Source organism: Notothenia rossii (assembly GCF_949606895.1).
Source record: "Notothenia rossii genome assembly, chromosome: 7".
In the NCBI taxonomy this organism is placed as follows: Eukaryota; Metazoa; Chordata; class Actinopteri; order Perciformes; family Nototheniidae; genus Notothenia; species Notothenia rossii.
The window spans coordinates 24214004-24358182 of NC_136905.1; the positions used below are offsets into that span (position 1 = coordinate 24214004).

The 144179-nt window shown below is 39.3% G+C and overlaps 4 protein-coding genes and 1 pseudogene across 8 annotated transcripts; 1 reads left to right on the forward strand and 4 right to left on the reverse strand.

The window, feature by feature from the left end:
- The first annotated feature begins 5761 nt into the window (after nucleotides 1-5761).
- Nucleotides 5762-15051, forward strand: nrsn1 (neurensin 1). 3 transcript variants are annotated; one of them, XR_013810365.1, is made up of 7 exons: nucleotides 5763-5866; nucleotides 9172-9287; nucleotides 9446-9538; nucleotides 9616-9734; nucleotides 10076-10263; nucleotides 12028-12276; nucleotides 12315-15051. XR_013810365.1 is itself a non-coding variant. In XM_079693957.1 (6 exons), the coding sequence occupies exons 2-6, from the start codon at nucleotides 9189-9191 to the stop codon at nucleotides 12129-12131; spliced, it is 603 nt and encodes a 200-aa protein (XP_079550083.1). In that variant the 5' UTR covers nucleotides 5762-5866; nucleotides 9169-9188; the 3' UTR covers nucleotides 12132-15051. The 3 variants fall into 3 exon arrangements, 2 of the variants coding, with proteins under 2 accessions (XP_079550083.1, XP_079550082.1); XM_079693957.1 differs by having other exon boundaries at nucleotides 5762-5866; nucleotides 9169-9287; nucleotides 12028-15051; XM_079693956.1 differs by having other exon boundaries at nucleotides 12028-15051.
- Nucleotides 15052-16856: 1805 nt separating this feature from the next.
- On the reverse strand, nucleotides 16857-41271 carry LOC307013266 (uncharacterized protein). The gene is made up of 9 exons (XM_079640594.1): nucleotides 40836-41271; nucleotides 39811-39865; nucleotides 35432-35508; nucleotides 35030-35164; nucleotides 34458-34607; nucleotides 32515-32569; nucleotides 31850-32033; nucleotides 19084-19154; nucleotides 16857-18609 (listed from the first exon to the last, which is right to left on the reverse strand). The coding sequence occupies exons 1-9, from the start codon at nucleotides 41120-41122 to the stop codon at nucleotides 17584-17586; spliced, it is 2040 nt and encodes a 679-aa protein (XP_079496720.1). The 5' UTR covers nucleotides 41123-41271; the 3' UTR covers nucleotides 16857-17583.
- A 4899-nt stretch (nucleotides 41272-46170) lies between these two features.
- slc6a3 (solute carrier family 6 member 3) lies at nucleotides 46171-63994 on the reverse strand. Its single transcript, XM_079640595.1, has 18 exons — nucleotides 63510-63994; nucleotides 62703-63376; nucleotides 61017-61111; nucleotides 60187-60266; nucleotides 59597-59804; nucleotides 58149-58280; nucleotides 54799-55015; nucleotides 53725-53863; nucleotides 53414-53548; nucleotides 52382-52485; nucleotides 51476-51600; nucleotides 51224-51336; nucleotides 50807-50935; nucleotides 50514-50613; nucleotides 48554-48654; nucleotides 47982-48149; nucleotides 47753-47824; nucleotides 46171-47090 (listed from the first exon to the last, which is right to left on the reverse strand). Exons 4-18 carry the CDS (start codon nucleotides 60241-60243, stop codon nucleotides 47067-47069), a joined length of 1824 nt encoding a protein of 607 aa, XP_079496721.1. The 5' UTR covers nucleotides 60244-60266; nucleotides 61017-61111; nucleotides 62703-63376; nucleotides 63510-63994; the 3' UTR covers nucleotides 46171-47066.
- A 729-nt stretch (nucleotides 63995-64723) lies between these two features.
- On the reverse strand, nucleotides 64724-93727 carry LOC307046827 (lysophosphatidylcholine acyltransferase 1). 2 transcript variants are annotated; one of them, XM_079693472.1, is made up of 14 exons: nucleotides 93274-93727; nucleotides 79881-80020; nucleotides 78703-78917; nucleotides 75327-75439; nucleotides 75089-75149; nucleotides 74707-74765; nucleotides 73006-73040; nucleotides 71961-72015; nucleotides 71757-71839; nucleotides 70972-71097; nucleotides 70258-70411; nucleotides 69705-69803; nucleotides 69202-69343; nucleotides 64724-68722 (listed from the first exon to the last, which is right to left on the reverse strand). In XM_079693472.1, the coding sequence occupies exons 1-14, from the start codon at nucleotides 93394-93396 to the stop codon at nucleotides 68490-68492; spliced, it is 1638 nt and encodes a 545-aa protein (XP_079549598.1). In that variant the 5' UTR covers nucleotides 93397-93727; the 3' UTR covers nucleotides 64724-68489. The 2 variants fall into 2 exon arrangements, with proteins under 2 accessions (XP_079549598.1, XP_079549599.1); XM_079693473.1 differs by lacking the exon at nucleotides 93274-93727 and adding an exon at nucleotides 80533-80909.
- Nucleotides 93728-126923: 33196 nt separating this feature from the next.
- On the reverse strand, nucleotides 126924-127961 carry LOC307046352 (putative nuclease HARBI1; annotated as a pseudogene). The gene has a single exon. The product of its transcript is annotated as a putative nuclease HARBI1 (transcript).
- Nucleotides 127962-144179: the final 16218 nt, after the last annotated feature.

Below are 144179 nucleotides of genomic sequence, written 5' to 3' on the forward strand. Positions count from 1 at the left end.
CCACAGTTTTAATATATGGATGTCATTAGTGAAGGGGGATGGGGGCCGTGTTACGCTTACAATTACATTTGCATAACAATTATTGGTATTTCTTGTCCTTTCATAAAAGTAAAGAAAGTGGGACTCTAATTTCCTTATAGGACTCTGAATTATTTACAAATGTAGGGCACTGGTCCTAGATTTTCTAAGTATCAATTGAAAGAGCTGAATAAGTGTTCCATCCAATGCTCTTTGGTGTGATGTCTCCATTATTCTATTACAGGGCAAAAGATAATGATGAATTTAAACCAATTACTTTCACCAAAGGCCACCGATTATGTCAGTTTTCCAAATTTTGCAATGGGGGTTTTATAGTCAGATGTGTCCGCACTAGTTCCACTAGTATTTGAGACTGCATACATGATGTCACACTTGCCTGTTATAGCTTTATCTTTGACAGCTTTGTCCAGCAGAGAAAGATCTCTTCCATCAGAGCGACACCTCTTTGGTCCTTTCAGTCAATGGTTTATGAAATACAGCAAGGCCCGAGTGGAAAGTCCGAGCTCCCAGCCCTGGTATGGCAGAATGACAGAGGAATCAATAAGATGAAGAATGGACAACACCACCAAGGCTAAGGTTCCTGAGATGGTTAGATCAGGTGGCCCTCCATCTCATCTATCAAAACATATAACAGAGGTGGGGGGGGGGATTTGTCAAACAACGTCTTGTTTGAGAAATCCCCCAATTGACTGTTATTTACAACTGGTTTGAAGGCGATAGAATAGATTTCTTATCTGACACACTCCTTGCATGTCATTCTCATGGTAATCTTAATGGAAGATAAATGTGTACAATACATGATATAGAGAAAATTGAGAAAGATATTGCACAAGTCACAAAGATGAAAAGCTATAGCTTTGGCAAGAGTTGACATTTGGTCAAACACTGGATTTGTTTACGAAATGTACACCAACATTTGTTTTCAACAACATTTCTTTGATGGATCATTCATTGGTTGTACAATAGGTGAGGCATGTAATGGTGCTTTTATTTATGTATTATGAACCTTATTTGTTTTACAGTTGAAAGTATATTCTTATGTTCAAAAGAGACATGAAAGAACAATGTATTTGTAGGTGCATTTCCTTATCCTTATATTTATTGTATTATGCCCACATAATAAATACAAAAAGCAGTTAAAATGCATTTGTTACCCATATGAGGTAGTATTGCACTTGGTGTGGTTAAACTAACTCTACACTCGCCCATCTGCACAGCATGTATGTACTGTTGATGCAGAACCCATGATGCCCAGTAGATGTCAGCCTTGTTAGTAGGAAGTACTTACTGGCTACATTGTATTTACAGCTTCACATACATAATACATAGTCTGCTGTATTGAACTGCCTAAATGTTATTTATAGCACGATCCATACCATCAGAATAGTTTGCCTATTGGATCCATAACCAGAAAACACACAATCATAACAATATTCTTTGTTCAAATAATTGTGCATTTATTTACTTATTTCTCCATGGAAAACTATGAAATGTTGGCATTTTGATCTGACAATTGCTTAAGAAGTGTATAAAGACAAAAAAGAATCCCCACTCCTATTTGAGGCTTTGCCATAACATATTATTTAGTAGTCTGTCCTATGTGTATTTTGGTCTGAAGGTAATCTAGCATGCGAGGAGGGAAGTCATGGGGTGAAGTTAAGAATGAAAAAAACCTACAAAGGAACCTTGCGGATACTTTAAAAAGTAGCGCATAGAAACAGTAAAATAATACTTTGTAATACAAGCGTAATTGCTCGAGTCCATAATGTTTCAGAGCAGTGATGAAAAACATAATATCTTTTATCATGGTTGTTGAAACCAAGAGTAAATGCCCATAAAGTTGTACTTTTTATACAAAATATGTTCAGTTTGGTGGGAAATACAATGTGCCACTGGATTGGTAGAAGCCATGCTTCAATGGCCTTGTAAAAGAAGTACGGACAAATTAACTTGCAGTTTATTATAATTCATATTTTACCGCTCAGGTTTGTATTACTGATTATTATTGCCTTTGCTCTTGTCAAACCACAGTACTTGTCGCATTGTAGCTGCAGTATATCTGCTAATGTAGGTCACAGCGTCCTGCCAGGCAGCCAGGTAGCAACGCCCTCCATGGCAGCTAAGTCCTCTTGTTTCTAAATGATCTGCCAACCAGGCAAGTATGGCCTATATTACAAAATAATTAGTAGATAAATTAGTATTTTTTTTCTCATGTCTAGCAAGTTATTTACCTGTCTACAGTACCAACATCCATCTGAATTACAGAGGATAGTCAACATATAGCAGCATCTCATTCGTTATAGTTATAGTTATAGTCATGGCTTTTAGTTTTTTACAATTTCTGCTAAATAGATTAGCATCAATTTATGTATGAATAAAGTGTGCATACTGCATTGGATTCCACATTAAAAGCATGGCATACCATTAGTTAGATGTTCTATTGTGTCTTTGCTCTCTGTCTAATAATCTCCCCCGTTCCCCTCCACCCCATCTCTCTCCTCCTCTCTAATGAGCTGTGGTCTGTTATCAGTCATTACAGGAAGCCTGATTATCCAACTGGCATTCTGCACACGCTCACAGAGAACTTCCTGAAGGTGACCTTTCCACGTCGCCATAGTAACCGCCTCTCTCTGCTCTGAGATGCTCAGCTTGTACACACAGTGTAGTGAGAGAGAGAGAGAGAGAGAGAGATAGAGAGAGAAATGACAGAACATTTTCTTCCAAACAAAAGCACATTAGTATGCTGCGATGTGTTCGCACACACACACACACACACACACACACACACACACACACACACACACACACACACACACACACACACACACACACACACACACACACACACACACACACACACACACACACACTGTGTTATGATGTTTGATTAACAAATACTGAAGAGCAATTAACTCAGCTCTTTTTAATTATATCTTATTTATCTTAAAAATGAGAAGGTAAAGATGTATTATTTTCTTTGGCCTCAAAGCAGTTCTCACTAACAAAGTCATCTATGTGTGAGCTGATTAAACAAATCTTATAGGGGGAATTCTTTCAACAAATATCTACTCATAAAAGGTCAGCTACATACTAACAGCTCTTTGAAAAATATGTTCCACTGTGCATGCAATACTTCGTGTGATTAAACACAGACATGGATGCTATGTTTTTGTGAGTATGTAAGTGAATGCTGTAAGAGAATGTCATTTAGTATAAACGCACAAGACTTGTGAATTATGTTAAAGGCTCTTGCTTCAAATAGTCCTATTGTGATGTGAGCACCTCTACTTAATGAGAGAAGCCTACTGTAGCTACTTTCCATGAGCATGTCATGTTTTCACGTATGTGCAATCGGCATTTGTTACTTTTATGTTGGACCATTCAGGATCACATGGAGGGGCCGGAGGCTTATTCCAACATACATCAGATCAAAGGCAGGTAAACACCCTGGATGGGTCTCCAGTCCTTCACATATCATCATCTGTATGTGATTCATACATTTGGACCTGCCACCCCAGTTATTGCAAATTCAAATGCATTACCATAAAAAAAATCAACAAATGATATGTCTAATTCTAGTACAACCCAATGGTCTTGACACATGTAAAGTTGCAGTTAAAAATACTCTTGTTTTAACTGACAAAAAAAACTTCTCATCATTAGAGACTCCTGTGTGGAAATTATTAAACTCATCCTTGATATATTTAAAACAACTATTCGAAGCAACCACGTGACGACACAATACAACTAAATACACTTCAATACAAGTAGTTTGCTTACATGAAGGAAACGACAAGTCTTCATGCCAGCAATTTGAAATGTTCCTGTGACGCACACTGCAACATAACCCCTCCTTAGAGACATAACAGCGTCTCTTCAGCTTAGAAATATTGTAGAGATCATTGTCATGGCGACAGCTGCTGCCACCTTCTCATTTCCTGTGCTCCCTCTAGTTGAGCTCATCTTGTGGACAAACAAACCTCTCCTGATGTGCCTGCTACAGGAACATGCTTTTCCAAACCTGCCAATGAGCGCTCAATGCTGAGTTTCCAGCCTGACTTTACCAGACCAGATCAGACCTGTGATCCAGTTACAAATAATAGCACCGTCTAAAGAGCCATTGAAATTAATACACAGTTTATGTTACCTACATTTAATTATGAAACCAAAATTGTCCTAAATTTGAATTTTTCTAACATTGTCTAACATTTGTCAGGCCACTTTTGGAGTGAAATAACATCGCAAACATGTAGTGCTGGACTCCCGAAATAATGTGTTTTTGTCATTGCTTGTTTGTTTTACAAGCATGAATGGTGATTAAATATCAATTCAAGACAACCATTTTCATTATTTTGAAATATCTCACATAATAATGACTTGGAGCAAGTGAATATTTGGTGTTGCAATCTTGAATGCTATGTATTAGTTTAAACCCCTTCTCATCCAGTAAATATAGAAGTATACCCAAAAAAAGGAGGGAAAAGAAAGGACAAAAAAATAACTTAAAAATGAGTTAAATAAGTTCATGCCATTTATTGTAGACTCTGAATGAATAATGCATAAACACGTTTTGACAGATCAGCAGACTCATTCTCATTTTTAACTCAGCAGGAACTTTACACTGGAGTCGTGATGTGGTTCATCTCTTTTAGGTCATACCTTCCTCAAGAGGAGCCCAGAGAGAGTGACTAACACTCCCATATACGTCACTCACAGTGCTAAAAATAAACTGTGCAGGAATGTGACTGGAATCCTGGAAAATGGTTTGTGGGTTAGAAAGTGCGTGTGTGTGCGTGTGTGCATGTGTGTGTTGCATTGACGATGAACCTGCTGTGGATTTGGCATGATGTCCCATTTAGAAAGGCTAAATTAGGAAATAATTAATTAAAACTAATTTTGAATATTGTATTGGTAAATGATAAAATATGTATCTATATAATTTATATAAAATAAATGATAGAGACCCAGAGCTGTCCCTTGACTTTCCACTGACAGTGTTATGACTTGCTCCCCTGAGAATAAAAAGTGTTCCTGCCCTTCATGGACACATGTCCTACCTAACAATGTAGTAATCCATCCACCTCTCTATCTATCCATCTATCTATCTATCTATCTATCTATCTATCTATCTATCTATCTATCTATCTATCTATCTATCTATCTATCTATCTATCTATCTATCTATCTATCTATCCATCTATCTATCTATCTATCTATCTATCTATATCTATCTATCTATCTATCTATTTATCTATCTATCTATCCATCTCTATCCATCTATCCATCTATCTATCTATCTATCTATCTATATCTATCTATCCATCTATCCATCTATCTATCCATCTATCTATCCATCTATATATATATGTATATATATATATACAGTATATATATATATATATATATATATCCATCTATCTATCTATCTCTCTCTCTATCCATCTATATATATATATATCCATCTATCTATCTATCTATCTATCTATCTATCTATCTATCTATCTATCTATCTATCTATCAATCCATCCATCCATCCATCTATCTATATATACATCCATTCATTGAGCAATTTGTCCATCTAGGTATGAATGTTGAATCCTGAATGAATGTCTTTCTCTTCCAACACTCATGCCTGGTTATTTATATTCGCGATTGAATCATCGGCTATATTGTCATGGATGTGACGCATGCGCAGTAGCCAGTGTGAAATTCTGAATCATCGATGGAAAGAGAGAGAGGGTGGGGAGAGAGAGAGGTGACTGTAGAGTGATGGGACCCGGCTGAGGGAACAGCAGCGAGTGATCACTCTCCGAGCTGGTAATGACAGGTAAAATTACGATTTAAAATGATTTAGAATAATATGTTTCCACTCATAGTCTCTGATCAATTGTTGATTTGTTAAATGTCGGGAAATCATATTTCCTGCATGGACTCGGTCAGCGGTGCACGCATCATCTTGCACAGCTGGAAGTAGCGATCATGTGGATACAATCTCGGAAAGAAAGCTCTTTGGAACTTTGTGTTGTCATTACATAATAACCGCTGGTTTTTGGTCTTATTTACGCGCGTTTCGGGCGGTGGATCCTCAGATGAGATACAACTTCAACCCTATAAATTGTACCTGCACATGTCATATTTCGTGATTATGTGTTTCTGGTGATTAAGACGGCACGCGACCTGATTTACGTCTAATTGTTTAGATGCAAAGACTTAGTTTAATTGAAAAGCGCACTGTGTCTATCTGCGTCTCTGGGGGGGGGGTTGGGAAGAGCTCTGCTCTCAGACTGGCGTCACATATGACGTCTGTGTGTTGTCTTGCTTGGCTGAGGGCTTGATGATAATAATGGCGATAAGCACCACAGCCAGCTCCTGGTTTAGCGGTGGACAGGACATCTTGTAGCTTACTTCAGACTTTTGGCTTTTGCATCTACACTTTGGTGTTTGTATTTCTCTACTCTGGTTTTTATTTTTCAGATGACATTTGGATTGAGGTTAAGATAGGAGATGTATTTGGTCTGTCTTTTGTGGATAAAGAAACATTTTAAAATATGAGAGAATGCTTGGGAAGACTGGAAATGACCCAGAAAGAGACACACTGTCTACCTGCGAGCCCATTTCAATTGAATATTTGTCCATTTTGTTTTTGTTTTGTTATTTATATGTCTCCATCCATTGAGTGCATGCTGTCATCTTATTCAGTCAATCAAATATTCTCGTCTGTAAATGGCTTTATGTCATGTGTTGGCTGTGTTTCTCTGTGCTTGGCTGTTGCCATAGACCACAAGGTCAAGGGCACTGAAGCTAAGTTTGATTTTTTTCACAAACATGTCGATATATACATGAAGAAAAGACAACATGACATTTTAAATTCCCACTCAAGTTTAGTGTTTGACTTTAAATAGATGAAGCCTCAATGTAGTCTCTATACCTTGTAGTTCATAATGAAAAATCTGTCATATTTCCATATTACACATTATCATTATAGCTGGATGAATATTTAAAATATCTTGCATATGCAGTGAGGATGAGCAGCATCTGGGCGGATTTAGATTGCGTGACAGACCTCAGCAGGTACAAATGAAGCAGTAATACGATTATCACAATGTAGCAGGGAACAGTGTGTCTCGTCTTGATGCAGCATCTTACTCATCACACTCAGGTGATGTTCTGACTGAATCTCATACAATGTGGGAACTAATGTTTGGCCATTTTATGAAATGAGACACTCTCCATCTCCTCTTCACATTTCCACACGTTTATTATTATTATTATCTATAAGGAGATTCAGACAAGAAAAGCAGTGTACAGAATAGAGTTGCAACATATTAGCTGTGCCTCTCCAATGTTAAGATTATACCCCACATTCTTTAACGTTAAGCGATCAATCTAATGAAAGTAAATCATACATCAAAAGGTTTTATATCCTGATTGTCCGAGACCCTTAGAAGGCAAATCGTGACTGGGTTATATTAAAAAAAGTGACATTTAAATGAGTAATGTCAGTTTTCAATGACAAATAGGCAAGATAATAGTGAGGTATGTAATCGATTCATTAATATGAATGCCTCTCAAAGTTTTAAGCACACATGTTGTGTCATGCAGACTGAAGGTCAAAGGTGCTCTGTTGTGCGTGCCTTCCTAAAATGTCCTTATCATTACTGCATACTGACTATTCCTACCTGCATACAATTTGGGTAATAGTTCCTTGATAAGTTGACCATAAAGTGCCTCCAGATAGAGGCCCAACATGTATTCCCTTCAGTATTCAAGCCAACAACATGTTTTTTGTGCAATCACTGCTACTTATTTCACCCACAAGTCAATGTACATTCCTATCCTGGTGAACCATAAACCCATTAAGCCCCATCAGTAACACATACTGCTTCTTTGTGTAGGTCTGTTTCTTCGTCCAAGTGTCACATGTATCATAGGAGCTTGCTGCTTTTGGATCAAACTATATTATAAACAAATGTGTGTCTGCGATGTCTGTACACATTGGGCATTTTGAAGAATATGACAACACCGGGAGCAATATGTTGGTCCCAGTGCTGTTCTGCTGTGGTGCAGAAAATTAGGATTTAGAGCTATAGCTGACGGAAAATTGAAACAGAGTTGTGTTTGTACCAGGGCACTGAGCTGGGAAATGCCTCTGGATCTCAAATGGATGCTGAGGGACTTGTAAATGCTCCAAGTAAAAAGGTCCTAGAGCATCTCTTCTGCGGTCTTTTAATTGAATTTGTTTTTATAGCCTCAGAATACAGAGAACAGGGTAACAAATATAATGTGTGATTTCATTTGATGCTGCCAAAATAGCTACTCACATTACCTGAATGATCCTTCTGTATAAACATTTGAATCCTCTAACAGCACATTAGTTTAGGCAAATTACTTTTTTCTACACATCGCTGATCTATTCAAAAAATATCACGTGGATTAAATTGTTGTTATTGTTGGATTTGTTATGTGAATGAAACTCCTTCTATATGTCAACAAGCAAGTTCATCTTTACACAGCATGTCCTTTATACTGTATATGTTTTATATAACAATATAAAATGCAACACACAATACTAAATAAATTGCTTGATTTTTGATGCACAGCTAAAAAAATGGATGTTGATGTTATTATTTTTGCATGAAATGAATTATCGAAAGAGGAAAAGGTTATTTCTCTGCATGTCAGCACCCTCTGGGTTCAGCCGGCACTATATTGAATCTAAAAAGGAGGACCGATTCAACATCTCATGGCTTATTTCATAACGGCAGACATTGAGAACGCATCATTCATCTCAATGTTCTGAGGCACCAATGCCTTCAGTACAATGTTACATAACTTTCTGGCAGTGTGTGTGTGAGACGGTACATGCTTGTGTGATACATATGTTCTACACTGTTTATCTATGTGTGCATGTTTATGCATGGGTAAACACTATGGAGGTTTTATCCACAAACGTGTGGGTGGCTGCACACCCGGCATTCATCCGTGTGTGTGTGTGTGTGTGTGTGTGTGTGTGTGTGTGTGTGTGTGTGTGTGTGTGTGTGTGTGTGTGTGTGTGTGTGTGTGTGTGTGTGTGTGTGTGTGTGTGTGTGTGTGTGTGTGTGTGTGTGTGTGTGTGTGTGTTTCCTCAAGCAGGTAGACAGGTGTGAAGGATGACTTCTTGCTCAGAGATCTGTGGGTCGGAGTATGGTGAGCAAGCCCAAGCCAGCGGAAACTGCCAACAGTATGGAGTCCGGTCTTACCTACACCAGGTACACAACAAACACACAGGGCAATTTATTCAACAATTATCAACTGTTTTCTTTTTGAAAACTTTGATTAGAGGCTTTTAGATCTTGATCTCTGGTGGGTTTTCAGGGTCCATGTTTGGAAAGTGAAAACATCTGTCTGTTTTTTATCTCTTCTCCAGTTTTACGAAGAGTGCACAGCTTCTATCTGGGAACGTGATGAAGATTTTCAGATTCAGAGATCGCCTAACAGGTGGAGCTCTTTACTCTGGAAGGTGAGTTTAAGCAGCCACTAACCTGCTGGTTTCTTTGGTCGTGTAGTCGTATAACATGTCATTGTGTTCTTGGCCAGGTCTGTCTCGCGTTCGGATCCCTGATCTTGTTTGTGGGCCTTATTGTTGTTTTGGTCGGATATGCCACTCCAACTAGGACCGAGGCATTTGGAGAGGATGATCTCCTTTTTGTTGACAGGTAAAAGAAAAATGCAGTGTATTAATGGAAGGGGGTTAATGAAAACGTTCCTATCCCTACACAGCAATTCTGTGTATTTAACACTTACAGTTGGAATCCTTTTTTCTATGACATCATTGTAATGGATAGCTCATTGGTTTAGTGGAAGGACATGCAGTTCATTACATAAAGGTCAAAACAATTTCAACAAGTCAACAAAGACATTTCAAAATGGAGAATAGCCTTTTTAAAAATGGTACCGAGTGACTTTTTGGATGCATATTTTTCACTTTTCTTGGTTGACAGGTATTGCTTACCGAGATTGATTTCTAATTTCCGCCATGTGTCTTTCACTTCAACAGCCACGCCGTCAGTTTTAACCATGCTCTGGATGTTTGTAAGCTGACCGGTGCCGTGTTGTTCTGCGTTGGAGGAACCTCCATGGCTGTGGGTCTCCTGCTATCTGCCTTTGCCAAAAGCTACTCCAAAGAAGAACTGTACCTGCAGCAGAAGTTCAAAGAGAGGTTGGCAGATCTGCACGCGACAGTTGGTAAGCCTTCACTCTGTACCTCGTTTATAGACATTTGTGAATGGTTAAACAGCAACTGCAATAAAGTAAATGATCAACTTGGTCTCATTAGCGGAGCAATTCAAACTGATGCGTGAGTAGACGTCTTGATAGGGATGCACAAGGCACCCTTTAGCGTTAGTGTAAGACGCACCAGGCAGTAAACTCATTAATGCTGTTACAAGACACTCAGAGTGAAGGATGCTTCTAAAGATAGAAAAAGTACACTAATGTTGGGAAGAATGGAGGAGTACAGGGTGAGTAAAACACATTTCACCTAGAGAAGCTGCATCCATGTCCCCTGTGAAACCCAGTGGCGTTTTCTCCTGGAGGCCAAGGGAAGCCAGGCTTCCCCTGTTTTTTCGGATTGTAGTTATAATTTTAATAAATAAATAAAAACACTTCGTTTAGTTTCGGAAATTCATTGTTGTGTGTTGCTGCCGGCCCGTCTCTCCCCCATTCTCATTGAGTATTTTACAAATATTGAAACAGCGCCCCTCTAGATGTTATGGTGAAACAGTAGATTGCACTCTCTGTTGCGAGAGGAGGCCAGCCGAAATTTGCTTCCCTTGGTGAAAAAAAATGGAGGGATTGACCAATCAGATGAGGCTCACGTCATGTCCCTGCCAACCTGTGATTGGTCAGGGCCATGCCAAGGGAAGCCAGAGGCGGCTGGCTTCCCTTGCCTCACAATCCAATCAAATCGCATCAATTTAGTGATGCAGTGACGCGTCCCAAAAAGCGGAAGTAAGCTGCGCTCGGTTTCCCTCGACAAAAAAGCAATGGGATTTCTCCATAGGATTTTGGAAAATAGCTCGAAAAAAGGTCAGTGGAAAACGAACCTGTTAGGTAAATGCACGTTTTGTTCAGTCGGATAATATCCACATGTCTACCCTACTTTTATAATTTTTGAATGATAAATCTAATCGATAGAAGATAGATAGCGTCACTGCACCACTTACACCGCCGTTAGAAAGTAGCAAGCAACTGAAGCAAGTGCAATTATGGAGGGTGGAGATTTGGAGTATTTAATCAAAAATAATTGGACTAAACTTCCGCTGCAGCAGCAACAACAAATACAATCTGATGACAGGCCAATGCCCAAACTGGAGCTGTGTACAGCGAGGAACAAAGGAGCGAACCGGACGTAAAACGTTAAAGGTCTCCTGATTTAGTTTGTGAATGAATGCTTATTAGAGTTTCGGCTGGAGAGTGCGTGCGGACCTGTCGGTCAGATAACAGGCATGTGTAAGTCCTGCATCTGTATGATACAAATGTGTGTAAAATGATACCGGGCGCTGTAATCACTCATCTGGTTACGTTATTACATTGACCACCACACCCCCCCCACTCCAAAAGAAAGGACGTATTATTGGCTTCCCCTAATTTTTTCCCCACGCCACGCTACTGGTGAAACCAAATGTTGAGGTATTTTAACAGATGTATTCAGATCAACAACATTAGTCATTTCAATCCAAACCAACATTTGTTTTCAAATGAGTAGGTTTCTTACCCAGACCTAACCACAACAATTTCTCAATTCTAACCATGCGACCGCTTCACATCATTTACCAAACACACACCTTTAACATCCATGATTAATACGCAAAAAGGCAGCCAACTTCTGCAACACATCAAGAGTAGATATGAGATGTTGATGCAGCAAACGCTTTTCTTTTTACTGTTAGGCTGAACTCAAACTACTTTGTATAGATATCACTCCTAGCTGAACTGCTGTTCTCACAGGTACCCCCATCATGAAACCACCGACCCCTGGAGAGGGAAGGGTGCCAGTCACGCTTTCCAAAGTCCAGAACATCCAGCCAGCGAAAACAAAGTCGGAGACCTGACAGAAGATCAAATGAAGGCATAAAGTGAAGAAGCGCGTGTGATGACTGTGTAAGAGTGCAAATAAGTGTGTGTCTGTGTGTGTGTGTGTGTGTGTGTGTGTGTGTGTGTGTGTGTGTGTGTGTGTGTGTGTGTGTGTGTGTGTGTGTGTGTGTGTGTGTGTGTGTGTGTGTCTGTTTGAGTAGAACTATGCGTACATTTTCTCTTTTCAAAGGTCAGCTTACATGACTGATAGTATTTGCTCTTCATCTTCATTTGCTATGTTTGATTGACGGTTAGATAGGAGCAGAGTTTAGTATAGCTGAGCAAAGTTTAAGCCTTTTGTTTTTTCTACAGCAGTTATATGCAATTCATAGTGATCTGACAAAGCACATGCAGGTCTCGAGCCCTACCCAGAAAATAAACCACAGAAAGAAATCAATAAAACACAGCCACTGAACAACAACATCATTTCTTCCACCAAGCATGTTTCTGTGGAGAGGATTCACATTTTTGTGAAAGAGAATGGTGTTACGGCTGGAGGGTATCGAGCAGCAGATGCTGCGTTGTTTGAAGTATTTTGTGATCGGACCCCCATTACAAGAAAATGATCAAAAGAAGACCTCAACACAACAACCATTATCTCTGCTAGTGTTTAAAAGGACATCAGAGGGAGCTTTTCTGAATGAACATGCTTTGTGTGTACATGTACACATGCTGTTTATGCAGCATAACTTCATTACCACAGTTAGTAAGAGCTGTCAATCACAAACACACACTATGAGGATATGTGCTTCAGCTGAATACTTATTTAAAGTTATGTTTGTGTGCAAATCGAGCCAAGTCTTAACAGATAATTTGACAGAACATCAGCAGAGCAGACAAGAGATCAACACAGATTGGAACAGACCTCCAAGGCAGATTTCAACTTAAGCCGCCTTTTTTCTGTCTTATTAGGCCTCTGACCTTGTCTCCTTTAGTGAATCTTCAGAGGGGATCGATAGGCGAGACAAGAAAGATTGATGAAAGGTGAACCAGACAGAAGAGGCAGAACTACATAGTCTGTCACTTAACAAAATACTATATCAGCTAGAATATGTCTTTCCAGATAACCAATTAAAACAAGGTATACTGACCAATTTGAAGTATAATTCCTTATTAATGTACTAAAAGTGTGCTATTTTCAATACTAACAATGTTCTTACTATGCGAATTAATTATTGTTGGCAAATGTAAACTTAAACACAATTAAGTGTTGTATATAGGAAATTACTTTACAGAATTATTAAAAATGTGCAATTGTGTATATATTTATCCAAATGCTGTTTGATTATAGAACAGTCAAGTACTTTCAAGAGTATATTTATAAGTCCTAGAGGTAAAACAATAAGTATACTAAGTACATTGTTAGTACATCAAACATAGCACATTGTTCTTGTGTATATTGAAGGAGACTAAGTATTTTTAAATGAGAAGTACCTAATATTCTTTAAACTTGGTTTTTCAAATAATAATATACCTTCTATCTCTGATGTTTTCCTAAACACCCATGCTCCTCCTGTATTTGTTTCCTTCTCTCACTGTAACAAACACAAGCATGTAGACACATGCCTATCCATCCAAGCGTGCACAAACGTGCAGGGAGAGGTCAATTTGGCAAATAAAAAAAGAAGACGCAGGTGGTGGGTGTTAAAATGAAGACAAAGCAATGGCCCACCAAGCGAAACAAACAACGTGACAGATTATGTAAGATAACGAAGAGAGAGAGAGAGAGAGAGAGAGAGAGAGAGAGAGAGAGAGAGAGAGAGAGAGAGAGCATGCAGCTCTCCAGTGAGTCACATCAGCTACTTTGTGTTTAGCAGCGCTCTCTGTTTACAGCCTGTCTAGATTCACAGATGCTCTCCACACAATAACTGCCTTCCTGCTCTCACACACAAAACTTGAAGCTACATCATGAAGTATGCTGAACAGCACCCAGTACGTGTGTCTCATGGTTGCATATTCAGTTGGGTACTATCTTAGAGACAGAAGTTAAATTAAAAAGGTTTATTTATTTTATTTTTGAATTCTATAAAAACTCTGCGCTCACACACGCTGTGACTTTAACTAACAAGCACAATAACCTGCTGATGTGCATGATTTTTTTTAACTTTGTCTATTTTAAATTTATATTTTAAATATTGTAACCATGCCATTTTAAATTGTTCAATTTGTGGTTGCTCCTTGTTTGTTGGTTGTGCATCCAATGCACACAGACACAAGTTGTGTGGTCAAAATGCAGCTTTTATTTTGTACTGTTAGAAAACATGTTTTGTGGTAGAGACAGTCTAAGTGCCATCAAGCTACACGCCTCATTCTGTGCTTCAACGCTGCAGGGCTTTCCAAACTCTTCAGAATGATGCAGCAACAATGCCAGAAACACCCTGTATAAAGTAATATATGTTTATTCATAGACATATATAATAGAAGCTTTAGCATCCATTGCTCTGCTGGCTACCTATGTTCATGTAAATTGACCTTTTAATATCCCACAGCCTTCATTCCATTATTTGATGACATTTTAACATATTTTGGTCTCAGAAACAACACACGTGTAGCTATAACTATGAATACAGATATACTTATAGGTTAGACATGTGGAAGGAATATTACGCAACCACTGTTAATCTGCAAATACAGTACAAAAAGAAAAAACAATCACTTAAAAACAAACGTTCAGTGTGGTCGGAGCGTTATGAAGTGGTCAATACATGTTCTGACTTGTAGCTCCATGCTGTCAATTGTGAGTTTATTTTGTATTCTTCTCTGGACCAAAGTTGAGTTCTGCATTACAATCCCAACATCTGCGATGGATATTTTTCTGCTCTGAGTTCCCAGTTTTAGTGTCTCCTGATGTACCGTGGATTCTCCCAGTAAATAATACAAATAAAAGAGTATACTGTACCTATCGGAGGTTTGATTGGAAAAGAACAAATATATAAAGATATCCATGTCTATATACAGTATGTCTATTTTTCAAAGAACACAATAAAGTTGAAATATCCACTGCTCATAATGTCTGAAGACTGTGTGCATCCTTTTCAAGAGACACATCCTCACTTAACTACTTATAGCAAATGAAAATACAAAGTATAATTGTATCACCACTATAGTTGTACTGTACAGCTTAAATATGTGTTGTTATTGTGAATGTGTCTCTGGTTTATGTAGTCTTGTTTTGCTGTTAATATCATCTTTACATACATGGAGTACAGGGTAACTTCAATACACTCTACACGTTTATTAATGTATTTTTGTATTTCAAAATAGTGTGGCCTACGGAAGACCTGAGAGTCAAGGTGAACAAATTAGATCTCCTACATTTAGGACATCATTTTGTGTTGAAACACATAGAAGCGCAAAGGCTGTTGCGATCTTTATATATACAATTATCAGAATCTATTAATTACTTGACACAATTTTTCTAAGAATCTTGAGTCTGACCAGTAAGCAGATTAATAATTTTCCTTATTTAATTTAGATTTAAAAAAGTATGAACATACAAGACAATCTATTCCGCATAAGAGGTTTTACTTAACATTGAACCCCAAACAAAACATAACTTTCTTGCCTCTCAGGGCTTACTGTGTCACATTGAGACGGAAAACAAAGGAAGGATGAGTAATTATAGTATCTGGTTTTCATTAATAAAACACTTCAAACCGTCAATGGTGTTCCGACAGACGAAGCGAGTAGAAGCTCTTACTGTAATCAATCAGGTAAGTCATTCAGAAGAAGTGTGTCTGAAGTCTGCTGTTCAGGGGCTTATTTTCACACACACACACACACACACACACACACACACACACACACACACACACACACACACACACACACACACACACACACACACACACACACACACACACACACACACACACACCAAAAGGAGCCAGTGGAGGAGATAAGACAGAATTGATGGTAATTCCAGAAATAGCACCGTATGGATCATCACCCCGACCAGTCAGGCCGTATGACTCACCCACCCCCACCTCCTCCCCCCTTCTCTCCCTTACTCTCTCCCTTTACCTCCTCTCTCACCCATGTTCTCGTGGGATGGTGACTCACAAACACATTGACTGCATTAATCCCAATGTGAACAGTTGCAGGGATGAGAGGGCAGCGAGGACAGAATTAGATCACAGTTCACACTTGCATTACAAATCTACATGTCTACATTTCATTACAAATCTCGCCTCGCCTGTGTTGCTGATTACAAATGTCCGAGACCTAGTTCTGTTATCAGTGTCACTCAGAATCTTCTTGCCTAAGATATTGTGTACATAAAAACATATTTGATTTGATACAAGTAATGCAACATTTAACTGTATCGCTGTAAGCCCTCATGTTATTGTGCATACGTTATTATCATGCACACAATTCAAAAAATGAATGATTTGAATGAAAAGCATGCTGTGTACGAACAATGTGTTGGTCTGACTGTCAATATAATGACAAACATGCTGTTGCTCACCATGTTGTCATGGTTAGAACATGGTTGTCATGCTAACTCTGACATCATCTAACAGATCAGTTGTCCTAGCAACATGGACACCATCACTGTTGCTGGTGGATCCATCTATCTAGGGTGAAAGCAAAATGATTCCGTTCAAGTAGCTACACTTTAATGAGCTTTATCAATGCAAAATCATTTTAATTTAAAACATACAAAACAACGCATTAGTAAATATTAAAGTGTTGAACTGTCATCTACTTCACATAAATCCATTTTACAATTTCACAAACACTGTTTACAGTAAAGTCGAAAAACAACACAGTTATCATAATCACACTTTAAGTATTTTTTTATTTGTGTTGACAGCTTTGAAGTGATGTTATGATGAAGTGACAGACATCACATTCTGTTTGGTTGAATCCCTCCCTGTAATGTTCACTTCATTATATTTATGGTAAAAGATATATATAAATAAACAAATATGCATAAGGACTATATAATGAGGAATTCATATTGGAAATTCACAGTATGCATACAACATTACCCAACGTACTTACAAAAGAAAGTTCATTTTTATCACTTGCAAACCATACAATCATGTTTAAAACAAGAAAGTAAAATCATACCTGATAAAAATATGTATTTAAAAAGAAAAACATATAATAACTGTATAAATATATATTTAAGTTCCCCAGCATCACACTGAAACAAGCAGCCCAATAATTAACAGCATGTCTTAATTACAAATAGGAATATATAACTAAAGCTCTTTTATAATGTGTTTCAAAATAGTTGTTAAATACATACCTGCAGTTTAGATCATAAGGCAGCCATTCAAACTGTCTTTTCTTGACATTTGGGACATTGTTTTTATTTAAATGCAGATTCTACGTGGCCGTTGACTTTCTTTTTGCTCTGCCACCTATATTATTAATATATTGTATTCTATTGCTTACTATTATGAGCATTCCTTTTCTTTACTAATCCTTCCTGCTTTGATCTTGTTTGTCTTGCTTATCACCCGCCGCCTCTTTCCCTCCATTTTCTGCGTCATCTTTGGCTGAATCCTCCTCCATGTCCAGTTCTGCTCCGCTCTCCTCATCCTCTTCCTCTCCGCTGACCTCTCCATTCACCTCTCTCTCCTCTTCCCCTGACTCTTTGGTTGCTCCCTCTTTTGCTTCGCTCTCTTTCTCTACCTGGTTCCCGCTGCTTCTGCTACTTCTCCCGTTATCGCTCTCTTTTGTCTCGTTATCTGACCGAGTCTTCCCCGGGTCACGGCTGTTTTCTGTCTCTGTCTGTTCCTCCCCCGTGTCTACACCATTAACTCGCTCCTCTCTGCTTTGTTCACCCTTCCCACTGTCTCTATCTCTCTTCTCTTCTTCTATATGTGTGTCTTCCCTTTCCCCCTCAGAAGAAGTATGGTTTCCATCTTCTTTCTCTTTGCTGTCTGAGGTCTTCTCACTGCTGCTCACGCTGGACCCCTGCTTCTCACTGTTAACCTCCTCCTTACTCTCCTCCGTGACCTCTTCCTTCACCTCCTCCTTACTCTCCTCCGTGACCTCTTCCTTCACTTCTTCCTTCACCTCCTCCTTACTCTCCTCCTTAACCTCTTCCTTCACTTCTTCCTTCACCTCCTTCTTACTCTCCTCCGTGACCTCTTCCTTCACTTCTTCTTTAACCTCCTTCTTACTCTCCTCCGTGACATCTTCCTTCACTTCTTCCTTCACCTCCTTCTTACTCTCCTCCGTGACCTCTTCCTTCACTTCTTCTTTAACCTCCTTCTCCTCAGATCCCGCTTTTGCCTCTCCCTCTTTTTTATCATTTTTCTCATCCTTATCCCCTCCCTCTTTTTGTCCACTCGTCTTCTGGTTTTCCTTCCTTTCTTCTTTGATAGCAGAAGTGTCTTCTTCGGTGGTGTTTTCAACCTCCTCCTCCTTCTCCCTCTGTTCTTCCTTTTCACCATTCTGCTCTGCAGCCTTTGCTTCGTCATCATCGTCTGCAGGTTTCTGTAATGCAATAACACCACAGAAAGAATTTATAGCTCTAAATATTTTATGAAATGTAATTGGATTGTTTACAATAATTCTCCCCGTGACCTACACTTTCCTGAAAGAGAGTGATAGCGCTATTGAATCATGAGCACTTACAAATCAAGTGGAGCCAAAGCCTTACGTTTTTTTTGAAAACGCTTTTTATGGCACGCCAATCAATATGCAACAGTTAACTGAGTAACACAGACATTGAAAAATATGAGTCAAACCGGTGGTAATGTAACAAAACATACGAATATTAACAATTCTATATGTTTAAATAACGTTTTTTTTGGCTCATAAATCTAAAATTATACGAATCTACAAAACTACACTAGGCTAGCAGACTCAATAATAATTCTCCGGGTATCATGAGAGAAGCAGAAATGTGCTACTTTTTAGAAAGACACCATTTATTGCTTCGGAACTGGTGCATAATCGATAGCTTACCTCATCAGCTGGCTGGTCTTGGGAGGTCTTGTCCTCAGCGTTTACATCATCATCCTTTGATTCAGGGTCATCTGGAAAAAGATAGATAATGCAGTTATATAAACTCAGGACACTCATAATGGGCTGATTACACAGCAATGACGTCTGTTTCTTTAAGAAAGTGAATCAGGGCATATACTGTAGAAATCAACATGCTCCAGCCTGGAGTGTGTCATTGGGTTTTGAATGGGTTTCTTAGGGGCAATATAACATGAGGGTGAGTCATGGTGTTCATCATGGTGTAAATACGTCAACATGTGTTCCATCTTATACCGGCTTCAATAGACTTCTTCAGGGCAAATCAGACGAAACAGAGACAGAGGGGAATTAAAATAATATGCATTTCATCGTTATAACAATTTGATAATAATTTGACTGACATTCTGGTTTGTAGAAGCTCAACAACACCAAATGAAGCAGAGCACCAAGCAAAATATGTATTCAGATGTATTCAATGCCATCTAAAATCCTCATACAATCACTTTGCTTTGTATTCTCTAATGTCATTTTACAGGTTTATTATGAGGAATATTGCTGACTATTTGTTAGGCCCTAAACCCAGTCAGAGTCCATTAAATCAATTCAGAAATCCATAACACGTCTCTTACAAATAAGGGAGCTTTTATCCATCATTCAGTGAGTGACTTGTTGAAATGATCAATCTTTTATACCACAGTCTATGTTTTTCAGCCTTTCTCGAAACAAAACACAGCACAAGAGTGACACCTGGTGGTGAGGAGGAAAACACCCACGAGTATTTCAGGCAAGTAAACAACTCCCAGGGACAATGGAAGTGTGGAGGAGAGAGATAGAAAACATGAACGCAAGATCAGGACAGGAAGAGACGGTGAGCAAATGTGCAATATAAATAGAATTTTTAAGCATTTTAATCACCATGAACCCCCACGTACATATACGTATGTTAAGGTAGATGTTTTTGTATTGTAACCAAACATTAAAGACATTCTTTACACTGGCTTTTACTGTTAGAATTTCAACGAAAAATTCACTTTTGATCACAGATTCAATCTGAAGTTTTTCGATTTCCAATCAATTTTTTTATCAACGTTGTTGCTGCAGTCATTTAATACTTTCTTGGAAGACACAATATGTACAGACTGAATAATGTACCTAAGGTTGATAGATTGGACACAAGAAAATCAATCAATCTGCCACAGTAACAGCCTGTCAGATTACAACAACATACTGTATCCTGCCCTGTCCCCAGAGGAATCACCTGTCATCATTTACAGTCTAAGCAACTGCATAATGATACTGTGGAATGTGATGTTTCAATGAGAACATCACAACCACAACTGCACACCAGCTGCACACTCGCTTTTATTGAAGCAATCAGCTCTGCAAGGCAGGTTTGTTGGAGTGCAAAATTAATACCTTTTTTTTATTTTTCATGTGAGCATGTGCATCAAAGGCCTAGGAGTAATTAACCCTAAACATCATAAGAGGAATACAACTATACGCTCTGATAAACAACATAATTACACACTTGTTTTGAAACACTGGATGAGACGGAATATTCCAATCAGAAATAAGCGGCAAAAACAGTAAGGGGGGAAAAAAATACCAGAATGGAATAATTAATGTCTTTAATATGAGTTTCCCTTTCTACACATACCAGTTAAAGAAGAATAATGACTCGGGTAGAGATTAGAAGAGTTTATGGAGACATTTTATGCATTTCAAATGCAAAACTGATTGAAGTTTAGCTATGGTGGGAGATGAAACGTTATGGTAATAATAACGGACCTCTTTAAGAATATTTTATGGAAATCGCTCGCATTCATTAATGGCCGGACGATTGAGTGTAAGCAGTAAGCAGTGGATGAGCCGCCGAGACTCTAAACATCTTAACGTGATTTGAGGATGAGACACGGGCTCATGAAAATGTTAAATCGAATTAAATATTTACAATATCCCCCTCCTTGCTCTTCAATAAATCCAGTAGACTCGGGTTCTGGTGTTGCAAATGGCTTGACATTCTGTGTGTGTGCAAGTTTATGTCTGTCTGGCATACACACACAGATACACGTACACACATCCCCTTCTGTAACTTCAACACTATTGGCACACGATCTCAGACAGAGTGCACCCACACTTCTGAAGTAATGCTACATCTCATTCATCAGTGTGAGGTAAACATGTAAGAGTGTATAATTACTCATATAAATGGCTCTCGCTGCCATTCTTATGAAAGGTAAAGTTATAAATGACTGTTGTTCCACAGAAATGTAATAAAGCATAACTGAAGATGAAGTGATAGCAGATAGTAAACTATAATATCACACACACACACACACACACACACACACACACACACACACACACACACACACACACACACACACACACACACACACACACACACACACACACACACACACACACACACACACACACACACACACACACACTGTGCATTCCGACTGCAGGATGTTTAGTTTTAGGAATGTGCTTTGTAAAATAAAAACACTTCACTTGTGATCTCAGTATGTACACCGTGGCTACATAGAATGACATTGTGCAGTTTGATCTGTGTTTCCATTTGATGTGCTCATCCAATTCTAACACACCGGGGGAATCCAGTGTGCAGTTTACACCAGGTAACACTATGTTAATACTATTCCATTAAATATATATGGCTTATATTCATCAACTCAATTAATAAAACAAATAAATGTATCAGAGCCGAAACAACCCCCTGATGTCCCCTGTGCTCGGGTGAACCCTGAACCTGAAATAAGTAATTGTTTTCTAGTCCAAGTAAAGTGTGAGCAAAACCAATGCATTGTTTAATTTATTCCATGTGATAAAAGGGATTGTTGCCAATCTTCTCTCTTTTTTTTACAGAAGTTGTAGCAATGAGTTTGAACACAGCAGGGAGTTGGATAGAAATTGACGTGTGAATAAAGCTTTTATTTTGTGGGACAGCAACAAAGAGTGACATATATATATAGAGTATATTTTATCATTGTATCTTTTCATTAAAGTGTGTCAGTGTTTTCCTTACTGCGGAGTGGAAGTGAGTAATCATGTCTAGCAGAGACACCCAATGTCTAATATCATGTTTGAAAGCTTTTCCACTCCGACAGGAAGGGTTTCTGAGAAAAATCCATACAGCACAATCAAGTCCTTGACTCCACAGGATATCTGTAGCACACCAGTGCATGGATCTTTTTTTTCTTCCGTGCAAATGGAACCGCAAATTGGTTTGTTGAGTATGAATATGTTGCTTTTAGCAGCTGTGAAGTCATTGTGCTGGAGAAACCTTTTTAAATGCCGTGTATATCCTTTATTCTGGTTTCCTTGGGGACTGTTTGTAATTCTTCTTCAGTTACGAAATGTTCTCAGAGCTGTGACACTTCTGGGGAAACGTATCGAACTGAACAAATCTGTTCTCAGTCTTGAGACCGTACTAGACCAAAGCATATCAGTGAGGTGTTAAGCTAAAAGGTAACTTGAGATTTGACATAAGCAAACCCAAAAATAATGCAAAATGTTGCCTCTTTTGTAATAATTCCACTTATAACACTATTTATAAGTTACCATCAAATGATCAGCATCCATCCTTTACAGTGTAAACTTGTTTAATCACAGCATGGTGTTTGCCAATATATTCCTTGAAAGGGAAGGAATGCTAAGCCAAAGTAGGCCTCTATAGCCACAGCATAATTACATATATATGTTTGTTATTTCATCCTTTCAGCTGTTAATATGCGCCATGAGACACTCACACATTTGAACTCTGACAGGCTGACATTTTACTTTACAAGCTCTTAAGGAAGACATGTTCTTGAAAAGGCTTTTCATGCCATGGTTGGTAGAACGTCTGTGTGTTTTGTTTAGGTTAAAGGAAAGCAGGATATTTATTTTTTCCAATCAAGTTATGAAAAATACATTTCTGAAAGGCAGAGGTTATACAGTAGCTGTAGGTAACTACAAATCACTTATTTTAGCACATAATATACAGGACTGTCTCAGAAAATTAGAATATTGTGATAAAGTTCTTTATTTTCTGTAATGCAATTAAAAAAACAAAAATGTCATACATTCTGGATTCATTACAAATCAACTGAAATATTGCAAGCCTTATATTATTTTAATATTGCTGATTATGGCATACAGCTTAAGAAAACTCATATCCTATCTCTAAATATTAGAATATCATGAAAAAGTATACTAGTAGGGTGTTCAACGAATCACTTGAATCGTCTAATTAACTCGAAACACCTGCAAGGGTTTCCTGAGCCTTGAAAAACACTCAGCTTGGTTCAGTAAACTAAATCACAAGTATGGGGAAGACTGCTGATCTGACTGCTGTCCAGAGGACCGTCATTGACACCCTCCATCAGGAGGGTAAGACACAAAAAGAAATTTCTCAAAGAGCAAGCTGTTCACAGAGTGCAGTTCAAAGCACATCCACAAAAAGTCTGTTGGAAGGGGGAAATGTGGCAGGAAACGCTGCACAACCAAGAGAGATGACCACAGCCTTAACAGCATTGTGAAGAAGAGTCGCTTCCAGAATTTGGGGGAGCTTCAAAGACAGTGGACTGAAGCTGGAGTCCAGGTATCAAAAGTCACTGTTCACAGACGTGTCCGGGAAATGGGCTACAATAGCCGTATTCCCATGGTCAAGCCACTTCTGAACTCAAGACAACGGAAGAGGCGTCTGACTTGGGCTAAGGAAAAGAAGCACTGGACAGTTGCACAGTGGTCCAAAGTCCTCTTTTCAGACGAAAGCAAGTTTTGTATTTCATTTGGAAGTCAAGGCGCCAGAGTCTGGAGAAAGGCTGGAGAGGAGCAAAATCCAAGTTGCTTGAAATCCAGTGTGAAGTTCCCACAGTCAGCGATGGTTTGGGGAGCCATGTCAGCTGCTGGTGTTGGTTCACTGTGTTTCATCAAGCCCAGAGTAAATGCAGCTGTGTACCAAGAGATTTTAGAGCACTACATGCTTCCGTCTGCTGAAAAGCTCTATGGAGATGAGGAATTCATTTTCCAGCATGATCTGGCACCTGCCCACAGTGCCAAAACCACCAGTAACTGGTGTACTGACCATGGCATTACTGTCCTCGATTGGCCTGCAAATTCCCCTGACCTGAACCCCATAGAGAATATGTGGGGTATTGTGAAGAAGAAGCTGAAAGACACCAGACCCAACAATGCTAATGAGCTAAAGGCCGCTATTGAAGCATCCTGGGCATCCATAACACCTCAGCAATGCCACAGGCTGATTGCCTCCATGCCACGCCGCATTGATGCAGTAATCCGTGCAAAAGGATTCCCAACCAAGTACTGAGTGCATTAATGGACATTTTCAAATGTTTGATTGTGTTTTGCTGTTATAAATCTTTTTTTTTTACTTGGTCTGAGGAACTATTCTAATTTTTTGAGATAGGATTTTTGAGTTTTCTTAAGCTGTATGCCATAATCAGCAATATTAAAATAATAAAAGGCTTGCAATATTTCAGTTGATTTGTAATGAATCCAGAATGTATGACATTTTTGTTTTTTTAATTGCATTACAGAAAATAAAGAACTTTATCACAATATTCTAATTTTCTGAGACAGTCCTGTACATGCTTGTAAACCAACGCATGGATAAATCTTTGGTGTGGCCTCTACAAGCCAATTTTACTTTTAGCGGATTAGCTCAGCAGTGTTTAATACACATTTGACGTACTACTTAATGTACCTAAATCACCCAACCCACACCTCCTATACATCACCATACAGTACAGAGTATTGCTTATTTACACCCAGCTGATTTAACCCACTCAGCACATGGCTGAGTTATGGCAGGATGTAAAACAACATGGGTAGTAACTCTGAATGGTAATTATGAAATGTTGCCACTCAGCAAGTGTGCTCCAGTCATTGGCCGGGGTCCTGTTAAAGCCTTTAATGACGGCATGGCCGGCCACCAGCATGAGAAAGGCCCAGTTGGTATTGGGTTTATAGTGATGTGACACGCAGAAAAACAATCCATCTGCTCAGTGTCAAATCTGATGACTGGATATTGTGCTTGTTCATCTGTTTCTCTCTCTCTCATGCATACACACAATATATTTTTATTGTAATTCATATGTTTATGAGGCAAAATGGCACAAGAGAATAATTGAGTTTATAGTGATGCATGTTTTACGGTCGACACGGCAGAGAATCATAGCTGAGCACACCTTATTAATCATATTTGTTATGCTGATGCTTTACAAAACAACCCTTTTAAAAAGGAACACCAACGTTTGTACACCCTAAATAAATACTGTTGTCTAAAAAGAGCATTACTTTGCCTGGCAAACATGTTCTGTGGCTCAATTGGAAGCATTTCTCATGACAGATGCTATTAAGTTGCGTTAAGAGGAATTTGAGAACCAGCATTTTCAGAGCAAATTAGGAGATAAAAGTCACAATATCTCGGCCCCTATTGCTTTGACCCTTTATTTAAAAAACGGATTATTTTGAGTGCCTCAGCTTAATGAAAGTGCACATTCTGAATTGTCCCTTTCAAGCAATGAGCATGGTGGAAACTGTGCTTGAGAATAAGGATCATAAGTAAAGCGTTTTTAACAGCAAATGCACTAAAAACAGACACAAAGATCTTATATTGTATTATTGCAGGACATATGCAGAAGTTAAGTTTATCAGTGTATAGGATTATTTAAGTGAAGCTTTTTTCCAGGATGCATATGAGGAAAAAACACTTTACATTATCTTTAGAGTGATTATTTCAGTAGGGTAGAACTTGCCTATCATCTGCTATAAAGTGCAGCCTTGTGCGAAGGTTTGACATTAAATCAGAGGACAGCTCAGTTTAACATTTTTGCAGTCAGACAGGCAGAATAATATTTATAAAGGGCATGGCTTCGGTTTCATATGTTAATAGTTCATGGAGTTTGTTCTCTCAATTCTCTCACTGTATCGTAGCACAACAACACGATCTCATGTTGTAAAATACAGATATTTCTATGTAGTAAAGGTTTTGTTAATAAATAAACGTTTACATTTAGTTGATTGGATTTTTAATTATTGAATACAACTCAAGGCAGAATGCATAAGTAGATCCCTAAAGTGCAGACTTAAAAAACAATCATGTCTTGAAAACATTTGTATTAACACAAACAAAACCCTCTGTTTGAATAGAAAAAGTCATTTTTTTCAATTATACAATTAAAATCTGCATTCGATGATATACTTATTTTGCACTTTAAACCAAATTATTTTTGACTAAAACGCATAAATGAAACAAAATATAAATGTGAAAGTCAACGTATGACTGCGTTATAACCATAGACTGTATAACCTACAGTAATAAACACAAAGTGCTTTGCTCTGGAAACACAGCAACTTCCTGAGCCCATCTCCAACACATGTTGTAAACTTCAGATCTCCACAAATGTCAGATATTTACTCTTGCCATTTAGGTTGAATGTCAAAGCTGTTTCAGAGTCTCTGATAAAACCCCTTCAGATGCTGATGTTCCTATCAAAGCTAATCCAGATCAGTCTAGTAGCTAAACCTCTAAAAAAAAATCTAAAACGCGAACAGCTAGCTAGATTAGAAGTGACAGAAATTAAGAAAATGAATGTCATTGAAAGTGTCACACGTTGCCCTAACCCTATACTTTACATGTCACATTCAGGCCTGTTGTATGTCACAGCTGAAACACTTGTTATCAGATTAATGTGGCAGATTAGTACAGCTACCCTGCACTTTAATCCAGTAATCCTGCATCAAAGGGTCACCAAGAACCTTTTTCAGATGTCGTGAAAAGAGGAAGATGAAAGGAGAGGAAGAATGAAGGAGGGGATTGAGAAAGATGGCCGCGTTGTCTGAAATGTGACATGAGAGCGTTTGCACAAAGTCACATAATAACAGACATGTGCATAAACCCACATATTAACACTTTAAAGCAGTGCTCACAACCAACACTTTCCAAGAACTTGGCAAGAAGAAAATCTTCCCTTAAATGTTGCCATCTCTCATCCTTCGCTGCTGAGCTCCTTTTTTTTTGGCACAGGCAAACAAATTCAGACACACAGCCTCTTTGTGCTCATGTCTCCTGCCTCCCTACGCGCTTTTGAACCATATTTCACTCTGACAGGCATTATAAATACATATGCTAACAAGGCTAATTCCCCAAGGCAGCATCACATTTTATGACACCAGTGGCACAAAGTTGATCTGGCTTGGATGGATTGCGCATAAACACACACACACACACACACACACACACACACACACACACACACACACACACACACACACACACACACACACACACACACACACACACACACACACACACACACACACACACACACACACACACACACACACACACACACACACACACACACACACACACACACACACACACACACACACACAGATGCTCCTTCATTTCTCTCACATTCAACTTCCAAATAATACCAAGAATGTTTCATTTTTCAGTTTACCACAGCTACCTTGACTTCAAATCAAAGTCCATTCAAGGAAATTGACAGGAATGCACATAAAGTCGGCCACATGTGTGAAATAAATTGCATTCGGTCTTGCTACATTAAATTATGCCGCTTTGTGCATGAAAAATTGGTAGCTATTCAGAGCAAGAGGTTTTCTGTAAAGTGGACGACCCTGTGTTATTTCAAAGAAATGTGAAGGTATAAGTAAGTGCAGTATAAACCAAACTAAAGTATTGAGATTGTACATGTGAAATATTAAAATGCTTGTTGTGTCTGTGTCTGTGAGAGAATGCAGGGAGAAGGCCTTCGGGTGTGTGTCTCCAATCTCTTGCTGATGTAAAATCTACTATTAACTGAATCAGTTTAAGATGTTTTGTTTTCCAATGATATCCCATAGCGTAACATACATGGAACCTTTCTTCTATGGCAGACATGTCATTTATAGTACAGTAAATCCAATGCGAGGAGTCTTAAATCTGCATTGTTTCTATTCGCCAGCAGGGGGCGACTCCACTGGTAACAAAAATAAGTCTGATTGTATAGAAGTCAACGAGAAAATCACACTACTTCACACTTGATGTATTACCACAGTTATTAATGTCCTGACAGGTTTTTGGTCTCAATCGCTAGTTTAGAGTTTTCTTTAATACAGCATGTTGTCTATTTTATTAATGATGGGCCCATTTAGAATCTTTTAAATACGGGAAAGCAGTGAAAAAGAAAGAAAGATGATTATTTTCGCAGATGCCAATCAGGTGCACAATGAGAAGGACATACACTAAATGTTGCATATTTTTCAACTCCTTCCTAATGAATGCACAGAGGCATATATAATGGATGTAAGAGTCCAAGTACTCAGAAGACCTCCTTTTCTTCTCATTGTGTTGTGCTGTTTTTCTCTCTCTGCCTTTCCTCTCTCTCCTCTAGTCCATACTTTCCTGTCTGTCCGTCCTTCTTGAAGTGCAAGGCTCTTTTGTTGATTTTCAAAGCAGCAATTTGGCCCCAGCAAGGGGCAGAGGCAAGTACAATTCTGCTTTGATGACTCTAAATGGACAGATTATCCAAATGAAAGGCAATTATCCAAACCACACCCTTCAATATCTCTGTGGCTTTTTCTCTCCACTCAAGGCTCACGCTCCACCATCTCAGGCTATTCATCATACTTACCATTTGATTCCACCTGTACTCTTCTCCTTCCTTTTAATGTCCTCCCCCCTTCGTCATCTCAACCTTTTATTCCCTTTTCTCCCTCCTACTGTATATCCCTGCCCAAACATATATGTTCCTCTTTCTTTCTTTTCCATTCCTGCTTTCTCTTTTCACTTTTCTCTCCCTTTTCCTAAAGGGAGCAATCATCTGAACTGGTCACAAAGGCCCTTTAAGAAATAGAACACTGATAAACATCCTATTTCTATTTTTGACGTTAGCAACAACTGCTGATTGGTAACATGAACATGAATGTGGTTTTGATCACTGGATAAATCCGGCTGATTATTTACTGAATTTAAAAAAGGCTTGCATAAAGTATACCAGTGTCGGGTGAAGCGTATGACATGCAATGCATCTTGTTGGTTAAGTCTTTTAAGCCAAATGTCTTTGTTATAGTAAGTTCACATTCATTCCGTGACCTTTGCTGCATGAGTTGTCACACTGCCCCCTCACTGTCTCTGCTGTCACTCACCACTGTGTTCACTCTAATGAAGCAGAAAAGTCAGAAGCTTTACAATACAGCAGACACAAACTGCTGGAGCTGTCCTCAGTCTGGCTTCCAGCAGCTGATAGACAGTGAATAATGGGGAGCACGGACACGGACACACGGACACACACGGACACGGGCACATGGACACACACATGGACACGGACACACAAACACACACACTAGCCTCGGTGTCACAGAGTCCGCAGAGAACAGAGGGAGAATCTCCAGTTACGGGGTCAGTGTCTCATTTGTCTCTTTTCTTCTCTCTCTACATCATTTGCTTGTTTCAAAGGCTTTCGGTCTGTGCATCTCCCCTCCCAAATACATCGGTAATGACATGACACCTTTATAATAATCGTTTTGTTTTCATTCCAATGTTCCAGCACACAACCTCAGAGATCTGAAGTGTGGGTTTCACGCTGTGTTCTTTCCACAGCCTCTGCCAATCAGACAACTTTTTGGCTGCTTTCCTTTTTGGCTCCAGATTTAGAAGTGTTTACCTCAAAGCCAGCCAGGCCAGGATTCCCCAAAGGGTTGATGACACCAAACACACCTCTGTGCTGCGGTGAATCACTAAACAAAGGTGGTATGAATACTGTGTCCCTAAGCTGAACTGCACAAACATGACCACAACCATAACAGCTTATGGTTACTGAAATAATCTTCAGCTCTTGCTTGCTTTTGAGAAGCGAAATAGCATTTTAGCATCTGTTTGCCTTGGGCTAAACAAAGAGAGAGGATATGGTTGGGAATCCTCATTATACTGTATTTTAGTGTTATCAGCACCATGGACAGAGACACACTGCCATGCCCAGATTACAAAACACACACTACACATACAGTACTGTAGCTACCACGCAAGACAAGTATATACATGTTTTTTCCTAACATGACAGCATTTGGAGACAAAAGGGCTTCAAAGGTCAAACGGTGAAGGGTGCATGAGAACGTCATGTGCTCTCCAAGCCATTCAAACGATCTTCTACTAATGCCTGATCTTGTTTTCCGAGTTGTCTGTCTGTTAATTTAATCTATGGTCAATGTCACCCAAGGGGACCAATAATGCAACATGTTTTCGCTCTGCCTGTAATACGACATGCCACACAGTCTGATCCGCGGAGGATTTTTGAGGGTGACATTACAGGTTTCAAATACACACGGACAAGAGAGACACGCAAACACACATTCCTCATCCCTCTCTTTTGATGCAAAATGCCAGCTCCCCTGAACCACAGACACAATTCTCCACGCTCCTCTGGGCTTCTGCTGTCAACTCTCCTGCCAGAAGAGCAAACAGGAAACATCTATCATGAGCCACCAGATGACGTAATGGTGCTTCAATACCGCAGTAGGAGTTATAATAAGGTCAGCAGCAGTCTGCAGACAATCCAAATCCCTTTAACTGTAAAAGTAAATCAGTTTTTTTAATAAGGAAAGCAAACATTTGTAATTCCCTCTCAGAGTGTTAGTTTCAATGTGTATAGTATCTTTGGTAAACATCTGTTAGAGTCCCAGAGCAAAACACATCCCAATGTTAAAAAAACTGCCAGCTGCCAATGAGTAAAGAAAAAGCAAAGATTGGAGTTTCTGCAGGACATTATAATATACTGATCATAAAACCAGAAGATGACGTAATGTGTTTCTTGGAATAGTAGTTAATGTCATCATGCTAGACCTACTTTCTATATATCGGCTGTATTTCTTGCAGAGCAACAGTGCCACTGTGTGGGCATTTAAGAACAAAGCAGGTTACATAAGATTTTAAAGGACATGCATTACATCATATATCTGAGTCTCGTATGACCCCATCTGTAAAAAAGCAATAGACAATATAGTTTTTGAGTTTTTGAGTAATGTTCTGCCTCTCTTTATACGACTTATTTACTGCTAGTGATCTATTCTGGTGGTTTACTGCTGCTTTGTTATATGCTTGTACTGCCCAAACATAACATGTGGTCTTAAAATAATACCGAAAATACAGATATTAAAAATGTTAGATTCTCACACTGTGTAAAAAGTGTCCTTTAACCAAGCATATTCTTGGTCTTACAATCAGATGACACGCATACTCTATCCCACTCTATATAGCACATGTAGTAGATACATAACTAAAGGATGAATGATTAGGAGGATACAACATGTGACAGGTTTTGGTGACCCCTTTAGGGAATTTTGGTAAAAAAGTGACATACTATTGCAGTATCTAGGGTGAGTGCAAATAGCTGTTTATTCATATATAACACATATATTTTAACATGTACTTATATGAACAGATTCTAAATCAATTAAATGATAGTGAAATAGGGAAAATAGCTATTTCCACCAAACATTGAGAAACTAAGGAAACTAAGGAATTTGATGAGTATATTTTCTCTTATAAGCTTTTCTGTAAACTATTCTAAAACTCTTAGGGTTAAATTGAATTGCATTACTGGTGCTGGTTTATTTCTGTTCGCTGCATGATTCAACAAATCATAACAAAGATTAGCTTATCTGAATTAGCAGGTATATTGTACTATTGAATTGCTACTGTTTGTTCCTGCATTACCATTGTCAGCGATGCCGAGGGTCTCGCTCTGTTCACTCCTCCTCTTCCTGAGGGACATGAGTCTGGCCTGGGAAATCTCTCTCACGATGGAGGACAGATGATCCTTGCTGCTGCCGTTGAGGCCCGGAAGAGAAATCTTGGACCCTTCACCTCCACTATTACTGCATCGCACCACAGTCTTACTCTGGAGAAACAAACAAGTCGAGTTAAGATGAGGAGAAACTTGAAAAAAATTACTAGAAATGAAAGTACATGGACTAGAAATGTACCGAATACGCTGTTCAAGCATTATCTGTTTGTGTCATCCATTCCCTGGCATGAATGCTCAGTTTAACCTTTGAAGTTAATTGTATTATAAATATTAAAGGATGGATACATAATAAATGTCTTCAGTAAGCATTCAAACAACTAGGCCGAAAAATACACATCCTTGAACTAGGCTGAGTTTTAACATTTGAAGGAAAACTAAATCATACAGCAAATCTAATACTTCCCTCTCTTCTGTGAATGTTTAAGAATGCTGTGATAAATATTTATATGTCAGTTGGGTTATAAAAGCTATGAAAGGTGCAGCTATGAAAACATTTGATTCGTTTATTTCAATTAGAAACACAACTAAATAAATAGTCAGATACATTCAATGGAAATGCACATGCAATGCTTACATTTCCATTTTGCTTGGAGAACCTGTAGATCGGTGGTAGAGAGTAAGCTTTTGTTCTGAAAACCAAGATGATTTCACTATAATGAATACAGGATACTGAGTGTCTGCCTTACAGCTCGGATTTATAAACAAAGGCAGTTCAAACTAGCTATGCTCTTTTTGTAACCACAATATAACTAAAGCTTGTCTGAAAATAAAAAGTTGGAGGTTTAAAACCTTGCACTGTGTATTATCTGATAATAAAGAGATGTACAAAACGTATAATTACTTCCAATAATGCGAACAAAGCTTGTTGAAGAGCGTTGTGTACTGTATGTGCATGTGAACTATTTTACAGTTCCCTTTTGAACTTGTTAATTTCTACGGTGTAGAAGTCAAGTCAAATGCTATTTGGAGCTGAGGGATGTATGTTTCAGTAGAAAGCAGATATTAGCCCTGGAGGAGTCATTAGTTGCCATACTGTAAAACTGACAAAACACAAACTGAATGGTCTCCAAGAGGCATTGCCATAACTTTCCAAAGAGGACAGTGGAATATCAATACTTAATCTTGTGTATCATTGGCAGTGTTGGGGCTAACACTCTACTTTTTGCGGTAACTAATAGCGTTACTAGTTACCTATTCCCATTAAGTAACGCCGTTATAGTTACTGTGATTTAAATGGGTGCGTTACTGCGTTACATTGTGTGATCCAACTGAACCGAATCTCCCTGCGGATGTAATTTAAAGGCGAATACAGCGATGTCCTCTCACAGCACCATGGAAAAGTGAAAGTAACCAGAGAGAAGTGATGATTGGTTAACGCGGGGTAACATTTCAGGGTAAGCCAATCAGAGACAGAGTTGGGCGGGTCTTGCCTTATGGGGAAAATACACACACGAACACGGCAACGCCCACCACCAGCACACACACACACAATGGCAGATGCAAGTATCAGCGAGAGCAGCAGCTCATTTGCAACTTGGAAATATAACCACTATTTTCAATTTGTGGGGATAAAGGACGCAAAAAATATTACGGTAAAATGTAAACTGTGTGCAGGACAGAAAGCATTGTCCACATCGAATAACAGCAATGCCAATCTCCTGAAACACCTAATGTACATGTGGGGAGATGTCTTTTCTCTTATTGTGCCACAGAACAACACAAAAACTTGTATTTGTATTGTTATTATTTTTTTAAGTAAAGTAACGTGTTACTAGTTACTTTTATAATTTAGTAACTAATAAAGTAACTAGTTACTTTGTTGAGAGCAATAACTATTACTAGTTACTTTTTTAAAGTAACTTGCCCAACACTGATCATTGGTCAATACTAGGCTCTGTATACAGTTGTTTTAGGGGATTTAAAGATGTAGTGAATTTTTATATTTGATTGTTTGAGAAGGTTGATAACAGTATAAAAGGGTGCAGATTTAGAAAACATATTATTTAAAGGGGACCCATCATGCAAAATGCACTTTTGTACATCTTTTATACAGGAATATGTGTCCCCGGTGTTCCAGGGAACTCAACAAGTGTCAGAAAACACAACCCTCTCTATTTTCCTCCATACCCAAATCTCTTGAAAAGGGGCTGCAACGGATCTGATACAGACTGATCCAGATTTGAACACTTCTATGACGTCACAGAAGTGGCGCTACGGCTATTGGGCCAACTCCACCAATCAGGAGGAGACAGCCACGGACATTGCCGTTCGAAAGCGCTGGAGACGCTGTAGTACATATGCCAGGCCTGTAGATGGTGCTGTTCTCACAGAATCAGCCCATGAAAAGACAGTGTTAAATTGAGCGAAATGAGGAAAGGCTAAAATGCATGATCTGTTTGGTATTTTGAAAAATAAAAAGTATAAACATGCCTTATATAGGTATGGTCCTACACCATATTATTCAAATATAGCATGATAGGTCCACTTTAAGGATAATTTCTAAAGTGCAGTGCTTACCCATTGACCCTCCTTATCCCCCTGGGTTTGGTCAAGAGAAGATCACTGTAAGGCAGCTTCTTAAATCGTTCTCTTCCCACAGCCACATATAGCTGACCACACTCCAGCTGATTCCCATCAGTCACCTGCTGGCCTTCGTAAGTGTAGAGACTGGAATAAAGACACAAAGCCAAAAGCCCCAAAGTTTCCATTAAATGTTGGTAACAGTTTTTCAAAACGAGAAGCTCCGATAATCCTCATTTGGACAGATTTGAATAATTAAGATGGTAAAATATTAACAAGGAAATACTGTTCCTGTATGTCAACACACTGTTTTTGTATAACACATTACATTCAAAAACCTATATGGTAACATTAGTAACTTAAGGCAGCTTTAACAAAAGTCCCTTTTTTCAGTTCTATGTCAATTTGTGCAGCACAATCTAATAAGATCTGCTATGGTAATAAACATGCAGTGTGAGTTTGGAAACCTTTTATTGCCTTGGAGCTTTTGCTTACAGGTAAAGAAAAACAATATATCATGGGAACCAATACAATCCATATGTAAAGGGTGATTATATTTGTAGCTGTACCTCCGGATACCCCCCAGGACTCTCATGCCCATCTTCTCTGTGATCACCTCGAGAACTCTTTCAAACTGGCCGAGTATCCTCTGGTGGATCAACAGCCTCATGGCGGGGTTCAAGACATCGCCATTTGCTACTACACTAAGTAGAGAACAAAAACATTTAAATAAAACATTGATACAGAATGGTTTCCCTTGTTAAGTATACCCCTCGTAGTAAAGTCAATGGTATCACTTAAAGTTCAAATGCATCCTATGAGATTAGGACTAAGCAGTCCATGACATTACCTACCACTTGGGTTACAATGTAAACATTTTCTGATGTTCTTTAAATGTTAGGCTTTATATGGTATTGTAATAAAGCACAATGAAAACATAGTTAAAATGAAGGGGGAAAAATGTAACTTACAATATTGTACATGGCTCCTTGATGGGTTTCAGGAATCGAGCTGACACAACGATACGATTCGGTGGAGTTGGTTTGGCCTACAAATGAGTGATAAAATGAAGAGTAAAATATTTCAAACCTACAGCTGCTCATAGATCAATAAAGATGATGTAGCACACATACAGTATACATCTGGTATGGGCAAAGGGCTAAAGGTAAAAGGAAATGTCCATAATATACTGTATGTCTGATGACTGGGATTACAACATGCTTCAAAAGCGTGTTTGCAGCTCTGTGTCCAGTTGGGATTTAAGGACACCACTTGTTTCCCAGCGGAGATCAAGAAAAACATACAGAGCGAACTTTAGGGACTCTTGCTTTTGGGACCAGCGCTAACTCAGAGGTCAATATTGATATTCTTGTTGGTAAGGACAGCATTGCAGCTCCTAAATATAGCTGTTCATGTCAGGAGAGTCGCCAAGGCTAATTCTGCTCGAGAATCAACGCCTCCTGCTGTGGTAGCAGTTTCAAGGAGCACAATGTGTTAATTGTAGACAATAATATGTATATTTATTTTAAAAAAATGTATATACTATTAAAACTATATATGCATATTGTTTTCTTTCCTTTTGCTTTGAGAGATACACAGTAGAAAAAACAAGATTGTGTGAAATCAAAAGCTTAAACCCCCGACGGAAAAGATAAAAAGATTTTGTAGACACCGAAATATTCTATCTCCCATCACTGTCACAGCAAAAGAATGAGGCCTCTTTAATCATTTGAGGTTGGGAGGTTGCATAGAGTGAGCACTGCAGGTCCTGTCCCATAACGCCGGTAACCTGTGACTCTGAGACTAAGCTGTGGATCCTCTGACAGAGAGAGAGATAAGGATAGAGGTATATTAAAAGTCTGCCGGGGGCCCGGGAGTGTACCCTGGCGACAGAAATGTAAAGGCAAGTAGAAGAAGTGGAATTCAAAATCGTACTTCAGAATAACAAGGTGTGATATATAGTTTCAGTACTATAGGAGTAACAAGTTGCAAGGTCAGGATGTCCTACTGTTAGTGGACGTGTTGTTAAAAGGATTCTGATGCACATTGGATCACTTTTTTAAGGCTAAGCGCAAGCACTAAACAAACTCTGACCTGGCAGATCATATTTCTATGCAGTTTTCTACACAATCGCTAATATAATACAAATAACTTGATATGCGCCACTGCACTTCCTCGGGTGACATACGACAAGCGTGAAGTTGATTGGTCAGAGGGTGGGCAAGTTAATACAACACACACACACACACACACACACACACACACACACACACACACACACACACACACACACACACACACACACACACACACACACACACACACACACACACACACACACACACACACACACACACACACACACACACACACACACACACACACACACACACACACACACACACACACACACACACACACACACTTGTAACTATGAGGTGTACTCCAAACCACAGAGACTAGAATAAGCCGCATAGCTAGTTACCAATCGCAGCAAGGAATAAACAGAAAACAAGCACAGCTAGCTTACTCTCTAGAGAGCCATTAAAAGAACTGGAAAAGTACATTGCATTTTGTAAGCATATGATCTTTGATTTTCACAGCTGGAAAGGTCCCCCTCAGCTCATTTTATAAACCGTTGCTTTCCAGTTTACTAAGACTCAATGAAAACAGAGGGAGAATCTCCAGTTACGGGGTCACTCCGTCTCATTTGTCTCTTTTCTTCTCTCTCTACATCATTTGCTTGTTTCCAAGACTTTCAGTCTGTGCATCTCCCCTCCCAAATACATCGGTAATGATGACACACCTTTGTATTACTTATGGATCTTTCTTAACCCTTCTGTTATCCTTGGGGTCAATTTGAAAAAATGTTTCACATTATTTTTTTTGCTTAGTATTTCATGACTTTTCGTAATTTAGTGAGGACTAATGGATAAACATAAAATGAACATGAAGACCTTTTTTAAAGGTCCTGTACGCACTTTGTACGAATTGGTGTTCTTTGGGGTCAATTTGACCCCAGGCTGTTTTAGTAGTATAAAACATATAAAAATGTCAATATTTTGCACATATTTGTGTTGATTGTGTAGGATGATATTGAGGTGACTATTACATGCACATGTATCATTGTAAAAAAAAACCTACCCTTTGCTTTAGTTATTGGTCCTTTAACAACATCAAAAAGATGTTACTTTAACATTTTATTTCAGTCAGTGAGATTTTATGGTGATTTATATATTTTTAGAAAGTCACATAATAGGAATTCTGGATGTATAAAGGGGTCTGTGGGGGGGAAGGTTGGGGTAATGTTTTATTTAAATGGTTATTTAGGTAGTCAACTAAGATACCTAAAGCACCAGAGACATACATGTTGGTTAACATTTGGAATATGATCATTGTCTTGAGTCTTAAACTACTGGGGTCTAATTGAACCCAGAGGATAAAGGGTGGAAAGTAAATCTGAGGATAGCAGGAGGGTTGACAAAGTTCAGATGTACTTTAACAAACAGACAGTGCAGTCAGTAACAGTGTTAATAAAATGTTCATTTACATTCAGCAAATATTTGTCGCAGTTTTAAAATCGAATTCTTGTAATGTTATCAGATTAAAATAATTTAAAAAACAACAATACATCAGCAACATGTATCACTTATCGGCCGCCCTGCTATATTGATATTGGCCATTGTTAAGCCATGTCGGTCAACCATTAATAAAAAGCCACGTACAGAATGGGTTCATCTGAGGCAGTAACCTTCCTATAATTAGTCCTTCCTATAATGCTTCAAAATCAATAAGGACAAGAAACCGGCTTACCAACCATCCAGCCGGCTGAGAGTTCTCATCATTAATCGACACAATCAGGCAGGTTACTGTAAGTGGGGTAGTGAGGGGGAAGCAGGGTCCTTGTCAAATAAATTGGCTCTTTTTATGCTCGCCACGTAATCACAGCAGCAACAACAAGCCCTTGAGGTTATCTTTGATGAGTGAGCTTACACTGGGTGATAAGACGAAATCAAGAGCAGAGCATTTCCTAATTCACTTTGTATGATTAACATGTTACAGTTCTGTTTGTGGCTAAAGGACAAAGTCATAGAAAATCATGGGCTGCAGAGAAAGACCTGACAAAGAAAACGTTATAAGGGTCCATTGTTGTCTCTGACTAAAGCCACACTCTAATGTGAATGGAGGAAATATAGGTTGGTAATGCCTTCCGTAGAAGACATTTCATTATGACTTTAAATCAACTTTAAAAACAGAAACAATGCAACCTAAAACTGGGTTTTAAGTTGCTCTCTGACTTCATAGCTGGTGCATTGAAAGAAGGGATAATTATGATCCATAAATCAATAATGCATGGCCATTGAGACAGCAATAAAGTGATTATTCGCAGCAGACAAAGAGAAAGAGATGCTTAACATAACACCTTGCTTAAATTATCTTTCTTAAACCTTTACACAGTGGGAGGGGGCAGACAAGGGTGAATCCTCATGAATCTTGTGGCAGTGTTTCAGTAAAGAGCAACTGAAACACAAGCTGGTGAAGAGTTTCATCAATCTCTGATAACAAATAATGCATAAAATAATGCCATTCAAAAAAATGTGTCTACGCTATAGTTATTTATTTGTATGGGACTACTTAACCTTAACTGAGTTCACAAAGCCTTAAACTGAGAATAAAGAAACGCGTCTCAAACATGTTCAAAGTGATCAATGCTGATGTGTCCAACTAAGACTTTGTACTGTATTTCTGTCAGGCACAGGCTGGCTCAATGGTAAGATGTTGTCCAGTCCACTGTGTACAAGGTAATTAGCAAGGGACTGACAGACGCGGTCAAGTCAGGCCCCTGGTGCTTCTCACTGCTAAAAGTAAGGGACCAGGAGGTGAAATGGAACCTGAGGACCTTCTCTGGCAAGGGCATGTGGTAATGTACCACACCCCAACACTGTAGGTGATTGGCAGGACGATGTAAATTATGTAAACAGGTTCCATCTCTGCAGATTGTGTTTATAATATGATGCCAACAATTTTGCAGATTGGAAATGCCAGGCGTTAACAAAAAGGCTTTGCTTTTCTCTAACAACACTTCTCTCTTAATATAGAGAGTCACTAAAACAAAACATTTGAAATATGGCATTCAAATTTGATCTGGGGGATTGTATCGTTATGATTAAAATCTTAAAGCAACATGTGATCACACTGATGTTACAGTAGCTTCAGGTACTACATTCCTTTAATAGGGCCTTACCTTAAAAAAAAGAAAAAATAATTGCCTTAGCTTTCTTGACTGTTTTAACAAATTATATACAAATACATACACAAAAATGTGCTTACTATAAAAGGTTTGCCTTACCTGTATTGGAAGAGTCTGCATCATCCTCTTCCTTCTTGAGCCAATCTGTAGGTAACTACAGAAAAAAAACATAAACTCAAGTTAGCCTCAATGAATCATGCACAGCTCACTGATTTCCTAACTCTGTACTCCTTAATTCACAAACTAAGAAATATTACAATATGTATCTAGGAATTAGGAATTTTCCTCAAATATGTATTGGACTAGAATATGTTAATGCTTGTAAGATTAGCATGTGGTTTTTCCTTTATCTTTAAAGTAGTCAGAAACTACATCCAGACATCCAGACATTCCTCCTGTGGTGGAGTAAAAATATAAAGGAGCAGAACATTTAATTACACATATTTCAAAGTTCTAGTGCAATACTATAATAAGTGACTTTGCACCACTGGAAGCTGCTTATTGTGAATAAATGTGCTGTTAACTGTAAATTCATTGTTATCTAGCAAATACTTTTAGAACCCAATTTATCTGGGTATTAAAGCAACAACATGATTAATATTGAGTGCATGTCCGATCAGTTCAGCAGCAGACAAGATAGCCATGTCTTTTACTGGTCATTTTAATATCTACACATGGCAAAGAGCATGGTGAGAATACACAAACGTAATGTCCCCTTAATACCTTGCACCTGATCTGATTCACCACCGCACACCATGAATAACTCGCTGCACAAATCTCATTATCTGCGTTATAAGTCCACTTATTTTTAGGTTAGAGCAGAGTACCCTGCTCTGAAGTGCTGATCCCATCTACACCATGTTGTGAGTCGGCGTGGGACAAAACTGTTGTGTCACAAAAACTTCCAAGACCATGTCTGACTACAGGTCTGATGCTGAGTGACTACAAATTGTGTATTTAGACATAGCTGATTGAGTGTGTGCATTGGATTATAACTGTAAATGGGTTGAACCTGGTCACCAATAATTGTATTAAACATTTCACAATATATATGCCTATGTAAAGACTAATTTGAGAAATATATTTGACTGTACTTATTAAGCCAAATACAAGTCAAGTCTTACTCAAGTCTTCGAAATCTCTCCCTCCCAGCAGCGACGTACTGCTCCCCGCTCTGCAGGCTCTCCAAGCTGTCCACCTTGTGCCCTCCTCTCGGTGTGTAGATGTTTCTCACCGCTCCAAACGGGGCTTGTATCCCGCCGGTCACCTCTCTCAGCAAAGTTTCAAAGTTGGACACCCTCTTATGGTTGATCACTATCCGGCGAGCATCGTAGTAAGGGTCGCCGTTCCGGTACATGAAAATGTTCTTCACCACGGGCTGGGAAAGAAAGTTTGGCTTCTCCGAGCCCATCGTTGTGCGTAAAAGCAGAGAACGTGACGGAGATAATCTTTGTTATGATAAACTGACAATAGGTTGATCCCCCGTCAAACGCTTACAGGCCATTATAATAACATTAGAGGTGCTCCATCCTGGCCAAATGTCTAGGGTTGAGTGGGGCTGCACGCGATGTCAGATCCACGAGGAGGGCAGCAGTTTGGACACGGAGGCGTTCAAAGAAGGATCTTACTGAATTAATAAAATATGAGCACAGCATACAGCAGTTGATGTGCCTGTGTTATAAATGTGAACTATCCATATGTCTGCAGCATCTCCTTCGGCTACAGAGGGAATTGGGTGCTGAGTTATTCGCTTCCCGTGCACCTCTGCGCAGCAGGTGGAGTTAAAAAGTCACACAGGTCTATGTAGGCTGGGCATCATGGGAGCTCATCTGTTGGGACGTATCTATGGGAACACGCCGCTGTTATCTCCCTCAACGATTACCAGGGACCTCATGCAGCCGTTATTAACAGGTAGTCAATCATTAACTAATGAGGTAAACATTTATGTATATATTTCATAACGTTGCATACTGTCGGTGTGTAGCAAACATTATCAAAGATGCACGAAGAGCTATGTGCACAGAGGAAATAAACGCGTGTAAGGCTGTGTGAAACTGCAACAGCCATGTGAGCAAGTTAATTGGGCATCAATAGACCAATTGGAAACCCCGGGGTGACATCCCAAAAGTGGGACAAAAAACATGTTTGTTGTGTGTACTTTAATTGTGTTGCGTGACAACAGTAAAAATGTGATCTGAACTTCATTTCCTTTTTATTTATTACTATTAGTGGCACGTTTTATTTTCCATCAAAATAAGACATGTGTATTTATTATATACATGTATGGATTCATTAGTTGTTGCTATTGTTTTTTATGTTTTATTCCAGTGTCCTTAATGTTAAACTTGTGTGTATTCCAGTGTCCTTAATGCTAATATTTCCCTCTGCACTATGTGATTTTTTCATGAGCCCACAAGATGGTGCCATTGTATTGAAAGTGCGAGAACAATACTTTTTTTTTTAGCAGGGAAGTATCTACAGATAATATGTTTGAAGAACATATTGAACTGTTAATTGCATAATCACATATTACAAAATGTAAAACAGCAAATTGGCATTACAATATTATCCTGAAGAGCAGTCGTGCTTTTAGAAAGAGTTACTCATCTTAAATCAGTTAATGGATTGATGCTCTGTCCACCTGAACTGTATTGTTTGATTGAGAGCATAAGATGCTGCAGATAAAGCTTTGGATCTTTTTAATATTTGTATGGAGTTTAGTATTTTTGTATAGTGTTAGACAAAATGGAGAGGCATTGGTTGTGTCATGCCCCTGAAACTCACGGATGTTTAGCAATGACTAATTACCGTATCTTGTACACAGGTGGTACAGAAAATATTGTAGCTTGTATTTTACTTGAACTATTTTGATTTAGTTTTAAAGTGTAATAATTTCTCATTTGTATTTGGGCTATCAACATCCCACAGTTGAAGAGAAAATAAATAAGATGAATTTACAGTTTATGCATTACTTGAACTATGATAAACACCCAATAACTTGACAAACATTCTCTTGTTTCTTTGGCAAAGATAAACCAAAGAGGTGTTTATAATTTGACTAAGGCATCTTGGGTGTTGTATGAACTTTTGACTGTTGTGATATGTGATGATGACTGCACAAGTATTCATTTGCATATCAAGTGATGTGTAGTAAGTGTGTATTGTCAGTAGAGGGCAGTGTAAAACCAAAAAAGCCTTGCAAGTTGTTCAACACACAACCTTGTACTGCTATACTGGGGACCCCAGTTGAAATCAGGCCTTCCTAGCCCCTTGCCCTAACCTTTACAACGAAATGCCTGACCCCGGCCTGCAACCTTTCTTTTGAGATAACATACATTTTGTTATGAACCTTAAAAGCAAGTTTAAACCCCCCAAATAGTCCATGTTAATATATTAGAAGTAGACCAAATATGTAGATAGATATGTCACTATATGTACAGATGTTAGTTTTCACTTTTCACTTGTGACTAACTCATTTCGTACTTCATAATTTAGATGACCAAATATGTATATATGCTGACAGTTATTTTACTCTTATTTGTACTCATCTCCTATTTCATAGTCTTTTATTATTGTTATCATTATTATTTTAATTTTTTTCTTGATTTAATTTTTTATTTTATTAATCTGTGTGAATCTTTGCTGTCCCGTTTTTCACGCTTACCCTGTTGCTGCTTGTACAACTGAATTTCCCCACGGGGATTAATAAAGGTCCATCTTATCTTATTTTATCTTAGTCATTTGAATTGAAAGTACAAATACACAAAAATGGAAATGACATTATGGTGTACTGTCCTATCTCTTTTCCTAAATGACATGGTCATCTAAGCTCAAAGTAACTGCTGATGAAACTGAATAACCGTATTCAAACAGAAATCTTAAAGTTCATTAAAGCGGGGTTCAACAAGTGGATCTTTAGTAATGAAAAAACACCTAACAAACAAAGATAAAGGCCAATTTACATCTTGTTTTATAAGAGGTTCCCCCACCATTTTGGTTTTGGCAGATGCTCTATAATTGAATAATCTCTTCTTATTGCACTACATTTGGATGGAACACTGGTTAATGTCAAGACAAAGTCAATATTAACAGTGCAGTGCACCTTAAAATAATCCCATTTTCTTCCACCTTTCCTTGTGTATATCCTTTCAGTTTCAACGTCTGTGGCAGGACATGAAATTATACATAATTGCTGTTGTTTATTGGATGTGATGATGGCACCTTTTAAACACAAACCGTGCACGGCTCTACAATTGTCCTACATTGACAACATTTGGAAAAACACAAAGCAAAGATCTGCTGGAGCCCTTTGATAGTGTCAACAGATGGTGGAAAGACTCTCTGTCTTTTATACATTGTCAATTGAATTAAAGTAGAATGTAAAGAATATAATTGTATCTGGTCTCTTCTGTTACAACAATATTCGTTTTCTATAAATGTATCTTAATGCTAATGCACCCATTTTCATCTCGTCTGATCTCTCCCATGAAAGCCGTAGTGTGCCAACATTACAGACGTTCTGAGTGGGTAATTATCGTGAATGACAGAGAGGAATTACAAAGGGACTATTTAAATAAAAAGAAAAACTCTCATTAAGAGGGACATCATTCAAACAAAAGTACAAATGTATGTAATGATTCCCCTTTCCCAGCTGCAGTGTGATGCTCTAAGCAAATCAAGCACACTCAGTTACGCAAGGCAATGGTGCAGGTTGATTTTGACCGTGGTAAGGGATGAAATTACTAATATGATGCATTAAAAAATATAAAAATAAGTAACTACTAAGCAAATAGTTGTAGGATATTACACCTGCAGGACAACAAGAGGTCCTCCACGACTGTTTTTGCAAAGAGTCAACAGTGTATAAACCTTACAAAAATACCTAACTCAAGAATGACATTCAGGCCACACACTGTTAAGAATATGTCAATAAATCCAAAAGCTTATAAAGACAGTTATCATCCCCAAATGCCGTCTGCTGTGGATATTGGTTTCTTTCTCTGTTCAGAATGGCCCAGAGACAGTGAGCTTTGAATCACTGGTTACTGTAATGAACACTGTTGATTCAGGGTCATGCTGACTCATCTTAAAGCTCAAAACAATTATTATTATTATCTTCACTACATTAGGGCTGTTTGGGCTCAATTTGCTTGCATGGAATACATTGTTATAGATATTTTAATATTGAACACAACATCTTGATTGACCCCTTGGTAAAGATCGCGGTGAAAAGTGTTAAATAAGTTGTTGAGTATTTGTTTAGCTTCTTAAGAAAACGTACTGAACAGATTGTGTCGTACTATGGAATTCAGCATGACAGTCATTTGGCTAAAAGTGTTGGAAAAGTTACAGTTTAAAAAAAAAAGGAAAACATTAAGGAAAATTTAAAACATTCTACTAACATTTCTGATTTGATTCTATTTGGGAATCAAGCTTACCATATTAGCCAACATGATAGTATGGTTATGAAATGCAAAAATTAATTTGCCGTATTAGCCTCACAATTACAAGAATGTAGTTTTAAATGTGTGGTTGAGTTTCTGTCAAACCTTCTGTCCACCATTGCAGTGTGAGATGGATTAGGATACAAAAAATGTGATTGAACACAAAAATAATATAAAGGTAAAAGAGAGAGTGACATTTAATAATATAACAACTTAATTCTTTATACTTTATTTGACCGTACAAAACAAAGTCATACAGTCAGAAACAACACAAGGCACAGTACAGCAGCACAAGCATACCATTTGGGACACAATTAACCCTTCAGTGTGTTACATGTACTACACAGTGACAAGTAGTTTATGATGAGTTGGACTTAAATGATTGAACAGAAAATAAAGGTATGAAAAAAAATAAAGTTTATATTGATTTTTCAAGTAATCCTCATCAAAATCCTTAAGGTTAAAATGTCTAACTCCACATTCACATATTATTAATCCATATATCTATATAATCTTGTTGGTCTTGTTATTCAATATCATACAGTACAATACGATACAAGCCCCTCTACATTACATTTACTCACATAGATATATAACTTTATTACTTCATATATTACATTACACACTATTTATCTGCAGTTCAATAAAAAGAAGCTTGTCAAAACAGTCTTGAAACACCCATACAATTAAAGCTTTATGCTTTCTGAAAATGTGATGGTTATAGCTTTAAATCACCACCTGGAACTTTTGGGGGATAAAATCACACAACATTTTTCAAATAAATTCAAATGAAATCTGCTTTGACACTAATTATGTATAATTGGGAAAATAGATTGAACTGTTGTGATAAAAGTAACAATCAAGCGGTCTACTGATTAAAATAAAATACATGATTTCAGTCTTTGGTTGATTAAATTAGCAATGTGGCTGATACATTTTTTAGGCTGTTTAAAGTTGTTTATTTATTTATTCACCTAGAGATTTAATGATATGCTACAAAAAACCAACACTTGGTAGAATTGTGTGTTTGTTGGTCCATCTAAAGAATGAATACTGTAAGAGGAGCTGACCTTTTCCCCAAAAAATCAATGCTATTAGTTTTTAAATGATGAGTCTTCAGTTAGAAGGCTCAGGTATTGTTTTTATCAGACATAGTTTTAGTTTATTCATTTGTAATTAATAGCATTTGCTTTAGCAACTTTTCCTTCACGTACATTGTTTTTGATGTAAACAAATGTAAGTGTCTTTTTTCAGAGTCTACAGGAATCACATGTATTATAACAGTCTTCAATAAGAGCAAGTACATAAATAAAGATAATAAACAATACATTGACATGGACTGGGATTAAGTGAAAACAGTGGAAGGTATAACATTTCTGATCTAAAAGAAATACATATAATTTGCGTATTGGTCAGATTCCGAATCAATGAATCAACATTAAACAAATACAAAATTTGAAAATAACCGTAACAAACTATTTCAAATGTGCGTAACTCAACATTTTCATTCTAATACCATGAATGGCATTTTTAATAATTGTAATGTTCATCTTGCCTCAGACAAATACAATTCAAAATCCATTCAGGAAGAGTTTTGTATTTATGGAGGAAGCAGTCTGAACACTGCATTACCTGTTTGACTGAATCCCATTCACAAGAGTCGACTCAATGGTAGTGAGGTTTAATGCACAGCTTCACATATCCAATGTTTAAATTAAAGCACACTACAATGTGTATGGGTTTTCTGTCGGCACTTTTAAACTGCTCCCACCACCACCATTGTGATCAATTTCAATGGCAATTTCTTTATTCTTCTCAGTTCTTCAGACCTTTGCTGTGCTCGCATCCATCCACCCAATGTCCACTCTCTCATTCTTTCACTTTCTTCATCTTTCTCTCCCCCTCTACTGTTCAGACCACCAACCAGTGTTTCAGCTGTGGGGAAAATTGAATAGGCCCATGAAATAAACAGTATAATTTTTTCCGGAAATGGTTATATGCTTGAAATAAAGTTGTCAGGTATTAGACTTTTCAGAATATGTTTTACTTTGCAAATCCATCAAAAGCCTTTACAGAGAACAGTTTTGAATGGTATGTAAAGAACGCACAACTAATAAATGTGTGCAAAAGTTTAGACAACGGGAGGCAACTAAACGTTCCCAAAATCGTTCATTACACCCACTTATTACATGGCTTAGTTGAATAATCGATACATATTGGTTCATTTCGAACATTGTAGGATTGCTCCTTTTCGCTAGCAGACCGCTGCTAAGGATAACAGACTATTAGTAATGAGGACGCTCTGATCAAGGGCTTAAGTGCAGTTTCAGTCAGCAGAAAAACATTAGTTTTCCTCTGTCCGACAACATCGGGGAATACTTTTTAATCTTTCTTTTTAATTAAACACATTAGAGTCACCAAGCAATTCTTCTGTGCATAACGCTTTTTCGCATTTCTTTTCAAACATTTGTATGAAAAATACAGACCTCGAAATAGGCAAATATGAATATATATCATGCAGATATGTGAGGATCCACTCAGCAATAATAATAAACAATTTTGAAGATTTAAAAATGAGAAATTAAATCAGCACTTACTGTAAACTGCCGAACTTCCCCGTTGTCTACCAAGTGATGCTCTGTCTCTGGGGTGATGGCATAAGCTAGTCTCTGTTTCAGGAGAAAAAGGATTATTCAAAAAAAAATACTAAAAAAAAAATACTAAAATAAAATATTTTAAAAAGGAATACTTTTGAATGAAAGAATAACAATAATACTATTAGAATAGCGCATTTCCTCTAGTTATGAACCAAAAGCTTAGACTTACATTGCAGAACTTTCCACGCACTATGCAGAGTTTGTAGATGGCATAGAGAGGCACCATGGACATTGAGGAAATGGCAAGACACCACCCCACCATGTTCGCCCATGGAGGAAACGTGTAGGTACCGTAACTTGGAGGGTTGAATGTGGCAAAGCTAATCACCACCATAAACTAGGGAAGAAAATTATTTTAACACGGAAGACCTGAGGAACCATTAGCTCAAAAGATTCACTGTTCATTTCAAGACTTCTCAAAAACAACCAATTCAAGTGGTCCGATATAAAAGAGATGTTTCTGTTACAAGGCATAGTTTTGTTTTAACTGTGAATCACTTTGTGAAAACATTTAAATACATTGCAAGAATACTAGCATAACCTGAAACATATGGACCTGACTGATATACTGTATATATCGGAGAAGGTAATAATTCACGGTCCCAATATTTTCATCCTATCTCTTTTCAACTTGTCTTCTGGTTTGGCGAAAATCGCAACAAGTGAACCAACATTTATATTGTTCTAAGTTCATTCTTAATCGATTATTTCCTTATAAAACTAGTATGTGCACAGACTTACCAGGAGGAAGCAGGGGCTGACAAACTTCCAGCACAGTCTCCAGTACAGGCCTGGTCGATGGCCAATCATCTCCTCAATGTCATCACTGAATCTGTCCACTCCTGAAACACATACAAATGATGGATATTACTTCCAAGACATGGTTGATTGCAGCCTTGGATAAAACTGAATAATGGATATTAATAATATAATCATGGTAGTAAGTGCTTTTGTATACGGTATGTTCCCTATGCATTTTTTAATCAAGACCATCAAGACAAGATTAATAAAAAAAACATATAATTCACAATTCAAGCATTTGCCGTGTCTAAATTCATCCTACAGAGTCAGTTGTGAAAAGCTAATGCATCACTTTTTGCCTCTCTTAAACCTGACTGTATATTTATCTTATTGTCTTACTGCGGGGGATTATATCCAGACTGACGAGCAGGTATTAAGCAAAGTTAAATATACGCATGTCGTGGAAAGCAAACTGAAAGACCACAGTGGCAACGGGTCAAGGGTTGCTGTCAAAAGTTATAAGGATGGGGGAAAGGCCCACTGAAGCCTTAGGCTTGATTTATCTGGTATGCCAAGGTCGGGACCCACCAGAGGAGGGCAATATGCTGACGCCACCGCCTGGGGCCTGGTTAATATTTAGACCTTTATGGGTCCTTCTACTCTAGGCTCTGTAGACATGGTATAAGAAGCTCAAATGGGAAGTTCAGGTTCATTTGTCCCCTAGCCTTTCGTTTTTTTCTAGTAATGTTTTGTTTTGGAGTTTCAAAATGTGAGTTAGTTTCCACACAATGAAAGGGCTTTCTTGTTTTCAGATGTTGTTGTAGGTGAAAATATATGTAAACCTAACTACTGATGAGCAGTTGGTCTTTACCTATCAATTACCTCCACCAAGGAGGTTATGTTTTTGTTTTGTTTTTCTTTCACCAGGATTACTACTGGTGCAGTTTTCATGCACTTGATGGAAAGGCACTAACCAAGAAAGAACCTTTCATTTCAGAGCAGATCCAATCAGGCAAGCCACACACAATAGTTTCACTTTTCACTTTTTTGTTGTTGTTGGGATAAGGCATTTGGCCATGGCAAAAGTCTGTGCTCGATGAGTGTCCTTACAATTTGAACATAAAACAGGGAAGAGCAAAGTGCCTAAGTAAGCAGAACAACCCAAACGGTTAACGGTTTAATCAGAAAATGTCACTTCTACACAAGTGGGTAGAATTCTGAAGCCGTAAGATGTAGTATACAGACGTTTACTCAGAACTACAATATTTCTTCCATGTTGTGCTCATGAGGCACAAGTGCTTGAAAGGTATGTGAATAATCACACTGGAGACATGTCATGAACTCCTGAAAAATCTCTTATCACAAGAAGAGATAAACAGTGATTTATATATATAGATAGATAGCTTGTGTGTGTTGTAGAGTGACACATTTGAAAATGAATTGTTGAGGTTGATGGCAAATGTGTAGAAAAGCAAGTGTCAATAGAATGTAGACATCTGGAGAGAAATTGACTTTGAGGTCACCCCCACTTGCTACCACAACAATCTACAACCTAGTAATTAGACAGCTGATTCCTGTCCATGACAAATGGGAATTGCCTGTTCCGCAGCTGCAATTTTCTTTATGTGAAGGCTCACTTCTGCTCAGTGAACATGGAGGTAACACTATCAGTGTTCAAAACGCAGGCCATGTAACCTCTCTGAGCTCTTACGATTGCAACATAACAGTATATCAGTGTACTTTGACACATGCACTAAGATTGAAGAGGCCAAAACCATTCATAGGAACAGACTTTCTGGCTGCAGTGTCCGTATGTCTAATAGAACTATATTGCATTGTGGCACAGCACACGTACACCAAGAGACCTCTCATCAAACCTTTAATATAGCATCAGCTTTGCTGGCCATGAAAATAATGAATCAATGGGTCCTTCTCCTTTTCTCCTGTCCATCTATCTCACCGTAAAACCATGCGATGCCAATGGCTTCAATAAGCACTCCAAAGAGAATCGATGTTCCTGCTGCAAAGTGGTCCAGCAGAGTGAACACATACATCCCACCCTGGAGAGAAAGGAACAAATAATTCAATTATACAAGCTTGATCATATTGTTAAAGTAAGAACGAAAAGGAAATAAAACTAAATTCAGAAAATTCACTTTAATGAATTTTAAGATATTTTGATTAGTAAACACAGATTTTTTAAATTATAAAATCTATGTATTAACTCGTATGACTGCCCGGTAAAATGCTTACATTTGTAACACAGAAGAGGGATATGAGGAATGTGGAAACAACAATGAAGAGGGTGAACAGCTCTCTGTGCTTGTGGAGGCATTTAAACTCATCCATCAGCCCAGTGATCACCGACTCCATACCACCCATCTACAACAGAAGACACACAAGTTAGAACAAAACAAAATCAGCTAAATTGAGCTCCTAATGTCTGGGAAGTGTTCTGGGATTTCACTCACTATCATCATCCCACACTGTCAGACACACTTTATGTACAGAAGCACAAATAGGAAAAATGCACTTGCCACCTAGCTGAATTACCAAGTGTGTGTGTGTGTGTGTGTGTGTGTGTGTGTGTGTGTGTGTGTGTGTGTGTGTGTGTGTGTGTGTGTGTGTGTGTGTGTGTGTGTGTGTGTGTGTGTGTGTGTATACACTCACTGCACTGTCGATGCCCAGTGATAACAGCATGATGAAGAAGATGACCGCCCACACTGATGATCCAGGTAGTGTTGCAATGGCTTCTGGGTAAATTACAAAAACCAAACCAGCACCTGGGAAACGACACATTCAAGCAAGAAAAGTAGCAAACAGTACAAAACACACGCAGACAAAATAAAAAATGTACTGCCTCCACACGATGTTTTTTAATACACTTCACTTCAAAACAAACACAGCCAAATTATACTATACCGTCTCTGGCAACTTTGTCCAGGGCTACATTGTGCTTTTGGGACAGGTACCCAAGGAAGGAGAAGACCACAAATCCGGAGAAGAAACTGGTTAGAGAGTTGATAGAACTGGTGATGATGGCGTCTCTGTAAAAAATGTAATTAAAAGAAAAACAGTCCATAAAAAGAATATAGAAAAATGAGCCATATATCAATCAGTCATCATTCAGTATGCCATGACAATGAACTCAAGCCACCAGTCAGTCAATGATTTAGTCAGGAGTGTGCTAAGGCCAGTTTTCTTTGGATAAAAAAAAAAAAATTCAAGCTTGCAGTATTGATTTAATGGATTGGTCAGGTCGTCAATATTTGCCTATTATTGCATGAGACAGATTGGCAAGTTGCATACCTACCCTTTTCTAGGAGTTACACGTCCGTCAATTTGCAAAAATGTACATTATACATGAGTTATTTGTAAGGACTTGGTGTGTGAAAGTTAAATAAGGAGACAAAGTGTACACATGTGCAGTAAAAAAAGCTGATTCTCATTTATTTTCAGAATGAGACATATTTGGCATTTTGTCTTCATTTACGTCCAGTGATATGGAGTTATGATCATGGTGGAATCCTGAAGGTGGATAGTGTCATATGTCAGTTATCAGAAACATAAAGAAGGCAAAACAAATAAACACAATACAAAAGATAAAAGCCTCCTGTGGGATGCTGATGATTTTCAAAGAGTGCGACAGTTTTGATTGGTGTTACGGCTGCCTGTTGCACAGCATGGTGTCAAAGACATAGCGGGTTTCAAGGAGCTTCAAAGGTTATTGTAATTCACCTGCTTATGTTGCGTGTGTGTTTGTGTGTATTTCCCTGTCCTCTCTCCGTTTCTCTGAATCCCCTCTTTCCTCGCCTTGTGTGTCTTTACCTGTAACAGTTGTTGCTGAATTTGTTGTAGCTGGAAAAGGCAATTAGCACACCAAACCCCACTCCCAGAGAAAAACAGATCTGTGTCGCTGCGTCGATCCAGACCTGGGGAGCGACAGAACAAGCACACTTGTGTGAAGCGGCAAACAAAAGGCACAGGAGAGGAAAAAAGCCATTATTAGGGATAATTGCAGGAAACTCATTCAACGGCCATAGATGAAAGACGCTAGTGAATACAGGGGGTAATTTTGCAAATTACTGCTCCATGAATCTATCTAATCTAATTCTCCAATTGCTGCCATGCATCTCTCTGTCTCCTTTCTTGCTTTCTCTCTCATTCTCCATAACCGAGTCCTTCAGTCCTGCATGCTTACTTGTTGAGCTCTTTAGTGCTATGATAACGGCTTTCACAGATAAGGAACATTACACAAATAGTGTTCTCACTTTTTTTTTGAGCCTAAAAGGAAAAGGCTCTCTTTTGGTAGCCCACTTATCCCTGCAAACTAACCTTTGATTTGTTATTTCTCAGATATTGTGTTTTAACTCAACAGTTGGAAATTCCGTTTGCAGGAATAGTTCTCTACTCAGGCATTTTTCATTGAAGCACATTGATCAAATTGAAAGATTACATATCTTCTCCACATTTCTCTGCTCCCATCTTAATTGCTTTGGTTTTGTGTGAACTGTTGCAGTTTGCCTTATATAAGGTATTTTCTTTAGAGCATGTACAAGTGAAACACAGCACAATCAGCATTGGAAAAACATCAATATTGCCTTCAACACTCCTTAGCAGTAACAGTTTGTTGCAAAGCCCTTGACATGGATTGTTATCTTCATACGTTACATTTAAGTTAATTAATGACGTAACAAGTTGGGGTGGATAATGTCAATGAAAATCTTTTATACTGGTTTATAATTATGTGCATTTTCAGGTTTCTTAACACATTTTAGTGAAATATTGAAGTAATAAAATAAAATCTCTACACCCTTCCTTTTCTTCCTCTTGCTCTACCCCCTTCCTGTTAAAACTCGCCTGGGCATCACACAGCTTCAAGAAGTCCACGGAGAGGTAGGCCTTAATGCCATCGATGGCTCCAGGCAGAGTGACTCCGCGGATCAGCAGCACAGTCAAGACCACATAGGGCATCGTGGCTGTGATCCACACAACCTGAAAGGGTCGTACGAGGTACACACACACAGATACACACACATTTGAACAGAGATATAAGGACACACAAACACATAGTCAGATTCAAACATGTGCATGCATTCAATTTGGAAAACAATCAGCGCAGTTTTGTGTTTTTCAAATAAAAGAAAATTGGAAAATGTTTCATTACCCACCTTTCCAGAAGTTTTGACGCCCTTCCAGAGACTGAAGTAGAGCAGAACAATCACTACACCTAGACAGGAAGTCAACTGCCAGCGTGGACGGCCCAGATTATCAATACCATTACTGTCCTGGATGTGGAGCACCCCTCGTCTGAGGAAGGAGAATATGTTGGTAAGAACCACTCTCCAGTCAAAACTCTGCCGGCTTTTGTTTGATAAATCATTGAAATATTATATCATTTCAATTCAGAACCTTTAACCAATTCTTGTTCTAAGACCTACTGCGCTACGGTAGAAGCCTTTGCCTGGAGGATAAATGGCCTTTATTGGTTGTTATCAGTAGGATAGATTTGAGCTGGTATGGCTCTGTTGAGCATTATTATTCACAACATGAATTGAGCTATACATTTGGATGTGAATCTGGTAAATCTGATATTCTGCATTTAATTGGCTCAACAATCAAGGCCTGGCATTGTTGAAAGAGAGATCTAAAGCCTAAAGCAGAAAGATGCCAGGTGTTCGCACATCTGTTGCTACTACATTTGTAATTTTCATTAAGTTATGATCATAATAGCCTGCCAAGGCAAGAAAACTCCACCTGCATTTAAAGCTAACATATGTCAAAGTATACTTTCAAACTGCATTCTGTAAAGTTGGGTTACACGAGTCACCTGACGGACGAAACATCTTTGATTCAAATCATTTCAGAGACTGTCTTGCAGACAAAAAACGAAAAAGATCAGCCGATGCTCGACCAATGTGGTCAAATTGTCTGCAGGTGGTTCTATGTGTATAGCGCACAGCAATTTCAACTAGCGTGGATCAAAAATCTCAACTGTCACAACAGAACAACCCCCAACTCTTTGGAAAAGGAGACACCTGGTCAGCTTCACAGTGTGGGAGGCTGCATAAGCTAAATGCAGCCAAACTCTGCATCCGTTTTCAGGAAATCATAACCATAGAAAATGATGTTTTTATACTAATAAGAAGATTTGCCAACAACTATTATAGCAATTATTAATGTTATTTAATTTCCTTAAATTATAACCTACTATAGGAAACAAACATTAAGTAAATCCAACTTACTCAAAGTATTCCTGAGCAGGGGTGGACTTGTAAATGTCGCTGACTGAGCTGTTGTCAGCCCAGTCAGAGCAGTTTGGACTGTTCCAACTGTTGTTGCAGTGGACCCACGGCAGCTCGCTGGTGAACGAGGAGAAGAGATAGAAGAGCGCCCAGGAGATGATGACATTATAGTAGAAACCAACGTACAGGGAAATGAGGATCACCGTGAAGCCTACACCTGTTGGAGAAAGAAATTAAAAGGCATATGGTTGAAAACTCATCTCTTTCGACTCCACTTCAAGCGATATAATTACTAACAAAGAACTGCTAACAGAGCACTTATATACTAACAAAGGACTGGCTTATCTAAAGCCAGTTGAGTAGCACTTGAAATGTTGGGCTCTATGAAACCTGATGTACTTATATGATTCTGTTTTCTTCAAGGTTGTATCTTCCTGGTCGAATGTACTTATTGTAAATCGCATTGGATAAAAGCGTCAGCTAAATGCAATGTAATGTAATGCATATGTTTTAAAAAGAGCTACAAATAGGTGAGGATTTGTTATGCTAACTTCCCACATAAAAACATAAGATTTTAAAAGGGGCACCTCTCTGTAATTTCTTACATCCCACATGCACATCACTGCGTCAGTCCTTAAAGAGTGTTTTTTGGTTTATAACCCCTCACAAAAAAAACCCGCCAGTTTACTTCCGACCAGTGATCTTTTTAGCATATCACTCTGCATTTCTCTCCAGCTGCTTTTAACAGTATACCAGTAACCAGTAACCAGTAACCAGGCATACATGTAAACGAATGCCTGGTTATTGTTGTCTAGCTTTATATAAATGTATGTGTGTGGTGGCATTCTAGTAACTTTGCATTTTGAGCGCTACTGCTTGTTACAACATTATTCTCTTCGCCGCACTCGCCATCAACTATTATTGCTCAGATTAATCTCGCCCCAGCCTCCAATGTAAGCCTGACGTATTGGCTTCTTGGTTCTTGACCAGCAGATTTTTTGGTGCCAGATGCAAACCAGTTTTAGGGGCTGAGAGCCGGCCCTGCTGCGGAACCTTTTCGCAATCGGGCACCATGTCCGAACTGGTCCTGGAACCGGTTTGATGGGAAAAGGGTACTTGAGACCCTTTGTGGTTGACATAAATTGGTAGATAGGGGTTATTCTTCTGATGCATTGGATTTGTTTAGGAATTGCAGTATTGATGGTTGTTGAATTGTTTTCTAGGGAATGCTAGCTGGAGTTTGTCTTGCTGAAGGGGACCTGTTCCAAAAGTGCTGATTCTATATCTGTAGATTTAAACACACCTGAGCTGCTGCTGGCCACGCCCCCTATGGAAGTGTTTGGTTAAAAAAACACAATGGTGCTCTAGGAGGAGATTCAGGGGATAAGGTGGGCGGGCGTCACCTTGGTTGGTTATTGTGTAATTGTTGTCCAACCCAAAAGACAGTTGTGACTTCACAAGCTCATTTTCTGACAGGTTTTTAAATATTTGGATCAGGAAAAAAAGAGAGAGAAACTTTCAGAATCTATTCACACACTGGGGCAACCTATTTATTTATAAAACACATGAAAAAGTGGATTTAGCATAATGGGTGACCTTTAAGCATAATTTCAGGCATTGCAGTCCTGAGCAGTGACTTTATCCGAGAAAGACTTCAGCACTGAATTGCATACCAGAAAGCACAATCTCACGTTCAGCATGAGCCTACAAAACATGCCTGCGGTCGTGAAGAAAGACCCTCAACTAAAGGTTTCCTCTTCAAGCCTCAATTATCAACACATCTACCCTTCAATACATCTGAAACAATGTCCACTCTTCTAAAGAAGTATTTAAATGTTAACCTTTGCTAACAGCCATGACCTGAAGTGTGCCTTATTGATTCCTTTTGTAATGTCGATGTGGTATTTGTCAAGGCAGCGATGCCTCTTATTAGCGCCACATGCGGCCGTGCCATCTCTCTGTCTGCCTTTCATGCTCATTTTCTTCAAATGCATTGATCCTGAGAGGAAACCAGCTTCTCGATCAGAGTAATGACTGTCAATATGGGCATGCGTGTGTGTGTGTGTGTGTGTGTGTGTGTGTGTGTGTGTGTGTGTGTGTGTGTGTGTGTGTGTGTGTGTGTGTGTGTGTGTGTGTGTGTGTGTGTATCTTTATAATTACTGTTATCCCCTGCTGAGAGACAGTGAAAGAGTGAAGCGTGTGATTAGAGCGTCAACCTACACAGTGTGGTCTGCGGCAGAAGGCACATGCTCACACACTCAGAAACACACTACAGGGGCACACACAGTACATGTTAAGTACTTTTTTTTAGCTAATTCCTAGTCAATATATATTTAAAAACGGTAGACTTTGTATATATTTTTAATATAAAATGATATCCTTTTCTCTCAAGTTAGGAATCATTTAAGTACAGTAGGTCTTTGGTCACTGCTAGGTCACACCAGACACATAGTAACAGCCGTGGCGCCCCTTTATCTTCAGGCGGCACTTCTGTTTAGTGAAGATTGTTTTACTACAGGCACATATGTTTTTGAAAAGCTCAAGAATCCGGTTAATATGCAGAGGCAGGTGGAGTTTTGGCAGAACTGTTGTTGGTATACAGCGTGTACACTTCTCTGTGTACTATTTGCAATGTCATTTGTGCTGCTGAATGCTTTGAATAAAGCTTCAGTTTGTCAGACATCAGATCGCTCTCCAGCTCCAGAAAAGACATCCCATCACAGTAGACACTGTTTGACAGTTTCAGCATTGTCCTGTGCAGCAACAGATGGACAGCTGGTTTGAATGGTATTTGACGTCGTAATGCTGTTGCATCTTTGGGGTGATTGTAAGGTGTAAAATGTTGATTAAGGTCAAACTCTGCAAACAGTACAGAGAGAGAGAATATAAAGTTGAACCAAGAAAGCATTTTCTTTTTACCAATGACTTTGCTTAGAAACGTGACATTTCTTCTCCATTAGTGCATGTTTGGATGGCATTGCTCCTGAACGGCTCTTTTGCTTATTGATGTGTTGAAAATTACTCCTGAGAGTCTTATTTGACAGAAGGATTTGGACAATCAGTGTAAGAGCCCAATTTTCATTTGCTTTCCATCTGAGTGCCAGCACAACCTGATGTTCTGGGGAGGATAAACAATGCCTGTCGCCCCACTCAAGGAGAGACAAGCAGACAAAAGAGACTGGCATGTGGACGGACAGGCAAGTGGGCAGACAAGCAGACAGAAAACACATGTAGATCTTAAAGGTCTATTATCAAACAGACATGCATGCGCAAACCACGACAGGCGGATTCGAAATACACGTGAACGCCTGGGACATCATTTGCATCATCTGAGTATGTGTCATTCTTACCTTTAAATATTGGACAGATCTTCCAGACGCCTGCTGCCCCCTCTCTGTTATACTGTCCAAGAGCCAGCTCCATGTAGAAGAGAGGCATGCCAGCTATCAACATGAAGAACATGTATGGCACCAGGAACGCACCTGCACACACAGAGACAGGTCAACAACGTAATGTCTACATATAAAAGGACATTTCAAAATGCTATATTACCCCCATTTAGATTACATCAAATGGGGGTACGCGGACCCCTAGGTGTACGTTGGGGGTACGTGAGATAAACAAAACAAAATGGTTCAAGGAAAATATTCCTAGAACCACCAAGAGGTCCTCATATAAACATGTCAAATGTGTGTATTGTATTTTATAGTTTTTCATAATATATCATTTTGTTCACTGGTTTGTTAAACATGATATTACTTCAATTGAAAAACTCCTTGAAAAATCTGTTTCAATTTTTTGTTTTTGTGTTCTTTTTTTTCATGCATGAAGATGAAAATATCCTTAGTTTGTTGTAATTCATGCATGAAGGAGTTAATAAATCACACACTGATGGAACATTACTATATTGTAATTATTTATACAGGCTTTTTCTATCAAAAATGTTCGGGGTCGGTCAGGGGGTACTTGGCTGAGAAAATGTTTCAAAGGGGGTACATTACTGAAAAAAGTTTAAGAAACACTGGATTACATAATACCGTTACTGTCACAGAGTAAGGATTATGGTGATTATCAACTATATTAAAACGAATATAAAGTTTATGTTTGGCGCACATTGTTAATGGAGTTATAACGCCAGAATGTCCCTGGTTTGATTCTAACCGGGATGCTTTGTCATTCCCCCTTCAATCTTCTTATCGTCAGATTTCAATAAACAGCTCCAAATGATAATAAAAAAGGGTTCATTTCCTCAGATTAAACTGTTAAATGTTGCCAGATTACAGGTATGACAACATGCTGGATTTGAGGGACATATGGTGAGTCTTGCCTATGGCCACAGCATCATTTAAAGCTCATAATTAGAGCTCTATGTTAAACAGCTATAATTAGCGCTAGTGATTGTTAGAGCTAATCTATTCTGAGCAGCTGTGGTGGTTTTCCCCCTATTTTGATCTCTGAAAAAGGGTGGAAAAACAGATCTCAAACAGAACACACAAGCACATAATCTTTGCTTGCACACGGATTTGCAAGTAGGATCAAATATACAGAATGCGTGATTCAATTCCACCTTCATTTCACCTTCTTCTATTCTTTTTTCTGTACTCCCTCTCTTTTCTAATAACACAAACACCATCAACGCTTCAATTTCCTCCTTCACTACTCTCACAGGCGATGAAGAGATTCACTCTCACATTAAACATTCTTAACTCCTTTCCTTACTTCCTTTATCAACCCTCTCTAGGCCAACATGAACCTTCTCCCCCGAGCCCCCTCCCCCCAGCCTTTTCATCCATCTCACCTCCTCCATTCTTATAGCAGAGGTAGGGGAATCTCCAGACGTTGGCGAGGTCCACGGCAAATCCGATCACAGACAGGAGGAAGTCGATCTTCTTCCCCCAGGTCTCCCTCTCCTCCCCACTGGGGTTGGTCTGAGGAGGAGTCGGAGCCACTAAGGTGGAAGAGGTGAACTGAACCCCATTTTGCTCCTTCACCAGAATCAGCTCCACCTGAAGAGTCATGGAGTTAATAATCATCAGATGAAGACATACTAATTTAATGTCACTTAAGTCTCACCCTCACTGTATTATGCTCTCACTTCGCCCACATGACGGACAGTAATCACTTTCACATCGTCAGTTCTTTATGCACCAGCATATTTTGTCTTCTCAACAGTTCATTAATTCCATTTTGGCTCAAGAAAATGTATCTCCTTACGTTATGAGTTTTTATCCCAACACTGTTTTTAGGACTGCAGTCAGGCAGACTAAATAAGAGAGGAATGCACTTCATTAAGAAGCTTGCCCCATACTGTGTTTCAATTAGGTTTCCTTAATCAGACTGAATTGCATGCCATTAATCCACTAATATATGCGTGAGGTCCGTACAAACCTCTTTGGGGCCCATGGTGTTTGAGGCAGGCTTTTCTGGGGCCACAACCGAAGACATCAGGCCGACAGTGCTGGTGGTCACTGAGGAGGAAGGAAGGTAGCTGTGAACTTTAATATTCCCTATATCAAATTAATATATCATATATAGATATACAATAAGTGAGACATTCAGCATACAAAAATTGTAAAAATGTGATTGTTCTTCCAAAATGTAAAAATGTTAAATAGTCATTCATTTTATGATTTCAAGTCGTTACATAAAATTCAGAAAGATCAAGAGGAGAGTGGAGAAAGCACCGAGAGTGGAATCCCCCTAAGGGGAGCAGGAGGGGAAGGGGAGCGTCTCCAGCAGGCCATTACAGCAGGCTCATTTTATTTCACACTTGTTGATCGCCATTTTGATCACAGTTTCGCACAATTGGCCCAGTGTCCACTAACCCCATCTAACCACGACATGCTGTCCACCAGATCCTGTCCAGAATTCTTTTCAGTACTTTTCACTAAAATGATCTTCAGGAGGAAAAAGGACCAGTTGAAGGCCCCGTTTATATTTTAAATATTAGAAAGTGATGTAAAAAAAAAATACTTCAAATGTCTACAATATAAAAAGTGCCTTTTTTTGCTTTTTTCATTTGAAAGAAAGTATACTTGTGCTCAAAATGTGGTCAATTGAATAATTAATTGTCTACATTTTTGTCATAAAAAAACAGCATACTCTGAAAACTGATAACAGATAACATTAAAAGTTATAGAAAAATATAAGATATTTAAAGATAACAATAATATTATGCTTAAAAAAAACGATTTTCAAGATTGCAAAAAAACACCTACCTTTGAAATTTGACAGGTAAACACTCCTCCGTACGTCAGTTTGGACAGTTTAATTCCAGATGTGCTGATGTTCCTCTGTGCGCTGCAAACAGATGCTGACCACATTTAAGTGGACCGCCCTTGATGAGTTAGACTTGGACCAAGATTAAGGCAAAATGTTTTGAAGAAATAAAGAGAGTAAGAGAGTCACAGTAAGACAAGAGATGAGGATAAAGCCCTCCCACCCTCTGTGGATCCAGTGACAGACACACAGAATCCAGAGTACCCTGTGGTCTGGTATGGAGATCTGTCTGCGATACCACTCTTGTATGAGAATCAATCAAACACCCCCCCCCCCCCATGACCGTCACTCTCCTCCCTCCCTCCATCGTCTGATCCTCCTCCTCTCTCTCCAATCATTGCATTTCTTTTTACCTGATTTAGGTATTTTGCTGGATTACTTTTCTTTGTAAGAAAGAATCCAAATTCTTTGGATGTGTGATATTTGTTTAATGGTCTATATTTCACTGTCGAAACAGACCGAGATGCTATTAGGGTAAATTGTGGTTAATGTTATCATCTTTCTTAGCCAGAGGATTTCACTACTGACAAAGAAGCTTAAAGTTAGGTTGCAACTTTTTATCTTTTCTTCATTGTGGATTCATAATAACAAAAACATGTTCACAGCATGATATAATTCAAACATTTACCTTTTTTTTTTTTTTATATAAATATTCCTGTAAATAAAATGCTTCAATTAAGGTTGAAATAATTATAACGAGCATTTCTATGTGTGTGTATGTGTACAGTATACACATTGTGTATCATCATCATCATAAATAAAAACGTTATCCCCAACGCAAAAACTACATTTTATGAAAAATCAGCACCAGGTCCTAGAGTCGACAATGACATGTGAATGAATGGGATTCAAATGTACAACAACAAATATTGATTATAATCTTTAATTATTTTATTGATTCAAATGGAGATCTTAATTCTGCAAATTCCTCAATTATCGTAGGGTGTTCTTTGTGATGGCGAGGATTTCATCCTTAAATATTGTGAGCAAATATAAAAACGTTTTTAAGCCAGATCTCAGCGGCTTCCAAAGCAAATTTTTTTTTTTTTTTCATTGTAAATAATTGCTTAGATTTGGTTGGGAGTGTCCTGGCAACACAGACCAACAAGTGTTTTCAGTTTCGGATTAATTTACTGCTAAATCCTGATTGGTTCTTGGAATTAAGTGACAACAACTTTGTAATACTTAGCCCCGCCCACATCAAACCTTTAAACAGAGCACAGACAAGATATTAAGAAAATAAATCTCCAGGGCTTTTGATTCCTGCGTTAAATCCACTGTGTAAAACCTTAAAGTCCCTCCGTACCACTAGATGAAACCAGTTGCCCACTTTTAGCATCCGCCGATAGACCCCATTGACCCCCCCCTAACGCCTTAGTAGGCAGAAAATCTCATTACCTGTAATGTCCGACAGGTCTAAACATAATTATCCCTGACACTCAGACCTCTCCCATTTCAAACCCAACCAAAACAGGGACAGCGTTTTAAATAACCCAATCAGCCCGCTCCCCACGGACAGATTTATGGCCGTGTGTCCACAAAGATAGCTTGTTGTTTGTAAGCCACTTGCAGTGATCAATCGGCCACTAATCCCTCCCACCAACACCACAGTCGCACCAACACACCCTTAAAGTGCAATCATCCATCAAGCCTTGGGCCTCATATCAGAAATTGGTGGGTCGATGTAGGCCGCGCTCGATATATGATGTTTCCGATGGAGCTCGGACAAACGATGAGGTCAACATAATCGAGTGTCTTGTTTTCATAAAGGCAACAGCTGAGACCCAGAGAGAAAGGGGGAGAGTAGAGGGGGTGCAGGAGGTGAGGCAGAGGAGATGGAAGAGGGTGGTGGTAAAAATGAAAGTGCATTTTGATCCTTTCAGATATACCTTTCTTCAGAAAAAAGCAAGTAGTGGCCTAATTGCCTGCAACAGTATAGTCACAATGCCTTTGAAATCTCTGTTCTATTCTAACAAGTTAATTGGTAAATGGACAACATTTATATAGCGCTTTATCCACTCTTTACGACCGCTCAAAGAGCTTTACATTCAAGTCATCATTCACCCATTTACACCCCATTCATACAGAGCAAGTCCTACTTTTGGTCAAGGAATCTAACATTTACAAACATTCACACACTATTGGCCATCGGGAGCAAGGACACAACATGTTGACTGCAGGTGGCTAAATGTCATATCTGGATCTTAGGCAGGAAATACTTTGCAAAGCATGTAGAACCAAAATCTTTGACCCATCCTTATAGTTTATCTGAGCATTGTCTGCTTCCTGCAGGAACTTTCTACAGGAAAAAAAAAGACAAAACGAGGAATGAGGGCAAATTCTTTGTCTATTGTGTGATGGATGATTTTGGACAATTAAGAGTCCAAGATGTTACCCCCCGGCCCCAAAAAGAAAAAGGCGACAAATGTTACCTGCTGAGCAAAGCAGTGGACCGGCAGCCTTGAATGATGATGCATAACAAGAGCTGCAAAAGAGGAAGTAGTTAATAAAGAAGAAAACATGTCAGTAGTTAATAAGGAAAACACCACAATCACTTTAAAGTTACAAGTTACAGCAGCCAAGCCCCTGTTACATACAAAGCAATGTAAGCGATACTTAGTTTCTGGTAACAATGTATAAGATTATAAAAGTGTTTCCAATAAATCCTGATGGGGGCATACTTAGCTGTGGGCTATGTACTAACATATACAACAACATGTCAAATAGAATCGTCAAGATATTTAACTGAAAACGACAAATATTAAAAAAGTAAGAAGTAAGTACGGTAATTGCTGAGCGCTTAAGGAAACGTCAGGTGACAATCGAGGTGATGATCAATCAACATTTGACATGCTATACTACAGAAAAACTCAGGGCAGTCTCTAGAGACCATGAATGTCTATACAACCTGTCATGGAAATCCTTTCAGTAGTTGGAGTAGTGGACCAACCAACAGCCAGGCAAACCAGGTCTCTGTACTACTAGAAAGTTCAAAATAGCGGGGCATTCAATCAGTCAAAACTGCAGTAAAAAAGAGAAAGGGATGTAACACAAATTCAAGACAACCAGGAAAGCAAACTAAATAATGTCATCTAGCTATAACATGCTTCATTGGTAGTTTAAATCCTTCGATAGCCATGATAGAAAAACCCAATGACACACATTGCACATCCTTTGCTGCCACGGAGATACATCATCAACATGTAAATCAATTTCTGCAAACACAGATCTAATGAAAAAGGGCTTTGATGATGTCAAACTCTTGCTTATTAAGATCTGCATTATATCAGACATTCATTTAAAGCTGTACTGACGATCAGGTTCAACAATATTGATGATATGGATTCAAGGGGCCAGGGAAATGCCAATACCACTTGCATTACATCTCTTGAAATAGGAATTATGTGCAACAGTTATTCAGACAAGTTATATGAGACTTTAACACACCTGATGCAACTGCACTCCACTCAACACCGCACTGCCGCCATGTTACCTCAAGAGGGAGACATTTGTACAATAAGCAAGATAGTGTGGAAAACAGAAGAAAGAATCAGCTGCATTTCAACTTTGACATCATTTGGCCAAAATATAGAAACATCTTCAATGTGCAAGATGGAATCACCATCGTGACAGAAACAACCATGTGTTAACATCTCATTTTTTTATTCAATCCAAGAGTCACATTGACAAGTTATATCATAGCAGTCCTGAACAGACAAATTCAAAGTAGCTTGCAGTAATGACTCTTCATCATCAAAATGCATTAATAAAATAAAACCTGTTGAGTATAGAAAAAAAGACAGGAAGTAAAGCTACAGAGAAAACAGAGAGTTCAGTTTCTTGGTCCACGGACATAAGCCATCAGAAAAACACTATCGCTCTGTCAAGAGTACACAAGTCTTTCGTCTTAGGCTCTCTGCTGGACAAACTGTGGGAAGCAGGCAGCAGTAGCATAAATACAAGTTTATCTCTCGCAGGTTTACATTTGATCAGATTGATAGCAAGTACAAAAATTAGACTCACCTCTACAGAGGTATTTGACATAAAGGGAAAGTGTGAAAAACAAATGGACCCGCTATATTCGTACAGCCCCGATGCCAAATTGTAGTGAAGTATTGAATATATATATAAATGCACATATTTGACTTGTTGATAAAATATATGATTCTTTAGAACTTCACATTGACATTGTGTTACAAAAAACTAACATACATAACTGGGTTACAGTGGCTCAGTACATTTCATTCTGGGTCAATGCTTTGTTCTCCACCTATGTAAACAAACAGTATGGGTTCACTTATACATACATAGTGAATTGTATAATTAACCACCTGCTGTAAAATCACATCACTTGGGAGTACATTTCATATTTAATCATTCCACGGTGCAGTTTTTAGTCATTCCAATCAGAAAGTTGCTGCCAAGTCCTACGCGTTTACAAAGTTGCTTCAAGCTTATACAAATTCCAAAATTCAAACATGTTAAGATGTTTACACGAACCAAGCTCTTACATAGAGTAACGTCGGACGAGGGACAGCTTTCTGTAATGTGTGATCTCTAATTTCTTCTGCGCTTTCATTATCGCAGCAGGTATTTGAATGCAAAAACGTTTTATATTAACAAAATAGAGCTACAATACTGTAACCTACAAACTTAACATGCTTTACTAAAAAAATCTTAAGAAAATAATCTAAAGTGCAAGCACAAATACGTACAAGTTTAAAAAGGTGATAGAAGTAAAAGATTGTTGTTTAACATGTTAGTTTATATATGCGTACAGTCTGTGTGTTTGTGCGATGCGGCCCGTCATGTGGTGGCAGACACCACCTCGAGGCCAGGCACACTTAAACAATGCCTATTTCAACCTGCATGCCTTAAACATGAAAAAAAAGACAATGGTGAAAGAAGGTTCAAACTGGATAAAAAGTTTAAATTTGAAAACCATGACTTTTTGGGAATATGTCCACTGGAGATCAGCGCTTTGGGTAGCTTCTGATTGTGACAAGATTGTCTATACATTCTCTTTTTTAGCATAAAAACTCTATAGATTCAAGGCTATCGGTTTCATTAAGAAATCTGCATTGTTGTTTCTAAGCAGTCAACTTAGCGATAATTAGCAGTAATAATATAACAACAATAAACCTTTACACTGTGTAGGAGGTATACGACACAAAACATTTGCAGTATTATACAAAGGAAAATGATAATGTAGCTCATTTGTCACCATCAATACAATCTGCAAAAGAGAGAAGATCACAGATCTTTGTCATTGCAGTGGAAATAAAAATCATTCATATACGTATTTCAAAAATTCACAAAATGTCCTGCATTTGGAATATTCTAAATGCATATCAGAACTCTTTATAAGCATATCTTTTGAGAAGATTTAAGAGATGTGAAATATTGCTTCACCGAAAGCCATAATGAGAGTACATGTACAGTATGCATGGTCATGAATGGGATGGGAACGTGAAGCTCACCCACACAAACGTATACAATTCAAAGTTGTTTGATATCTGAAGTGATATCAACAAACACAAACTCAATGGACTGAAACCATGAATGCACAGATCCAAACTATAACTGGCTACAAACAGAGTCTCTTATGTTTCATTCATCTTCTCAGGAGAGGCATTACCTTTAACATGTAGTCGTGCTATAAAATAACATGATGTATAGCACTGTACATTTTGAAAGACGTTGTAGTATAATATCGTTTCACGTTTGCAGAAATACGAGATAAATAAGGTACAAAAAACAGCCAATTACATGTTTGGCAAATGATTGAAATGAGCATTATTATGTGTGGCTTTCTGGCCAATACATCCAAATATTGATTGTAATTTTAGATTCTTGATTTAAAAATCAAACAAAGATACTTTATGGTAAATTCTGGACACATTGCAGAACGCCAGGGTAAAATACTTCCTACCAAAGTGAAACTGTGTGCTAAAATATGTTAAAGAATACTAATGACTAAAGAAGAGTGATTTGAGATTACATTTGTAATCCTATATAGTCATAATAAAACATAGGCCAACCCAGCCTTTGATTATTAACGCTGAAGGCTGCATGTTAGTGCACTAAGAAGAAATACAATCACATTGTGTGCCAATTAGACCATGATAACAAAAACACAAAAAACCAGGCCAACATATTACCATAGGTGGATATTTTCCAATTCTCAACTGGTCCCTTGAATGTGGCTAGATGCAAAGGTGTTTGGGTATCTTTTGAAAAACAAGTGACTTAAGGCCCATTGTTTGAATATTCCATGAACACATGAGAAGTAGACCTTTCAGAGATACTGAGGATATGCTGTGAAAATGGTAGGAATGACTACAAATATAGCAGTGTAAGACAGAAAGGGAAGTAATATGACCTTGCCTTTAGAATACCCAACAAAGCCACCTAACTAACTGTGCTTTCAATGGCCACACATTGTGAGCCCCCTCCCCTCCTTGTAGCCATTACACCACTGACAGAAAAGGACAGTACAGACGAGACATGACGGGTGACATTAAATCACCCAATGCATTTTTGGTCCACGTTGTGTGATTTCAACAATAAAAAAAAAGACACTTCAATTCGCCAATCTGAAAGAAATGTGTGAAGATAATGTGACTGAGGAGTAACAGATGAGTACTGAAAATAAAGACATGCACTTCACCCAGTGAGCGTCAAAAATGATGACATCATACAAGTTACATTTTTCATTTTTGTCACTGAACCCTGAGCTAAATCAAATGTATCACTGTATATGTAAGAGGCTCATAGCAATTATTACCGTCCACTCAAAGAGACCCGGGTTAACCTCAAATGTGGCTACTGTAGCTACAATTGTCACCAGTACCCTTAGGACTCCCTTCTTCAGATGAATAATCCTCAATACTGCTCAAAATAACATGAGCCCATGCACTCTGCACTTCAGTTAAAAAGGCAGCTACCATTAAAGAGAGGAAACAGATACAAGTTACAGGTAAAATAATCCAACACTGATTTTTACTAAATATTTGTTAACTTCCCTGCCGGAGCTTTTGTTTTTTCCCGCTTCCATCATGTTGATCTATGTTGGAGGAAAAAACATTTGCCCCAGGATTTTTTATAAGTGCTTGCCCTTCAAGTATTCAAGCCTCTGACAGCCTTTGTTTGGCATTTTGACGATCCTTTCTATATTTATAACAAAATAAACTAGTTACCAGAATGAACATAAGCAAAATCATGGACACAATACTAATAAAAAAAGGGTAAGGTAAACTTCTTCATTTATGTAGTTGTGGTTACTAAAATGATGTCACATACTTGTCAAACATTTTACTAACCAACAAGTACATAGCTACCCTCTGCCCCCCCACTACACAACACCCTCTCACCAGGAGAGGTGTTTGTTTTTCTCCCACTTTTTAACCATTTTAGTTGTGTTTCTTGAAAAGTCCATCAATTGTGCCGTCATGGCCTTTGGGGCTGAAGTCAGGGCAGATACCGTTAGCTGTTTTTTTGTTGGCAGTGCCTCGCAGCTTCCGGGAAGACAGGCTGGACTCTGTGTGGTGAACGTGGCAGGAGCCGCTGCTGAGGCCTGCGTTCTCTGCGTACAGGTACTCCTCTGAAATGTCTGGGTGCTGCTCCACAAAGCATCTGAACTTATCTGTAGAAAGGCAAGGCAAGTTTATTTATATAGTACCTTTCAACACAAGGCAATTCAAAGTGCTTTACAAAAATGAAAGACATTAAGAAAATGGCATTTAAAAACAGTCATTAAAAAGCAAAGTTAATAAAATAAACATTAAAAGAAAAACACATGAATAAAAGTTACAGTGCAGTTTAAGATATGAATAGTTCAATTGAAAGCAGCGGCAACAAGAAAGGTCTTCAGCCTGGATTCAAAAGTAGTCAGAGTTGCAGCGGATCTGCAGGTTTCTGGGAGTTTGTTCCAGATATTTGGAGCATAATAACTGAACGCTGTGAAAGACCACAGGAGGGCGCCAGAGGCAAAGAAAAAGAAGAAAATGAAATGCCCAGAGACAGACTGACATGGTTGTGAATCTACTGCTCCTCATAAGAGGGTGAACAAAAGCTAGATTCATAAAGATGACCTTATTGACTTAATTGTATCAAATCTCTTACCAAATGTGATCTTCCCTGTGTCTTCGGGATCGATGGCAGTGAAGAGACGCGACACGCTGAGGTGCGTCACTCCTAAAGCCGTTTTCAGGATAACTGCCAGCTCCATCTCTGTGATGGCACCGTCCTCCTCTGCCTCAAACATCTGCACAACACACAATGGGGAGAAGCGCAGGTGTTATCACCCAGAGAAATTGTTCTTTAAGTGGTTTCCCTTTTTTATAAATCATAAATCTTTATTCTCAATACTACTCAAACAGTTTGGTTATCTCATTGGTTGTTATGATAATGCACATTACATCTGATGTAATGAAATACACATCTGAGCATGAACGATGAGAAAATTATGTTTAAACATGTGTCAGTATGCTAGAACTGCTTTATTAGAACCTACAGTTAGCGTCATTTTAACACAGCACATGTCTCATTGAGATCCCAAGCAGGCACAGGGAACTCTGTTTCTGTCTGGTGGTTGGATAAGCGTAAAGCTTGAAAACAGAACATACCTTGAAGGCCAATTTCATAGTTTCCAGAGTTTTGGCGGGTCTGCATATGACAGATAAGGCTATCACATATTCTCTGATATCCATGCAGTTATCTTCATGCTGGAAAAACGAGAGAAAAACAACGCTTTACGAAAGATGGAGACAGAGGATTTGAGCAAGGCTACTCATTTATTTATTTCACAGAAATAGCTGCGGGTGATTGTTGTTTAGGTCGTGAACACATCGCTGCAATAAAGAACATGATTGTTTGTTTGGGTTCTATACTGCAAATGTATCCCCGAATGAAAAGCAAGGGGCTGTGATTAGTTTCAAATATGCATCTGGTATTCAATGCAGCCTCCAGTCTTTACAGTGTTTTTATAGAAGCACTTTGTCAACTGCCTGCTTGGAGTTTATTCATGCACTAAACTGAAGCACAAAATGCTTACTGCACATCTCCTGTCATTTAGTGTAGCTATTACAGTGCTTTATCCATTGAAAGCGAGTATTATGTAATATGAGAGTTATCCTTTAGAGCTGTCATGGTTGTGAGTGAAACAGTTCCAGTCTTTACCTCATCAAAAAGAGAGAACATGTCTAGGAGCATCTCTGAAACTGGCACGTCGAGGAACTGAGCAAAGTCGTCCAAGTCCAGCTTCTGACCTTCCAGCTTCCTGGCTCTGTTCCCATAATCCTGCAGAACCTTCTCAGTGTTCCGGGGTTTTAGCCTGGGGCAGCAAGGAGGGATACATTTCCAGTCATTAATAACTGGGTCATAGAAACCACACCATCATAAAAGGCCATATTATAGAGTTGTATCACATCCATTTCTACCTTTTTTGGACTGCATTCAATTAAGATTCTGCCGTATTGCTGCCAAATAATGAACATTTTCTATCCTTTTTCTCTTATCTGCACTAATCGTAGTCCCTGCCAAATATTGGACTCCATCATAAGACTTAGTGCTGCCAGTTTCTCCTTTCATCTTCCAGAGAGGAGTTGCACCAATAAGCCAAGCCATGTGTGGACACTACCCCCCTCCAGATCACACACTGTGCAGGCACAAGACCAACCAATGGAAGTCAGCAGCACAGCCACAATAACAAAATCCCATACTCCACCACCTGTGCACAAGACCAGTTTGATTCGCTGGAAAGCAAACCACTGCCAGATATTGAATCCGGATCCCTGCAGTGTTTGGTGAGTTCTTTGCCCTTGTCTCACCCTTTTGCCCCTGGCTTGGTTCTCTTTGATGGGAGGATTACATTGGAATGGTTGAGAGACTCACCCCAGTCTCCTGGCGAGCTTGGAAAACTCCAGCAGACAGGTGTCCACTGGCAGTCTCAGCTGGCCTTCTGCCATGGCCAGCTGGCAGTCTTCAAACGAGTAGTCTGTGATGGGAACCCCCAGGGCTCTGAGCAAGGCAACAAGGAGACAGTGATCAGTATGTACAAATCAATACGAACTCTGGTGAAGACTCATAAAGGATCATTTAGTTACTGATATGGCAACTTTGATGATTGGAACAATGTGTTTGGTTTTTCTGCTGGACTGTTGTTTCCCATCCTCAGCTTCAAGAAGTGAAGCACAGAGTGTGGGAGAGAATGATAACACAGGTAAACTGTGAGCACTGCATATGATGGTTTGAATGAAGAGATATGCCGGGTGGTACAGAACATAAACAATACTGCAGGTGTTGTTATACTCAATGCAGGAGAGGTATTCAAGGCAGACAAAGTGTCAATACTCAGGAATATCAGGGATGTAAAATGTAAATGGAAGGTTTCAATTTAACATTTTATTTTCATAAAGTGATTGACCTGTGTTAAACCCTCGCCAATCCTTCTCCTTGGTCGAATTACAATATTGTTGTTGACCTAAAAGCAAACACGGGCACTTCCTTGTTTATTGCTCTTTGTCCCTTCTAGACAATACAAAGGTATATTGTATTTGTTGTTTATACATTTAAAAAATAACTGTGGAGAGTTATCACCTATCCCCTCAACCTTTCCCTTTGTACATTCAAAAGGAGCGTCTGCCACATATGATATATGAACAATACATTTAACTTACTTTGCCAAGACACGTCTCACGTTGATAGCATAGAGAGCAGGGTTCTTTTTCTCCTCCTCTGACGGTGTGTAAATGGGAAGGAACTGCAGAGAGACAGAGAGAAGAAATGAACTTCCTTTCACATAGAATACGTTGAAATACTACAAGTGCAGGGATTATCATGACTTAATAGGGCAATATATACATGCAGTATGTGGAGCTTACCTCGACCACAAACCTGTTGTGCAACTGGCAGAGTGTCAGCCACAAGATTTCAAACCTGTTAAGATAAGGACACATTCAAAAACAGTAAACAAATGCAGTAACAAAGACATGTGATTGGTATCCATGGCAAAAAGGGTCTGACAAAGAATTTACGGTGTGTTCAAAAGACAACACTTTCTTTCTCAGAAATTGCTCACTTCAACCGTTTTTCTAAATTGTTCACATTGTTAAATCATTACTTTTCAAAACCAAAAAGCCAGTGTTTGGACAGACTATCTTTTTTTTAAAGTACGCTTTTCAAAGCTTAGAGAAATGCATACAAGCTCAACTTTGGTATTAATATATATATATGTATATGTAAATGCAGTATTACTCTTAAACTTTCTATGAGAGGTTTGAAATGAAATTATAGTCTGACTGCATAATGTTAGAGTTTGTGTGTGTCTTTCAGAGATTTATTCCAATAATGTATAGCTGTGCTCCTCCGAGCCGGGCACACAGCCAGATGCATTCACAGAGCCAGCATAATAATGGAAACCACACCGAAACGTGATACAGACATATATTCTGATGATGCTACAGGGACAGATAACAGGGGCAGTGTTTCTCCTCCTGCCAGAACTAATCTGCTTCCAGTCTATTTGAGATCTCACTGAGGAGATTCTGGTTCAGACCACAATGTTCAGTTCGAAAATAGTATCTTGCACTTGAGTTGTAGAATCACAACCTTGATGACCTTGCAATTATGTTCATAAGAAAAACTATAACGCTAATCTTTTTCAGAGACGCTGTCAAATTACTTTATTCAATATGTATTTCTTTTTAGGTCAGAATAATTGTCTTTCTGTACAGTGTAACCCTAACCCAGATGTTCGAGGATTTATACAACTTTATTATCATCATCATCCAGTCTTATTATCATTTATTTTATTATATATTTATGATTCATTTAAAAAGAGTTAAAAAACACAGTGCATTGTACGTTTTAACAGCAAGCAAATATACCGAAGCACACTTTAGATGAAATAAGAAATGGTGTACTTACGCTCCAGGCCCTTGCCACGTCCATGTGATCGAGTCCTGTAAAGAACATGAAGTGTATCAGTTGGAAGAAAATATTCATTTTAATATTTCAAGAATGCTTTTCTAATGAACTGTTTGTTTCTTCCCGCAGCTGTTCCTGCTAAGAAACAGTTCATTCTCATTTGGCCACCAAAAACCAGATTAAGCGTAATGAGGTTAAGGCAGGAAATCACCACGCTTTAAAATCATGATAAGATTAGTTTGCCCCTTCTACATAACAATATACCAGTTTTGGCATATTTCTAAGAGTAAAGGAATGATTTTTAAGCACAAGTGTGTCTCGTTAGTCATTGCTAAGTACACAGGTTTACTAACAGTAATGTAGACTTACTGTAGTTACTAAGGTGCATGCAAACACAATGACTTAGCAAGAAAATAAGTGACATATTTCAGATATGTATCAACCTTGTGACTCATTTATTTCAAAATCCTAACCACAGTCAGGACTGGCACCACTCAAATGTTGGAACTACATTTGTGATTTCTGCAACTGACCTCAGATATTGCAGACCATATAGCAATAGCTCCCTCAATAGAACATGTTAGCTGCATTTATAACAGTTCCATCTCACAATGTCCCACTGCATTACCACAGCCTCACTAACAACAAGCCCTATAACAAGAGATATGCCTTTATTTGCCTTCTGAGTCACACCATGATTAGCCAGATTCCCAGTCAGGCTATCAGGAAGAAACTGTGTGCGCATCACTGAGTTCTTCTTATAACCCAGATGTAGACGACGTCAACTAAATCAGACTCTTTGTCGTTCCAGTAGGCCTCTCCTGAAGAGAGAGTCCATCATTCATCTGAGACACAAATTAGTTTAGTTAGTCTGATCCTAGCATCCAGAACATGAGCGGGGTAAACTCATCTTTTCAATCTTCACCTATATAGAATATACTTGCCAGAGGCTGTGGAAGCACAATGGGAATTACATTTGAATCAAAAATTAAATAGTTGTAAATGTTTTATAAATAAACCAAAAATAATGCATTCACTTAAGTATGCTGCTGCGGCAACATGAGTCCCATATGCCCACAGCATGTTGTATCTACATAATTACTACACGACTGGATTACAAAGCCTTCAAAGACATTTTTTCTTTTTCTTGTTGTGTTCGTTTTAAATGTAAGATTCAGCCTATTAACCAATAGACACTGTATGTGTTCTCTTCTTTACCTTTTCAAACAGTGTCAGCGTTATCCCTGTATTTAAAATCAAACAATGACACAATGTGACCACGACAACAAGTGTTGACCGGTGGAGGATCTCACAGTACCGTATGGGATTCTGCTGAGTTTGCACATCTTTCTGCATTACTCAGAACATTTTCTCCTTCATGGATACTATATATAACTGCAATATCTTTCTACCCACCATGTGACCGGCAAGATCGTTACCTACCCACTGAGTGAGACTCTGGTGAGGTGCCAGGCATAGTATACACACACGCACACATAAAAACACACACATTCACACACAAAATATGGCGCATTCGAACACTTCACAACTAACATCACAGTGAATATGGAGATTGCTGGGGAGTCACTCATGATAGATCCCCTAGTGGTTTGATTTTACAACATTTCAATACAAAATAGAAACTTAAATTGTTATATAGAAAACTAAAATCTTATTGAATGTTTGTTCAAATTATCTTACCAGTTTATTGGGGTAACGAATCACTACAGGCTGCACGGGTACAGCTGGGATGAAGGCCCCTGCAAGAGCAAACAAGACAAATAAATTGGCTTAAGAACCATAGCACAATTATTTGAATAATATTTGCATGTTTTGTCGGTGCACTCAATGACACTTTACAAATCAAAAACACCAAAGGAATCCCAACCTTATTTTATCTCTATGCTTTATCTGTTGATCAAAGATGTTTTTCCAACAGACATTTTTTTAAATTGTAATAATAAGTACATTTGCACGCAGGGTTACATGTGAAATGTCACTGCATGTGAGCAAAATGGCAGCATCATTTTGAAGAATAATCAAAAGAGAAAAGCTTAATAAAATGATGATGGGAGCGTTTTACCTGGCTTGAAGGTGATTAGGCAGGATCTATTTGTGCATGTTCCCTCTGGAAATATCATTATCTGTAGGAAGGAAGGAATGGTTCACATAAAAAAACAAAAACAGGGGTCTCATCCTGAACAAAATGTTACAAAAAAAAACGATGTTTATTAGCTTGCACTAAAAAGAAAAATCTAATTAAGTGTACTCCTGTTTAAATCAGGTGATGTTATCTGTATAAGCATCGCATTTCTGTTTACCTGAGGCCATTCCCCCCCTGAGTGGGCTCTGCGTTTGATCTCCTCCACAGTCTTCTTTCTGGAGTCCTGGTCCGACCGTGAGACAAACACCGGTCTGATGAACTTAATCAGAGCTGGAAACAAGAACGCAGAAAGAACAGATGCTAATTTATTTATTTAATTTGACATGAACTAATGTTTCTCTATGCATTATTGGTATCTACTGCATTAGGTAGAAGGAGAGGGGGGAACTCTGACAGCTGGATCCAACAGGAATATGCACAATTTGCAAGAACTCAGACCAGTTAACCAGGTAACACATGCCGTGTATGTATATTGTGCCGCAAGGATGACGTACTTTTGTAGGCCAAGCCAGAAGTTATCTTTGCCCTGGTTCCTTTAATCCTCTAATGAAAAGTCAATTGTATTTCACCATTTCCCTTTTTCAGATTTTTGAAGCATAAATGCAATCACCAGAAGTGAGATGGTAATGTTTTATAATAAACTATACCATGGTCTCATGACTATAGTCTAATTCAGCCACTTCTTAGCAAACAAATGTAAGACAAGTACAAGCTTTAGAATTCACAAGTGGGTTATAAGCTGACCTTTTTTGTTGTAAAACATAAGTGACATTCTCTCAAACTGCCTTAATCACAGACCTTATGTCTGCCATCAAACCAAAAAGCCATTAAAAAAACTAATTGACTGAAAAATGATAACATTTTCAGCTTAAGGAATGATTACTGCTGCAATATATTGCCTTAAACAGTAAAGAATGATGTAATTAGCATTATGATAATTACTTTTGAACGATCAGATACATCATTTCAGAAGCAAAAACACTTCACTAAGAAAAGCCAGGAAGGGAAGAGAGCATATTATCTCCTTTTTACATCAACCCCCACTCTAATGATGTTCTTAAACAAAACACTTGAATCCAAATTACTCAGCAACAGAGCTGCACAGTGAAGAGACTAAGAATGTGGCTGTACTGAAACATTCCTCTGTGTTTTTGTTACATTTCTGTAACTGAAAAGCACTGTTGAATAAAAACTTTGGGATCTGGAGAAATACCAAAAAACTACTGTAGAGTAAAAACTGATAAGTTGAGTTAGCAAATGTTAACTTATCAGTTTTAATCAGGGTGCACACTTTTTGATTGTGGGTGAATAGATGGCATCTATTGCACGTTTGTCCGTCCTGGGAGAGGGATCCCTCCTCTGTGGGGTTTCTTTGGAAGTTTCTTTTTTGTCCGATTTGAGGGTCCAAGGACAGAGGGTGTCGTATTGATATTCTGTACAAACTGAAAAGTCCTACGAGACAAATGATTGATTGATTGAAAATCTACTGGCCCCTTGCATATTTTACCAGCATTTGGCTGTTTAATAATGTCAATTTTGTTCCCTGGTTTAATTTTACCGGGTATTGGATGTGGTATTACCAAGCCAAATGTCATTATGAAAAATGTATGATATAGCGTAAAACAACAAATATAAATTAGGAAATATACTGCAAGATATGTCCGGTCTCTTTCTCTCTGATTATAGGCCAGGAACAAGTTAGTCCAAGTTACAATGGTTCTTATCCAATCAGGTTTGAGGGGCGGTCAATGGGGTTTTAAGAAACTGCTGGCTAGAATAATGATGATATGTCTTCCTCTTATTCAAATTGTATAATGATTTGATGGTTATTTTACACATTGAGAATATCATGATTGATGCTACGGTACTACAAAAATGTGATATTTATTGTGAATACAGTTAAGTTTCATCATGTGCAACTGTATGTGCCTGAATAAAGTCAGATCAGACTATTTAACAAAAAAAATATTGCAACAACCGTATTTCCGAAATAAATCACACCAAAATCCACGGTCCACCACAATACAACATTTATCAGAAACCCCAAGACAGCTCTGACACAGAGACACAACCTTAAGAGAGAAACAACATGCTATATGCCCGAATATACACAAATGTGTGGGCAATATATGATGAGGAAAGAAAAGAGTGAGGCCATTAGAAGAACAAATTGATTCCAACTGTGAGCTGTCTGCCCATAGGAAGGGATTAGGTCTCTATCTGGTACCCTGAGACACTCTGCACACGTCACCGTGGCTGATCAGGTCTTAATGCTTTTTCTGGACTCCACTTGTTTGGCCAGGCCAGCATGACTAGTCAAACTGAATTTGAGGAGACACATTAGTTGATAACCTTTTTACCCAAAAATAAAAGCAATGTTCAATGAAAATATAAGACATATCCATTGTTGCTACTAAGGTTTCTTCGAGTCCATCAAGTTGATAGTAATGCCAATTTGTCTACGAGAACATGTGTTCTCAATCCTGAAATACGGGCAAGTAAGGCTTACGTTGTTTGGCAAGCTTCACTCAGCATGAAGTGGCTAATTACTGACTAAGTGGGCAGAGAAGGGGGGGAGAAAGAAAGGCTTAAAAAACACACACCTAGTACTTTTACTGAATGTCTTGCTGGCTGGGGGCCAGAGGCATAAAAACGCCTGAACTGAAACTACAAATGAAACTGAACGTATAGGTACAACCTGTTCTTAAACTAAACAGTGTGTGTACTGGCGGTATCTCAGCAAGGCCTACTTGAGAATACTTGAGTGTACAGAAAATAACTCAAGCTGCCTGATGGGATACACTATAAGAAAGCAGTGATGGTAGGATACATTCACATAAAGTGAATGTAATTTTAATTGCAGTGGCAACCACGCCAGGTGGACGATGATAAGAGATGAAGGTTAAAATAAATAATGCCGAGAACGTGAGCCTCGGATTTCATGAAGAACATAATGAGACAATTTTCCCTTCCATAAAATCTGTTATGGTTAGTATCGGTAATTATGTCTGACACGCTATGCTTTCATCTTTAGATCTATAGCATTAAGTATGTTAAGGAAGTTGTGAGTTACTAGGACGTTATTTTCCTTCTGCAGTGAAAGTGTGATTAATTAACCAAGATAAGAATATTTAATTTCCGTTTCCTCCTGTCATGAGTGGTTTCATGAGTTTAAGTGTGTCATTATGACTTTGGAACTGACTCAGAGCTGGTGAAGTATTCACTTGCCGAGTCAGAGCTGAGAGGTAATGTTCATATTTTTGGAAATGTCTGCTTCTAAAATACAGCAAGGCGTGTGTATTCTTGTGTTAACATATTTCCTTTACAACCACTGCTTTGCATATAACCAAGCTGTTCTTGACTTCAACCCTTATAAAGACATTTGGCAAAGTAGATTGGGCAATCCCTTCGTTTAAAGCAAGATCCCAGAAACTGTTGAGACCTGCCTTTTACCAAGTAGAACATCACAACACAGGGCACAGGGCAGATAGATCTATGAGACTAATATATCCTGGTATGCGTTTGGTACTTACTGCCCCAGAGAGGTATGTCCTTGCTCTCAGCCTTCATGACGATGGAGGCCATTGTCATGGTGACTGGGATGGCATCAAAGTAGGATGAGTGGGGGGCCAGGGTGAGGATGGGCGCTTCTGCAGGCAACGCCCTTCGCCCTTTCACCGTCATCCAATGGAACCCCCCCACAAACCACATGACCCGCATGATGATCTTCAGAATGATGTCCACCACCCTGAAAACAAAATCATGCATGTGTGAGGCATCTTTCAATTAAACTGCAGACCGAGACCGTATGATAGGTATCCAAAGACATTTAAAAGTTGAAATAGAAGAGTATGGCTTGATAGAAATTAAATGTTGAATAAATAGGATCAGTGAATAGCACCAAATGTAAAAACAACAGAATTTAATGATAATCAATACAGAAATAACACCGTTTACACACCAAGAGGAACTTTTAGAGAACCTAAAAATGTGCAAACTGCAAAAGAAAAGCTTATTTCGTGTTGTTAAAGAGCAGTTTGCATGTTCAAGCCCAACATGGCATTTTGTACATGTATACCTCTAACTTTTCTTACTCTTTAATATTACTGAGTTTCTAACCACCTGTGTCTTTTAAGACTTGATTGAATCTAAAAAAAATCTATTTATTTTCTCAAGACAACTTTCACCAACCCACCCACACCAAAAAAGTACAGGCGTCATCTATATGACATGACATAACCGCATGTTCATTAACCTTTCTGGTGCTATTTTCTTCACGAAGTGGAGACCTGTATCAGCTGTGACAGTATGGAGCACAAGACTGAGACAAAGGGTCAAACATCTAAACTATTAAAGCTCAATAATTACTTAAAATAAACTGAAAGGTAACATGGTTTTTGGGGAATTTTTCTTTTTAACATGAAACTCTAAATAGCGACATGCCAGACATTTCGGCTTCCTTTTTATAGCTGCATTTGTATAAACACAGGTTTGGAAGACTAGTAGTCACAGACTGTTAGAATACATTTCTGAAAATGTTTCAATAGTTGGCCCATTTCACAAAACAAAGGAAATCCTATGATATAGTCTTAATGTTTGGATTCAGAAAAAGTACAATTTGGGAGCCATTTAATGCCATTTAATGCTAATAGCATTCTACAGTTACTGCGATACAACTTGTTTTAAGACAAATACAAGACAAAGCACCCACCTCCTCCAGAGGCACTGGGGTTCGACAGTGGTCTCCGAGCGCCCTAATGAGGCCAGGAAGGCAAAAGGCCAAGCCAGCAGCATCATGAATGCAGCTATGAGTAGACGGATGGGGAACAGTGTGACTGTCATTAATGCAATCTGGGAGAGATTGAGGAAAAGAGAAAAGGGAAAGGGTTAAACAAAACACACCTCAAAGTAGATCTTTCTTCATGTAATGTAATGTCATCTTGGATCAATTTAATCTATGCAGTATTAAGCCAAAAATTACTATGAAGGTACCCCTAAAACTTGACATCTCTTTTTTGATCGCAGGCAAAATGCAAGAACATAGCTGACTGTATTGCATCTTCTGAATAAATGAAAAAAGCTCATCAGAAAACAATGATTGCTTTGTCTTATGCAAAGCACAACAAATTATTAGCACTTCTGGCGGTGTTGGCTTCTGCAGCTTTTTCCTGTATGTGCATGCCCTCTGCAGTACAGACGGCAGCAGGCCTGCAGCATGGCCTGTGTTGGACCATTTAAATAGCTAGGTTTGTCTGCCCTAAACTCAATGCACGATATTGTTTTTTTGAAACCGATACCGATAACTTCCTGCTTCTCAAGACCGATACCAATAATAATATAATATATATATATATTAAATGTACCCGTTGCCTTTTTCCCTCCTCGTGGAACTTCTGCATTGCATTTGTTAAAACAAATAGCAAGCGAACTATCTAACTCTGAAACTTTGAAATAGTCCCATACTACCGACGACATGTTTGTTTACTGTCCTGGCTTCACGGCCGCTACGTCACAGCCAGGCATGAGTTAGGGAGTGCTGGATTTGTGAAAAACTCCCCTCTTCCTAAACCACTAATACCAGAGTACTGGCAAAACGGGAGGAGCCGAGTGAAAAACAAGCGCCCCTAATCCCAATCTACCCACACCGCAGTATTTTTTCTTCTTTTTTTCCCCCCAAAAAATATATTGTATATTATCGGGGCTATTAATACTTTTATCGGGTTTATCGGGATGACGTCATAATTCCTAATATCGGGCCGATAATTATCGTGCACCACTTAAACCTTTTATTTATAAATCCTAATCATGTAAATGCTACTCGGAAGAAAGCCTCTTCATGTATTCAAAGCTATGTAAAAGCTTGTTCAGTTTGGTTCGAATGGTGACTGTTTTTACAGCTTTTTATGACTTCATGATAGCGGCACTTATCTTCTGTCAATATTTGTCTTGATAAAAAGCGCTACTGAAGGGCATGAAGCCTATCTGCACTATCTGATCCAGGGAGAGTGTTTGACTTATTTAGATTGACCATGCTGGCAGACAATCTAAAGCTGGCTTGTTGAACTACTGACAATAGGCAACAAACACATTTTTGACAGTAGTTGATCTTCATGTAACACATTTATTCTTTCCTAAAAACACACACCGCTGTTGGAACGGGAAACAACCATGTATAGATCATGATGGTATTAGCTACTTTCTTGGGTTTTGGGAGAGTCGCAAAATGACATTACACACTGATCCTCCCGCAGTGACACAACACCTTAGTTTACTTGTTCATAGTCCTCCAGACTGTTACTTTCCCAAGATCCTCTTAAGATCCTCTTATGCAATTATACAGGTCAACCACACTTATGACTTTTTTTATACAAATGAAGTACTGCACTCAAATTGCAGTATGTCTTTTTATCCATGTATTGTATACCTGTTGTGTAGATGTTATTATCTTTGCTTTTTAAATGCCCGTTTTGAAATGCTTTTTTATAATGTGCTTCCACTGTATTTGTTCTTAAATGTCTTTTATTTCATTTTGTAAAGCACTTTGGGTTGCAGTGTGCTGAAAGGTGCTGTATAAATAAACTTGCCTTACACACTTTTGCACAACTGACAAACAAGTATTTTTTTCCTATAATAAAATTGGCCTTGCCTTAAATGTTTGAGAGCCACTGTATAATGCATTTGTTTAAATATTTATTGAGACCTAAAGCATGAGAATGCATGAATGTCAAAAATAATTAAAATGAAGGCAATGCTATAAAACCAGAGAGGTTTTTTACAATGCAGGCATTGTACTAAAGAGCATCTTAAAAGCGATTGTGAAAGCAAATAAACATTCAACTGTTCTCATGCAACTTGGGAATTGTATTTTAATTGCCAAAAAAAACACATTCTAACTAAATTCAAAATGTACACATTTAACTAAGGCTTTTTGGTATAAAAATATAATAGTATAAAAAAGGAAAAACACAAAAAAGCCATTAGCAGATATGACTTACAAACCAGCAAATGCAAAAAAGTGAACCAGATGTTACCAGTCTGTTTTTATTATTTCTGCACGGATGAAGAAGGCCCTGCAAGGTTGAAACCCATCTGCATTTGTATTCATTATTATTCAAAAAAGAGTAGACCCTGTGTGTTTGTGAAAGCAAGCATGTGTTTATGCACCCCCATCCAAATCCATACTGTGGGTGTTGTAATCTTTATTCTGAGTGCATCATCAAACTAAAAAGGGAATGTTTTTCCAATGACAAACAACCATGCTTTCCATCAGATTTCATTGTTTTTTCTTATCTAAATCAACAGTAGGAAGCTGTTGCAGAAAGCTTTAATTGTAACTTTTAATTGGTAGTAAGGAAATGCCAATGAGTTTCTAGTTTTACAAGACTAAACAATTTCCTCATTGGAGGGTTTTTAAGTTTAGTGAGAAGCTGCAGCACTTTCTTTAGTATTTAAAACATTAGTAAGGTTGTTCTGTGTGGTAACAGTTATATATTAACACAATAAACATGTGAGAAACTTTGTAAAAAGTCTATCACTGAGAAAGAACAATGCAGAAAACATTCCCCAATTTCTCTAACTGCATATGACTGTATGACTACTCTTATGGGGAACACATAAGTTGGCCACAAATGACAATGCACAGGCATGCTGTAGCAGGTGGCATAAGACCTCGTAATTTAAGAGTTCCCTTAAAAAGTAAGTTCCCTTAGAAGAAAATGGTTTGCGCAAATTCACCTCAAGTCATGTCCTTAGGGTAATTAGTTGAATACTAGATTTCCTCATTGTGATGTGTTTTTATTTAGGTAATTCCTTGAAATTGGTTAGGTGTTGCAAATGTATCTTCATCAACAATTTATAAACCCCAATAAGTGTATTATGGCTCAGTCGAAGAGAAAAAAGTTTTTCCAAAAATATTTGGGGCAGGAACAACTTGATGGACACACTGACTGATGAGCAGCTGCTGTGAGATTATATATTTAACTGGCAATCAGTTTATTTGTCCAACAAACTGGCACTGGATTTGGAGCACTCAACAGTCGACACAGCTCAGCTGCCTCTCCCTACTGTCCCACAGTAGCTACAGCACTTCGCTTCCATGCCACTGGCTTCTGTCATTGGTGATGTTTTTGGAGTACAAAAAGTCCTCTGAACAGAGGCTTAGGTTTACCTCAAGAACAGAGCTATGTGGAGTCCTTGACATTACATGTGCGCTTTTATCGCCTGCTAGACATTTGATTTCCGTACAATATGAACCTACCTTTGTACTGTAGAAATTATCGATTTCCATTAAACAATTGAAAATATTTCTTCCGTGTTCCGTCCTTTTTGGCAACTTAAAAATTATTGATACCAATGTGTTTCAGTTTGGTAAAGAGCTAAGTTTGGAATGTGTGTTGCAACTTACAATTTCCTAATTTCCTTAACCTAGTCTATAAGAATCTTTATTCAACCGGGTAATGCTTTAAATAGTGTGGGAATAAGCTATTGACTCAGTGCTGCATTGGCAGGATCAAAACAGATTTAGTTCTTTATGGGATCATTATTCAATACATTCACACAAGGAATGTCAATTAGGCCCATCTAACTTAAACTGGGAATTAAATCAACTTTAACACTATCATCTTGCCCTCTGACACGTTACCAACGTTTAGGCTACAAGGCTAGATTAGGACTACAATTTTTGCTGATACAACTAAAAACAATAACAAAAACACAGAAATGTGTTCTCACATTATGTCTATGCCTGTTAACTCGGTAGATCAATTAATTAGCTCATTAAGGTGCAAAACTGCAAGCACATCTTTATATGGATTGAAAGGTCATGCCCATGAATTACAGTATAGCCTACTAATGGGAATCTACTAGAGATGTTAAGATTCACCGATTCGCATCGGTGCACCGGCATAAACGTTCAAGATGCGAGTGCACCGGTTGAAAGAGTGCACATCGGCTACAGTTTGGGTTGAACTCGCGATGCATCGATTGCGTAGCGTCTTTGCATCGGTAAAAAACCGATTCATTCATATAAAATCCCCTTATCTTGTCAACGTTCAGCAGAGACGATCTTTGATATTTGCTTCGCCACTACGGAGAACGAGAGTCTCAGTTATCAACACACACGGAAGTTGAGGAGAAAGAGAAACACAGCGCAGCGAAAAATACCTACAAATCAAACGTTTGGCAACACTTGGGATTGTTCAAGAAAGACGGTGTAATAGTCATTTATGCTATATAGTTGACCGCAGGTCATGGAGAGTAATAAGGTATCCGTAGACCTTTGTATGAGGTATCTTTATTACTTAACAGGTCTACAGCCATGATACATAGATCCGTCCTAGATGCGGACTTGCATACACACAGTATCACTCCGCAGCCGCACCCCATCAGTAACGTCCTGATGGTATATGTGCGCGGCACTATTTACTACAGACGGTCAACTTGAAAAATCACTCGCAAATTGTTAACGATGCCGAGCCGCTTTAAAGTACACAAGTAGTTTGAGGAACTTAGCGACGCACATAAAGAGGCGACGTGGGGTCTGCAGCTGAAAAGAGAAACCTGAAAGTTAGACATATGAGTTAAATCACTCAGTGAGGTGTTCTGTCAGAGAGAGAGGTGTTTAGCTTACAGCAGCCTGTGACGGCCAATAATAATTTAAATGTCTTCCTTACTGTAAGCAGTTATGAAATACCTGTTTGTGAAAGGTTATTTGTATTCTTTATTGTTCAGATAGAAACCACTGCTTTCTGCTCACTGGTGAGTTAGCCTCTGAGTGTTAAGCACATCAGGCTGGCAGCTGTATGGGCATTGCTCTATGGTAGCTGTTATTTGCACATTGTTAGTCATGAGCAATGCATCCTTACATTGTTTAACTGTGAGGTGTTATACAATTGTACTCTGGAGAGCTTTTAAAGGTAAAAAAATAAACGGCATGATGGGATGTGCAGTATCAAATATGTAAAGCACTTTTTTGTTAATGTATGATTTGCTGCATATAAGGAATAAAACAAAAATCCTCTGTCGTACCATATTGAAGTATCATTATTTTTGCATCGTGTTGAATCGCATCGTATCGCCCCGAATCGCATAATGTTGAATCAAATCGTATCGAACTGTATCGCAACAGGGGTGAATCGTATCGTATCGCATCGCCTGGTGTTTCAAAGGTATCGTTAATGTATCGTATCGTGGTAACGTATCGAGATGCGCATCGCATCGGCCTCAGTGATGGATATGCACATCCCTAGAATCTACACGTTTGAACAGTTGCTCCAAGATTTGGGTCAACTGGAGAGCAAGCTACTATCACAAAAATAACTAAAAGTAACAGGTTAGCAAGGAAGTGTGTTTGTTATTCAAGTATAGTGTGTAAGTAACTTGGCCAAACTGCTTTGTTTAAAAAAAAAAAAAATGTAACCTATGGATTAACTACAGCATCGTTTTTATCGTTGTAATGCCATTGAAGACCAGTTTAGACCAGACAAAGACGAAGGTAAGCCATGTTAGCGTTTTGGGCTACCTAGCGCCACTTGTTTTGATGTACGTTTTTGTTGATAACGTCGCGAGTTTGTATCTTTCAGTGTTGAGGTGGGCACCGTTAGATTCTGTGTCTCCTTGCAATCATAAACGATGTGTTGGATGTGCACCTAGGATAAGTAATAAGGTAGCTAGGAGTGATTATCGGCGCAGTAATAGGTTAGCATTTTTCGCTCAGGGGCCATTTAGATGCTTCTTATGAGACTTGTGTTTTGGTTTGTATCGTCAATTAGCTGAGATTATTCCCGTTAATCTGGTATAACACATTAATAGGTTCCTAAATATTAAGAGACACAGTGTCGTGAAAAAAAAAAAAAACGCCGGCGGGGACCTTGGGGCTTAACAGGTTAATAAACTAAACAATTTAACAAAATTGCCTGTCAAAATACCAATACCACAGGACCATTTTTCTTTTTAAAGCAATACTTTTACCTTGAAAATCAATGCATTCTAATACCGGGTCAATTTGACCCTGTTGACGGTTTTAGGTCTAAAAAAATCTCTGGAGGTTCTAGTGTTAATAATCGCAATTACAATTATTGACCCAAATAATGGAGATTATGATTTTTGCCATAATCGAGAATATGTATACGTGTATATATATATATATTTATTAGGGCTGTCAAACGATTACAATTTTTAAATCAGATTAAACACTGCTTAAAAATTTTGTGATCAGCTGTTTTAGCGCAGTTCTCCAGTGAAGGGGGGGGGAGTCTCCCTCTGCAGCCGGTTGGCACAATTCCGTTGTAGACCGACGTTAACAGAAGCCCTGTCTGTGCACACGGAGAACGACTCTGTCGTCCGGTGATCTAACCGCCTTCTGGAAAAGCTTCACAAGTACGTCGGTACGCAAATGCGCTTTGTGACACAAGTGACGGTACGCATTTCAGATTACGCACATAACCTGCGTACCAGTTATGTGCACCCCTGTACTACAGCAAAAGTATTCTCTGTCGGGACTTCCTGCAACAACACCACGCCGTTATCTTGATTCTGATTGGCCAGAAGACATTATCAAAGATGTTCTATTGAGAAGACGATCACTACGTGACAAAAGTTTTCAAAACCGTTTCTGGTCTTCGGTATTTCCAGACAAGTGCCAATGTGGCTGCGTCCCCTTGGAAATGTTCTGATAATCCATAAGCACTAAAAACAGCTTTTCAGCTGCTTTATATCAGAGCAGGGATATTTCTCCCCTCTGCTGCAAGCTAGCATACGTAGAGACGCCACCTTTTCTTTTTAACATGAGTGTGTGCGGGACGATTTCCCTTGGATTCTATTGGCTCTAACGTTCAGTAAGAGATGTCACATGTCAAAATCGAACAAGGGGGGCCAGAGATATGGAAAATCCACTCTAATGGCCCCAGAAGAGTTTTTTTTTTGCTAAATCTGTCTAAAAAGGTAAAATATCACTTGTTTTGCATCAATCTTGATGCAGGGTACTTATTATATGTTGTACTTTGGATTCCTAAAGCTTTTAGTCTACTAACCCATCATCCAAGGTTAGTTTTCACTATAAGTACAACATATTTTTTGGACGGATACTATAATTTACAGTTTTTTTACCATGTTCAATCTGAATTTTTTTTAAAATAAAAAACATCTATATTGATTCTGACTTTTCTACATCCAACTGACAGGTTTATCATTACTTTGAGAAAAAATATTATTAATTTAACCCTTTTAGAAGGGAAGATATGGTCATCTGTTCTGGGAATGTCATTTTCGAGCCTGAAACCTGAAAAACAGACTTGGGGCCTAACAGGTTAACGCTACAACGTAGCATTTCGTGAGGCGGTTGTCTTTGTTGGGTGAAAAGCAAACAGCTGTTTGCTGCGGAGCGCAGCGCAAGCAGTCTCCCGTGAGCGGGAGCGCGCTCCTTCACTATAGACTGTCGCTATCAATATATCTATCTATCTCTATCTCTCAATCTATAAGGAACCGCAGTAGACAAAAGGTGTTGCTATAGCAAAATCAATAGCGCAAAGGGGTGGGGTCAATATGACCCGCTGGGCGGAAATAGGTATAAATGGCAATTTTTTGGGCGATTTCTTCAATCTGACTTCATATTGACAATTTGTAACAACATAGGGTGCTACATAACACACTTTCAGGAAAAGTCACGGACTGGGAGACTTTAATATTTTATTGAAAAAAAGTTACATACAATAAAAAACAGCTCTGGGTCAAATTGACCCGATTGTCGGTTCTAGTGTTAAATGTGATTATTCATTGACTTTGAAAACATCCATTTATTGTACTTTAAAACAAATAATAATTTGAACTTTTTAACTGTTGAATTATACGTTCAGGGTAATCAACTGAAAAACCAATACAAAATAAAATAAAATAAATTATACATTCATATCTACATTTAAATAAATAATATCAAAATAATAAATACCAATAAACAAGATCAACAAACATGTTGCAGTGCACTGTAACAACCTGAAAACTCCTTAACAGCCAAAATTGTTGGTAAAACATATTCAACATATTCCAGTAAAAAACATTAAAGGCTGGCCCACCGTCATGGTCCAGAAGTAACAGGAAATAAATGTTGAACTACAATTTAAGACCAAATAAAAATGTTTTGGCCACCATGGCAAATGCTGGTAGGGCTGCTCATGTCATCTCTTTTTTGAGAGATGACATGAGATTTTTTGCTAGAAACTAGGGCTGCTCGATTATGGCAAAAATCATAATCTCGATTATTTGAGTCAATAATCAATTTATTGGAGCAAAAAAATTGTTTTGAACAGTTGATTACCCTGAACTTTAAGTATAACTCAACTGAAAAACCAATAAAAAAAAAAAAATCTAAAAAAAAGAAAAACAAATTAATAATCATAATTAAAAAGTAATCGTTATATATTTTGATTACGTTGTTTTCATAATCGTTGCAAGCCATAATTGTAATTAAAATACGATTAATTGAGCAGCCCTAATATGAATATATATATATATATATATATATATATATGGGGTGGACGCCCTCTCAGCCCTGGTCTGGCGGAAACACTGCCTGGTTGTCTTTTTAAATCTTAGGTAGTGTATATTCACATTTGTCAATGCCTTCTAGTAGTTGTATTAAGTACATACACTCCTGCATAGTAGCTGCTAAAGCCATATACTCGGCTTCACAAGTTGATAAAGCAACAGTTGGCTGCTTTTTGGTTTTCCAGGAAACCACTGGCCCGCTCTCATTAAGGCTAACACAATAACCTGACATACTACTCTGTCGGTTAGATCAGCAGCCCAATCTTGTATGCTTGTAAACCCAGTTTTTCACTCTTACATTTCCGGTAACACAGTTCCCTGTCGATTGTACCTTTCAAATATCTCAGTACATGTTTTACAGTAGTCCATTGCTCTTCTGTCGGCTCGGAAAAATACTGGGACAGTTTACTGACAACAAAACTCAAATCAGGTCTTGTGCACATAGCCAGGTAGATCAGGCTACCTACTGCCTCTCTGTACATTCTAACATCCTTCATCGGTATAGCATCATCTAAGTAGTTCAGTTTTTGCTCACAAGGTGTCACTCTTGGTTTACAATCCTTCATGTTAAACCTTTCAAGTATTTTGTTCACATATTTCTTCTGTGACATCTTTACACACAGTTTGCCAAGGAAATGTTTTAGTTTCCCCAAGTCTTTCATCCTGAATTTAGCTATGAGCATCTCTTTAACAACTTTCAATGCATTGTTATCACTAGCTGCAATGGTTATGTCATCAACCCATATTATCATTATCACTTTCCAGTTTTCAGTTTCTTTTGTGTAAACACAATGGTCAGCAGGGTTCTGTAGGAATTCATTTTCACTCAGATACTCATGCAGCATGTTGTTCCAATTTCTGCCTGACTGCAAGCCCATATAGTTACTTTTCTAGCTTGTACACCAATTTTTCACCTTTACTGGATTTTACCTCAAAACCTTCTGGCTGTTCCATGTATATCTCACAGTCTATTGGTGCATGTAGGGAAGAAATTTTAACATCCATTCGGTGTCAAATCAGATTTTCCTGTGCTGATTTTTGTATTAACACTCTGATACTGGTGAGGTTAGCGGTAGATGAAAATGTCTCATCATAGTTTTCACCCCTCTTCTGACTATCCCTTGTCTACATATCGTGCCTTGTATCTTTCGGACCCATCAACATTGGTTTTGATATCATACACCCATTTACCCCCACTGCTTTCTCACTTTGAGGTAAGTTGGTCAGGATAAATGTGTCATTTTCTTTTAGTGATTGCATTTCCTCATCCATTGCAATAACCCATTGTTTTGATGAAGTTACAGCTTCCCTAAATGTTAAAAGGGATATTGCACATTAATCTGTAACAATAGTAAATATTTGTCAGTAGCTGATCCTCACTTTCCTTACCACATACACTGTCACATAAGTAAGCTGGCTTCTTCCTCACTCTTGAAGGATAACGCCTAAGCTCACTGTTGTTGTCTTGTTAAATTACATTACATTGCATTTAGCTGACGCTTTTATCCAAAGCGACTTACAATAAGTGCATTCGACCAGGAAGATACAACCTTGAAGAAAACAGAATCATATAAGTACATCAGGTTTCATAGAGCCCAACATTTCAAGTGCTACTCAACTGGCTTTAGATAAGCCAGCCCTTTATTAGTATATAAGTGCTTTGTTAGTAATTCTATCGCTCGAAGTCTCTGTTACCACAGGTATAGATACTGGACTAACGTTAGTATCGCACTTGATTTTTCAAGATTTGTTCAGTACCTCAAAGTCATCATCGGAGACGGTTTCTGTTTGTGTTTCTCTTTCTGCATTGGTCTTGGTCACAAACTTCACAAGACTAGATTTTTGCACTTTTCCACTGTGAGGGAAATAGACCATGTAGGCAGGACTATTTTTTGTCATATCCAACAATAATTCCCTTTTCACACCTTGAGTCCAGTTTCTTTTTGTCTTGCTTATAAGCATAGCACACTGTTAACGTTTCTTTGTCGCGCCGTGTGGATTAACCGATTCAGCCGCGTTTTTTCTCGTTTTAATGCCATTGAACACGTCTTTTGATCAGATTGACAGCTACGGTGAGACGATCTCCCGTAAAAGCTCCGTAAAGGTACATGTTGTGATGTCTGTGTTTGCTTCCCCTGTCGCGAGATCGGATCGCTTAGATACTATACTTAAATAATCTGTGGAGACAATACCTTCATCCGGTTAAATATAGTTTAAAAAAACGCAATATATACCGCAGGGGGGGGAAAAAATCGCGATGTCAGTATTTTCAATATCGTGCAGCCCTACTCTGGGCCCATAACCTGTTAACAGAGTAAGCTTTACGATCATTGCTGTTTAGCATCCAAATAAGCGGATGAATAACGAATCATCCGAGACAGTGACATTTCATTCAACGAACACTCCCATTGGAGGCGTGGCTTTATTTATACCCGTCATTGAACTTTAACCTGGTTCGCTATTGGCTTCCAGCCATGCACAACAACTCACAAACACAAATTGGTAACACATTTACCTGAATGTTAACACTGTTGGCTTGTCAACCAGACAGAACTATCACTATTTGTTCTGGTTTTCAGTGTTTTGGTTCACATGTTTTCTTCCTCATGTTACTGCGGATGTGAAAGCAAGACCAGCGCAACGTGTTCAAATATAAGTTCTCATTTACATCAGAAGAACTAGGAAACTCATTATCGCTCATGACCTGCTTTGCTTCTGCACTTAGTGTTTGAGTCTTTGAAGTAAAGTTGGAACACACATATGTACTGCAGGAAAGCTTTTCTGCTGTATTGCTCTGTTTATAACTTCCTTGATTTTCTTATACAAGTCTTACAGATGAAAGCCTGCTTATGTATTTGTTTTTAATCAACCTGACATTCTACCGTTTTCCTTCCAGTCTCTGTCAAAACAGCCACAAGGAAAGTAATGTGTGTGCCTCCCCAGGTGACTATTCTTACCCGTAACACGATCCTCGGTTATGCCTTCTATTCCAGTACTGCCATTCATAAAACTCAAGCTCTCCCATTGGACTTGACCTTTCTATTGAAAATACCTCACAGATGTGTTCCAATACTTCCCAATTAACCCCATGTACTTGCCTGATCTATATGATAAGCATTTTGGTTGGCGATATACAATAAATTACTCTGCTTTTCTGTTGTTGTACTTACAACAAATACAAGACACACACTGAGGGACATCAATACAACTGCCAATTTGAAAAGCTGCTTTCAAATTTTTTTTTATTCATACTTTTGTTGATTTATTTAAGATCTATAGGTGATACAAGTGCACCAAGTAATATCTTAGAATGCATCTGACTTTTTGGTTTCCTTTTCCCTAAAGTAGGTGTTCCACATAGTCTGACATGATAAGAAGAATGCCTAGTATATATTGATTAACAGGGACAGAGCTTATTAGGCCCACGGAAACAACATATGGCCATGGTCTGTAGCTCTATTGCTGTACAAATCTATGTGTCATTGAACCAGGTTATATTACTCAATGCACTGCACCTGTCAATACTAAACCATGGCTTGTGGATAGACAACACAAACACACATTTCATGTATTCTGTACATAAGGGGAATTGTTGCAATGTGGTCACGAAAGACACAATTCTAACTTTCAAGTTGGCAATTTCAATTAGATAAAGTAGCCTTTTTATTTTAATCGCTGTGTTGTTATATCTCTCCAGGCTGCATTCCAATTAAACACTTTTATAGCAATTGAGCTTAAAAATATTGAAATCAGTGTCTGGAAGCTTGTAGTATCCTGCACCTTATAACCTTTTGCAGAAAGCTTAAAATCTGATTATCAACAACGATGACTGGGCTGAATATCTGCTCTATGCTGCAAAATGGTGATCATATAACCAATGACAAAACGTGTGAACTTTTACTAGGGAATGTACAAGTCATAGATGAGGGGGACATGAATGACTGTCATTTTTGTATCCCCTTCTCAACATTCACACTTGTTCTTTGGTGGTTAAGTGGGACGCACAGTGATAACCATTAAAGCATGAAAAGATGCAATGGAAACAACACAACGTCCCCGTGTTTACAATAAATGGCACATAAAAAAGGTTGAAGCTACAACACAGCATGTTCGTATAGCTGTACATGATAACAGTTAAAGAGCAACAAGCTAGGCCCATTCTCCACAGGCGGCCATACTCAAATGCTGTATTTCATTCCAGTGGGTTGTTAGCACATTCCTGGATGGAGACTGTGTTGATCTTCATGGTGTATACATACTTATGTGAAATGCAAGCAGCTGCTGCAGCTAAACGTAAAAGAAAAAAATAAGACTCCCATCCCTTTTCGGCAACATCAAAGCAAAGCAGCAAACAAACAAGACAGGAGCAAGAAAGCAACATGTATGTTGCTACTGTTAGTACTGTTAGCTGGCTAGGTAACACTAGCTCAGCTGAGTACATGCAATCAGGACAAACCAAGTTAAATGATGGTGACAACCTCTCCACTGTGCTCTACAAACTACCAAAGCCACATGTTAACATACAAGGACTAGAGAAAAGCATTTTCGTGCAAACATAATTTTACCTTTGCCTTTTCCAGAGGGGAGAATTTCAAGACGTGCACAAAAGGGTTCCTGAACGGAGGAGCTTGGTCCATCTTCTTTCCATCTTCTTCTATCGCACATCGTTTCTTACTCGGTAACCTCATTCTTGCAAGAAGTCACGTTGGTCGGAGTTACAGCTTTATTTTTAACATTCCGAACATGAAACGGGGTATGCCTAAAACGTAACGTTGGACCCCTCACGCAAAACGCAGTTTACCTTATCACTATTGCACGGTGGATAATTCAGGTGGCAGTGCAATGTTATTATCGTTATCTCCGTTTCTCGGACAGCATGGAGGGATAATGGTTAGCTAAAGGATTAGCTGGGGATATTTGAAGTCGCTGGTATATTTCTGCCTACAGTGCGCAGGACGCCTTCCTCCACACCGTGTTCCCCAAACAGTCTGCTAGTCCTGGATGCTAACGGAGCCACGATTCTGCTCTTCTCTCAAAGCGCATGCGCCACACATCATTCGCATCTATATCACGGTGCCTTGGATGCTTCCTTCACAACTGTCCAATGTAGTTTAAATATTGAAGCATCGATTTATAATACTGTTCTACTTTTGGAGAGGGAATGGAAAACATATAATCAACTATTAAAGTATGCACAATTGGTCAATAAAATAGCCATACTGTAGGAGTAGGCAAAATAAATGTAATGTCATAGACAGAAAATAAGGTTGTCACAGATGCTCAAAGACAGCAATAGTAAAATGACATACAAAGAGTAAAATTATGTAGGAAACATAACAGGTTACCTGAGATGAAAATAAAATAACATAAATGCATCCTGTGTTTCATCTGGTTACTGTCATATCAAGCCTTGCACCAACTCTCAAAAGGTAAAGTATATCAATTGTGTTCTCTATTGCAATGGATTCTGTTATGCAGATTACTGGAACAATATATTGGATGTTGCTGCAATGCATCACATGTTGCTTACTGCGACCCTGCAGCTATTTCTGAAATATAACATCAAACTAACAGACTGTCATTCAATTACCTTTTAAGAAATGTAAAAGAGGAACTAATCATTGCTGCCATTGTGGTTTGTTTGGTTGGCCTTAGCTCCCCCTGAAGGCTATATATTCCCAGTGTGTCAATCCGTATCTATAAATAATAAGGAAACAGTTAATAGGCAGTGTGTGGCTGCTTGTCTATTAGGTCTTGCACTCTGGTGGCTTAGGCTGAAGAGGCAGTACCACCTGCTTTGCTAAGAACAAAAGGAAAGGTTAAACCTATTAGTGGCATCCAGCTCTTCATACAGAAGAAGAGTGGGAGTCTTTACAAGTAGGTGTGTATTATTGGACGGCTGCTTAACATAAAATGTAAAGTAGTGGTCCATAAGAGCTATTTCTGCCATGCATGCTTGCCATTGTGTATGTGTGTTGGTGTTTGAGCTAGACTAGAGTGTGTGTGATTGTGGATGTATACACAGATAGCGTACACATTTGTAACTGTGAGGGTATTATGCTCTGAGTGCAGTCATTGTCTCTGAAATGACTCACGACAGCCATACAGTGCATCCGGAGAGTATTCATCCCCTTCACTTTTTCCACATTTTGTTACAGCCATATTTCAAAATGGATTAAATTCATTTGTTTTCTCAACATTCTAGACACAATACCCCATAATGACAAAGTGAAAAAAGTTTTAAAAATAATTTTTGCAAATGAATAAAAAATAAAAAACTCACATATCACATAGACATAATTCATACCCTTTACTCAATACGTTGTCGAAGCGCCATTGGCAGCAATTACAGCCTCAAGTCTTCTTGAGTATCATGCTACATGCTTGGCACACCTATCTTTGGGCAGTTTCTCCCATTCTTCTTTACAGATCATCTCAAGCTCCATCAGGTTGGATGGGGAGCGTCGGTGCACAGCCATTTTCAGATCTCTCCAGACATGTTCAATCGGGTTCAAGTCTGGGCTCTGGCTGGGCCACTCAAGGACATTCACAGACTTGTCCTGAAACCACTCCTTTGTTATCGTAGCTGTGTGCTTATCGTCCTGTTGAACGGTGAACCTTCGCCCCAGTCTGAGGTTCGAGAGCGCTCTGGAGCAGGTTTTCATCAAGGATCTCTCTGTATATTGCTGTATTCATATTTCCCTTGATCCTGACTAGTCTCCAAGTTCCTGCCGCTGAAAAACATCCCCACAGCATGATGCTGTCACCACCATGCTTCACTGTAGGGATGGTATTGGCCAGGTTCGGTTTCCTCCAGACATGATGCTTGGCATTCAGGCCAAAGAGATCCATTTTGGTTTCATCAGACAAGACCATTTGTTTTTCTCATGGTCTGAGAGTCCTCTAGGTGCTCCATGCGGGTTTTCATGTGCCTTTTAATGAGGTGTGGCTTCCTTCTGGCCACTCTATCATAAAGACCTGATCGGTGGAGTGCTGCAGAGATGGTTGTCCTTCTGGAAGGTTCTCCCATCTCCACAGAGGAACACTGGAGTCAGAGTGACCATCAGGTTCTTGGTCACCTCTCTGACCAAGGCCCTTCTCCCCCGATGTCAGTTTGGTTTGGGCAGCAAGCTCTAGGAAGAGCCGTGGTGGTTTCAAACATCTTCCATTTGCAAATAATGGAGACCACTGTTCTCGTTGGGACGTTCAATGCTGCAGACATTTTTCTGTACCCTTCCCCAGATCTGTGCCTTGATACAATCCTGTCTCTGAGGTCTACAGACAATTCCTTGGACCTCATGACTTGATCTGTGCTCTGATGTGCACTGTCAACTGTGGGACCTCATATAGACAGGGGTGTTCCTTTCCAAGTTATGTCAAATCTATTTAATTTACCACAGGTGGACTCCAATCAAGTTATAGAAACATGTCATGGATGATCAGTGGAAACGGGATGCACTTGAGCTCAATTTTCAGTGTCAATGTGATATTTCATTTGATTATTTTTAACACGTATGCAACAAATTCTTTAAAAACGTTTTCACTTTGTCATTATGACGTATTATGTGTGGAATATTGAGAAACACAATTAATTTAATCCATTTTGAAATAAGGCTGTAACATAACAAAATGTGAAAAAAGTTAAGGGGTATGAATACCTTCCGGATGCACTGTATGACATATTTTATTTATGAATGATGTATATTAATATAATATAATTGCATAATTTTGGGGGAACTTAAAATGGTATACTGATGGTACAAGTTTAAAGCCTAAGATTGTATGATCAAAAAGTATGTCCAAAGTATATTCATTTGATATTTTTTGTCTCAGTACAATCATAAAACATTTGTATTTGAAAAGGGGAGAATTGTTCAGATCTATAAAACCCATACCATTTTAATAAAATAAATGAAATATTCCTAGTAGAAATAAGCTATAATCTCGTCTCTTCTCTCCTAGAGCCCTGATGTAATATATTTTGGAATGTGACACCTTTGTATTGTGTATTGTTTGAATTGAATAGCTCATTATAACTGATGATATGATTCCCTCTAGTGGTGAAAACCTCACAGTACATTCAGAGGTTCTATATTTCAAAATGAAAAAACTGCAAAATAGAAAAAGCACACACACACACAAACCCACAAACCTGTCATGGACCATACAATACACTAAGGCTAAGCAATATACTTTGTTCTACTTCACAATAATTGTAGCGTGCAAATGTTAACATTCCCTTTTGTTCAGTAATGCAGGTGAACTTAGCAAGCAGAGCCAAGAGAGAATGTAGACACCAGAAAGTAGATAAGGCTAATTCAATAAATGATTTTGAAAACTATTTTCAAAGCAAGTACCAGCAACAATTTAACTTTCTTTGAGCGGGTGGAAAGATTGAGGTGATGAACTCTTTTTCACCCCTATGTGATTCTTCAAATGAAACTAAGTTTCGACCACAACATCCTGTTTTGTTGACTCATTTTTAAACCATGTACATTTCACTTGTGATTGAACTTGTGACAGTGAAAGAGGTTTCACAAGCAAGTGTTAGTGTCTTACTGGAACAAGGTATGAGGACAAAAAATGTAAATGAAAAACAATACCACAACACTGTCTAGGCAGGATCAAATTATAATGCAATGCAATATGATAAAACTCATTTATTCTCGAGCAAAGCTGCACCTGACCAACGAAGACAAAAATCCTGCTGTCCTATTTTGATTGGCTATTTTCTATTTGTAACATATTGTAGGGCTCTTATTGGCACAATCATAAATCTGGCAATTCCAGATGTAAAACTTTTCAAGACAAAGAAAAAACCAAAAGCGGCACACATCCTTACCACAGTGCTTTATACTGCTTATGAACTGAATTGTGCTCGCACAGCAGTTTCTAAAGTCCTACATTCACAAACCTATTGATTGGACTACATTTTCATATACTCTAGGTACTCAAGCATGGGGTGTGAAAAATAGCGCTGTATGTTGGAGAGACTGTACTTTATTTATCACACTTGATTTCTCCTTGTCCTCTCAGCAATCATGTTTTAGCTTACAACTTTTGTAATTGCAAGTTTGTCAAGATCAGGCACTCGAACGTACACAAATATGCTGGATGCACATCTTGCAGGCACAAACACACACCCACCATTCAACTTCATATTTTAATTTGGGTGTGGAACGTGTAGTCAAAGTGCCCTGTGGGCTGACCATATCAGGTCGTGACATTTGCATTTGACAGGAATCACATCAGACAGGGTTAATACTGAGAAGATGGAGGGATAGAAAAAGGGAAAATAAATAGTGGAAAAGGTTTCCCCCATTCGTCTTACACCCCCTCCCTTCTCTCTTTCCCTCCCTCAATCCCATAGCTGAGGTGCTTAAATTAAAAAGGAAGAAATGCAATTTAAAGACATGGGGTAAACAATCACAAAACACTTGTTTCTGGAGGAGACACAATTTCCTGGTGCCTTGTCCAATTTCTTATGGCCCCGAGGGCTGCCGCATTCGTTTTAACACCTGGTTCTACACCGCTGATTAAAATTGTAATGCCAGTGTTGAATCAATCCATATGACATTTTGGAAATACACAAGTATCAGGTCATTTAATATATACAACATTTCTTTCTATTGTTTTCATTCGGAAAGAGAAAGGTGCAAGTGAAGGTGGTGACTCGCGCTGGGTGTCACTGCTACGCCTTCCAACTGTTTAAAGGGAATAAAGGAAGTTTCAATATCCTATACAAGTATAAACATGTCTCTATCATTGTTTTCCATACTATTACCTCAAAAGCCACAAATACGGTGTACTGCAAAACCCAATTACAATTATAAATGCATTTCTTTGGTTTTGTCAACATGCAGTAATTATCATTAAAGGGGCCATAATTGAGCTGCTTTAGGAAAGTGGGGAGAAGTTGAAGTGCTTTCACTTTTCAAGAAGGATGTGAATGATGGCTACAGTAGTATGTTTGGTTGCTATCATCATTGCCAATGTGTCTTTAAAGGGACAATTCACCCCAAAATCATAATAAAGTGGATACTTTTTAGATGCTCAGTAATGATTAGTTGCATTTGAGCTGTTAAGACAAGGCAGACATTTCTACTGTCGGTATCTCCAACATTTGGCAACTCACTCGAAGACAATCTGGATTGAAAAATAGCATTACATAGGTACGAAAAACAACATTTATTGTTGGTTTTGGGGTGAATGGTTCCTTTAAACCAGGATCTCAAACTGAAACCGCTTCTTTCACTTTGCCAAAAGCTCAATTGACCATGAAGGAAATGTAAAGAACAAGTGTGAAACAAGACAAAAAAACAGATTGAGAGTTGAACCATTATTTAAGAGCAAAAATGCAAATAGAGGTGCAGTGTGAATGTGTCAAAGGGAAAGGGAGGAGAGGACGTCCAGATTTGTATACATGTATTGTTCCGCTATACCCCCTCCGGCCAAACATCTGAGGCAGTGTGACAGACGGACTGCTGTTTGCTTCACACCACAGTAATGTTTTACCAGCCCCTGCGCCCATGTCAATCAATGGCCGTCATGTTCTAAAACATATTCAACACACAAAGAGAACACTTTGGCTTGAGGAAATGGATTGTGCACAAGATTGGCAGCTGACTCTCTGGATGTGTCAATCACCAGAGGCCTTTTGTTTTTACCGCTGTCCAAGGCTTCAGGAACAAAGACCTCTCATTTGTCTTTGTTTGTGATATAAACATGCAAATATTCCCTTTTTACATTTGGCGCAAAGATACAAGAACAGCTTAAACAAAATGTATAAAACTGTATGTTTTCTCCATTGAGGAGATGTTTTTAGCATCTCTTTACAGCATGCTTTTGTGAAAGCACTAATCTACACATTTCATGATATGCTGATGATGAGAGCAGGATGAGGGGGTGCAGCGTTGGGAAGGCAGTCAGATTGTTAGTGTTTGAAACTACAATTTCACACAACGGACATTTGAAATCGGAGAGAGCTGACGGTCACTGCTCTGGCATCGAATCTAAGAGGCTTCTCTCTGTTTTTTCTTTCCCTCATCTCTCTCCTCTGGTCTCTTGTCCTTTCTTCCTGTCTGGCCTCTCCAGGTGCCGCGCTATCTCACAGCTAACACAGGAATCCATGAGCCATGTACATCCACGGCCCTTTGAAAGAGGAAGCCACTTTGCCGCTCATCTTGGAAAGCACCTTCCATCGTCCTCTGTGTTCTGTGGGGAGATGAAGGGGGCTCTTGCTAGAAGAGCGGGGGTTTTGAAACCAAAGCCACATGCTGGGCAGAACAGCCAGTTGTAAGACAAGAAAGATCTTTGTGGCAAACACAAGTGCTTGGCTGTCCTCTTGCATGCCTGTCTGTCAGCATTGCTTTGCCGGCTGGACACCTATACAACTATAATTTTACACAGGCAAAAACAAAGACATGAGACACAGGGAGAGGGGCGTGTAAAGAGAGGATGTGTTTGTGTGTGTTTTTTCTCTGTATAGAATTCAGTAAGTGGTGCTGAGTGCCCTCTTCTGAAGGGTATGTTTGATGGTGAAAATTATCACTCCCCATCTGGAAAAGAGTCTGCCTTTCCTAAGGTGAGACTGATATACTGAACACGTGAATGTGACATTTGACACTTGTGAAAAATGTTGCTGGGATAGTCAAGAGATGGCCTTTGACCTTGAGAGAAAGCTGGTGTGACTACTGAGTGACTGATCACTTTGAACATGCTTTGATCTGCTCTGTGTAAGCTTCCCTTTCAGTTTTGTTCTCAAGCTTGAAATACACTTTAAAAAAGAAACATAGAAAGACTAAAGCACTGAATAAAACAAAGGAGTGACAACAAATAGAGACATACGCCTGTTTGGGAATGAAAGGGGAGGTCATGGCTTTGGAATGTGAGTGGATGATAGAGAGCAGGAAGAGGAAACAGATAAACTCTTGCATGAACACATACGCGCACACACACACACACACACACACACACACACACACACACACACACACACACACACACACACACACACACACACACACACACACACACACACACACACACACACACACACACACACACACACACACACACACACACACACACACACACACACACACACACACACACACACACACACACACACGTACAATACAGATACCCATGCCCTGTTGTGCTATCATCAAGGGTTGAGTGTTAGTTGACAGAAACCACTGATCTGCTTCAGTGCTAAAACAGTGATAAGGTGCACAAGGACATTGGTGACCTGTGTCTGTCTGTGTGTAGAAGAGACGCACATCAAATCAAGGCTCGACTGTAGAGGGGAATAGAGAGGACTCAGGCCAGAATTACGTGTTACTTATTTTTATCTCGTTCATTTTCTTAACATATTTGGGACAAGCACACTGCTCGCTATCTTCCCCATGACTGTCATGGTGATACACTGGTTAAGAACCAGCTCTTTCAGCATCACTCTGGTTTCTAAAGCATAAAACAACACTGCCAACATCACAGTGTGGCAGGTGTTATGTTTCATAATTTAGTAGGCGCAATCCATTATGTATATGACTGGCTTAAATTATATTCACTAAAAGGCACACCCATCACTTCAGTGATTCACTTCCCCTGTTATGTGCATCCCTTTTGATTCAAATGGTGTTCCAATACAACTAAACTGGATTCAGAATCAAATTTCCTGGGAAGCATATTTTTTGTTGGTTTTTGGTGGCAGATCTAGACAAACCAAAACACACACTCATACATACCCTAATGGTGGCAGAGTTGCCACGCAAGACACTGCACAGCCCATTGCGAAGGTCACTAGAGTAAGACGATAAGACAACATGTAACTGCAATTTTGCATGTTAGGCAAACATACCCACAAAAGTCTCCGAATGTAATTCAATCTCTCTCTAAAATGATGTAGTGAAAAGCAAAATGACTGTCCTTTGATAAGTACAAGTGAGCCAGGATTGTAAGAAGTGTGGGTGACATGACAAGATGACTTCAGACTCAGATCGGTGAAAGTCTGATGTCAAATGTTTTGTGTCAATTGTTCTCTGTTAGTTCTGGGGAAATGTCCTTCTGTGTCTCCACATCTGTCGACACGGCAACAAATGTCTCCTTTTTTCTGTCTCTCTGACTCTCTTGTCCCATCATGTTCTATTTAGTGTAATTGACCTATGGTGATGACACAGGTATCAAAGCAATGGGATTTTCATTTCACGCTCTCTTTTCCGATTGGACTTTCCTGTCTCCTTCCCTCAGCCTTTTCCTCTTCTTCTCCGGGGCATCTAGTTCAAATCTCTATGGCGGTGGTGACAACCCAGAGGTTAGAGATTATGATTGTAGGGTAGCTGGTTCTAATCTGCAGACTTGGGAAAATATGAGTGTAAAATGTGAATGAATGAGAAGAAGAAGCCCTTCTCCCTTAACACTATTAAACAACGATCAATCAACCCAATGGAGCTAAGCAGTGTTAAATGATTGCTTATATTGTCTAGTCTTTAATGTGGAGTTTTGTTAAATTTGGTTGATATAATCCATTATTTAAAGATGAGCGTGGAAGAAAATGTTGTTAGGGGAACTCTTTATATAATGTATTTGTTGCTTTTCCTTTACATACATGCTTGAGTATAGGTAACAAAGGATCATCTTATTGTAAACTACACACTATAATTCATATACAAAATAGGCAACAGATACATTCATGGTACCTATTTAGATAGGTGTCACAAGATTACCGTACACTGTAAAAAATTAAGGTAAAACGCTGAAAGTCATCTGTACGATAGAGGTTATAATAAAACATGTAATGTTATCTAACGGCGGCTAACCTAATTGTGATTTTGTTTCAGTTTCAATTTGTGCAGGTGTTAGTAAAAATTAATATCTTACAAATTATATTTTACATTTATATCTACTATTTTGAGTCAGTTAACCTTTTTATTACTTGTGATTAATACAAACGAACAGTTAGAACAATTTACTATAACATACATTTTTTTATTTTTGTAAATAGTTGTTTTTTAATAAAGTATTGTCAACTACAGAGTGGCATTTGTCCTAGAGAGGATTGTGTTTGTTGCAGTACTGGCTGTGAGCAAGTGGAGGAGCTCTAGTGATGTTCTTTTGACCGCTTGGGAAGACCACAACACAAACATTGTGTCTGTCCGTGGGAGAACATCCACATCTACATGAATGTATGTTTATAGTAAGCCCCCTTACTGTATTTGACATGTTTTTGTGGACAAATATACAAATACTGTACATTAGTGGACGTACTTTTGTTTTTGTAGGTCTTATGGGGACCAACAGTTATTTCCTAATGCTTGTTTATACATGTCTATGCATATTGTAAATAGACTCAGATTTGAAGGTGATAATGTGTTTTCCAGTACATCAATTTAGAACAATGGATTTAGGAACCAACGAATAATTACTGGTGTGGCTGGATAAATGTTGTTCTTTTAGTGTGAACAAATAAATAAAAGTCTTCATGTTATTCAGTTGGTAATGTCCGTTTTGTATAATCATATGATAAACTGTCCTTTTTGTTGTTGCTGCAATTGATTTCAAATGCACTTTGTTAACAATTTCAAAAGCATGTCTCTTGAATTTAAAGGAAAAAAAGATTGCATACAGTAAAGGACACGCATAGCCCAGAGCAGTCTGTGATGGCTTCAAAGAACCATGGGAAATATGGATTTTCTTAGAATAGAAGTTTAAACTTTGACTTTACAGGTGTGATTATGGTACTGTATTGTAAGAAATATAGTATAGTATAGTTACATATAGTTCACAAACACAATCATATCGTTAAAGATATGTAATAATCTTCCATGAAATGTGTAGTGTTTAACATGTGATCAAGTGTGCATCCATGTATTTAAAACATATTTAAAAAAGTTGATGTGTCAGAAAATATTATGAATGTAATACAGATTTAATGGGTATGAAAAAAAGTTGAAAAGTAAAAATATTTGTAAACTTTGGCTATTCTGGATTTTTGTTTAAAGTAGAAAAGCATCAGGTTCCTAGAAGTGACCAGAAACCAAATATTGTAACAATATAGAGACAACTTATAAACTAAGGCCTCTCAACACATACATACATTTGACACATTTTTCTTGAAGCTGTCTTCATGATTTGTGTTGGTATCCTCGAAAAAAAAAAATGTGATTTTCTAACCATCAGAGCTGATTTACGAGGACAGAGGAATTCAGTAAAAATGTGTTGAATGCAGGAATTTGTTAAACTGTATAACTGCATAAGGCTACATCTTCTTGTGCTATATAACTATACATGCAGCATTGTTATAATATTTTAAATAATGTGTGCCTTGCATAGACAAGAAAATTGCATTTGTTCATCATACAATAAATAAATCAAGGAGACAAAACTCAAAACAGACAGCAGTTTAACAGAGACATAATGGGGAGGAAAGTAAAGACGTGAAGGTCAGTGTGCATTTGACACTGGTGACTGGGGGGTTGACACGTGCTTAACTTGTAATTATGAGAAAAAATGAATATTCTTACAAAACTTCTCAAGTATCTCGAGTCTCAAGGATTCATGTACTTTTGAAGAGATAATGTAATTTCCCAATGTGGCTGCAAACAATGACATTCAACAGCAGACAGATTATCAAGCAGAAACATCCTTTCTCTACATCTAAGACCCAGCTGTCTTGCAGCTCTTACATGGTGTTAAAACTGTCCCGGCACAATGGTTGACATTGGTCTTGCAGCAAAGAAAACAATGGCCCTACACGCTCCTATCAAACTCTTACTTAAATCCCCCCTTTTATCCCGCTTTCATTCTGTGTCATTCTGCCTTGTATCTGGCCAGGACTTACAAGTCTCCGGCTGTGACACAAGGGATTCCATGTTGTCCACTCCTAACAGATTACACAAGGACGCAAAGACAAAAGAACAGCAACACGGCCTGTGCATTTATTTGCCTTGCTAAAGAGAGAGGGCGAGAGATGCGAGGGGAGTCGAGAGGGTGATAGGAGAGGGAGAAAGGAAGAGAGTAAAGGAGAAAAAGAGAGAGTGTAAGTAAAAAGAGAGAGAAATAGTTATTTATGGATATGGATATTGATGGACTAAAAGGGGGATAAGAGGGGAGAAAAAGGGTAAGCGTTTCTTTTTACTCTCTGCGGTTATCGCTGGTCCAGGCCCGCATCTTTATTCTACCAGGAGAAAATGCTAATCATCAATCTCAGGCTGCATGCTACGTCTCTGTTTAATAGCTGATAGGGAGTCTCCACAGGCTGCTTTGCTTCTTTGTTTAAAATGACATATAATGGGACTGAGCCTTATCTATGTGTCTCAATGCATTCTCTCTCTCCCAGTGTCTCTACCAGTCTCTTTCCCTCTCTCTCTGGGATAGCGGTCCAGTGTAAAGGAAGAAGGAACAGCAAGCCGCGATTGATTCTGAGCCAGGGATAACTTAATCCATCAATTTAACATGAAATGAATATGCAAAAGTGAGGGGGGTGGGGGGTTGTAGTGGGAAGGGCATCGGCCAGCGTCTTCAACAATAACAAAAGAGAAGGACAAATAAATGGAGGGAAGAGAGAGAGAGGGACAGGGAGAGAGTGGTATAATGGATGGGGATGGCTTTGATATTATTAGTTAACTACCTCCAAAAAATATATTCGCATCTTCAAGGCAAATCCATCACTCCATGTTTTGGTGTGTGGTGCCATATTTCAGAATGATAAATAAGATGTACTGGAGCCAAATCTTAACCACAATTCATTGTTGCGCATATCAATAAATCTACTGATAAAAGAATGCATCATCTCTATAACATTTAAGATGATTTTACAGACATGTGGGGGAACACTCACAATGCCATGTACTGTATGTTTGTAGGGCTTCTTCAGTTCCAGGTCAGATTGGAGATATATCGGTAGAAGACTGGTATTGACCAAAGCGCAGGTTGGATTGACATTTTAGGGTTTAACCTAAACAAAAAGCCCAATCCCTTGCTGTAAATTAATTTACCCAATATTGTTTTTGACTGGCTCTGTGAAACATTGTTTTTTTTAGGGTTAGGGTCGTTCAAGTTGTGGACATTTTACACATTCTTTATTATGGTTTAATTATACTCTTCTAGTTAATAGGTAATAATACGTGCAGCAGTATGCCAGCAAAAAGCAGGAAAGAAGAAGACTTATAGTAAGTGAACACAGAGGTTTCAAACTTTTAAGAAAATGTCACTTTGTAAGGAGAAGAAAAGTCACTTGTTTTGACTTCAAGAATACCATTTTTGACGACTTAAACAGAATGCAAACAGAATGTTTTTGTTTAAAGAAAGCTTTATAGGACATCTTAAGGTCCTTACACACCAATCTGACACCAAAGAACACGTCCCGACGGACCCCACTGTTGTGTCGCCTCACGTCTCCTGCATCTTGGCCAACAGTCGCACTGAAACACACCGCAATAGGCACTTTCACACCGGAGTACTTTTCCCATACTTTTCCCAGAAATAGTTCCGATAGTTCCTGGGATGTTGCGTTCACACCAAAAAGATTTTTCGGGAACCTTTTCACCCCTTTTTAGTCCCTGATAGAGAGCAGGGACTTTCCTGGGGAGAAAAAGGTTCCAATTTCTGATTGGCTGGGCGAATTGCAAACCATGCCCCGTAAAACTCGGAAAAGTTTTTGTGAAGCCGCCTTTTTATTTCCTCGCATTAGCATTATTAGCATTAGCATTAGCCCAGTGCACCAACGGAGAGAGACTAACTTATGGCTACACAAAATAAAACGTGGGATCGATGGAGTGATGAGGAGGTGTCGGCACTTCTGGCGATTTACCCGGGGCTTTGGGTGACGATTTACTGCAAGAAGAAGAAGAGGAAGAAGAAGAGGAAGAAGAAGAAGAAGAAGAAGAAGAAGAAGAAGAAGAAGAAGAAGAAGAAGAAGAAGAAGAAGAAGAAGAAGAAGAAGAAGAAGAAGAAGAAGAAGAAGAAGAAGAAGAAGAAGAAGAAGAAGAAGAAGAAGAAGAAGAAGAAGAAGAAGAAGAAGAAGTGACGTCAGCGGCTTCATTTGCGTAATCCTCCCTCAGGGACCGATTCAACATGTTGAATCGTCGGCGGAAGGTGTCGGCACGGCCGAAAAGACACGATGGGGCGGGACACACAAATCTGAATAGGACAACAGGACACTCATCGACGGCCAGACATCTATCGACATCTATCAACGTTGAAAATCGGCTTGGTGTGTAAGGACCCTTATCCGTAAATCTCACTACAATGCCATGGTGTAAATGGTTATTGCTTTGGTTACATTACATTTTCCTTTGATCTCACAGCAATGTCTCTACTTCTTTGTTTTCACTGGACTGACAGGAGCTCTCAACACCTCAAATAGCTTTATAATTGCTGTATCTGATCAGACATGCACGCTTCTGCTACCATTTCATTTGTAAACCTTATTTATTACACTAGTGTTACAATGAAACCAATACAGCTGTAAAATGCATCACTTTCTTTGCAAAAGAAGCTTGCTGCATTACCTTCAACTGCTACTGATCATGTTTATAATAAAGCAAAAGCAGTTAGTTACTGTCTGCTCCGTTTTGATATGTTTTGATGAAACACAAGTGGTTTTGATCATTAGATTATTAGAGATTGATCTTTGAGGACACTTAAAAGAACCGACTTCCATGCTGGTCTGACTGTCCTAAAAAAAGTCAATGAACATAGTAAGGTGTTGTTGCCTTTGTGTTTTTATTGAATTAACTGTATCTGTGCTTGTAACCAGTGGTTTAAGGGCATTTTATCTTTATTGACTCTCTTTCACTGAGTTCCTGGCAAAAAACAACAACTGCACTTTAAAAAAAAACGCAATACAACACATTTGATTCATTTTTCAGGAATACACTTTTGTACAAGGCTTTGAAAAAGTTTGCAAACTCAAGGGTATATTCTGCCTAGGGTAACTAACCCTAACCCTAAAAAATTGCCTATTTGATGAAAATCAAATAAAGTAGCTGGATATTTCCATTTCCACACCGTCATGCACTTACAGGTTGCTAGTGTTTATGCTGGTTTCGGGTCAGCTGCTTGTCTGTCACATGATCAGGAAGGAAGAAAAACATTAACATTGAACATGGGCTGGAGCAGATGAAAGCTCTTGGCCTGACTGTCAGTGCTCTGAGGTGATGAGAGATGTCATTACTTATTCATGAGTCCTAAATGCAGAGCAGAGGAGATGGGCATGGCTGACCCTGAATCATAGGGGGTGGGTTACATGTGTGTGTGTGTGTGTGTGTGTGTGTGTGTGTGTGTGTGTGTGTGTGTGTGTGTGTATGTGTGTGTGTGTGTGTGTGTGTGTGTGTGTGTGTGGGGGGGGGGGGATATTAGATGAAAGCTGTGTGATTGAATTAAACACAGAGCGCCAGCTGTGGTGTTGACATTATCTACAGGGCCATCAAAGATAAAAAAAAAAAAGAACAAATGCAGTCTTTATTTCTCAAATATGTTTTAACTTTTTTTGGCATGCCCACACACTCCCAAGTTTTTGTCAGAGAGGGGAGACGGAGTTTGGAGTGTGTTATGTCTGTCGGGTTTTCTTGGGAAATGTCCAACTTTAGTGCTAATTAACACATGTGGAAAAATATGTTTTAGACTTTTACCAACAACTCTATTCAAACAGATTTTCAGATAGTTTGCGATGGCAGTGGCTTGGAAACTATGTTATTTTTAGCATTAATGCTGGAGTGAGGCATTTTTACAAATACATATCAGATATCCTATTGTTGCCAGGGAACGATCTCTGTATTTTGCAGTATACCAGAGTCATGGTGTCGGCACGTTTGCCTGAAGGTTGGCTCTTTCTTCAAGCCTTTGTGTACAATTTATTTCCCTTGAATTAAGTATTCATTTACATCTGGAGGATCCCACCCATACAATAGCCTTCACCATCCTCTCACCTGCTATAGGGTCTCTCCAGTCCCACATGGTCATTAATCTCACTGCCAGAGGGGGGGGGGGGGGGGACGGACGGACGGATGGACGGACACAAGTTCTGCACGGCAGCTTTATCATTTCAAGTCAACCTTGTCATTAATTTAAAAAAAACTATAACGTTACAAGAACTCCAATGTGGGACAATACTTCAAAAACTGCATTCCATGAAAAAAATTGTAAACGTATCTGTTTAGTATGTTGGTACCTGGCATGGTTTAGGCTAGGATAATATTGTGTTTGTGGGAACTAATTAATGGTTTAGGTTATAAAGTCAACATTTGGTTAAAGTTAGAGTAGAGAAAGACGGTTGCTGATGTTAAAAAGAAAGGAAGAAGGAGACACACTAAGGAAATGTCTACCATAATTTGAAATTCTTACTGTACTTTGCTACAGAGCCCATGTCTTACTACGTAACTTGTCATTGAAACGATAAAGTTCCAAATCACCCCATATGAATGTAGTACCTAAGTTCCTTGAAAATCACACAAGGCAGTTGTAAAGTGTATGAAGAAGGGAGCACTACAACAACTCAATACTTAGTACAAAAAAGTAGTTTAAAACATAACAATAGTTACATTATTGATTTCAGAAATAGCCCACATGCGGTTTAATCAAAAATACCATATCATCAGTTGCTGTAATTAAACAACCCTTCTTGAGAATTATACATGTAACCTATTTTGCTATTTGTAAATACTAAAAACGGTTCAATGACTTCTTCTGAGAAGAAAAAGGTGAACATGAGAAGACACCTGTTCCTGTTCCTCCTCACACTTTGTTTGAACTATCCCCTCCTCCTCCCCCTCTGATGAGTTCAGTTACAGTGGAATGCTTTGGATGGGATATTTGGAGTGAGCAGCATCCTTTATAATCCATATCCAGTTATCCAGTGACTCAATTTCCTGCTGAATGCTGCCCTTGTGCGATCAGAGACCTGTACACAGCTGAGGGCGCTACTGTTTCAAAGCAGCTGGAAACGGCCTGTCATCAGAGGTGGGGGGGGGGGGGGGGGGGTGGGTGATGATAATGGATGGGTATTATGGGTTGTATCTGAAAGCTTAGGAAGATCATACACATTTGACAAATGTGCGCACACATGTTTTGTGTTTGAATGTGATACCTGAAGGTTTGAAATCTGAAGCCAGACAGCTGAACTAGTACGATCTTACTTTGTGAACACACATCAAGAGATTTGCCAAAATAACTCAACATAATATCCTTGAAATATCACTCACTACTGCGACCACACCCTGCCGTCCCAGGTCCGGTGAGCAGTTTCCTCAATTTGATACCACTGGCCAGGGATAAAAAATGTAAACTAAGTCCCCGTCTTGTAGCTAGACAGATGAAAGCAGGTAAAAAACAGTGTTGCCCCATGTTTGCAAACTGATTTACAAACTCTGTGCTCTGTTTTCTATCTACCAGACTCCCAAGCAAACAGGCCAAAGAGGTTACACTACAGGAAATGAATTCAATATCACCTAACTATTTCTATTTGATAGAGGTGGGTGTAAAATATGTGCGTCTGGCCTCCATGGGACAACCCCGCCAAGCTATTATTGACTATTCATTTTTCCCTGTTGTCATTGATGTATGTGTGCAAAGGGATAAGTAATGCATGTAAGCCATAGTATACTCCTTCTTAAATATACATTGGCCAAGAAGTAAAAAGCTGCCCCAGTAATTTTTCAGCATTCCTTATCTGCATTTGCAGGTTGCCCAGATCCATCAATGTTTATGAAGCCGAGGTCAGTGTAATTCTAGTACATTTATCCGGCTGGAACACACACCTGCATGTATAAATGCACATAGAAACATACAGACACAAGCACACACACTTCAAGGGACTTTTCCATTAAGCCATGAATATCTCTGGCATGGCCCAGTATGTTTTTTTCACTTTGTTAATATCCAACCCAGACAAAAATCTTGAATTATTTTCAGAGAAAAAATTCCCAAATATTTTATTGTAGATAAGGCCAAGGGAGGCTCCTGGCTGGGCGTCACTGGAAGATAACTAGGTTTTATTAATGACCTGACAGTGGAACAGGCTAAAGTAATTAGGCTCTCCCCTCTCGTCCTCCCTTCTGCCCTCCTTCTCCCTCTCCGCTTTCGATAGATGGGCGAGCACATTTTGGCGATAGTTTGATAACCAAGGGGACACCAGCATCCTGTGGACAACGCAGGGAAAAAAGAGCAGAATGAATGAGTGCACGGAAAAAAAGAGGGATGCCATTGATGTTATCGAAGTTCATTCGATTTGTCGTAGAGAAAGCAAAGCGCCTATCGGTTACATTCACCTGTGAATGGTTAATTGACCAGCACATGCATATGGGCGAGTCATTAATAACATTTGACTAATGGTTTAATTCTGTCTCTCTCTCTTTCTCTCCCCCACTCTCCCTCTTCCTCGTCTTCTCCCTCCTAAATAAATGAAACAACATTTATTTCTGTCGTCAAATTGTATGTATTCTACTTGGTAGAGCCACGCATAAAGTTAACTTCTAACATTATACGCTCAAAGCCATGTTCTCTAACGCTCTCTGTGTTATGTATATTCATTACAAATATATATCTCTATACATGTATTCATACAAAAGATAATGATACAAAAGAAAAAGTGTTATACTTTATTTACATTATTAGTAATATGTATTATTCATATGTATTTATTTGTGTTTTCCGTGGCACATACAATTATGTTGGAAGTATTTGAGGAGTTTTTTTATTCACCGCAATAATTCAAAGAAAATGTGATTAAAAACTCATAACTTACTGAAATAAGTAGGATGACTTTCAACATCTGTCCAGGGACTACAGACGAAAAATAGCCTGTTGGCTAACTCTCGCACATTTACAGAAATGTCAATCAATGTGCATCGTCCCTATCAAATAAATATATAAAATAAGTGAAAGTCAATGTGACAGTATTTTCTAATGATAATTCTGGGAATTATAAATCTATGTGAATTTAAAAATATTTCTGAATAAGATGCCACAACAATACAGGACAGTGAACAGCTTTAAAACAGGTTTTAATATCAGTATAACATTATTATTCATATAATTGTGTGCATAGTGAAGATACAGTACTAACTAGCACTTGCAGTTTAATATTCCTCTTCAAAGAGTAATTTCAACCACAAGTAAAGAAGTACGTAACCTTTTGTAAAAGAGGGGTCATCTAAGGCAAAACATAAACCTGCCATATCTATGAAACGCCATTCTTGCTAGTGTAAAAATAATAAACATTCACTCGTAACAATGTGGAATTGGAGTCATCCTTCTTAGCTGTTCCCTTAGACAGCCACATATGACAAAATCACTGGGCATAGGAACTCATAAAACATGTAGAACACAATGTGATACATTGCACTGCTGCAGTCGCTGAATACATTTTCTGTTGAGCTAATAAAAAATGGCATATGATAAAAATCACCAGATGAAGAATAAGTCATATAATTATCTCCTCAAGACACAGCACCCATGTGGGGCCAGCTCGCCCTTTTAAAGGCCCATTTGTCTTTTGATTCATTAGTAGAAACATCTGCACTATCTGTCTATCTCTCACAGCAGCTGTAGGCTGGATAGGAAGAGTCTGAGATACATTAAGACAGCCAGTCGCTCTGTTAAGTGTTTAAATGTGATGCTATCCATCCCCTAGGTGCTGAAGCTGACCCTTAGAATGGGTGTGTTTCTTAGAGAAAGAGAGTGTACATCTGTGTCTATGCAAAAAAACTTGTGTGATCCGATAATGACCCTGAACATTTTTCTAAATACGTGCATTTGTGCATGTTCAGACTTGGATGCTGTGTGTGTGTTAGTGTGTGTGTGTGTGAGTCAGACAAGACAATCCAGCAGACAGACAGAGAGCAGCAGAGAGTCACTCCAGATAGATCCAATGTCTACTTATCACAAAGGAGAAGATAAGGAGATTATCTGGAAATCAAAGGCTGCCAGTGCTATCTGAACTGGTTCTTTTCTGAGCCGGATGGACAGCCTGTCTCTTTACTCCTACTGTCTTCTTTTTTTCCTTCTCCATCACTTCCTCACTGCTCAATGTAATCTTTTAAATTGCACACCCTTCTGTTTACTGATCTAAACACCTCTTCATCTCACTTTATTACTTTTGTCACTTTTCCCCCTCTGTTCTGAATCTTTTCTTTCATTTACCACATCCCCATTCTACCTCGGGGTTAGAGGAAAATTGAGATTACAATCAAGTTCATTTCTCATATTAAGGGTGAATGAAATTGAACAAAGTCAAATATATTTGGCACATTTCGTGTATATTTTAACAGTGTACCATCTTCTATGAAGGGAACAAAGTCATAGGCTATATCTGTTTGACAGATTATATTTACTTTTATTTAAAAGGAACTGTATAAAGCAAGTGTGGACTGTCTTAGAGGTTCATCGGTCTGGAATTGATTACTGGATACTTTCTTCGAAACTCAAGATTGTGGCCTGTTTCCTTAGGACAATAGTTATATGCTTGTATGTATGTAAATGCCTAAGAGGTAGCACTGATATTCTTTGTATATTTTGTGTCTGAGGATAAAGAAAGGGACGTCAGGCAGTTAGACTTACACATCTAGCTGTCAGAAAACAGCAGGTGAGGTGCTTTAGAGGCACACAGTCAAAACATAAGCAATCGTTAAGGGAAAGTGAGTAAAGGTTATTTTGGGGGAAACAAATTAAAATCCCTTAATTGCTGTAATGCACTGTTACACTTTTTTTTCCATGTGAATACAAATATTTTGAAAAAAAAACAAAACCTAAGCAATCATTTTATGAGTGTTATTTTTGTCCTTGTTATTAGGCCACGCTGTATTGTTGTATACATTATGTCTAAATGTTCAAGCCAACATAATATTTTCCTTCAGTAAGTGTACGTGTAAAATCCATGGAGCCATAATTGCCTCCGTTTGCAGCGTTAGGTTTGTAACAAGACAGACTAGATGTACTTCACCCAGTAATGATGGACTCTTGATGTAAGATGTAGTACAGCAGTTTAGCTCTGTTGTACGCGTTAGACAGACAAGATGTTCTACAGCCTTAGAAATGACATATCTGAGGTCGGAGATGTGGGTGTGTATGTGTGTGTGTGTGTTCCTGAGTGTGATGGATCAGCCCTGAGTTGATATGATGTCCAACAGGAGTGTAGTACAAGCTCAAATAAACCATGTTGCTTCTGGTCAACATGCTCTGTGCATTTGCTCAGTTAACTAGGTTTCCTCTTGTGGTAAGCAACAAGCACTTTCCACCTCCGGGCATCTTCCTTTCCTCTCCGGCATCCGTCTGTCTTTTATTCGATCATTTATTTTAGGAAAATACGTGTTTTACCAGCCTATCAATATTTAACTTTGCTGTCTGACAATGTACAGTTTTAAATGTCATGCATTTATGAATATAACTGAACTAAAATAACAACATAATACAATGTAAGAATTAAAGCAATAATCTAGAAAAATACCAAAGATTTACAATTTTGAGTATTAACATTATTTCAATTGTATTATTATATTATATATATTTTTTGTAACATGCACCTCTGTCTGCATCATGTGTTGTTACATTGATGTAATAACCATATTTCTATTTAGTTGTTGTGTATTTATTTGTGTTTTCTTTTTTGTGTGTGTTTCTTTGTGTTTTTCTTTTTAAATATGTGGGGGTAATTAGGGCAGAAAAGTTGCTACTGACCTACTACAGCTGCCTGCCATCGCAACTCATATCCCTACAGAAAAGCTTGGTCTCTCCTCTTCCTCAATTTACTTTGTCTACAAGGGCTGGAGAGTCCCTGCAGAGCATCACCACAATGCAACACACGCACTTAGACACACACACACACACACACACACACACACACACACACACACACACACACACACACACACACACACACACACACACACACACACACACACACACACACACACACACAAAGAGCCATTATAAAATGCCAATTTATATTTCATATGTTCCTGTTTGAATCTGTTTGCGCCTCACAGTTACAAATGGAGGCGACATGGTTAAAGTATTTATGCTATGCAACCCAACAGTCTATCTATTAGTAATATGGAGGAGTGAAGGGAAACATATTCTTTGTCTTATATCCCATTTGTTGTCAGGATGGATTCACTCATTCAGGAAGAAGCCATATGGGGATAACTTGGGGTTTGTAAGGGGCAGGGACGTGTCTGTGTTTGTGTGTGTGTGTGTGTGTGTGTGTGTGTGTGTGTGTGTGTGTGTGTGTGTGTGTGTGTGTGTGTGTGTGTGTGTGCGCATGCGTGCGTGTATGTTGTATTCATAGGTTTTAACTGAATTTTCTTTGTTTTGTATACTGTTTGAATCTACATGTGGCCAAATCAGGCCCTTGGTGGATTTCATTTCGGCCCGCAGGACAAATTCTAATTACTATTAGATCTGGCCCGCCGGTATATTGCACGCACACCTTCACTCAATCCTGAGGGTTTCCTCAGCTCAGAGCCTGAGCCCAAACATTGATGAACTTGCACCCAAGATGAACCAAGTATCTGAACTAGCATCACAGAGCAGCAAACTGAGTTTCAATGGATGTTTAATTCTGCACTTTTTTTCTTGCAACAACAGGGCATGTTTGTTTTTTTCTTTGAGGGAAATAGTTTTTTTGAAGTTGTTGTTGACCTGTGGAAAAATGTAATCATAAGAAATGACTCGGGAAAAGCTGCAGGTAGAGCCATAAGAAATGAATGCAACTGATTATTTAATGTTTCATGTTTTTATAGGCAATCATTTAAGCTTTGTTACTTCCAGGTTTAATATGTGCAATAAGTTAATTTCAATAAGTTTTGCAATAAACATTGAACCAGTCCGGCCCTTGACTATTTTATGTTGGCCCACTGTGTATTTGAGTTTGACACCCCTGATCTAGACGCACAGGAGATATCAGCTATAGGGTATACAAAACCATCTATTATGTATACATACTTTTATATGTGTTCATGGGTATGTATGGTTTAGGTATTCATTGTTCCTGTTAAAATATGGTGAATGATATAGATAGATCATGGCAAACAAATTAAAGGGCCTTACTTTGCTAATTTTCCGGTTCATATTCGCTTGTTGTGCATCAGCTATTACATTTCTATAGGTTTGAATGTTTAAAAGGCGCTTTATTTGTCTCAAACTGCATGTGATGCAACACCTCTTTTCACCCTCCGTCCAGTCTGCTCAGATTGGTTTTGTTAAGAACTCAGACACTTAGGAGATAGGACCCAATTGCACGACCCGGGACACAGAGGTAAAGTATTTGTAAGATACTTTATTTTTCCAAGAACAGCAAAAAATGATCAACAAAAAATGGTCTCTACAAAAATGGAGAACAAATTGAAAACGCTCACGCAGTGAGGATAAAAAAAACGTTCATAAGAGCACATAGAGAGCATAGACCTGACTGTGGCAAAAGACAAGAGCAAGGATCTGACCAAGGCAATAGACAAAAAGCATAGACCTGACCCTGACCATAGACAAAAACGAACTGACACTGAACACTGGGAGACAGGGGAATTTAAACACAGGGTAACAAGACACAGGTGGGAATAATCAGGGGTGGGACTGACGCTGGGACCTCCAACGGCACAGGACATAGGGTAGGGACTTGAGAGGGAACTCGAGAGGAGACTTGAGAGGTGACTTGAGAGGGAACTCGAGAGGAGACTTGAGAGGTGACTAGAGAAGGAACTTGAGAGGTGACTTGAGAGGGAACTCGAGAGGTGAGAGGGGACTCGAGAGGGAACTTGAGCGGGGACTCGAGGAGGAACTCGAGGGAACTCGAGAGGAGACTTGAGAGGTGACTCAAAAAAGGACTCCAGAGGGAACTTGAGAGGGAACTCGAGAGGAGACTCGAGAGGGGACCTGAGAAGGAACTTGAGAAGGGACTCGAGAAGGAACTCGAGAGGTAACTTGAGAGGGGACTCGAGAGGGAACTTGAGCGGGGACTCGAGGGGGAAACTGAGAGGTGGCTTGAGAGGGAACTCGAGAGGAGACTCGAGAGGGGACTTGAGGAGACTTGAGAGGTGATTTGAGAGGTGACTTGAGAGGTGACTGGAGAGGGAACTGGAGAGGGGACTCGAGAGGGAACTTGAAAAGGACCTTGACAGGGGACTCGAGAGGGAACTTGAGTGGGGACTCGAGGGGGAAACTGAGAGGGGACTTGAGAGGGAACTCGAGAGGGGACTGGAGAGGGAACTTGACAGGGGACTGGAGAGGGAACTTGAGAGCGAACTTGAGGGGTGACTTGAGAGGAGACTTGAGAGGAGACTTGAGAGGGCTTTCGAGAGATGACTTGAAAGGGAACTCGAGAGATGACTGGAGAGGGAATTTGAAAAATACCTTGACAGGGGACTCGAGAGGGAACTTGAAAAGGAACTTGACAGGGGACTCGAAAGGAGACTTGAGATGGTCGGTAAGTCGACAGGGCACAGGAAGCTGGCATCGGCCGAAGAGCCAGTACTGGAGCCGAAACTGGAGTCGGGACCATGGCTACTGGGGCCGGTAGTGAAGCCGGAACCATGGCTGCTGGGGCCGGCACTGGAGCAGTGAGGGATCAAACGATTCATCTTTTCAGCCAGCTGTTGCAGCTGTGTAGAGATGTCTTCCTGAATCTCTGCCTGGCATCTTCTCTGCTCTTGTATTCTCTGGGTGGCCATACCCAGCTGTTCCTCGTGGTGAAACACTTTCACGCCGTGTGCTGGAAGAGAGTGGCGTGAAGTGTTCTTGGGTCGGCTGGGTCCATAATGGTCAGTTCGTTCTTTTAAGAACTCAGACACTTAGGAGATAGGACCCAATTGCACGACCCGGGACACAGAGGTAAAGTATTTGTAAGATACTTTATTTTTCCAAGAACAGCAAAAAATGATCAACAAAAAATGGTCTCTACGAAAATGGAGAACAAAATGAAAACGCTCACGCAGTGAGGATCAAAAACTTCCATAAGAGCACATAGAGAGCATAGACCTGACTGTGCCAAAAGACAAGAGCAAGGATCTGACCAAGGCAATATACAAAAAGCATAGACCTGACCATTACCATAGACAAAAACGAACTGACACTGAACACTGGGAGACAGGGGAATTTAAACACAGGGTAGCAAGACACAGGTGGGAATAATCAGGGGCGGGACTGAGGCTGATTAGCACAGGAGACACAGGGATGACAGGTGAAAACAATCAGGGAATTAGACACACCAGGGAAACTAACGACAGACAGGAAATCACAGGGAAAAAAGACCAGACAATACACAGGGAGGAAAACATGACAAGGAGAAAAGCAAAACACCCACTACCAGACACACAAAACTAAAAACGTGACACAACACAAGAATCGTGACAGGTTTGCTGGCTCGCTCTGTTGTGATAGGTCGAGGGGCGGGATATGACCAATCATGTACAATGTGTTGAAGAGCAAGCCAATAGAAGCGTGAGGGTTACATAGTGATGTCAATATGTTACAGAAGTAAAGAAAGGAGTCCAATCAAGTTTTCGGATTTTAGCTTTTGCATTTAAATGCACAAAAAACCCTACGCATCATACTACAAGAAACACCTGAAACCTGCGGCCCACATGGCTAAAACAAATGGCATTGTGATATCTGGAAAAAGTACAGTGCGAAAGTAGAACACAAAGCCAACAACAATTAAATAGTTCTGATGGATTGTGTAATCACTTAGTTTACAACTTTGATAAAAACCTCTGCTGTAATAAAGTAGCCAGTGTATTAAAAAAAAAATGACCATATCACCCCTCTGTCAACCTTAATTACAAACAGATCCCTTTTACCTGATGTAGTTAGGATCTATATTCTTGTTGCAAAGATGCTGACTCACACTTGTACTGTAGGTATCCCGGTGACAACAAATCTATTTGTTAAATCACTTTAGGAAACAACAAACTAATGTCGCCACAGTGGTAGTAGTAGGCTAACATCATGTAAACAAGGAGAACTGGATGCTGCATTAGGCTAATTGACAGTTAAATCTAAGGCATGCAGCGCTGCTAGCAATATGCCAAGTAGCAGACAGCAAAACAAAAGGAGAGATGTTTACAATTGTGTTACAATGAGCCATGCCAGGGAGAAAGGTACAAATTAATAGTTACAAAATGAAATCTTGCTTCAGATGCATGTTTACCTCTGGTTAAATGCATATTAAATGAAGGGTGTAACCTAAAAAATAAAAGCAAATACCATTTTAAAACCATGCTGAGGTGCAGGGGGGCATGTTGTAATCACAACATGCTGGAACATAAGTTGAAAGTCTTTCAGAATTTATATAACATGGAAGCAACATTATTTTGCATGTAAGCGAGGAAGAGAATTTGCATGAGATATGAATAACTTATGAGGGCACAACACAAGTTTTTCAGTACTGAAGGCACCAATCAAAATTAATTATTTCTATTGTTAATTTTTTATTGTCTCAACACATGACTTAGAAAATGCATTAGTCACTTAACATCCCTTAAATGTTTTATGGCAAGCTGCTTGGGAGAGAAGAATATATACACTATAGTTGCAAAAGAGAAAACAACAAAATGGACCCACATGATGCATGCAGTTGTCACACAGAGGAAGACCTTTGGTAACATTTTGACATTGAAGTGTCAGAATTCAGTATTTACTGTGAGTTATATATAATATCACATTTTTACAGAACTTTATTTAAAAAATGCACAACATTTTTGGGAAGACTGAATTGAAGATTTAACAATTGCAATCTAGTGTATTCTTTTGACGTCATCCATCACATCTGACTGATTCTCATAGGGAAGTTACTATTAATTTCCCAACAATGATGTTCAGAATGGATGAATGGAAACATTATGTCTCATTCCAAAAGAAAATAGCAGCCCTCATCCAAAAAGAATAGGGTGGATATGGGCCTTAGAGCCCATGTTTTATTTTCTATATATTTCTTAGTCTTGCCCATAACCATCTAACTGTGTGTGACAGGCCCCATGCATATTAAAGACATTCATTTCAGTGTCAAGCCATGATGATGATTTGTCTGAAAATATGCTCAATTAGTTATTAATCCTTTACCTTCACGCAATTAGCATTCATTGTGGTGGAGGGGGAGGTGGGTGCCTGATTATAACAGTTTGGTTCCAGAGGTACTGGAGGTTTTCAATCTGATCAATAATACAGGCCTTAATGAGGCGCGACCTTTCCCCAGCTGGGAGGATTTCATCCAAAATTCATTAATTTCCTGTTTTATTCATCTGGAACCACAAGCTGAGATGTTCAAAGCTGCAGGAAGGCCAGAACCTGTGGTGCAGGCAAAGAGGGCAAGAAAGTGAGCGGGAAAGGGACAGAGGTATTATGTATGTTTACCGACACTCCAACAGGAGTCCTACCATCCTGTTCTTCAAAGTTATCGAGAAAGTCACTAAACTCTCAAAGCTTAAACATAAAGCTGCCTTAAAGCGATCACTTTATTTTATTTCACTAAATAATAATTGTGTCCAAACAAACTAGGAAAGGAATATTTTCATGATATCTATGAAAGAAATGCCAGTATTTAAATACATTTTAGCTTTAATTAATGAGTATTTATTGAGTGTTTTGTCTTCTTTTATAATTAGACTCAAAATACGGAGGTGGGCGGAGAGTCTGTAACAATGTTACCATTCTTGTAATCGGCTCCCGAGTATTTACACCATATTATCATATTGGTATTACTGACATGATGTCAATTTATCATTTTCTAAATATTGCAGTTATTTTCAATCATGCTATATTGTGTGATGATAGTCATAACTGGTAATGTAGTATACAAATATGTTGGTTACAATGCATATTCAATGTGTAATGGAAATGCCAGCAAAATATAATATAATATACTGTACTTTAACAACAGTTGTACACAAGACAACAGATAGTTGTGTATGCTGAGCTGAGCCTGGAATACACACACACACACACACACACACACACACACACACACACACACACACACACACACACACACACACACACACACACACACACACACACACACACACACACACACACACACACACACACACACACACACACACACACACACACACACACACACACACACACACACACACACACATTAAAAAAAGGAAAAAAACTCTAAAATAAAATACGGAGATAAAATGTAAAAAAAAAGTAACTTACCTTACCACAAGTAGCCTCTATTACTGTAATTTTAAATGAAATATTTTTCTTTGAACATATATTATTTGTTATCTAGAGTCATACACCTCTAGAAAACATAATAATTATCTTTAAATAAATTATAAAGAAAAGCTAAAATACAGAAAATTACTTTTATTATTACATAGAAGTACCGTATATCTAAGACCATTTACAAATAAAACACAAAGAAAATAACTTAATTTTACTTTCCAAAAGCCTTAGTTTACATTAACTATCAAATTTTTTGCCAAAAAAATCTGTAATTTTACATGAAATGACTTTATAATTCCATTAAATCTTTTTCTTTTAACATATATATCTATATATATCTATATAGAACATAGAACAAATCAAACAGATAAAATAGTGCAATTAAATACAAATAAAATAGAATAGAAATAGTGCAAGAAGAGTCTATATGCAAGTCAATGGAATATGATTACACTGCCGTACCAGGCCGTGATGCAGCTAGTCAGGATACTCTATGGTGCACCTGTAGAAGATGCAGAGTATCCTGGAGTCCATGTTGAACCTCCTCAGCCTGCGGAACAATTACCTCATAATGTCCGGGGACTTTTCACAGGGAGAGAAAACATATACATGTTGAGAGGAAACTGCATTTTTTTTTTAAACCACCCATACGAACAAATTCCAAACTTAATTGCATCACAACAGAAGGTGTTTATCTGTGGAATAACTGTAATGATGAGCTGAAAAACTGTGCAACTTTATCTAAACTAAAACTCTCATTTAGAAACCAAATCCTGGTTCTGAGCAGGACCTGTGAAGTGATGCTTGCTATTTCTTGTCGTTGTAAAAGTTATTTCTTTTTGGTAGGATCAGAAACGTTTTCAAGCTTCTTCTTGCCCCTTTTGAACATGATAGAAACTTTGAGAATACATTTATTTTATACCTTGAACTTTGAATTATTATTATTGTTTGTTTTGTTTCTAACATGTTCAATAAATTGACTAATACAATTTTTTTTAAAGAGCCGCTGTCTAGCTGTTTTGGTGATGGTGTTTGTGTGATGAGTCCCTGTCAGATCCTCAGTTATGAGTCCATGTCAGGTCCTCAGTGATGAGTCCATGTCAGGTCCTCAGTGATGAGTCCATGTCAGGTCCTCAGTGATGAGTCCATGTCAGGTCCATGTCAGGTCCTCAACCGTAGTCCCATTGATGGCGATGGGGGCGTGTCCCTCTCACTGCTGCTTCCTGTAATCCACAATCAGTTCCTTGGTTTTGCAGACGTTGCGATGGAGGTTGTTATCCTGGCACCAAGATGTCAGGTTATCGACCTCCTCTCTGTACGCCGTCTCGTCGCGTCAGTGATCTGGCCGATGACGGTCGGGTCGTCAGCAAACTTCACAAAATCTCAGATCATTTACATGTCAAACACAAAGAAAACATGTCATTTTACTTTGCAAAAGCCCAAGTTTACATTACAGTTTTTCTCAATCGCTAAACCCACTATTTAGAATCAAAATTCCTTTCATCAAACCAACAGCACAGCCATCGAAACAGAAAACCATTTCTCTACAACAGTATACCATTTATCATTGATATCACACACAATGCAGATGCTAAGCAGTGTTTTGCAAAACAGATCACACAATTCTCTAACTGAAGTTACAATTCTCTACACAAAGATCAAAAATCTTTTGTGTAACTCATGTCTACAAAACAAAAATAATCTTCTCACAGTGGATAACACTTCCTCATAAACTTAGACCATAGCTACACTAATTGACACTTGATGTGCAAAATATTAACACTTGTTATCAGTCAATCACCCCATTGAAAAAGGTAACTCCATGGAATGTACTGTATACCTTACAGCAGGGCTATTCAACTACACATTCAGTTGGGCCAGATTTTATAACTACACAATTCAGCTGGGCCAGACATTCAGCGGCCTGTAAAAAGCGGGTAGTGACACATTTTAAACCAACACATATTACTGCGATGAAAAAAATGCAATTTTTATTCATTGTTCATCTAACAAAGGTAGGTCAAAAAGTGCATAAAAACACAACAAATTAGCATTAATTTAACAGAATCTGAAAAAAAAGTGCACAGTTGGAGCATTACATTTGTTTGCTTTAGAAGTCAAATATTCAGGTTATGTTTTTTGAACCAGGCACATCACAAAGTGCATTTAATGAATACAATAATAGCAGTCTTAATAAATGTCCTCACATACAAAAAAAACGGCTAAAGAGCTCCAATGCAACACAAAGAGGTAGTACTGTAGCAATACTATTTTTTCACTTTTCAAGAAATAACAAAAAAATCACATTTGACCCAGACACATTACAAAGTGCATTTAAATGAATACAGAAAGAACTGTCAAACCCTTCAGTGCACAAACCCATAACAAGGGATACGGGTAACTATATGAATGAATACTACACTACACGTCTACTATAGTAAACTAGGTGCTTACTATCGCCTCATTTGTGATTTGTCATCGCTGACTTTCTCAATGGGAGAAGGAAATGTTTTGTTTTGAACAAGAGCAGTGATTTTTGGCTCATAGGATGTCAATGCAATCCTAAGACATTGGGGAAGAGTGCTGTCAGTCAGGGAGCAGCGAGTGCTACTTTTGATTGAGTTCATGTGTGAAAAGCTTGATTCACATGTGTATGTTGATCCAAACATACTGAGCACACAGATCGCTACTTTCTGAACGTTAGGGAACTGCTGTTTTTTGACATCACTCCAAAACTTCGCTAGCCCGTTAGTGCGCCACATGTCAATAAGTTCCAGTGTATATTTCCCATTGTCGATGCAGGGGACCACTTCCTTTGCTCTGGTTGATACGTCCCCCTCTATTGCAACAGTGAAGGGGTCTCTGGCAAAGCCCATCATCACCTCTGTGGGCAGAGCAAGTCCATCCAATCGACCGGCAAAGTTCTCTTTCAACCTCGCAATGAAATCTGTCATTACATCCGTGATTTTTGCCGGAGATGTGATGTGTTTGGGGAGCGTCGGAAAATGCAGTATCCGACCCGTGCTCAAGTCGGTCGCGAAAAGGTTCAGCTTGACTTGGATCTGCTCCACAAGATCAATGACCGTTTTGTCTCTGTTTACGCTTCAGAGTTGAGAGGGACATGTTTTAGAGTTGCTATCATAGGACCACCGTTACTAGCACCACTAGATGCACTTTCAAAAAACGTGCTGCGTTGTGGTTTGGTGGTTTATATGCAACGCGGAGTGTTGCGTTCATGGTCTGTACTAGTGTAGGAATTTGGCTATGGGAGGATGGGCCACTCGGGAGTTGGTTCTGGGCCGCATCTGGCCCGCGGGCCGCCAGTTGAATAGGCCTGCCTTACAGTAATGATGTTACATTGAAAACATTTACATGATAGAATTTGCAGGACTGTACTTAAAATATTTTTTTAAATGGTGCCGGTAAAGCTATAATAGTGTTGATATGACTTGCATAGCTCTTTGAGATGTTCATATGGGGAGGATTAGCTATAGCTGATACAACATTTTTACAGTCAGTAATTGTGGTCTTTTCCTTTTTGCACATTGAGAAATGTTTTTTTTTGTATTGGGGTGAATTGAGTACTTCACTTCCATGTAAATGAATTGCTCACAGCTGACATCAATGAATTTCCTATAGTAATTCTAATTAGTGAGAATCCTATAAAAGACCTCCCTCACTTCAGTAAGATGTTTGTCAAGGGTGGTGTCGACACGCAAGGAGATATTTCCCACGCTGCCTTGCAAGGGAAGACATACGCTGTGACGTAGATGAGGCTATGTGGCCAGACAGACGGCAAAGAGCAGATCAGTAAAGCTATATAGATCTCATTCTCTGCTTTACTGCTGATTTACATCATTTACCCATGTTATTTTTTTTTCCAGTGTATTGCTATTCATCTTTTGTTTCTGTTACGGTGCTCTACTGAAAATGAGACATAAAAACAATGACATAGTTACAGTAACACACTGTTTTTCCTATATGTAAGTTTGTTTCTCCCAACTTGTCAGTTTTTCGTTCAGTTTCCAATATCGATAGCTTGAAGTTTGTGTATTGATGATTGTAGTCAGTATTTAGTGTGCCACTTAGTAATGACTGTTCAAATAGTCTTCTAATGAGCTGAAAAATGTTTGTTTTGGAGAAGGTATCTGGTTTTGGAAAGGGTATTTTTAGTTTTGAGTGCCTTAGAGCACTTTGCAAGAAATGTATATTGTTATGGTAGAATGGGTTATTATGGTGACCGGAGTTTCAGTTATGAAAACACATTTGTCTCATTAGAGGACAATTTGTTCTGTTTCGATCGACTTATTCTTTTTTGTGGCCAGTATTTTCAGTTTTGGTCATGGAACTGCATTTTGCAAAAGATATTCAGAGTTATTGGCAAGTGTGTTTCTGTTTAGATGGCTATGTTCTTGTTTTGAAGAAATGAATTTTGATTCTAAATAGTGGGTTTAGCAATTGAGAAAAACTGTAACTGTCAGATGTTTTTAGAAAAAAAATCACAAATATATATATTTATTATACAATATATTATTGAAAATAATAATATAGATCACAAGAATAAAAACAATAAATAAAATATATTTTTAATAATAAAGCAGAATAGACCGGCAATGAAACATTTCAACATTTAACAATAGCCAATATTTTTCCAACATTTTGTTCAAAAGATAACAATTATAAACACTAAAGAAATCTACCAGTTATGTGTGTGCGTGTGCGTGTGTGTGTGTGGTGTGTACATGACTATGTGTGTGTGTTTCTACTCTCTCCATTCAAAGTCAGCGGTATTTGTAATTAATGAATGCACCTTTACCTTTATCGAGTGCTGTTTTTGTTTTTATTCCTTCCTCTCCACCTTAATCCCCTTGTCCGGGCACATGTCAAGACAAAAATACACTTACATTTAGTGTTTAATTAAAAATCCTGTGCATGATACAGCCATTAATTGTCTTTACAGTTATGTGTGTGCGTGTGCGTGTGTGTGTGGTGTGATCATGACTATGTGTGTGTGTGTTTCTACTCTCTCCATTCAAAGTCAGCGATATTTGTAATTAATGAATGCACCTTTACCTTTATCGAGTGCTGTTTTTGTTTTTATTCCTTCCTCTCCACCTTAGTCCCCTTGTCCGGGCACATGTCAAGACACAAATACACTTACATTTAGTGTTTAATTACAAATCCTGTGGATGATACAGCCATTAATTGTCTTTACAGTTATACAGCTTCAAAGGGCAATGCTACACTTAAATGTACTTTTCATTAACTGTTATGATCATATCTGTACATTTAAAGCATTGGTTTGAAATAAGTGGCGGCGCTAGGAGGTGGCTACTTGGGCTCAAGCCCCGGATGTTTTCTGAAAAGCCCCGGATGTTTCACAATTTTTTTTTAATTACATTCTTTTTTGAAAATGTCTCGTGAGTAATGTGCAGTACCGGAGTCCACCAGAGAGGCAGCCGCTGCGGGACATTAGCCTGGATCTTATCTTATTTTATTTTATATCCTGGGCCCAGGAGTTCAAAACTTTTAATCCCTATCTGATCAGATTTGGATTTTGGGGAGTTCAAAACCAAAAAACAGGATTAGGATCACTTTGATATCCGATCAGATCAGGAAATCCAATCCAAGCTTTAATCTGGATCAAATCTTCAAAATGGGTAGTTCAAACGAACAACACAGGATTGGGATCAGTTTGATGCTAAAAAACTGGATTATCCTGATCCCACCAGAGGGGTGGATTTCCAGTGGATTACCAGAGCAAAATGTACTGTACAATTTATTTTAAAATATGTTTCAATTTAAATAAGATGGCAACGTTTGTAAACTGAAATAATACACAATTTTTAGCCTTCATGGGAAATACATTTTATTTTTTCCATTTTTGCTCACGTTTGTGGTGGCCTATTTTGTTTTCAACCAAATGTTGATGACATAAATGTTTATGCTCATAAAAGTATCACAGCAAAGATTGTCAATCACAAATGTAATTTCGATTAAAGTAAAAATATCTTCAACAAAAAAAAAGTCCATCATCTGTCATCACCTTTCAAAAGTAATTGCGGACAATAGCATCTCGCATTGCACCACCACTCAGTCTGTCATTTAGAGGGAAATCCATAGGTGGGCCTTGATCATCAGCAGGTGTGAGGGGCTCTGGGGGATCATCGATGTCAGAGAGGGGGACTCTGCGATGGACAGCGATATTGTGTAGCACAATACAAGCTACTGTTATGCAGCATGGTCGTTGGGGTTCCAATCTCAGATAGTTCAGGCATGCAAAACGCCTCCTCAGTACTCCATTCAAGCGCTCAATGGCACACCTTGTTCTTCCATGGGCGTTGTTGTAACGCATCTGTGAGGGAGTGTTGGGCGTGGGAAAAGGTGTCATCACCCATGGTAGGAGTGGGTAAGCACTGTCGCCTAATATAACTCCATCCGGCCTGTTGGTTTGAAATTCAGTGAACAACCGGCTCTCTCTGAAGATTTGTGCATCATGGACTGACCCAGGCCATCTCACAACACAGTTGGTGATGGCAAGGTCAGCATCTCCCACAAGTTGCACATTGATGCTGTGCCTCCCTTTCCTGTTGACATATTCCCACTCCCTCTGAGGAGGTGCTTGAATATGTACATGGGTGCAGTCGATCACCCCAATGGTGTTGGGCATGTCTCCCAGAAGAAAAAATAGCTACTTCACTTTGGCAATCTGGCCATCATTGGGAAAAGTCACAAAGTGATCCAGTAGGTGAGCCAGGGCATCAGACACAGCTGTCACCACTTCACCCACTGTTGTCCTGTGGACTCCCATGCTGTCAGCTATGACCTGATAGAATGTTCCACATGCGTAAAAGCGCAGGGTAATGAGGACCTGTTCCTCTACAGTCAGAGCATGACTCCGCAAGGTTCTGCAATGCAGTTGTGGCCTGACCAGATCAGCAATGTAGTTGATGTCATCAAGTCCAAATCGAAAACGATTGTACAGGTCTTCTGTTGTGTAATGTTGGAGAGGTTTGGGGCGCTCAGTGTGGACCCTTTGGCGGTAACCTCTCCTTCCAGCATGGAAGATGTGAACAATCCCTGCCATGACTGTTCTGACTGTTATTTCAGTCAGTAGGCCTACATCAGTCTCTGAAATTGCAAATACACACCTGGAATGCATTTCCAGATTGGTTAAGGCCTGTGGTTCATTATGTAATTAATAGCAAGGCCAGTCCTATAAAACTAATTGCTGACCTGACCAAACCATTGAGTTGGAAAGATGGACAAAAAGGGGCCTAATTTTACCTCTGCTGAGACCCATGCACTGCTGCAGAGTGTAAGACACAATTATGACTCCATAGTTGGTAGCTTTAAAAGAGAGGGTGGAGCAACTAAAGTGAAGAGCGGAATATGGATGGAGGTGACAGACAATGTGAATGCCACAGGATCTGGACACAAGAGGACGGTGGACCAAGTGAGGTTGAGGTGGAAGAATTTGAAGCCGCAAGCTACCAAAGACCACAGCCAGGCTAAAAACCCACAGACGGGTAACAAAGCCTATAAAAGGGGACAATACACGGATGTGGTACTGGATATCATTGGTGGTCAGCAGTCACAATCTTTACAGGGAATACCAAACGTTTTACTGGATGGTGAGTCGCAGGTATGTGTGATTTTATCCTTGTCCCTATTGAACTACAATTATTATCTTGTATAATAGCTATTTTCATAGTACTACAATGGCTATATTTCTTATATAGCATCCTAGTACTACAATTTTCCAGGAGCTTGCATGCTTGTGATCATCTTATTAAGGGGTATAAAGTATATTGATGAACTTTCATTTCAGGTCGTCAATGCACCTGATGTGACACACGAAGACGAGGTCCTCCTGACCCATGTGGATGCCGCAGCTGGACCTTCAGCCAGGCCTGATGATGACACCCTGCAAGAGCCACCTCGAAAGAGAAAATTCAAGCGGACCAGACAACCAGAGCAGAGGGATGATGCCTATGAGACACTGCTGAGCCGTGAAACGGAGAGGGCAGAGATTCAGATCCGTCTGGCCCAAGAACAACTACAGCTGTGCCGGCTTCAGCAAACTGAAACCTCACTGAGAATTCAGCTCCTCAAAGCACGCCTGGATGATCCAGCTGCCTTTGAATGAAAGTTTTATTGTTGTTACCCTAGTGGGAGTTTTTTTTAAAAGTACAATTTCATTATGATTTGATGTCCTTTATGTATTTAAAAATATAATTAAACATTATAGATGTCTCTGCAATGTGTTCTCTTGTCTTCTTTTTATTATTTTTCATGTCCACTAGATGGCGATCGGTAGGATTAAAGCACTGATATTCAGGATCTAGTCATCTTGAAAAATCGTAATCTGGATCAGGCTGATCCTATCCTGAATTGCTTTGAACTCCAGGGACAAAATTTGGCCGACTTGTCTGATTCTGGATCACAAAAAATGGGATTTCAAAATCTGATCGGATCTGATTGAGATTAAAAGTTTTGAACTCCTGGGCCCTGGATATTATCCATGATAACCTCATTATGTTTTTAACTTACCTGTGTTTAGTCTAGAAAAAGGTAAATGTGTGCATTTTATTATAAAGTTGTGTATATTTACAGACTGTTGCAAAAACTAAGAAGCTTATAAACATCAGGTTTAAAACTAAAAGAGCTTTACAAAAAATGAACACAATGAAATATGTTTGGAGTTTTATTTGAGTTATTAATTTACATATTTTGTCAAAGAGATGCTGATTTGAAACCGTTGTTACATACAGTTACGGCATTTCCTGTTTCTGCCGGAGAGAGGGGAGGCCGTCCCAAAGCTTGCTGCTGTATTCATTTGAGCTACGAGTGTGGCTACAGACGGAGTTCACTCCGTCATGGAGGGGTAGGGTCGAGGGAGTGGTTTGGGTTTGGGCCTAAGTGTGCATTTCAGCTATTGGGACGTCCTTCAAAATGGCGTGTCTTGATCGATTTCCGGGTCAAGTCCCGGAGGGTTATGGCTAGAAAGGATCCGTCTAGTGTAAAACTCTCGCGAGAGTTTGCAAGTCACGTGGCTGAATGTTTACGTTTGGCAGGCAGCCTTTTAGTTACGATCGTTAATATCAGTGGGCCACAGCAAATGATCGTGAGAAGCTAAACTATCTATTAATTATGTCAATTACAGGGAGTGTGATTGTGAAATAAGGTGTTAGCGGTCTTGCTGTTCAAAGAAAAATGAGAACACTGTAGATCACCAACACTATGGTTTATTTTTTATTCACAGGCAAGTCAACGTTGTTGCAGTAAAAGTCCCAAGATAGCTCCTGGTGCAATAAAATGTTCCCTTGCAGTGTTTTACTATTATCCTGCGGCATTAATGTGTATGTTGCATCCATAGACTATATATATATAAAGGGTGTAGAGGCTAAGCCAACGCTTTAAGCCTCTGAGGATCCGCTTTGTGGGTGTAATTGACGCACACAAGTTTGCTGCCGAATAAAGGTAAGAAACAAAGTTTCCAGTTCGAAACAGTCCATTTATTTTCACTTTTACTGGTTTCCATTTTACTTGCTTCTTTCCATATTCACCACACGATATTACCGAAATTTTACACAATACCTTTGCTTTGCTTGTAATCCCGTGTTTGTTACAGGGATCAATTGAAAACAATTAAGGAGCCAAATGTGAAAATCATTTTTCAATACATAGAAATGCACATCCTACACTTCCTGTACTAAACATAGTAAACCTATGCTGCTGAACGTGGCGTATTATAGCCGACTCTGCTTCCAAGAGATCTTTAGGTGTCAAGATGTGACTCTCCGGGTTGACTCTGGGTTTCAGTCTTTTCACTTGACCAGCTTGTGCAGAGGGATTCAAATCCTTTCTTTTACGACTCAACTCCAACAGAATTGTCTTCAGCCTGAGGAACCAGGCCATCGACACTTGGAGCCTTTTCCAGTCTGAGAAGTAAGTCATGAGCTGGTCTGTTGCATCAAGTGATTCATTGACTATGATATTAACCGAGGTATCTTTTCTGACTTCTGGGTCAACCAAATCCAATATGACATCACTGCCATAATATGTAGGCCATTCCTCTTCAGATTTTACAAGAAACGTGGGAGCCTCAAGCCAACTGCGGCTCTTCAGAAAGTCAGGGATCTTCATTCCTCTGGATGCAGCATCAGCTGGGTTGTCTTTGGTTCCTACATGCTTCCATTGACATAGTCTTGAAACCTCTCTTATGGTTGTGATCCTATTTGCCACAAATGTGTGGAAACGCTTGTCCTCGTTGTTAATGTACTTCAGAACTGAAGTACTGTCTGTCCAAAACAGACTCATCCAAATGAAGTTGAAGCTCTGATTTTAACATCATATCCACTCTGGCAGCCAGAACAGCTGCTGTTCGTTCCAGTCGTGGAATGGTCACCATTTTTATGGGTGTAACTCTAGCCTTTCTTAATAGGAAAGCAACATGAACATCGCCTTTGCAGTTCAGTAGCCTGATGTAAGTTACAGTCCCGTAGCCATTTTCACTGGCATCAGCAAAGTGATGTAGTTGAGAGTGTATGGGTTCACCGAAGTCTTTTGGCTTCATACATCTGTCCACTTTGAGTGATGCCAACAACTTAATGTCCTCCAACCACTGTCTCCACTGTTGTACGATATCTGGTGGCATGGCATCATCCCATCCACAGCTTCTCCTGCAAAGCTCTTGTTGCATTATCTTGGCTGGCAAAGTGACTGGTGCCAAAATACCCAAAGGATCATACACCGAGCTTGTTGTGGATAGCATGCCACGTCTGGTGGTTAGAGCCTGCTCTTTCACTTCCATCTTAAACTTAAAGGAATCTGACTCGACGCACCAGAGTAGTCCCAAAGCTCTCTCAAGAGGAAGATTGTCTCTATCCAGATCCAGGTCCTTAAGCTCTTTAGCCTTCTGCGATTGTCTGCAAAACTGCCCGACTATTGCTGATCCATTTTTCCAGCAGAAAACCTCCTCTTTTACAGAGAGCATTAAGATCTTCAATCATTTGTATAGCTGCCTTCTCTGAGCCCAAACCCATCAAACAGTCATCCACATAGAAGTTTCGCTTAACCGCTTCAACAGTCTCAGCAGTTTTCTTTAGCACATAGCTAGCTCAACTGGGAGAAGAGCAGTGTTGGGACTAACGCCGTTATTTTTGACAGTAACTAGTACTCGAACGCGTTATTTTTTAAATTCAGTAACTCAGTTACCGTTACTACATGGTGCGTTACTCCGTTATTTTTTTTATATAGTCTCGGCTCCCAGACGTTGGTGAGCGGCGCCAACAGCGAGGCGAACAGAGATGAGAACTGTACTTAAGAACAGTACTTGAGTAAATGTACTTAGATACTTCCTGTGTCACATGCGGAGACGCTTTGTGGGCGTGTTTGTGTTTAGTTAGCCTACTAACAATACTATCATGGCGACGGCGGAGCACAAGTCGAGTTTCTCCGCATGAAGATATGCTCACTATTTTACTTTTCTCGAGCATAAAGAAAAGAATGTGTTAGTTAAGTGTAAGTTGTGTCTTGGCGGGTCAAAGATCCTATCTACTGCTCAAAACAGCAATTCCAATCTGTTAAAACATCTGCAAAAACAACATGCTGGGACGAAGCTATTAGTTAAGACCACAGACCCAGAGCTATCCGACGCCACCCCACCTCCACCCAAGCAACAGCGGCTGGATTTCAACCGAGGGACTGCTAGTCAGGTGAAAGTGGATAAAGCCATTGCACGGTATGTTGTTGAACACATGCAGGCTATTTCTACAGTGGAGTCACCCGCTTTCAGGGAGCTAGTAAGCATGATACCATGTCCGGGCGGCACACGGCATATGAGACGCAAAACGTTTTCCAACTACCTGGAGAAAGAATATACCAAAATGGATAGCGAGCTAAAGAAAACATTTGAGGGGCTGGAATACATCTCGACCACCGCAGACATTTGGTCTGTCCACAACAGAAGCTTCGTCGGGATAACATCTCACTGGATAAACCCCACCACTTTACAACGCCAGAAAGCTGCGTTGGCCTGTAAAAGGATAAAGGGTAGGCACATGTACGATCTTATTGCTAGTGAGATTGACCACATTCACTCTTTGTATGGAGTGTCAACAAAAGTTATCTCCACGGTTACTGATAACGGCTCTAACTTTGTGAAAGCCTTTGCCATGTATCAACCGGAATCGCTCTCTGACGACGATAAATTGGCACTTTGAAACATATCTTTGTGTTTGTATAGACCACATTGCTTAGCAGAGTTCAGTGATGCGAATGCATGTCAAGTTGATCAACAGATTGTATTATTCTCCAATGCAGTAACAGTACTTAAATGAAGGCTATAAGGGCATTAATGGGAGTTTTTTTGTTTTGGGAGCCCTTTTTTTAAGTAACTAAAACGTTACTTTTCACAGTAACGCATTACTTTTTGGTGTAAGTAATCAGTAAAGTAACTGAGTTACTTTTGAAATGAAGTAACTAGTATTGTAACTAGTTACTGATTTTCAGTAACTAGCACAACACTGGAGAAGAGACAGCCCCAAACAGACGCACCGTCATTCTGTATTCCTGGATCTCTCTGGTGAAGTCTGCCTCTGGCCACCAGAGAAAACAAAGGAAATCTCAGTCTTCTTCTATGACTTTGACCTGGAGAAACATAGCCCGTATGTCGCCCATGAATGCCACAGGTTCCTGCCTGAAACGAGTGAGAACTCCAAGCAGTGAACTGGTGAGATTGGGACCTTGATAAAGTACATCGTTTAATGATGTTCCTTTAAATGTGGCACCACAATCAAACACCACTCAGAGAGAACCTTTTCGTGGATGGTAAACACTGGTGTGGGATGTACCATAATTTTCCACTGCCACAGTGCTGCTGTGTTGGTACCTGTTTAGCATAACCCTTTTCAATCACTCCATTCAGAAAGCTGGCATATTCCTTATGCAACATTGGGTTACTCACAAATCTTTTCCTCAATCCAAGTAGCCTTTGCTTTGCCACTGAAAAGTTGTTTGGAAGAAGGACGTCAGGTGTCTTAAGGGGCAACTTCAGGCTGTACCTGTTGTCCTGTAGTGTTGCAGATGTATTCATGATTTCCATCTCTTTTTCCTCTGAGGGCTTTTCATTAAAGTCATGATTATACTGACTGCTAAGCATGAGCTCCAATTTGGATATAGAAATCCTATTCACCACAACAGAAGAAAGCTCCATGTCAACATCACTGCCATTGCTGCTTCCATGTAAAGGACCATTGATTAGACCCTCCAGAAAACGCGATTCTGCGATCGCAGAATTTACCGCATAATCAGCAAAATGGCGCAGATTTCTAAAAGGCCGCATATTTATCAAAAGGCCGCATAATCCACGCATTTTTCCACACAAAGTTGAGAAAAAAAAAAAGTTAACTCTTCTTGACGTGACGTCATAAGCTCGCGCATCACAGAATGTAAACAACACTGTATAGAGTGAACGTGTGGAGCTCACACGATAGAGAAAACACCAAGATGAAAATAACCAATCCATCTCATTTACCGACAAACATTTCTACTAAAGACCGGAGAAAAAGTGGGGGGAAACTATTCTGCACCCCGTGCAACTGTGTGTTGGAGCATAAGAGAAAATCGACGGTGACGACCCACTTTGATTCATTCAAACATTCGAAAATGCTTTCTGCTGCTGCGGACAAGATAGCCAAACAACTCACTTTCACGAGGCATCAACCTCCAAAACCCTTTCGAGGGCTACAAGAAACGAGGTGAGTAGCCTACAAGATTGAAGCTGCAGATAACGAGTAAATGAAAACAGAATGAGGCGGAGAAGTGTGTGTGTGTGTGTGTGGGGGGTGTGTGTGTGTGTGTGTGTGTGAGATTAAAATAGCCCAGTTGCTTTTACAATAAATAAACATTGAATGTGTTTAATTGAATAGTAAAGGGGTTTAACGTTAGTGGCAGGTTGTGTGTAAGAGAGAATAAATACAGTCCAATATTTAAAAAAAAATCGATAATTTGTTTCCGCATATTTAGCATATTTCGCAACTTTCCGCATATTTCGCAACTTGACGCAGTTTCACCGCATAAAATCACATAAAACCCCCGCATGTTTAATCGCATAATCAAGGATTTTAGCCCACGTTTTTCTAGAGGGTCTAATTGATGACCCATCCCAACACTGTTCTTATAGCGTATGGGCCATTTCCACAACTGTTGACAATTTCCCAAGGTTCCAAAATCTTGGGAGCATTGGTTCCAATCAACATGTCAACATTGGCATTTATGCTGGGGATATGAACTTTTGACAAATTATTCCACCTATTCACATCTGCGGCTGTAGCAATGTTTTCTTTGGTTACTGGCATTTGCTTCTGTGTGAGGACTTCTGGAAGAGGATAAAAGTTATTTTCCTCAAGACCAGATACCTCCATCCCAAATAAGGAGTAAGCTGGAACAACATTTTTCTGTCCCATAGTCTTCAAAAGAAAATTAGTTATTTTTCCTGTGATGTTTAATCTGTGCATGAGATCTTCTGAGCAGAATGTGGCTGTGCTTCCAGGATCTAAAAATGCATAGGTCTGTATAATCTCACTTCCCTTTGTGGACTTGACCTGCACTGGAATAATTGAAAGAATGCAGCCATCATTTCCGGCCACAGTACGTCCACATGTCTGAGGGGGGGTTTGTGATTTAGAGGTTTGTCCCAATTCCATATTAGATGTATTTATGTGGAGCGCAGTAGGATGTTGCTTTTCACAAACCTCACAGATCAAGCGTTGTTTACAGTCCCGGCTAATGTGTCCAATACACAAGCATCCAAAGCAAATTCCTTTCTCCTTCAGATATTGAATTTTGTCTCTGTGCTTCCTTTTGCTAAACTGCTTACTGTACATCTGTCCAAAAGGTGAGTGTTGTGATCACAACAATGACACACCAAACTCTCCTGTGGTTTTGAGTTAATTGTCATTTTAATTCCGACCTCACTCATTGAGAATACTGTAGCGGTAAAACTATTTCCTTTCATTCTGTTCTTTGATTGTGGCTGAAACATGTTGGAAGATTTTATAGCAACTGATTTATTTCCTGAATCCTCGATGTCTCCAAAGATCGGATCAGAAAGGACTCGTACATGTCTCTCAATGAATTTGACCAAGTCAATGAAATGAGCTCTGTTGCTTGAGGCTTCCATGATGTTATGAGCTTTGTTTCTCCATTGTTCCCTTAGTTTGTATGGCAACTTGAAGACAACCATTTTCATATTGGAGGGCATATCCAACTCCTGCATGTACTGAAGTTCTTCCATCACATTAGCACATCCACGAAGAAATAAAAGCATAGGCTTGTAGTGCTTTAATGTCTTCTGCCTTTGTTATTGTTGGCCAAGCTAAAGCCTTTCCTATGTAAGCAGCAGCGATCATTCCCAAAATGTTCTTGCAAAAGACCCTTTGCCACAATGTAGCCACGTTCTGGAGCCATGTGCTGTCAGCTACGAACCAGTTCCTGTGGCTGTCCTTTTGTGAACTGTTCTAAATAGTACAAGCAGTCGGCTTTGCTGGCTTTGTTTTCCACTCCTTGTTCAAATGCTTTAATGAAAGCCTTTTACTGAAACAGGTCTCCAAATATAGGAATGTCTCTTGCTGGTAGAGACAGTAAACGTTGCTGGTGAACCAGTGCAGCTGTTATTTCATTTTGCTTTTGCATTATCGTGAATAAACCTTCAGGTGGAATTCGATTGATTTGCTGATGGTGATTTTCCTGTTGACTTTCCCATGCAGTTGATTCACCAGTTATCAACCCATGTGATGTTCCCAGATAATGTTGATTTTGTACATAAGCATCTTCCTTAAATGCAAACTGCCTTTCAGCTTGCTTTGTCCATCTTTGTTGGTTTGCTGGAGGATATTTTCCATGATGTGGAATCATACTCCTTTGCCAGGGGGTTAAGTGGTTAACGATGCCAGTTTCCTTTTTTTCTTTTCCAGGTATGAGTTCATTCCATTTGTTGGTGCAAGAGAGGAACGTCGTGAATGTGAACCCTGTAAAACTGCTAGCCTAGCAGTAGATACAGCTAGCTCAGTTTCCAAATCAAGCTGTTCCTTTCTCCGCTTTAATTGCAGCTTTAATTGTAGTTCCTGTTCCTCCAGTGCATTCCTCTCAGTTAAACCTGCCATGCGAGCAACAATTGCAGCCCTTTCTGCTGCTGCTATAATTTGTGCAGATGAAGTTGTACTTGACTTTGTACTGCTGTCACTTTTGTTTGAACATTTACCAACATTAGAAACACTGTCCTCAGGATTGATTTCATCATTATTATTACCAGTACTTTGACCAACCCACACCTTGATTTGGACAATACATTCATCATTGAACATCATTTTGGCTTTAAACCATGTTTCATGTCTTTCCCTTTCATCATGTGGCAATAAACCCATTAAAGTGTAATGCATAGACCTGGCTTCAACACACAATTCAATATAACCATCAAGAGCATTTTGAACCTTAGCATGTTCACCATTTAACATCAAATCTTTTATATTTGTTCTTAATTTGCTAGCTTTATTTAGCTTAGCCTTTCTGCCATTTTGCAACCTCTGAAGTTTTTGGCAGAGAGTTGAACTACTCGCTTATTGCTTTGCGCATCACTACAGCTGGCCACGCTATCCAGCTTGCCAGAAGCTGACGCGCTGTCAGATGCTTGAACGTCCGCAGCGCGCTCCTCCATATTTGAATGTCTTAAAGTCAAACGGATTGTCACAAATCAATCAGTACAATGCAAGCGCTTATTGTTCATCCCTTTCACAACCAATGCATTGGAATTACGCCCTTATGTGTGCACACAACTTAATTCCTATGGCCATTTAAACCGGTTGTAGCGCGCTACACATACCTCCTTAGATGAACGTAGTTCCGTGACAAGCGGCTAAAAGCTTCCCGGTGTTGCAGTATAAGTTGAGTCATGACAACTGGCGACATTCTATTATTTTCGTCATAGGAATCCGGGGCGTGTACATTGAGGACCCATTGTTGACTTACCAGGAATGAAACATGTCGATCGCCTCGTTTGTCGTTCACGTTCATCTTTTGCTATATCTGCCTTCCTAAGATCACTTTGCTGCACATTCAGTACTCGTATGTGAGGTTGTGGGTGAGAGGCCGATATCGTGATGCTTACAGGGAGGTATCGAACATTACAAAGTAGGTGACTGTGTGGATGCCTGTTCAAAACATTGCAAACTTCAATAAATCATTTAAATTATATTTTTGTGTCCGACTTTCATTTGTTCATCGTTCTTAATGTGATGTATAGTAGCTTTGATAGCTGTCCATACCTTCAGACAGCGGGGCACAAGTTGAATATATATAATACGGTAGTTCTATTATATCTTTAAGTCTATTTAGACTAAATGACGTTCCCCTTAATTTCCCCAAAAGTAGAAATGGGTCCGGGTTCTTATGGGTTAAACGTATAGGCTAAAGGCATAATAGAACTACCGTATTATATGTATTCAACTTGTGCCCCGCTGGACTTACTTTTCTGTGGTTGACCGTTACTGTGACATATCAGTATAGCCACGGAAGATAGTTTGTGTGTTTAATTCCCATGCATCAAGGTTATTTTCATTTATGTAATTGTTTTTCCTGCACAGTGTAGAGTCTTGTTGTGATGAGAGGGATACAGGTATTTCATAAAATAAACGTGCTCCCTGGAGGTTAGCTACATAATTGATATCACAATTTAATCGGAGCTGATCACAAGTTGTCATGACTGATCCAGTCATCTCGTTGAGCGTTTGGGCTGTGAATAAACAACTTGTGTTTTACTTTTAGGCTGTCTGAAGGTATGGACAGCTATCAAAGCTACTATACATCTATACAGTCTATACGGCGCTGGCTAACATTAACTGTAGCTAACGCCGGTGTTGTGCCGTAGGTTGAAGGCTTGCTGTAGATTGAAGCCCTGTTCACGGGGACGCTTAAAGGTGACGTCATCACCTGTATTGAGCGTTCGTCTAGGTCAATACGCTTTTTTCTCTCTTTTGAATGATATATTTCCCATCAGATTAAACAGCAAACGCTGAATAAATAATGTGCATACAATTGCGAGGTGGCTCGTTTTAAGGACACAATCTTCGTATTGGAACAAACTTCCGTTTTTAAGTGTAGTCCCACTCTGTTATGTTCCTCCTTCCTACAGAACTATGACAATGAAAGGATAAGGTGTCATTTGTCAGTATAGTCCTATTTTTTAAAAACCTTCTCTGTTGTTTAAGTGTCTGATACTTATAGTGCTGTAGACTTCAAAATATCGTCGACGACATGTTTCCTCGTCGACGCATCGCCACACACACGTGGGTCACCCAAAACAACAACAAGCAGATCGCAATCGCACTTTAAACACTATGGAGACTGAAACGGCTACCACCTCCTCCTCACAGGATTGCGCACGAAGCCCTGCAAAAAGCCCCCAAACAAAAACATCTCGCCCTAGGTGTTTCAAATTGAATTGATTGAAATCTCCAATATCAACGTAAGAGCTTGTTCGGGGGGTGCTAACACTTAACCATAAACTTTATCGTTTACTTTCTCCATCTTTATATGTAGATATTACTTTTCTCCGTTAATCTCCGTCACGTTGTTCCCATAGCAACAACAACTTCCTGTCAACAGCGCTACCTCTCCTTCAAAATAAAAGCATATTCATAAATAGGAACAGCCCTAGTGTGTTGTGCAGCTTGAGTTCTGTGCACTTCGGTAGTGCTAACTATCTTAGCTCTCCGTGCGGTTTGTTCGTGCTTGGTTGGTTAGTAGTTAATGTTAGCTACCTAACTAGCGGCGCCAGCTGTGTATTAGTTAACGTTTGTCAGCATTTAATGTTGGATGGAATGGTAGCTAGTTTACGTCTGCAGAAAACCGCTATCTAGCCGCTACTAACCCGGAACGACCAAACTGCACAGAGAGCTAACTCATGTTGTGGTCGTTTACGAGTCAAACATAACATTAGACTAACGTTAGTCAGCTTATAGTATCAATGTTCTCAATGTATGTCAACTAACGGAGCCAAGCAATGTCCAGGCCAGGGCTGCACGTAAGCTGGTGCGCAGTTGTCATGAATGAAGTAATGTTTTTTGGTATTTATTTGGGATACATTATGTTTTTTATAAATCGAACAACAGAAAAATATTCGTTAGATTAGTCGACTAATCGATGAAATAATCGCCCGATTAATCGTTTTCAAAATAATCGTTTTCAAAATAATCGTTTTCAAAATAATAGTTTCCCCCCAGCACTACTGATACTTGATAAACACGAATAGTAAGCAATTACATTACAGTAATGATATAACATATATGATAATGTCAGACAATGTGTTCTTTTCAATCAAGCCTAAAAGATAATTTGATCAAACTGGCTTCACTCACTTTAATTGCTCCTTTTGAACGTAATTTTCCTCTGTGGTTTCCTGCTCAACACATTTTTGTATTGTAATGCCACTCATATTTTATTTTTTATTTTAAAGTGACATTGAATGTTTTGAAAGGTGCCCTAAAATAAAGTGTTTTATTGATCTTATATCTGTGCCTATATCACACTATTAATGTTCCTTATTTTAGACTAGGTTCATCCTGGTGTCAATAGGGAAGATCTGCACTGTTCTTTACATAACATGTTCAGCAGAGCAGGTATTTCTCCTGCCAGATATGGCACCCCCCCTACAATTTTGTCCAGGACAGTCACACCGTCACCAAAATCACACTGGTTTTGGCTCTTTCCCTCTAGTGTGTGCTCACAAAATCATTTTTCTCTGGGCCCACCAAGTACAAAATTAAAGAAGGGCTTCCATATCCGGCAGAGCAGGTGCTGCCGGATTTGGAACCCCCCCTATATCTTTATCCAGGATAGTCAAAACTTTACCAAAATGATACTGGTGTTGCCTGTTCCCCTCTAGTGTGTGCTCGCAAAAGCATTTCACTCTGGGCCCAGCAGGTAAAAAACGAAAGAGGGGCTTCCATATCCGGCAGAGAAGCCCCCCTATACTTTTTTTACCTGCTGGGGCCTCGGCATCGGCAGGAGTTGTAGTCGCCTATGAGTATTAGAATTTAGATGAACAAAAGGCAGAGAAAAACCCTGAAATATGTACTGACACAAAGCTACAACCCTCAATTTTGTAAGTCGTAAATACATAGGTAGCCTATATACAAAAATACGCTTAGTGCAATTAGCAGTAGGCCTACCAGTAATAAAAAAAACTGAATAAGTAACTAAGCTGAATAAATTGACATGTGACAAATAAAATTATAGTGAAATTAAATGACAACATTAAAATAACATACATTGGAGAGCAAAATGTGAAATTCGGCTACACATAGGCCTACACACAATTGTCAGCAGGGGCAATAACAACTCAAATGTGAACTAACTTGAATCCATTAGTCCACAACACATAGCCTAACTAATGTTAGCCTACATAGTTACTAACATCAGAAGACATAGACCAACTGTGGTTACATTACTTAACTAGCTAGCAACAGAAGCATCATCTTCATCGGTCAGAACATGTCCGATAGCCGCGATGCTAATTTCCGCTATGTTAAACTCCATTGACTTATGCTAACAATGTTAGCGATCTAAAAGCCCGCTATTTTTGGCCGCTTTGAGTCGACTTCAGTTGACTAACGTCGAAAATCTTATCGAATTGAATGTTCACAAAGCTGCGGACCGGTTATACACTGCATAACAAGGGAACTAACATAGCTAATTTAGCTAAAGTTAGCTAATTTAGCTGTTGTAGTGCCGAGAGACGGGACTTACGGATTAAGCAACTAGACTACTTGTAGTGTAGGCTACATGTAGAATTATTTCAATTCAAAATAGTTTTAAATGCTCACACATACTTGACTCTCGTGCTGTATTTTCGTCTTGTTTCTTTTTAATTTTCCGTTTCGAAGCACCTGATAAATGCTTTCTCTTTGAAGGCGCCATAATTCTATCATCAACAGACAGAGGCAACGCACTTGCATTTGAATCTGCCAATCAGATCAATTACCCATGATCCTCAGCCACCGTCAGCCGTGACGCGTTCGATTACTGTTCTCATTCGTAACACTCCGTTTGATGTCTCACTATGGGATGCGCCTCATCGCGGAGCAAACAGAAGCATCAATCTCATTACGCCAATTCTGATTGGCTGGTGATCTTGACGTCAGCGTCAGGGAATCCACCCCCTATAAGTAGCTTGCGCTATGCCGCATGCCTCATTCAAACACCTCTTCTCGCTTCAGAGCACATCTCTATATTGGTAGCCGGGCTAGCTCACACAGTCCACAGACGGAACCAAGCTATCCAAGCTAACTTCGGTCGACGGGCGCTCGCCGGCTACTTCTATATATACTTCTGTAAGAAGACTGTTAATACTAACACACCAGTTAGTATTGCAAATCGACCTCGCCGTTTTTTCTTCGGAAATAAAGATAAGGTTTTGATTTTTTCAAGCTAGCAACACCGACACCACGGTAGCGAGGACGTTTTTTCTTTTTCTCTCTCACACCAGAGGAGTAGAAGATAAAAAAGGTATTAAAACACCAGTTAATATTCTTTGAGAATAAAATCTACACCGTCGCTTTTTCTCCGGATTAACGACAGGTTGTGATTCTCTTTTCTCAGCAACGCACCTGCTACGAGCGCGTCCTTCCCACGTCGCCATAATGGCGAACAAGATGGACACGTCTCTCCCTCACACCAGAGGAGCCAGGGAATTGGAGGCTCAGCTCTGCGGCTGGGGGTTGACGATTTCGGACACAGACGCACACCAGGTCTGCTCGTCCTGCCTCGGGCTGCAACATGCCCAGGAGGCTATCGACAACCCCGGCTCATGTGGGCATTGTGCCCGTTTCACAGTGAAGAGCCTCCGCTGACGGTTAGCTCGCCAAGCTAGCTTGTCGGGTCAGGACTCCCTCATGTCCTCTGATTTACCGGACGGAAATCAGGACACGGGGGCGTCCGCCACAGAGATGGAGCCCCGCACTGTGTCGGTCTGGGGCTCATCAGTAGTGGCAGCTGTAGAACCGGAGTCCCGCGCCGGGTCAGGCTGGGACTCGGTGGCAGCGAGGGACGTGCGAGCGGGGCCCCACGCTATACCAAGCTGGGGCCCCCGGCTGGACCTCACCATGGTCTCGCCCGCAGAAGATGTCCTGGAGTTGGACTATACGGAGGACGAAGAGGATGAAACCTCTGGATTCCTCCTGTCCGACTCTGATGAGCAGGAAGACAACGTCTTCATGTCATCGGCTCAGGCTGCAACGCCGGGAGCGATGGCTGCTCTCCCGGGCGATAGCACACCAGCTTCACCCTGTCTGAGTATGGACCTGCAGGCCGTGTGTCAGCGTGCCTCAGCCAGACTAGACATCCCATGGCCCGAAATGGCCAAGGAGACCTCCAGGTCCCGTTAAGAGGGGAAACATTTGCCCCAAGCAACGAGGACAAAGAGGCAACTCCTGCCGGTCTTCCCGGAGATGTTGGATGAGGTGTCGGTCTCATGGAGAGACCGGCCCTTCAGCATCAAGGCCCCAATCCAGGGTGCCTCTTCCCTAGACCTGCTCCGCATACCGCCGATGGAACCGCTGGTGGCAGCTCACCTCCTCCCGAGGATGGCGACTACACCGAGCAGGAACCCCACGCTGCCGGCAAAGGCAGACCGGTTCCAGTCAACCATGACTGACCATACAGAGCCGCAGCCATACAGAGCCGCAGCATTGTCTGCCAGGGCTTTGAACATTTCCTTGCTGCTAACCGCTTACCAAGCGGAGCTCTGCGAGGATCTGTCAAGTAATCCTGGACCGGCAGTACTGGACGGGATAGCCGATATCATGGACATCTGTCTCCGCGTTCCACGCTGCGCCGTCCAGGCCACGGGAAAGGCAATGGGAATTATGGTGGTGCAGGAAAGAGCTAGATGGCTCAACCTCACCAGCCTCCCAGACCGGGAAAGAGAGGATGTGCTGGACATGCCCATCGTTCCCGAGGGGATTTTTGGATCTGCGCTCGCTTCTATGCAGAAGAGATGCGAGTCCAAGAAGAAGGAAGACGAGGCCCTCCACCTCTGTCTTCCTCGAAGGGTCCAGCCGCTGCCTCCACAGCGGGAGTCCTTCGCCCAAGCTACCTCAGCTGCTCGGTTTGAAGTACCAAAACAGCAGAGGTCACAGCCCGCCCCGAGTCCCCAGCCCAGGCAGGAGACGAGGGCGAGTTGGCCCAGAAAATCTCCGGTTCCGGCTGCAGCCCAACCCGGAATTTCGGCCAGCAGTCGAGGAAG

Excerpts from the sequence above, each read along its gene's own strand:
- nrsn1 (XM_079693957.1), top strand. The coding sequence starts at position 9,189 with ATGACTTCTTGCTCAGAGATCTGTGGGTCGGAGTATGGTGAGCAAGCC. Across the intron at positions 9,539-9,615 it reads GGAGCTCTTTACTCTGGAAG|GTCTGTCTCGCGTTCGGATC; the intron begins GTGAGTTTAAGC and ends GTTCTTGGCCAG. Across the intron at positions 10,264-12,027 it reads AGATCTGCACGCGACAGTTG|GTACCCCCATCATGAAACCA; the intron begins GTAAGCCTTCAC and ends CTGTTCTCACAG.
- LOC307013266 (XM_079640594.1), bottom strand. The coding sequence starts at position 41,122 with ATGGGCTCGGAGAAGCCAAACTTTCTTTCCCAGCCCGTGGTGAAGAAC. Across the intron at positions 32,034-32,514 it reads TCTCCAAGCAAAATGGAAAT|AGTAAGACTGTGGTGCGATG; the intron begins GTAAGCATTGCA and ends TTGTTTCTCCAG. Across the intron at positions 19,155-31,849 it reads CCTCGGCATCGCTGACAATG|ATGACCCTGAATCAAAGGAT; the intron begins GTAATGCAGGAA and ends ATCTTTTTCCAG.
- slc6a3 (XM_079640595.1), bottom strand. The coding sequence starts at position 60,243 with ATGTCTTCGGTTGTGGCCCCAGAAAAGCCTGCCTCAAACACCATGGGC. Across the intron at positions 59,805-60,186 it reads ACACCATGGGCCCCAAAGAG|GTGGAGCTGATTCTGGTGAA; the intron begins GTTTGTACGGAC and ends ATGACTCTTCAG. Across the intron at positions 58,281-59,596 it reads CTGCTATAAGAATGGAGGAG|GTGCGTTCCTGGTGCCATAC; the intron begins GTGAGATGGATG and ends CTGTGTGTGCAG.
- LOC307046827 (XM_079693472.1), bottom strand. The coding sequence starts at position 93,396 with ATGAGGTTACCGAGTAAGAAACGATGTGCGATAGAAGAAGATGGAAAG. Across the intron at positions 75,150-75,326 it reads CAGGGGGGGAATGGCCTCAG|ATAATGATATTTCCAGAGGG; the intron begins GTAAACAGAAAT and ends TCCTTCCTACAG. Across the intron at positions 68,723-69,201 it reads CACAGGGAAGATCACATTTG|ATAAGTTCAGATGCTTTGTG; the intron begins GTAAGAGATTTG and ends GCCTTTCTACAG.